At 44.0% G+C, this 116,314-nt stretch overlaps 6 protein-coding genes across 8 annotated transcripts; all 6 read right to left on the bottom strand.

Annotated features, from left to right (window-relative positions):
- Nucleotides 1-3,945: 3,945 nt before the first annotated feature.
- On the bottom strand, nucleotides 3,946-30,190 carry LOC110069823 (uncharacterized). 3 transcript variants are annotated; one of them, XM_078388551.1, is made up of 7 exons: nucleotides 27,885-30,111; nucleotides 25,983-26,194; nucleotides 24,476-24,579; nucleotides 23,023-23,149; nucleotides 19,910-21,543; nucleotides 15,686-15,700; nucleotides 3,946-6,488 (listed from the first exon to the last, which is right to left on the bottom strand). In XM_078388551.1, the coding sequence occupies exons 2-7, from the start codon at nucleotides 26,029-26,031 to the stop codon at nucleotides 5,115-5,117; spliced, it is 3,303 nt and encodes a 1,100-aa protein (XP_078244677.1). In that variant the 5' UTR covers nucleotides 26,032-26,194; nucleotides 27,885-30,111; the 3' UTR covers nucleotides 3,946-5,114. The 3 variants fall into 3 exon arrangements, with proteins under 3 accessions (XP_078244677.1, XP_078244675.1, XP_078244676.1); XM_078388549.1 differs by lacking the exons at nucleotides 3,946-6,488; nucleotides 15,686-15,700 and having other exon boundaries at nucleotides 18,821-21,543; nucleotides 25,983-26,108; nucleotides 27,885-30,185; XM_078388550.1 differs by lacking the exons at nucleotides 3,946-6,488; nucleotides 15,686-15,700; nucleotides 24,476-24,579 and having other exon boundaries at nucleotides 18,821-21,543; nucleotides 27,885-30,190.
- Nucleotides 30,191-31,143: 953 nt separating this feature from the next.
- On the bottom strand, nucleotides 31,144-54,036 carry LOC110069820 (uncharacterized). The gene is given in 9 exon segments (XM_078388630.1): nucleotides 31,144-31,662; nucleotides 31,664-32,758; nucleotides 32,837-32,907; nucleotides 45,654-45,857; nucleotides 45,939-47,570; nucleotides 49,773-49,899; nucleotides 50,321-50,400; nucleotides 50,691-50,822; nucleotides 51,911-54,036. Coding segments are annotated over 8 exon segments (3,444 nt in total). The 5' UTR covers nucleotides 50,740-50,822; nucleotides 51,911-54,036; the 3' UTR covers nucleotides 31,144-31,476.
- A 737-nt stretch (nucleotides 54,037-54,773) lies between these two features.
- Nucleotides 54,774-60,067, bottom strand: LOC140701286 (uncharacterized). Its single transcript, XM_072989028.2, has 5 exons — nucleotides 59,936-60,067; nucleotides 57,996-58,126; nucleotides 57,745-57,824; nucleotides 57,090-57,216; nucleotides 54,774-56,672 (listed from the first exon to the last, which is right to left on the bottom strand). The coding sequence occupies exons 3-5, from the start codon at nucleotides 57,784-57,786 to the stop codon at nucleotides 55,273-55,275; spliced, it is 1,569 nt and encodes a 522-aa protein (XP_072845129.2). The 5' UTR covers nucleotides 57,787-57,824; nucleotides 57,996-58,126; nucleotides 59,936-60,067; the 3' UTR covers nucleotides 54,774-55,272.
- Nucleotides 60,068-63,926: 3,859 nt separating this feature from the next.
- Nucleotides 63,927-78,628, bottom strand: LOC110069826 (uncharacterized). Its single transcript, XM_072989027.2, has 6 exons — nucleotides 76,606-78,628; nucleotides 75,319-75,455; nucleotides 72,733-72,840; nucleotides 71,303-71,382; nucleotides 70,631-70,757; nucleotides 63,927-69,821 (listed from the first exon to the last, which is right to left on the bottom strand). Exons 2-6 carry the CDS (start codon nucleotides 75,365-75,367, stop codon nucleotides 68,011-68,013), a joined length of 2,175 nt encoding a protein of 724 aa, XP_072845128.2. The 5' UTR covers nucleotides 75,368-75,455; nucleotides 76,606-78,628; the 3' UTR covers nucleotides 63,927-68,010.
- A 1,441-nt stretch (nucleotides 78,629-80,069) lies between these two features.
- Nucleotides 80,070-91,558, bottom strand: LOC144587519 (uncharacterized). The gene is made up of 8 exons (XM_078388416.1): nucleotides 91,416-91,558; nucleotides 89,892-90,018; nucleotides 88,812-88,919; nucleotides 88,068-88,147; nucleotides 86,874-87,000; nucleotides 85,647-86,685; nucleotides 81,970-82,043; nucleotides 80,070-81,875 (listed from the first exon to the last, which is right to left on the bottom strand). Exons 2-8 carry the CDS (start codon nucleotides 90,010-90,012, stop codon nucleotides 80,710-80,712), a joined length of 2,715 nt encoding a protein of 904 aa, XP_078244542.1. The 5' UTR covers nucleotides 90,013-90,018; nucleotides 91,416-91,558; the 3' UTR covers nucleotides 80,070-80,709.
- Nucleotides 91,559-95,060: 3,502 nt separating this feature from the next.
- LOC110069821 (uncharacterized) lies at nucleotides 95,061-115,809 on the bottom strand. Its single transcript, XM_078388415.1, has 5 exons — nucleotides 114,876-115,809; nucleotides 113,324-113,394; nucleotides 112,245-112,371; nucleotides 105,670-107,107; nucleotides 95,061-96,740 (listed from the first exon to the last, which is right to left on the bottom strand). Exons 1-5 carry the CDS (start codon nucleotides 114,955-114,957, stop codon nucleotides 95,444-95,446), a joined length of 3,015 nt encoding a protein of 1,004 aa, XP_078244541.1. The 5' UTR covers nucleotides 114,958-115,809; the 3' UTR covers nucleotides 95,061-95,443.
- Between the last annotated feature and the right edge of the window lie 505 nt (nucleotides 115,810-116,314).

Raw genomic sequence — 116,314 nt, 5'->3', positions numbered from 1 at the left:
TTTTGGAAGGACCCCCTTTTATGCTGCACCGATCCTCTCCTTGTGGGTGGCTGACGTGCTTTTAAAGCTGCGGAACTTGGGGGTTTCCACTTCCCATCATGTGAGTGAAGCTATGCAGGAGTCCTGGCAAGCGAATCATAAGCCGACCCCCTATCTATGTGTTTCCTCCCTGGGAGTGCCCCCGAACAGTAATTATTCTGGGCATCAGAGCAATTTCAATCAAATGGACAACGTTAACAGACTAAAAGACCCTTGTGCAAAATCATAAAATAATGAAGTTGCAAGGGGCCTATAAGGGCATCGAGTCCAACCCGCCCACCCCCGCTCAATGCAGGGATAGAAATCAAAAGATACCTGCAAGGTGGTTGTCAATGTTTCTCTTCAATGCCTCCAATGTTGGAGTACTCACCACCTCTCTTGAGGTAATACATTCCATTGTCCTACTGCTCTTACAGCTAGGAAGTTTTCCTGATATTCTACCAAAATCTGGCTTCTTGTGATGTGAGCCAATTGTTGTGCGTCCTGCACTCAGGGATGATTGAGAACAACAGATCCAGCCGAAATAAACGATAGCAGCACTGCTGATTTATAGTTCCCAGCCATCAGCATCCTTGACAAAGTCCCAAAGAATGTCACTGCCATCAGCAACAGTGTGACGGGAGGTGCACAGAGCATGACAATACAGCTTCTATGATCCGTGGCAGGTCCCAGATACCACATGAGCCCTTTCGGCCAGAAGGACAAGGAGCATTTTGCCCAGTGATGGAACAGCCAGCCTTTCTTGTGACCTCTGAGCATTCATTCATTTGGGCCAGTCCTACCATTAGTTCAACTGAGGCAGTGCTCTCATGGAGCACCTTTGGAGAAATGAATCTAGTATGGCTGATGCTCTCCGAGGCCTCAGTCTAAGTCTGGAGGAAAGAAAGAGAAAGTGAAGCAAGTTTGTGATTTTGAGCAAGCAAAATGGAGGAATGCCTTTCCATCCCATCTAAAACATCAGTTTTAAAAAGAGAGAGAGAGAGAGACACCACGTCCACTCTCAGAATGGCAGGAATGTCCTCACCCGAAAGAGAAGCAGCCAGCACAGAAGAGGGACCACATCTGTGAAAAAAGCGAGGCAGCGACTTCATCGCAACCCTCTTCTTCAAAAAACCATTCGAAAGGAAAATGAACTCAGAAGTGGTGCTAAGCAGCTGGGAGGTTGTACCTAAAGCACCAAGCCAACCAAGCTGTGCCAAATCCCCAATTTCTGGTCCTTTTAATAAGGATTTTGTGTGTGTGTGTGATATGCCATTAGACCAAATCAAGAGGAACATCACTGTTCTCGTTGTTGAACAAAGCACAACTGCAGTTCCAACAGGAGTGACACGCCTTTAAAGTCCCTGGCAGTTGCAAGATGTGGTTTAAACTCTCTTTGCTGGAGAAACAGGTTGTGGGTTTAATTCACGACAGGGGCAACAGCTGCTTCTCCGATGTCACCTGCCAAGTCCCAGAAACACTTATTAAGTCCCTGAAAATCTCCCTTTCCAAAGCATGACCCTCAAGGTGGCCTTTACATTTTCTGGGATGCTGGGGTGGCGGGTGATGGACAAGGTGGATTTCATGGAGGGAGGCCCATGAAATCCATCTTGTCATCTTTCCTTTCTCTTCCCCCTCCAGACTGAGAAATCCCCCCATTGGTTTCCCAGGAAAGGGAGAACAGCAGAAGCCCCAAATCCTCTCTACAGGATGCAGAAGCTTCAGCATCTGCAGTTCAAAAGATATTTAAGTGGAGGAACGTAAGAGCTGCCAGTCTGGAGTGTGTTGGTAGCATCAGATTTTCCCCTCTGGGGATGCAGAGTTAGGGGTCTTTCTGAATTTCCATGGTAGTTAAAGGGTCGCCAGTCACACCTCCCCGAAGCCTTCACTGCCTCTTTCCAAAGCCAGTGGCTTTTGGCTTCCTTTAGGAGAACACCAAAGCATAGCTTCTGCTGCTCCCCTCCCCAGCCTCCTCTGGCTGAATCAGCCATTCACCCTGCCCAGCATGGCAGCCTCCGGCACCTTCTCAACTCATTTTCCAGTCCCAGCAACAATTCAGGCTCCTCTGCCCCACTTTCCTGGCTGATCATACAGTGGTATATCACACTACATAATATCTGAGTCACTGTGAGCTGGGCAGAGAAGTCTGTGCTCTTGCTTGTGACTGGGAGATTAGCCAAGGAGGTGGAAAAAGCAAGCAAGCTGGGCTCGGCGAGCAGTTGATTGCCTGAGGAGGCGGAAGGGAGCAGCAGTACCTGTGCTGCCACCTTGACGAACTGGTTCGTGCCCATCTCTAGTGTGGAAGGTGAGGTCCACCCCTCCCAGGGCACTCTCCTAATAGCCCACAGTGCAATGACCCACCCAGAGGTTATATAGCATCACATACCACCATTCTGTGGTCCAATCCAGATTGCATGCTACTTTCTCTCTTTACCATTTAGAATGGATTTGGTTTGTGGGAAGGGATGTTCCTGTTTAAAAAAATTCCAAATGTTTGCAATAGCTTTTTACTGATTTCCTGGTTTCATTCTGAGATAATCCCTTTACTGTAATTGACAGGTCTGATAAGAACCTGATGGGAATTGTTAATACAGTTTTTGTAATACTAGTTGTAAAGAGCCTGAAATACTGTTAAGTAATTTTTAGGATCTATGTAAAGAAAGCCTGTAAAATAATGATTTATACAGCTGTGGAGATACAAGGTACAGTATGTGGTGAGACTTGTAACAGCTGTGAGAGAAACAAAGGATTGGCTGAAGCTGGAATAAAGCTAGCAATCTAGCCCCTGTGGAGGTGCTCATGGTGGTTTGCTGCTGGTGATGTGACGTGGATCAGAGGAGAAGGAGAGGTGCTGCTGGACGGATTTACAAGGACATTGACTACTGAACTGATTTATGGACTGAACTCTGTTGATATTACAGTGGTGCCTTGCTTGACGACATAAATTCGTTCCAGCGAAATCGCTGTAGAGCGAAAACGTTGTCAAACGAAATAAAAAACCCATTGAAGCACATTGAAAACCATTCAATGCGTTCCAATGAGCTGAATACCTGCTCGTCCAGCGAAGATCCTCCATACGGTGGCCATTTTTGGTGCCTGTAAAGCGAGGAATCCATCCTAGAAAACAGCGGGGGGCCATTTTCCTTAGCCGGCGGCCATTTTGAAACCCAACGATCAGCTGTTTCCTGATCGTCGTAAAGTGAAAATCGGTTCCCAAAGCAGGGAACCGATCATCACACAGCGAAAAAACCCCATTTAAAACATTGTTTTGCGATCGCAAAAGCGATTGCAAAAACATCAACGTAAAGCGGATTCGTCGTAGAGCAGGGTAATCATCCAGCGGGGCACGACTGTACTGTGTATGACCATTGGACAGAATAAGGACAAAGCTGTATGTATAAACTTGCTGAAAACTTGATACAATATAACTTTTCTTCTATCAATATTGTCTCTTTGCTTGGTGACTCATTGAGCAACTTTGTCTCTCTGAAAAAACTACTAGTTGGCACACCTGGCACGCTACCAACTCCGTCAGGAATAATATCAGCTATATTGTAGAATCTGTTCTCTTCGCCTGGGAGGTCTATAAATCTTTGTAGGACTCCTGGGGCAGTTACTTCTTCTTTTCAGTTTCTGACACATGATAATCCTTGACAATTAGGGTTCCTGTATTATAGGAACTAACATATACAAATAATTCAAAGCACAAGCCACAGCTTCCCACCACTACCACTCCTGTTTGCTTTCTCAACTCAGCCCCGCGTTTCAAACCCATTGAAACGTGTTGAAAACCATTCTGTGCGTTCCAATGGGCTGAATATTGATAGAAGAAAAGTTATATTGAAGCGCATCTGCCAGGTGATCGCAGTGTTAAGACTTTCTTTTCATGAGCAATTATTGCATTTGAAATGAAAGATACTTCCTATGTGAAATGGTCAAATCCTCTGTTGAACTTTATTAACAGTGTTGTAAAAGATCAACATTATCAAGCAATGTATACATCGACTGAAAAAAGGACCATATGGATTCTGAATGTAAATCTACATAGTACACAAAAGGAAGGAAGTGATTGGGATTATCTACAAAACAGGGGTTACTGCTGCCCCGAAGGTGCATGAGCAGAAGCAGGAGAACAAACCCGAAACATTTCTACCAAAAAAACATAATAATGATAGAAGCTCTTCTTACAGCCCCCATTACCTGCTTGGAGCACCTAATACGAACTTTGTTTTCCAGGACCTTATTTTATCTGGTGGCCTCTTTAAACTACTTGTTTGTTGTCCAGTTCAGAGACCAGGATACAGTGGTGCCCCGCATAGCGATGATAATACGTTCCGGAAAAATCGTCACTATACGGATTGGTCACTATGCAGGGCAAAAAAACCCATAGTAACGCATTAAAACACGTTTAATGCGTTCCTATGGGCAAAAAACTCACCGTTATGCGAAGATCCTCCATGCGGCCGCAATTTTCACTGCCCGATAAGCGAGGAAAGGGCGCGAAAACACAGCAGGCGGCCATTTTATTTACCCGGTGGCCATTTTGGAACCGCCGATCAGCTGTTAGAAAAAACATCGCAATGCGAAAATCGGTAAGTGGAACACTTACCGATCATTGCAAAGCAATGTTTTACCATTTAAAACATCGCTTTTACAATTGCAAAAAACACATCGCTATGCGGATTCGTCATTAAACGAATCGCTCGTTATGTGGGACACCACTGTATTTAAAATATCTGTAAGCACCATGTAGAAGGTAGGGGCAATTATCGGCTTTTGTTTGTCAGACCCAACCACATCCATAGACTGCCTGAGACTAGCATTAAGGAATAATGCAGACCTTAACAGTAATGTATAAAGCTTAATTCTTTCTAATGGTGCCAGAGTGTAATGACCGAGTCACTATTCTTATATAACTGTAAGAACCAGTATTCTAGAATAATTTTGGGAATGCTCATAAAGCTCTTGACCAATTTTTCTTTGTTACATCTTCACACTCTTATGTTTAAACTTGAGACATACCTATCTTCATTCTTAAAACTGAAAAGGAAACTGTTGAATCATTTCACAAACATCATGACATTTATATGGTTCCTCTAATGGTGGACTGTGTAATGTTTCAGCAGGAGCGTACTGAGAACAAAACGTTTTCCACATTCCTGGCACTCATATGGTCTCTCTCCCGTGTGGATACTTCGATGGTACATAAGGCCGGAAGACTCAGCAAACTGTTTCCCACAATCCCGGCATTTGTATGGTTTTTCTCCTGCGTGAATTCTGTGATGTTTCGTAAGTTGTGCCTTGCAAACAAAGCATTTCCCACATTCCTGACATTGGTATGGTTTCTCTCCTGTGTGGATTCTCTGATGCACGAAAAGCGGCGAACTCCGAGCAAAGCATTTCCCACACTCTTGGCATTTGTATGGTTTCTCTCCTGTGTGGACTCTCTGGTGGGTCACAAGGGAGGTTTTCTGAGCAAAGCATTTCCCACACTCCTGGCACTTGTACGGTTTCTCTCCTGTGTGGACTCTCTGGTGGTTCACAAGGGAGGATCTGGAAGTATAACATTTCCCACACTCCTGGCAGTGGAATGGTTTCTCTCCTGTGTGGACTCTCTGGTGTGTCACAAAGCAGGTTTTCTGAGCAAAACATTTCCCACATTCCTGGCATTTGAATCGCTTCTCTTCTGTGTGGATAATTTCATGTTTCAAAAGGGTGGATTTCAGAGGAAAACATTTTCCACACTGTTGGCATTTGTAGGGTTTCTCCCCCGTGTGCACGCTCTGGTGGCTCTCAAACTGTGAATCGAAAGCAAAACGTTTTCCGCACTTCTGGCATTCATATGGTTTCTCTCCTGTGTGAACTCTCTGGTGTCTTACAAAGGAGGGTTTCTGAGCAAAGCATTTCCCACATTCTTGACATTTGAATCGCTTCTCTTCAGTGTGGATGTCTTTATGTCTCACAAGGCTCGATTTCAAAGGAAAACATTTTCCACAGTCTTGACACGTATAGGGTTTCTCCCCTGTGTGCAAGCTTTGGTGGGTCAGAAATTGTGAACTGAAAGCAAAACATATCCCACACTCATCACATTTGTATGGTTTTTCTCCTGTGTGGATTCTCTGATGCACAAAAAGTGCCGAACTCTGAGCAAAGCACTTCCCACACTCCTCGCATTTGTATGGTTTTTCTCCTGTGTGGACTCTTTCATGTTTCAGAAGGGTGGATTTCAGAGGGAAACATTTCCAACACTCTTTGCATTTGTATGGTTTCTCTCCAGTGTGGACTTTTTGGTGTCCAACAAGGACAGATTTCCAAGCATAACTTTTCCCACATTCCTGGCATTTGAAGGGTTTCTCCCCTGTGTGGATCCTCTGGTGGCTCAAAAGCTGTGAACTGGAAGCAAAACGTTTTCCACATTTCAAACATTTGAATAGTTTCTCTCCTGTGTGGACTCTATGGTGGTTCACAAGGTGTGAATTCCAAGCAAAGGTTTTCCCACATTCCATACATTTATATGGTTTCTCTCTGATGCAGACACTTTGGTGGCTCACAAGATATGAATTACCAGCTAAACATTTTTGAGTTTCTTCATATCCAATCTCAACCATCTTGTGAAGCATTAGCTCCATGTTTTGGTCAAATTCTTTCCTCCATACATTGTATATTAAAGATGGTGTTTGTTGTCCATGTGTTTCCTGATGCCTGACAGTGTCCAATTTTTGGATATAAGACATCCCATGGTCAGGATATATGTATGTTTCCCTCCAGGTATCTGCTTCGACATAAGAACCATCACAGATGACGCTGAACCCTATGTATGAGAGAGGAGGAGAAGAAAAGAACTAAGCAGTTATAGTGAATACGAGATAAAATAAATCCCATAAAAGTAGAAAGAATGTGTCACTTTTTCTTTCTGCATGGCTGCCTGGCAGTTTAAGCTTAGAGTTAAAGAAATGGCTCAAGAAGTTTCTTTCTTTCTCAGTGTCTTAAGAAAATAAGACTTCTAGATTAACATTGGGGGCAGACTCTGAATTTGCAGTTCTCCTGAGATTAGAATTACAGGATTGCATTCATGTGGGTTGGGTTTATAAAACTATCCTGATATGCCCTTAGAGTACCATAAGTATTATAGGATTTGGCTTCTATGAGGAATAAAGAGTGGAGAATCCTTTATCATACATTTTTCAAATTTCCTCCCAGCCAGAGATGTTCTGGAACTTTTGAAGGTAAGCAAAGACATTTTTCACCATTTTTTGTTTACAAAAAGCATACACTCACTTGAAATTGGGGTAAAAATTAAAATATATGTAGGACTTATTTTGATAGCCAACCTGAACTCAATGTTCTTGATGAAACAATATAATTATTTATATTTATTTATTTTATTTATTTTATTTCTATCCCGCCTATCTGATCATATTAGACCACTCTAGGCGGCTTACAGTAAAAACAACAATGTAATTTTAAAACTTTACAGCAGAAACTTAAATAAAAAATAATAATAATAAAGAACAGAATAAGAAAAAAGATCGTCAAGGGTTTTCTGTTGGGAAGGCCCGCCTATACATCAATGTTTTTAGTTGTTTCTTAAAAATGCCCAGCGAGGGAGCCGCGCGAATCTCAGGGGGCAAGTTGTTCCAAAGGCGAGGAGCCACCGCTGAGAAGGCCCGGATTCTGGTCTTTTCCTTTCGGGCCTCTCTCGGCGTTAGGCTCCTCAGCCTTATCTCCTGGCTCGCGCGAGTGACACGGGTAGATCTAGATGGGAGAAGGCGTTCCGCCAAGTATCGAGGTCCTAAACCGTTTAGGGCTTTGTAAGTAAGCGTTAACACTTTGAAATCAATGCGGAATCGGATTGGCAGCCAATGCAATGCGGCCAGAGTGGGGGAGATATGTTGGTATCTTCTCAGCCCACTGAGTAGTCTGGCCGCCGCATTCTGCACCACCTGTAGTTTCCGCAGCAATCTCAAAGGTAGCCCCACGTAGAGCGCATTACAGTGGTCTAATCTCGAGACTACAAGCGCATGCACCAGAGTGGTGAGAGACCCCACATCAAGGTAGGGCCGCAGCTGGGCTATCCGCCTGAGATGGAAAAAAGCGGAACGGACCACGGACGCCACCTGGGTCTCCATGGTGAGCGCCGGGTCAAGATGGACACCCAAGCTACGGACCCCATCCCTGGCGGGCAGGGTCACCCCCCAAAAAATGAGGGAGTTTCCCATGTCCCCAGGTGTGGGGGCACCCACCCTCAGTACCTCTGTCTTGTCCGGGTTCAGCCTCAGCCCGTTCTCCTGCATCCATTCCTGTACAGCCTCCAGGCAACGCTGAAGGGACAGAACGGCATCTCCTGCAGTTGGAAAAAAGGAGATGTAGAGCTGTGTGTCATCCGCATATTGATGGCACTGCGCTCCACACCTCCTGATGACCCCTCCCAGCGGCCTCATGTAGATATTAAACAGCATTGGGGAGATGATCGACCCCTGTGGGACCCCACAATTAAGGCACCACGGGGCCGAAACATTCTCCCCAAGCTGTACTCTCTGGGGACGGTCCTCCAAGAAGGAACGGAGCCAAGCAAAGGCCCGGCCACCTATCCCCAACTCGGCGAGCCTCCCCAGGAGGATACCATGGTCAATGGTATCAAAGGCCGCTGAGATATCGAGGAGTACCAACAGAGACACTTTGCCCCTGTCGGCCTCCCTCAATAAGTCATCACACAGGGCGACCAATGCCGTTTCTGTCCCATGGCGCGGCCTGAAGCCCGACTGGAATGGATCCAGGGCATCTGTTTCATCCAGGAACGCCTGGAGCTGATCGGCCACCACCCTCTCGACTACCTTGCTTAAGAAAGAAACATTGGCGACGGGCCTATAGTTGCCAATTTCGTCCGCCGCCAAACTGGGTTTCTTTCTTATGGGCCTAATGAGTGTTTCCTTGAGGGCAGAGGGAAATCTACCCTCAAGGAAAGACCCATTAATTATTACAGTAGCCCATTCCGTTGTTGAGGGCCTGGCTGCCTTGATTAGCCAGGCCGGGCAGGGGTCCAAAGAGGAGGTGGTGGCACGACAGCGATCAAGCGTCCTGGCCACAGTGTCGGGCGATATAAAAGTCTTCATTCACAAGTAAGCATATCAAATTGAACTATCTGACATAATTATGGAATATAGCAATGGAAAAGCTTTAGTACTGTACTAGCAGAATTGTAGATATGCATTGTATTACAGAGAAGGAGGTAAACTCTTCCACCCTATTCCACCTAAGCATGAGCATCTTGGTTTCTGCCAATGAAGAAAAAACTGAAGAATTATCACAAATAATATTTATGATAAACAGAAAAGAAAGGGGGTCATGACCCTTCATTTGTTCCCCTCTTGAAGACGGCAGCGCCATTTGTTGGAGAAACATATCTTGGAATTGAGTGCTATTTTTGTATACATTAATGCAGCTAATAGTGATTAATCCATGAAGTATTTATTTATTTATTTATTTTATTTTATTTATACCCCGCCCATCTGGTCATTTCGACCACTCTGTACTGGGATGCAACTTGATTGTCCAACTGCCTGGGAGGCCAGATCATCAATTAGCAATGAACATTCACTGCATGTGGTGGAAACCTTATGTAAACACCAACAGAGTCTGATCCGTCTATATATTCTCATTCTGTAGATTGTCTTCGCTACACTCTATGCAGCTTCTAGTGTTCTGAGCGAGTAAAACTTTGGCACACGGAATTTCAGTTGTTCTAAAACAGAAAATCTTGGAAGTCTTTTTTCCCTCCATTCCCTATGGAAAATTTGCCTGGGGAAAAGCTGGTTTGTTTGGAGGTCTGTTATCCTAATGTTATGCCTTCCCGCCTCCATTCCCAGTTTATGCAAAACATTTTCCCACATTACTGAGCATATGCATTCTCTGCCTCCCAATTCACCTAGGCCCAAATCCTGTTGCAAAAAATTATGTGTAAGTTTTCTGCCTTTCTGGCAGCTTGTCCTTCACATGACTGGTCGTGTGACTTCCATGTAATTTGTCTGTATTACTGGTTGCGCAAAATAGTGCATTTTTCCGTCATTCTCCAATAGGATTCTGGCTTTAGAATCCAGATGGATCGCCTGGAAACTCTGGAGCGAGGCCTCAGGCAGCAAAATGGATTGAATTAGCACTAAAGGCATTGGTGGGAATTACCACAGGTGTTTAACAAAACAGTTGCAGGGGGGAAAGCTGCTTCCTTCCTAGGATAAAGAATAATAATTTATAGAACACTAATATGTAGTCAAATAAGAGAATAACATTGGATATCTGGGCCTTTAAAAAGTCATCTTTTGTCATCAGGCAGGCAAGCCAAGCAAGAAGAACCACAGATTCAGAGAGAAGCACGTTCCTTACCAAGAGAGGACACATTCTCATAATTTTCTGTCATAACCTCCCTGTACAGAGATCTTTGTTTTGGATCCAGTAGGTCCCACTCCTCTTTCGTGAAATATATGGCCACATCCTCAAAGCCCACAGAATCCTGCAATTTAAAAAAAAATTCAGAAAGACTAGTGCTATATGGAGGGAAAATATGTATGTACCTGTAGTGACTCAAAATACAGTACTAAAAATCTACTACAGATATATAACAATTACAAAATGTATGTTTGGAATGTGGAGTTGTGTTCCATCACACTGTTGTGGGTGACACTGCTGTGTAATATATAACAACACAGAACTTTGCCGTAGGTTTCAATATGACAACACATTTTGAGGGCACCAATAGCCGAATCACAAAGGGTCAAGAATATGAACCCTGCACTAAGGACTTCATATTTCATGGAGTTCCCTCCCCAACATCTTCTGCTGCAGGGAGTATTTTGAAGGACCATCTCTTCTTTCCCAGGGCTGAAACCCAAAGGTGCCTTTTTCTTTTTTTCCCTTTTTTGGAGCTACGAACACCTTCTGAGGAACTAGATGAAGGTGTTTTTGCATGCACGGAAATTCAGATGGACTTAAAGGCTCTTCAATGTGGTGGTTTCTTTTCCTACCACAAACCTATCAGTAGCTCCTGGAAATCTCCTGAGTCACTTCCATTGTAGAGCATTTCTGTTCCTTTCCCATCTTCCTTCTAGACAGAAACATAAACCACACTGTATCCTCTGGAAAGTATAGAAAAGAGCAAGGGAAAAAGGGGAGAAGTCAAGAAAGCACCTCTTCTCTACCACAGACGATCCCCAGCATAAAGTTGACAACATAGTGAGAAGGAAAAGAAATAATCTTTATATTGCAAAAATCTGGCAGGATTTGCAGTACATTCAGGAGATAGCAGCTTTGTTCAATTGGTACGTAGAACATATCATATGGAAAGGTAGAATAGTTTCAGATGAAGGAGTGAAAGCTGGCAGAAGAACAATCAACAATTTAAGATACGTGGGACATGCAGATCTTGCTGGCAGAAAGCAGCCATGATTTGAAACAACTGTTACAGGAAGTGAAAGAAGAAAAAGGCAAGGCAGGACTGCATGTGAACTTGCAACAGCAAAAGGACATGACTGCAGAAGAACTACACAACTGTAACATGGACAATGAAAAAACTGAAATAATTAAAGATTTTGTATACCTCCTCAATTCTAAGGGGAAATGCAGGCAAGAAATCAGAAGCAGACTACGACTAGGATGGGCAGCAGTGTAAGAAATAGAAAAGATCCTCAGGTGGAAGGATATGTCTTTGGAGACGGAGACCAAGCTCACTCACATTCTTGGTTGTATGGGTGTGAAATCTGGGCAGTTACGGGGAAAATCTGATTTATCTGAAATGTGGTGCTGGAGGAGAGCTTTGCAGATACTCTACTGTATCAGAAAGATGAACAATTGGGTCTGAGATGAAATCAAGCCTGAACTATCTCTGAAGGCAAAAATGTTGAAGCTCAGGCTGTCCTACTCTGGGCAAATCATGAGAAGGCAGGATGCTCTCAAAAAGGCAGTAATGGTGGGAAAGGAGGAAGAACAAATATGAGACAGGCGGACTCTCTAAAGGAAGCCACGGGTTTGAGTGTGCAGGTGCTGAGCAGGGCTATTCAGGACAGGCCATTTTGGAGATCACTGATCCATTGGGTCACCTTAAGTTGTAGTTAGTTTGAGGGCCCATAATGACAGCTGACAGCAGGTGAGAGAAGGAGGGGTTAAGCACCATGCCTTTTGTAGGGGGCATCACTGCCGGATGTTTTCCTCTGAAAAAGGGGAAAAGCAAGGGATCTCTATTATGGGGCGTTGGTCTATAGAGCTGCCCCACATGGAGATGTTTCTCTCTCTTTATAATTTATCAGTCAAACGAGAGACCAAGCCAGAGCTTCTTTTTTGGGGGCTTGGCTGCTGAAGAATTACTGAACAGTCTCAGTCCTGTGGCAGTACGAGAAACTATTAGAAGACCAAGTTTTCCAGTTGTCTCCGAAGAGGATATAAGAATATTTGGTGGTTTGAATGAGCAGGATAAAACTAATTTGGGTGAGATTTTTGTTTGGTCTTTGCCTACTGAGATCCTTAGGTGGGGGACAGTTACTCAGGCTCTTTCCTCAAGACAGATTCTGGGAACAAACAATGGGAGAGCTGTTGGCCTTTGTCTGAGGAGGGCGCAGCTGGTCAGCGGCCAAGATAATAAGGTGGAGTAGAGACATCCTCCGATTCAGTGCGAGGGAAATGTATTCCTTAACATTCTGGAAAATGGATCCTTTGTTACAAGGGCTTTCTTTCCCATGAGTGGTGGTGGAGGAGGGGCTTCCACAGAAAATTAATTAAGTAATTACAGTGGTTCCTCGCTTAGCGATTGCCTCATTTAGCGATGTATTCGCTTAGCGATGAGGTTTTTGGAGTGATTTTGTGCTCCGTTTAGCGATGTTCCCTATGGGGAAAATTCACATAGCGATGTTCAGGACCTTACCTCACTTAGCGATGACAGTCCCTGTTTCACTTAGCGATGTTCTGTTTTCGCTATTTTAAAAGTGTCTTAAAAGGTTCAAAATGGTTTTAAATGCTTGGGATCATTAGTGCACCTTCTAAAACCTTTGCAAACTTAATCTGGCTTTGTTCTGAGTCTTCGTTAATTTTTGGTGAATTTTTTTCTCCCCCATTGGAAAGCATTGAACTGCAGGTTTGACAGCTGTCAAACTGACAGTTCAGTGCTTTCCAATGGGGGCGGGGGGAATTCACCAAAAATTAACGAGGACTCAGAACAAAGCCAAATTAAGTTTGCAAAGGTTTTAGAAGGTGCACTAACGATCCCAAGCATTTAAAACCGTTTTTGAACCTTTTAAGACACACTTAAAATTGCAAAAACGGACATCGCAAAACCATTGGAATGCATTGAATAGGCTTCAATGCATTCCAATGGGGGATACATTGTTTCACTTAGCGATGTTTCCAATGGCTATTTTCGCTTAAGGACGGTAATCCGTTCCCATTGGAACAGATTAACCGGTTTTCAATGCATTCCTATGGGAAATGGTGTTTCGCTTAGCGATGTTTTCCCATAGCGATGTTTTTTTGGGAACCAATTAACATCGTTAAGCAAGGTCCCACTGTAATTGTCGTTTGTAGGATGCCTGTCCCAGTGAAGGGACACAAGGTGAGTCATGTGAGTACGTTAATTTACTGGTTGCATTTACTTGTTTTTATTTCTTTTTTTCCTATCCCAACTTTATCTAAATAAAGGGATTGAAATCGGCTAACCACTGTGACTTTTCTAAGGGAGATCACCCCTGTTGCACCTCATAGAAAAAAATCTTTGCCCAACCCTACCTCCATCTTCGTACCTGAGTCAATTCCGAGGCAGCCATGTCCATTTTCCAAGCCATGGGCCATCCAGGGAGGAGAGCGGTGGTTGCCGCTCTATAATCCTTTCTGAACTGGAGGAAAAAGAGAGGAAGGGGGAACCTGTCACTTAGAGAAAGCATGCCTTTCCACCCCGTGTCAAGCATCCCGTTAAAAACATATATGAACCCATCCATCCTCAGAATGGCAGAATGCCAGGGGCTTCCTCTCCCAAAAAGAGGCAGCCAGATCTGTCAGAAGAGCCACTCAGGAGGCTTCATCGCCACCTTCTTCTTCCGAAGCCATTCCTTCTAGCATGCGGGAAAGGAAGCCCAGATATGGAGGTATGCAGCTGTGAGGATGTATCTGAGGTGCCAGATCCACAAAGCTGTGTCACGTCCCTATTTCCTATCTAACACCCCACACTGGATATTTCTTAAATAAAGAGACATAACCCCAACACGTGGAAACGTCAAATGTTCTAGCTGGTGAACAAAGCCCGAGGGAAGCACATCTTAAAAATTTCTAAGGATCCACTTGCCTTGCAATTGCCAAGCTAGCGGTTTAAACTCTCTTTGCTGTGGGGTTTAATTCACAAAAGGGCTCTCTGGGGGGAACATCCACCACCCCAATGCCATCTCACGAGTCCAGGAAACCGTTATTCAGGCCTTGAAAGTCTGCTTTTCTAACACATGACCTTCAAGGCAGCCTTTAAATTTGCTGGGATACTGGGGTGGTAGGTGATGGTGAGCATCCAAGGGAAAGCATGAAATCAGTCCATGCCTTCTGAACTCAACTTTGTTTTGTCAGCTGTGCCAAGAGCATTTTTAGGGATGACCTTGTCTTCCCCCCACTAGTAGTTTTTTTAACAGAGAGGGGCAATTTGCTTATGAGATATACGCTTATCTCAGCCTTTCATCTCTGCTATCAACCTCTTGATAAGGAAATAAGAAAGCTGAGGCTGTTGCATGTCGGGCATATTAGGAAAGAGAAGATTCTCTAGGAAAAGGCGAGCGATAAGGCTGGGAAAACCTGACATGGCAGGAAAAGATGAAGATCAAATATGAGATAGATCCATTCCATAAACGAAGCCATCGCCTTGAGTTTGCAAAAGATGAGAAGGGCAGTTCATTATGACACAGATAACCTCAGGTCGCCATAAATAGGAGGCGATTTAGCAGCACACTGACAACAAGAAACCCTTTTGGTCTCGAGAGCCAGTGGTCAAAATTCTAAACTTTGCTACAGAGACAGTAATAGGCCAGCTTCACAAAAAGAACTGGCCATATTTGCCGTCAGTTTCTGGAGAGTATATAGAGATATTCTCCAGAAATTGACGTTCCGTTTCTGGCAAATATACACGATCTATGATGGGGTTGTGCCTGAAGCCTGGGTAAGAGTATTTCATCCACAAAAGCTTGCTATTTGCTTTATTTTTAGTGGCCCAGTAAGAGGGACTACCTACTCTTGCATCTGTACGATCTTCCAGACTACATCAGCCCTTTTCTCTTTTTTGCACTAGAAATGGCTCTTGAATTTGGAGGGGGGGGGGGAGAGAGACAGAGAATGAAAACAACCCGCAAAGTATACCGTTGCAAAAACCCAGGGCGAGAAACTGAAACCTGTCTGCAAGGGTCAAGCCATCTCCCCTCCCCTCCTGGACCCAGGAATCCATCTCAACCCCCCCCCCACCCATTTTTACCTCCGCCTCCAAATCCCGGAGATCAGCTTTGTTTCTCTTGGTATTTTGGAAGGATCCCCTTTTGTGCTGCACCGCTCCTCGTGGGTGGTTGACGTGCCTTTAAATCAGCGGAACTTGGGTTTTCCACTTCCTGTCATGTGACCGAAGCTATGCCAGACTCCTGGCAAGCACATCACAAGCCGACCTTATCTGCGTGTTTCCTCTCTTGGAGTGCCCCCCCAAAATGGTAATTATTCTGGGCGTCAGAGCTACTTCAATCAAATGGACAAGAACAGACTAAAAGAGCTTGTGCAAAAAGGCTTTTAATTGAAATAACATCAACTGTGGGTTCTGATAGCAATTTTAATTATACAGTATTTTAATCATTTTATCTTTTATTGTATTTTAATTGAATTTTAATTGTTGTAAGCCGCCCAGAGACCTTTGGGTAGAATGGGCGGCATAGAAGATAAATAAATAAATAAATAAATTGTTGGCAAGCCAATTTTTGACATTGCACTGTCTCTTTTCTGATCTTGGGACACAGCTTTAGCTTCACATTTGCCTTCCTTCCCCCTCCCCATATTCTACACATAAGGGAGACACAAAAATAAAAATAAAAACACACACGAGCTATTGTGATACAGTCGCAACTCAAAACCTTAAACCGAATGGCCTTTTTTTCATCATTGAACCTTCCTGCTTTCTCAAACGGAAGTTGGATCACCAAACATGATTCTGCCTTCTTACAACCCCTGCAGCACCATACTGTACTTAGCAGCAGGCCTCAAACTCTCAATAAATGTAGGTAGGTATGTTTAATAATTAGAATTAATCAAAATCATAAAAATGGGTTTCTGCATCTCGTTGAGAACTGATAAAAGTGATAAACTAGACACTGAGCTGTGTCACCCATACTTCTTTTTTGCTGAAATATAAGGAAGTTTAAAAAAAACATTGTTTATAATGCAAGATGTGAATTTCTAACTATGATCCTATAAGGGTAGTGTTATTCTCCAGGCCCTCTTGTTTTCCCAGTTTCTATCCTTTCTCAGAACTTCTATTTGCAACAAAACACCTTGTAGCAGTTGCTTAGATCCAAAGAGCATCGTCCTCCAGGCATCCTCAGACAGGGAATTAATCCTACAGAACTGTTCTATCCATAGTGTGTCTGAAGCACGGATACTTCTGAATCCTGAACCCCAGCTCCTGCTGTGAACAGGAGAAGGGGACATGGTTTTTAGAAGAGGTAATTGTGTTACAACCTCATCACTGCAGATGGTGACAGCAGCCACAAAAGACACCTGCTTCTTGGGAGCAAAGCAATGACAAATCTAGACAGCATCTTCAAAAGCAGAGACATCACCTTGCCGACAAAAGTCCGCATAGTCAAAGCGATGGTTTTTCCAGTCGTGATGTATGGAATTGAGAGCTGGACTATAAAGAAGGCTGACCGCCAAAGAATTGATGCTTCTGAATTGTGGTGCTGGGGGAGACTCTTGAGAGTCCCCTGGACTGTAAGGAGATCAAACGTATCCATTCTAAAGGAAATCAACCCTCAGTACTCACTGGAAGGACAGATCCTGAAGCTGAGGCTCCATTACTTTGGCCATCTCATGAGAAGAAAAAACTCCCTGGAAAAGTCCCTCATGTTGGGAAAGTGTTCAGGGAAGAGGAGAAGGGGACGACAGAGGACAAGATGGTTGGACAGTGTCACCGAAGCCACCAAAATGAATTTGACCCAACTCTGGGAGGCAGTGGAAGACAGAAGGGCTTGTCGTGCTCTGGTCCATGGGGTCACAAAGAGTCGGACATAACTTAACAACTAAACAACAAGTTGTGTCAGTCTGTGCAAGCCATCAGGTGAAATCCAAAGAAATGAAACAAAACAAAAAGAGAAAAAAAACTTTTGGCCCCTTAAATACTATATTTCAATGTAAAAATTTTTGTGGACAAGTCCACTTTGTCAGTGTAGATGAAATATCAATTTCTCATTCTAAATGTTCATTGGCTGCATGCAGTAATTAGGTCTGTTTGTTTTTGGGTCTTGTTGTAAAATTTACTCAAGAAGACAGAAAACAGATACCAAATCTGAGTAGAGATGAGGATGGGGAGAAAGGGAGAAGGAGGTGGAGGCTTTGAAGATACAGTCAGACCTCAAGAGGGGAAACAATGGGTGAAAGAAATTAGCAGAAGAATCATATTTGTTAACGTAGGGAAAATAGAGCATTTTTACATTAACACACACGATTCCTCTGCTAGCTTCTACATTTTATTCAGTTTCTTTCCATTTATGTCTGACAATGTGGATGTGTCCACAAAAGTTTACATTCAAATATGATAGTTAAGGCTTTAAGGCACCACATGTTTTCTTTGGATTTCGCCTGATGTGACTTTGTTAAACTATGAGGCCAATGTTGCCATAGCTACAGTCTAGGAAAAGGAAGCAGGTAGCACAAGAACAATGGAGATCCTACCTTATCGCATAATAATGATGATGATGATTGGGAATATTTTACAGTTAATATGGTCATAGCATAGTGCAACTACTTTGTAAGTATGGCTAGAGGTTTCTGCCCCCTTTGATCCATGAAAAAGTGATAGACCCGGTCCTCCCCCCCTTCCTACAGTTCCCATACTCACAAAAACACCCCAGAGAAATCTGGATTCCTGTAACTTGAGCCCATTATTACATGCCCTGCACTCTGGGAGGATCAAAAGCGGATTCTGCTCCTTCTTTGTACGACTATCTTTCAAGTATTTGAGAAGTTGTATCCTATTTCCCCTCACAAAAGTCCCCTGATCATATTTGTTGGCCTCCTCTGAACTTGTTTGTTTGCCGGCCTCCTTTTTAAAATGCAGAGTCTAGAAGTGGACACAATACACAAGATGAGGCCTAACCAGTGCCAAATAGAGGGGAATGTGCCCTTCACAGGGTTTGGAGGCGACTGCTAATGAAGGCTAAAATAGCATTTGCCTTTTTTTTCAGCCACATCACAGTGTTGGTTCATATTCAGCTTATGTTCCACAACAATCTTAAAATCCTTCTCACCCCACAGTATTACTCAGCCAAGTTTCCCCCAACTTGCAGCTGTGCGTGTAGAGTCCCCCCCCTTATATGTAAAACTTCACACTTATTCCTGTTAAATATGCATTCTCTGATTATGTTTCAGTAACCAACTCTATATCCAATCTATTTGTGTTACCCAACCCATACTTAGCTTGCTAATCAAAATTTCATGGGCACCTTGTCAAAAGCTTTACTGAAGTCAAGATATATTACAGCTACAGCATTCCCACTATCTACAAGGGAGGCTACCCGATTTAAAAAAAAATTAGATAAGATCAGTCTGGCAGGATTTATTCTTAACAAAACCAACTGCATTGTTTTCAAAGTGCTTACATAGTGATTGCTTTATAATCTGCTCCAGAATATTCCCTGGGATGGATGTCAGGCTGACTGGTCTGTAGTTCCCAAGTTCTTTCTTTTTGCCTTTTTCTGATGATAGGAACAATGTTACCCCTCCTCCAATCATCTGGCACTTCACCCACCCTCCATGATTTCAAGAAAATAATAGATTGCAGTTCTGAGATCTCTTCAGCCAGTCTCTTCAATATTTTTCGCTGCAGTTCATCTGGCTCTGGGGATCTGAACTCATTCAAAGTAATAAAGTATTCCTTCACCATTTGTGTTTCAAGCTGCAATTTGCTCTCCTCCCTTTGTATTTCACATTTGTCTGGAATGTGTTTTGGGAAAAGAATGAGCTGAAGTAGGAATTGAATCCTTCTGCCTTTTCTTTGTCATCTGTTATCACTTTCCCATCACAACTGAGTAGCTGAGACAATTGTTTTTTCTTTTTCTACACATGTACCTGAAGAATGTTTTGTTGTTGCTGCTGACTTTAGGTCATTCATTCATTCATTCATTCATTCATTCATTCATTCATTCATTCATTTATTTAATTTACCCTGCCTATCTAGTCATTTTGACCACTCTCAGCTTTTGCCTCCTTTTAATGTCATCCCTCCAATTCTTCACTACCTGTCTGTACTTTTTCTTGATGGCCTAGTCTTGTTTCCATTACTCTGATTTAGGGAGTTTAACATAAAAGAACAATGCTTCCAGTCTGCTTTCTAATGGTGAGAGACAAGAAGATATCTAGGCTAGAAAGTTCATTATTCCTATGTTACTGTAAGGAATAGCTTACTAGAATAATTTTGAGAATGCTCATAAAGTTCTTGGCAAGTTATTGTTTGTTACAGCCTATTCATGTTATCTTAAAACTTTAGATATTTACCTATCTACATTTTTAAAAAGCTTGTAATATCAATGAAAAGGAAACTTTTAAAAAACGCATTTCCTATGATCATGATATTTATATGGTTCCTCTAATGATGAACTGTGTAATGTTTTAACAGAAGTGTACTGAGAACAAAGCGTTTTCCACATTCCTGGCACTGGTATGGTTTCTCTCCTGTGTGGATTCTATGATGGTATAAAAGGCCTGAAGACTCAGCAAACCGTTTCCCACAATCCTGGCATTTATATGGTTTTTCTCCTGTGTGAATTCTTTGATGTTTCATAAGCTCAGCCTTGGAAACAAAGCATTTCCCACAATCCTGGCATTTGTACGGCTTCTCTCCTGTGTGGATTCTCTGATGCCCAAAAAGTTGTGAACTCTGAGCAAAGCATTTTCCACACTCTTGGCATTTGTATGGTTTCTCCCCTGTATGGACTCTCTGGTGCGCCGCGAGGGAGTATTTCTGAGAAAAACATTTCCCGCACTCTTGGCATTTGTATGGTTTTAATCCTGTGTGGACTCTCTGGTGGTTCACAAGGGAGGATGTGGAAGTATAGAATTTCCCACACTCCTGGCACTGGAATGGTTTCTCCCCTGTGTGGACTCTCTGGTGTGTCACAAAACTGGTTTTCTGAGCAAAACATTTCCCACATTCCTGGCATTTGAATCGCTTTTCTTCTGTGTGGATGATCTCATGTTTCACAAGGGTGGATTTCAAAGAAAAACATTTTCCACACTCTTGGCATTTGTAGGGTTTCTCCCCTGTGTGCACGCTCTGGTGGCTCTGAAACTGTGAACTGAAAGCGAAACATTTCCCACACTCCTTGCATTTGTATGGTTTTTCTCCAGTATGAACTCTCTGATGCACAAAAAGTGGTGAACTCTGAGCAAAACATTTACCACATTCTTTGCACTGAAATGGTTTCTCTCCTGTGTGAACTCTCTGGTGTGTCACAAGTAAGTATTTCTGAGCAAAACATTTCCCACACTCCTCACATTTGTGTGGTTTCTCCCCTGTGTGCAAGCTCTGGTGGCTCAGAAATTGTGAACTGAAAGTAAAGCATTTCCCACACTCCTCGCATTTGTATGGTTTCTCTCCTGTATGGACTCTCTGATGAATAAAAAGCAGTGAACTCCTGGCAAAGCTTTTCCCACACTCTTGACATTTGTATGGTTTCTCCCCAGTGTGGACTCTCTGGTGTGTCACAAGTAAGTATTTCTCAGCATAACATTTCCCACATTCTTGGCATTTGAAGGGTTTCTCTCCTGTATGGACTTTCTGGTGTGTCAAAAATGAGTACTTCTGAGCATAACATTTCCCACATTCCTGGCATTTGAAGGGTTTCTCCCCTGTGTGGATGCTCTGGTGGTTTGAAAGCTGTGTACTGGAAGCAAAACGTTTCCCACACTTCTGGCATTTGAATAATTTTTCTGCATGGACTTTGTAATGCTTCACAAGGTGTGAATTCCAAGCGAAGGATTTCCCACACTCCTTACATTTAAAGGGTTTCTCTCCTATATAGACACTTTCGTGGTTCAAAAGGTTTGTGTTACCAGCCAAACAATTTCCAAACTCTTCATATCTAATGTGAAGCATGAACTCCATCTTTTCTGCAAACTCTTTCCCACATACATTGCATTTGTGAGATGAATTCTCTTCTGCATGGGTTTCTTGGTGTCTGGCAAGATCCCATTTATTGATATACTGTCCACACTTGGCACATATACATGATGGGAAGGAAGAGCCGCCAGAGATGAAGCTGGTTCCTATGTACGAGAGAGAAGAAAGGGAACTATATACTATACAGATTTTGAAATAAAATAAACATCAGGTGAAAAGAAAAGATACAACTTTTCTGTCTTCATAGGTGCTTGGCCCCTCCCCAAGCTTCAATTAAAGCAAAAATACTTGAAGAGTGAATTAAGAAAACTGAACCTTCTATACAGTGGTGCCTCGCTTGACGATAATCCATTCCAGCAAAATCGCTGTAGAACAAAATCCTCATCAACCGAAAATAAAAAACCCATTGAAATGCATTGAAAACCGGTTCAATGCATTCCAATGGGCTAAATACCTAATTGTCCAGCGAAGATCCTCCATAGTACGGCCATTTTCCGGCGCCTGTAAAGCAAAAAATGCCTCCTAGAAACAGCGGGGAGCCATTTTGAAACCCGACAATCAGCTGTTTTCAGATCGTCATAATGCGAAGAATCGGTTCCCAAAGCAGGAAACCAATCGTTGTAAAGTGATTTTTGGCCACTGAAACATCGTTTTGCAATCGCAAAAACCTCACCGTCAAGCAGATTTGTCATTTAGCAAGGTAATCGTTAAGCGAGTCACCACTGTATTCACACTGGGGGCAGATTTAAAGTTGCAGTTGCATTGAGATTAGAATTATAGGTTTGCCATTTCTCATAAAACCCATGGATGAATATCTCTTTCTTCTCATTCACATTGAAACAGATGACGCAGCCAAAAGGAACTACAAATAAATTGTATCAGACTTTGAAGCTATAGGGAGGAAACTGAAGGACTTAGGGGCCCAGGTGGTCTTCTTGTCCATCCTACCAGTACTCAGAAGAGGAATAGAAAGGGAAAGGAAAATGCTCTGAGTGAATGACCAGCTTCCAAAGTGGTGCTGATGTGAGGGGAATGGATTCTAGGACCTTGGACTATGCTGCCTGGGAGAGGAACTGTTGGCAAGTGATGGGTTGCATCGCACTCTTATTATTTTGCAACCAGTGGAAATGCAAAAGAGAGCTGGATGGAGATAATAAATCACTGATGCAACAGCCCTTCTACTCTGTGTTTCCCCACCAGGATTCAGGCCTTAGAATCAAGATGATTCACTTGGAAAGACCACAGCAAGGCCTCAGGCAGCAAAATATATTGAGTCAGCCCTGATATCACTGGTAGGAATCCCGCAAGTATATTTTAAAAACAGTGGTGAAAAAAGAAAAGATGCTTCCTTCCTGGGATAAGAAGTACTTTATACACAGCTAACTTGCCAAACAGTTTATGGTGCTATTTCTGACAAGGACACTGAAACTGGTTGAGAAAGACTAAAAGGAAAAATTCTTTCCGTCCTGGGATAAAAAGGAGGGTAAATTATAGGAAGCTAACATGCAGGAGTATTGTGTTGTGTTTATTTTTGGGGGGGGGGCTTTAAACAGTCATCTTTTTAAAACCAGTCAGACGATCAAAGCAGGAAAGACAACATATCCAGACAGAATAAAATTCCTTACCAAGAGAGGACACATTCTCAGAATTTTCCATCATAACCTCGCTGTACAGAGATCTTTGGCTTGGATCCAGCAGGTCCCACTCCTCTGCTGTGAAATATATGGCCACATCCTCAAAGTCCACAGGTTCCTACAATGAAAAAAAAAACAAGCCCACATTTAGAAAAACTAATGCCACATGCAGGAAAAATACATATGCACCTGTGGTGATTCAAAATACAAAAAACCTACTGCAAAAACATTTTATAAACAATAATGTTATATTTTAACCAACAACCAGGGTTGGATAGGTGAGTTCCCCACTTGCAGGTGACGATAAGGAACTGAATATGCAATGTGAAGCGATATAAACCTATTACAAAATGACAGGTGTGAGTGTGGAGATGTGCTATACTAAATACTATATTTAGTATAGTATACAATAGTACATTGTATTGTACAATATATTGCTCTTCTCATTTGCCTAACCGGGGTTTTCACATTTATTTTGTGGTATCCCTTTGTTCATTAATATTTTAAGTAAAACACAAAACAAGTGGCTTTTTAAAATGCACTTCATTTTTTTCCTCACACATCATCTTTCTGTTGTTTACCCTTTTTCATGAAAACTGGTACTGTATAAAACTAAACGAGCTACTTCTGACTTGTTTTCTTATCAATGAGTGAGGCGTTTTTCTTTTGTAATACCAACTTTCTTCACAGGACACTTTTCCAACTGTACTTTCACTTTTCTCAGCAACCTCTCTGGCACATTTTGAAGGAACTTTTCATTTTTAGGGCAATACCTCTGCACCTCATAAATTCCATTTTTTAAAAATTATTCACAGGTAGTGTCAAAGGAGGGACGTGGTGGCGCTGTGGGTTAAACTGCAGAAGCCTCTGTGCTGCAAGGTCGAAAGACCAGCGGTTGTAAGGTCGAATCCATGCATCAGAGTGACCTCCCGTCGCTTATCCTAGCTCCTGCCAACCTAGCAGTTCGAAAACATGTAAATGCGAGTAGATAAATAGGTACCACCTCGGTGAGAAGGTAATGGCATTCCGTGTCTAGTAGCGCTGGCCATGTGAGTACAGAAACTATCTACAGACAAACACTGGCTCTACGGCTTGGAAACGGAGGTGAGCACCGCGCCCTAGAGTCAGACACGACTGGACTAAATGTCAAGGGGAACCTTTACCTTTACCTAGTATCAAAGGAGGCAGACCTTTGGCATACGTTTTGACCTGATGCCCCATTCTGAGGTCACCAATGGCTGATGCACAAAAGGCCATCAATATCATAAAGGACATTATTCCTGGAGTCCCCTCCCCAACTTCTTCTGGTGGCAGGGAGAATTTTGATGGACAGTCTCTTCTCTCCCAAGGCGGGATCCAGATGAAGGCATTTTGCAGGCACAAAAATTCAGATGGATATTAAGGCTCTTCAGTTTGAGGGATTGTTTTCCTATCACGAACCTACCGGTGTCTCCAGAGAGTCTCGTATCTGAGTGGCTTCCACCGCAGAGCATTTCTGTCCTTTCCCTGTCTTCCTTGAGGATGGAGGCAGAGACCACACGGTGTTCCCTGGAAAGGGGAGAAAAGCAAGGAAAAAGGGGGGGGGCGGTCAGGGTGGTACCTCTGCTCTACCACAGGCACTCTACAGCGTAGAGGGAAATACTTTATGAGGAAAATAAAAACAATCTTTGCATTGTTTAAGACAGAAAATACTCTATTGTTATTGTTTCGGGGGGGACTGAAAAACTGACTGGAGTTGCAGTACAAAACATTCAGTAGACAGCATATTAGAGGAGGGGGCTAGGCACTACGGCTTTTGTAGGGGGCATCACTACTAGATAGAGACAGAGACCACACTGTCCTCCTCAAAGGGGAAAAAGAGCATGGCATCCTTATTATGGGATGTTGGTCTGTAGAGACTGTTCCTCCTTGGCAGATCTCAGTATCTATTCTATCAATCAAGCAGGAGACTAACCTAGTATTTTTTTTTCTCTTGAGTTTGAATCCTAAAGTAAGGTAAAGGTAAACGTTCCCTTTGACATTTAGTCCAGTTGTGTCCGAATCTAGGGGGCAACGCTCATCCACGTTTCCAAGCCGTAGAGCCAGCGTTTGTCCGAAGACAGTTTCCGTTGTCACGTGGCCAGCGCGACCAGACATGGAACGTCGTTCTACCTTCCCACCGAGGTGGTTCCTATTTATCTACTCACATTTGCATGCTTTCAAACTGCTAGGCTGGCAAGGAGCTGGGACAAAGTGACGGGAGCTCACTCCGTCGCATGGATTCGATCTTACAACTGCTTGGTCTTCAGACCCTGCAGCACAGAGACTTGTGCAGTTTAACCTGCAGCAATACCAGAATCCTGAAGTATTACCGAACAATCTCAGTCCTGTTGCACTACGAGAAACTATTGGAAGACTATGTTTTCAAGTTGCTTAAAAACTAAATATAAATGTTGGCCATTTTCAATGAGAGGGACTAAATTAATTTGGTCTAATTTGCACAAGATGTGTTTCACCTTTGCCAAAGTAAATCTCAAGTGGGGACTGTTACTCTGGCTCCTATCCTTTTGGCAGCCAATGATAGGAAAGACATTGACCTCAGAGCCAAGACATCTTGGCCGGTCGCAACGTCTGATTCAGTGGGATGGAAACATGGTCTGTAACACTCTGGAAAACAAATTGGTACTTCATTAGTTACAGGGGATTTCTTTCCTAACAGTGGGGGATGCTGCTGTAAAATGGAATTTACTTATTTATTCAGTATAGCTTGTAGGTCTCCTCTACCCCAGTAAGGGGACCCAAGGTGGCTCATGTGAGCACGTTTATTCATTTTAGTTTATTTTATTTCTACATGGAAGTTTTTCTAAATGAAGGATGAAAGTAAGTGGCACCATGACTTTTGTATGGGTCCTCACTGGTGTTCCAGTTCACAGAAGAAACATGATTGTCCAGCCCTGCCTCCATTCTCCTACCTGAGGCAATTCCAAGGCGGCCATTTCCGTTTCCCAAGCCATCAGCCATCTGGTGCTGCTGCAGGATAACCGTTCCAGAATTGGAGGGCTAATGAGGCTGATGCTCTGCAAGGCCTCGCTCCAAAGCTGAAGGAAAGAGATAGTGAGACACGGCGAGTTCGCCACTTTGAGAAACCAAGCTTGAGGACTGCCTTTCCGCCCCGTGACTCTCACTGTGGTCAAAAAAACCCATTCAGTATGCAAAGCATGGCTTTAAAAAAAACATGAACAGATCCAGCCTCAGAAAAACAGGAAACTTTCCCCCCCTCCAACTCCAAAAAAAAAAGAAAAAGCAGCTGGCACAGAAGAGATACTAGATCTGTAAGAAGAATCACTCAGAAGGCTTCATCTCAACTTTCTTTGCAGGAAGCTATTTCTTCGAGGCACGCAAGAAACCAAGCCCAGATGTGGAGGGAGGCAGCTGGAAGGTTGTATTTGAGGCACCAGACAAGGAGTGTGTGTGTGTGTGTGTGTGTGTGCACAAGGGCAGGTCCACCACAAATGAGGCACACCTTCAAACTTCCTAAGGACTTGAGTCCTTGGCAGCTGCCTCACCAGCCTAAGAGACAATTGCTCAAGCCCTGAAAACCTGCCTTTCCAATGCATGACGCTCAAGGCGGCCTTTACATTTTGCTGCAATACTTGTGAGGGTGGAGAGGATTCAGAATGGAAAGCATGAGATCCGTCCATTCTTTCTGAACCCAACTTGATCAGTAGTGCCAAGTGCATTTTATTTATTTAAAATGTTTTCTAACTTCCTTTTCTTCTTAAAAAGGACCCAAGGTGGCTTACAACAATTAAAATACAGTATTTAAGTTGGTCACAATGAGTGCACAATAATAAAAGGAACGATGAATAAAAACCAAAAAAACACATAAGCAATACATTCAAAGTACTGTAGTAAGGTACAACAATCCATTTTAAAAAACCCCCACCCTGCAGCCGTTCACTCAGGGAAAGCTGGCATGAAGAGAAACTTTGGGAAAGGATAGCAAAGATGGAGCAGCCTAGCCTCTTGTGGCAGGGAGTTCCAAAGTCTGGGAGCAGCCACAGAGAAGGCCGTCTCTTGGGTCCCCATTAGACACACCTGTGAAAAGGCCTGTCCCAATCATCATAACATCCAGGCAGCCTCATAGAGGGAAATATGGTCCTTGGCATAGCTTAGATTGAAACCATTTAGGGCTTTATTGGTTAGAACCATCATTTTCAACTCTGCTGGGAATGGATCAGCAGCCGGTGGAGCTGTATGTTTTGAGAATGAATTTATCTCCCCCCCCCACATCTTTTCTGCAGGTGGCCAAGAAAACATAGCAGTTTTTGATGAATAAGAGTGTGTAGTTGTGTGTGCGTGCGATTTGCTTATAACACAGACAGATAACACAGGCAGGCATCTCAGCCGGCTTTGGCCTCTGCTGACAACATCTTCCCCAGGAAGTAAGAAAGCTGAAGGTGTTGCACGTGTGGGCATATCATGAAAAGACAAGATGCTCCGGAAAAGACCATAAGGCTGGGAAAACTTGACGCCAGCAGGAAAAGAGGAAGATCAAACATAAGAGCTGACGGCATAAAGGAAGCCACGGCTTTGGGTTTGAAAGAGATGAAAAGGGCTCTTCGCGATATTTTGGAAATCAATCCTTCCTAAGATCGCCATAAGTCGGTGGCGATTTAATGGCACATTAACAAGAAGAAGAGCTTGTAGGCTTTTCATATAAACAATCGCAGACCCTCTTTTCACTAGAAATTACCCATAAGGAAAAAAAAAAGCAAGATGCAAACTGTATATTTGCAAAAACCCAAGGTGACAAACTGAAATCTCCCTGTACGCTCAAGCCTTCCCTCCTGGACCGCAGAAAATCCGTTTACCTCCGTCTCCAATTCCCGGAGATCAGCTTCCTTCCTCTTGGTATTTCAGAAAGGTCCCCCTTTTGTGCTGCACCGCTCCTCTCCTCGTGGGCGGAGTACGTGCCTTTAAATGGGCGGAAATTGGGTTTTTCAACTTCCTATCATGTGATTGAAGCCATGCCAGACTCCTGGCAAGCAAAAGACAAGCTGAAGCAATCTCTTCCTTCGCTTTTTAAGTGGCCCCAAATGCTAATTATTCAGAGCTATTTGAAGCAAAAAGGCGACAACAACAAATTAAATGTAGACTTTGTGCAAAAAAAAGAAATGTTGATCAGACCACTAAATGATCCACAAGATGGTAAGCTTCTGGGTCCTGCAGAAGTCTTCGTCGGGCTGGGAATTGCAGGAAGGGTGAAAGCAAAAGCCCCAAATCCTCTCTATGGGATGCGGAAGCTTCAGCATCAGCAGTATTTAAGTGGAGGAAAGGGCAACTTAAGAGCTGCCAGTCTGGGGTGTATTGGTAGAATCAGGGGAGTGTAGAAATAGTGGTCTTTCTGAGTTTTCACAATAGACTTAAAAGTGTTACCAGTCATTCCGTGAAGCCTCCACTGACTTTTGTTTCCTTTTGGAGAACGCCTTGAAACATGTAAATCCACCGTATCAGGAAAGCTGAAGGTTAGATTTAGTAGGGAAAAAAATAAAGGTCAAATGAAGCCACATTTAGGGCATGATCTAATACAGTAGGAAGAGGAATGGGGGAAAATAAGAATGCTGATCGGAAAGAGATCTGATCACCAAAGATTCTGCAGCATTTCCCCGGAGTGAAGGGATGGGGTCCATTGTAGCCGGTGGGGCAGAGAGCGCAACCGTCAGTCTTGAGAGGGGCGGTACATGAGTGTGTGTGTGTGTGTACACACACACACACACACACACACACACACACACACACACACACACACACACACACACACACACACACACAGAGTGCCATGCATGGGTTCCATCACAGCGCCTCACTCCAATCCCGTTCATGCGCTGCACACTTCAGCAGAGGAGCAGAAAAACACACCTCGAGTCCACATAAGAAATGTCCCTCCCTCCTGTTGCTTTCCTTTGTGCCTGGGCTCCAAACATTTGCTCCCATGTATCCTCTCCTTCCGTTTCCCCCAGGAATGTGATGGAGTTGGTAACACGGTGGCAAGCTCAAGTTCCCCCCCCTTTAGGGTTGCAGGTGAGAAAGGATGTTTGAAGGGAGGGAGGCTGGACCCAGGCAACCCCCCCCCCCCATTTCCCATAGCTGTCAGCCTCCATGTATTTTCTTCTCTCATCTGTCGCTGCCTTTTCCTGCTTCCTGTAGCCAAGAATCCCCAACATTCATAATGGGCATGCTTGGGCTTTTATCCTGGCACACGGCGCCTCCCTCTTAGCTGCACAGCTCGTTTATGGTTCCCTACCCTCAGCATCCTTGGCAAAGTCCCAAATAATATCTCACAGCCAGTAGAAACCATGTGACAAGAGGGCCACACAGCCTAATAGTAGGCATCCTTCAGTACGGCAACGTACTCTGTATGGAGGACTTGGAACAGCGTCTAGTGTGGCTGAGGAGGCCGATTCGAGAGTGACCATCCCTTCCACACAGCCTAACCCACAGAAAAAGCACTTACAGTACCTGTAATGTCATCTCTTCACTCAGAGGGTCTCAGATGACACACAAGCGTCTGGAGCCATTTTTGCCCCATGATGCCAGTGTGGGCATTAGGAGGGGATGCCCAGTTTCCCTACAAGAACACCCTACAGATTTTGGGGGGGTCAAATTCTAACCACCTTGACTGTACTTTCTGATAAGCTCTTTTCACCTGGATCTGCTGGGAGTCAGGCAGTCCCAACTGGACGTGTAATGCTGGCTCACAAGATGGACGCTAAACGCAGGAGTGGATTCACGGGTTAAGCACCTTGCCCTGCACTGTGGGGCAGGCCTCCAGGGGTCTTCCTACAGAGCCCATGAACTTGCTTGGAGCACACAATACAAACAATGTTTTCAAGACCTTCTTCTCTTTGGTGGTCCCTTTAAACTACCTGGTTGTTTTCTTTGTTTGTTTTTTCCAATGGCAAGTCAAATTTTTGCCCAGTCCCAAGACCAGGAGAAGATTGGTTTCTATAGATTAAAAGAACGTTTTTGTAGGCATTCCCTGCAAATCAGGAGCAGTAATCACAGTTTTCATTTGTGAGACCCAAGCGCATTCATGGGCTGCCGTGCAATATCTGCAAACAGCTTTTTTTCTTATCTTGGACTTTTATATTGGGGGAAAAAGATGACAGAGATTAGTATTAAGGAATAAGGCAAAACTTAACAGCAATGTTTACAGCCTACTTCTAATGGTGACAGAAATGAGGATGGTAATCATCATCTTAAAACTGCAGACCCTATGGATCATTATGTGAACAAGGCATAGCGGGCAATTGAACTCCCAACCTCTGGCTCTCCAGCTAAGGCCTAAACCAGTGGTTCTTAACCTTGGGTTACTCAGGTGTTTTTGGACTGCAGCTCCCCAAAACCCCAGCAAGCACAGCTGGTGGTGAAGGCTTCTGGGAGTTGCAGTCCAAAAACACCTGAGTAACCCAAGGTTAAGAACCACTGGACTAAACCACTGAGATTCCCAACATTCTATTGTCTAGGCCAGGCTTGTCCAACCCGCGGCCCGAGGGCCGCATGCGGCCCAGTTCAGCTTGTAATGCGGCCCAGTGCAATTTTTTATTTTTAAAGAAATTCCAAAGTTTCAAGTTACACTGCCGGTGCTTGCGGGCAGAATGCGGCCAGGGCATGTCACAACAGTAGAGTGGGAGAGAGGGAAGGAAGGAAGGAGTGGGAGGGGAGGGGACACGGGGGCTGCGTGACTGCATTGTGCCGTCCCCATCAATAGGTGGACCCCCTCCCGGCCCCATAAAGCCGCCGGAGTCGAAGCTGGCAGCCTCTGCTGTCTGAGATCGCAGCTGCCGGTAAGCGCACTTGGAGCAGGGCTGCAGACAACAGCTAGGGCTGCCCCCCCCAAGCGGCCCAGACCAAATGTATGTGCGGCCCAAACCAAATTTTCATCTTCTAATGTGGCCCAGGAAAGGTGAAAGGTTGGACACCCCGGTCTAGGCAAATTGGGTCATTATTTTTGTGTAACTGTAAGGACTAGCTTCCTAGAATAATCTTGACAATAGTAGAACACTTGGCAATTTTTTGTTTCCTGTACCTTAATATTGTTATCTGAAAACTTAAAGAGAAGTGGCCATCTTCATTTTAAAAAGTTATTTATATCAATGAAGTATAAACCATAACAAAGGCATTTCTCATTTTCATGACTAGACATGGGAGCTCCGCAATCATATCCCAGGGCATATGGATATGACATTGTGCACCACATGTGTCATGGTGGTCCATTCCTGCCCCCCTGCACCAGCCCCATCCACTCACCAGCTTCTTCACAGTATGCGCGTCCAACGGTGGCAATATTGCACTAATAATGAATTATGTCTCCAGTGAGGTGGTGGGAAGATAGGTTTTCCCATTCAGCTGCTGAGCCGTTGGGGCAGCGCAAGCGGGATTATGTCCGCAATTGGTGCAATATCACCACTGTTGGAAACGCGCATTATGAGGAGCCAGGTGAGTGGCCTGGGCTAGTTTTGGGGGGCAGAAATAGACCACAGTGGCACCTATGGTGCTGGACTTCATATCTGCATTCCCCCAGGATATGAATATGAAGCTCCTATATCTACTTTTGACACTTGTATGGTTTTTTTTTCTAATGATGAAGTGTGTGATGTTTCAGCAGGAGTGTACTGAGAGCAAAGCATTTCCCACATTCCTGGCACTGGTACGGTTTCTCTCCTGTGTGGATACTTTGATGGTACAAAAGGGATGAAGACTGAGCAAACTGTTTCCCACATTCCTGGCATTTGTAAGGTTTCTCTCCCGTGTGGATTCTCTGATGCTGCATAAGGTCTGCCTTGCGGGCAAAATATTTCCCACAATCCTTGCATTTGAATGGTTTTTCTCCTGTGTGGGTTCTTTGATGTTTCATAAGTTGTGCCTTGCAAACAAAACATTTCCCACAATCCTGGCATTTGTAGGGTTTCTCTCCTGTGTGGATTCTCTGATGCATGACGAGGACTTCTTTGCGGGAGAAGCACTTCCTGCACTCCTGGCATTGGAAGGGCTTATCTCCTGTGTGGATTCTTTGATGTTTCATAAGGTCTACCTTGCTAGCAAAGCATCTTCCACATTCCTGACATTGGTACGGTTTGTCCCCTGTGTGAACCCTCTGATGTACAAACAGTTGTGAACTCCAAGCAAAGTATTTCCCACATTCCTGGCACTGAAATGGTTTCTCTCCTGTGTGGACTCTCTGGTGGGGTGCAAGGCAGGATTTCTGAGCAAAACATTTCCCACATTCCTGGCATTGGAATCGCTTCTCTTTTGTGTGGATATTCTCATGGCGCATGAGGGTAGATTTCAGAGGAAAACATTTCCCACATTCCTCACATTTAAATGGTTTCTCCCCTGTGTGGAAGCTCTGGTGGCTCTGAAACTGTGAACTAAAAGCAAAAGATTTCCCACACTCCTCGCATTTGTATGGTTTCTCTCCTGTATGGACTCTCTGATGCACAAAAAGTGGTGAACTCTGAGCAAAGCACTTCCCGCACTCCTGGCATTTGTAGGGTTTCTCTCCTGTGTGGACTCTCTGGTGTGTCGCCAGTAAGTATTTCTCAGCATAACATTTCCCGCACTCTTGGCATTTGTGTGGTTTCTCCCCTGTGTGGACTTTCTGGTGTGCCACAAGGACCGATTTCTGAGCATAACATTTCCCACATTCCTGGCATTTGAAGGGCTTCTCCCCTGTGTGCATCACCTCATGGCTCAAAAGTTGTGAACAGGAAGCAAAACGTTTTCCACACTTCAAGCATCTGTAAAGTTTCTCTGCATGGACTTTCTGATGTTTCACAAGGTGTGAATTCCAAGCAAATGTTTTCCCACACTCCATACATTTATACGGTTTCTCTCCAAGGTAGACACTTTGGTGGTTCACAAGGGATAAATTACCAGCCAGACATTTTTCAGATTCTTCACATCTAATGTCAACCATCTTGTGAAGTACAAGCTCCATCTTTTGATCAAACTCTTTTTTGCATACTCTGTGTATGAAAGACGCCTTTTCTTCTCTATGGGTGTCCTGGTGCCTGGAAGTGTCTAACTTTTGGATATAACATGTCTCACGGTTTGGATGTAAACATATTTCTCTCCAAATATCTGCTTGGAAGGAAGAACCATCACAGATGAAGCTGAATCCTATGTATGAGAAACAAGGAGGAGGAAAAAAAAAGAACACTTGTAATGAATGTGAGATAAAATAAATGAAAAGAAAGGATGCTTTTTTCTACATGGGTGCCTGGCATCCTAAACTTGAGAATTCAGCAGAAATGACTGAAGAGGTTTCTTTTTTGTTAGCGAGTTTAAAAAACTAAACCGGTTACATTGACATTGAGGCAGATGAAGCTGGATCCTATGTGTGTGAGAGAGGAGTAAGAGAACTAAATAGTTTTAAAGATTCTGAAATAAAATAAACCTCAGGGGAAAAGAAAACATATAATATTTCCTCATAGGAGCCTGGCACTCCAAGCTTGAAGTTCACCAGAAACAGGCTGGATATCAAGTTGAGCAAACTAAACCTTCTATAGTAACATTGAGGGCAGACTCTAAAGTTGCAGTTGTACTGAGTTTAGAATTACAGGATTGCATTAATGTGGGATGATACCTTGATGTACCCTCAGATTACCATCAAAACTATAGGATTCCATGAACCAAGAATGGAGAATCCTTAATCATACATTTTATGAAGCTCCTCCCAGCCAGAGATGTAAATTCTCTGGATATACGGAAAGCAAGCAAAGATATTTCCCCCTGTTATTTTCCTGAAAAAACACCCAAAAACCAGAATTTCAGGGGGGGAGGGATTAATACATACAGTACATATTATGATCCAACCTGAACTCATGCTCTTGATGAACCAACATAAAAGCCTTCATTCATAACTTAGTTAGCATATCAAACTGAACTACTGTATAATGAAATTTAGCAATGTAAAAAGCTTTAGTACTATACTAGCAGGATTGTAGATCTCCTGTGTATTGAGGAGAGAGACAAATTCTTCCACCCTTTTCTTCCTATCTTGGATTTGAGAATCATCTGTGTATACAGTGCTGCCTCGCTTAACGAGGATAATCCATTCCAGCGAAATCGCTGTAGAGCGAAAACCTCGTTAAGCGAAATAAAAAATCCCATTGAAACTCATTGAAAACCCGTTCAATGTGTTCCAATGGGCTGAAAAACTCACCGTCCAGCGAAGATCCTCCATAGGGGTGGCCATTTTCGGTGCCTGTAAAGTGAGGAATCCGTCCAAAAACACAGTGGGGAGCCATTTTACACAGCGGGCGGCCATTTTGAAGCAGCCGATCAGCTGTTTTAAAAACGTCATAATGCGAAGAATCGGTTCCCGAAGCAGGGAACCGATTGTCGCAAAGCGGATTTTGGCTATTAAAACATCATTTTGCGATCGCAAAACAGTCATCGTATAGCGGTTTCGTTGTTTGAGGCAATCGTTAAGCAAGGCACCACTGTACATTGTTCTGAGGTACTACCAGTCTCTAATTCTGTACAGTTTATTATATACATCCTGTATAGTCTATACCAGTGATGGCAAACCTATGGCATGCATGCCACAGCTGGCATACAGAGCCCTCTCTGTGGGCACACGAGCCATAAATTGCCATCGAGAAATACTTACCCGTCCTCCGATCCCGGATTTTGGCATTCCCCTCTGCTGGTGCAGTGGTCCAGCAGAGGGGTGCAATGGCAACCATTACCAGTCTAGCCCAATGGGGGATTGGAGGACCAGTAAGTATTTCTTTGTTAATACCTCCCATAGATAGGCAGGATATAAATTAATTAATTAATTAATTAATTAAATAAATAAATAAATAAATAAATAAATTGCCTTCATGCCTCTATTCCCAGTTTAGGGAATGTGTGCTTCCTAATTCTTCAAGGTCTAAACCAGGGGTGTCCAACCTTTCACCTTCCCTGGGCCACATTAGAAGACGAAAATTTGATTTGGGCCACACATAAATTTGGCTGGGGGGGGGCAGCCCTAGCCGTCCTCCGCAGGCCCGCTCCAAGCGCACTTACCGGCAGCTGCGATCTCAAACAGCAGAGGCTGCCAGCTTCAACTCCGGTGGGTTTATGGGGCCGGGAGGGGGTCCACCTATTGACGGGGATGGCGCAATGCAGTCACACAGCCCCCCTCTCCTCTCCCCTCCCCTCCCCCTCCTTCCTTCCTTCCCTCTCTCCCCCCCCCCCCCACCGTTGTGACGTGCCCCGGCCGCAAGCGCCAGCAGTGCAACTTGAAACTTTGGAATTTCTTTTAAAATAAAAAAATTGCACTGGGGTGCATTGTGAGCCGACCTGGGCCGCATGCGGCCCTCGGGCCGCAGGTTGGACAAGCCTGGTCTAAACCTTGTTACAGAAAACTATGTCTGCAGAACGTTAATGTCGCAGGTTGTCCTTCACATGGCTGGTTGTGTAACTACTATGTATCTGATTTTGTAACCAGTGGGTGTGCCGGAGAGAGCTAGACAGAGAGGGAAAATAACTCGCACACTTCCCTCCTACTCTGTGTTTCCAGAAGAGGATTCTAGCCTTAGAATCAAGGAGAATCACCTGAAAAGTCTGCAGCTAGGCCTCAGGCTGCAAAAGATATTGAGTCAGCACTGAAGTGGTGGGTGAGGATCTCACAGGTGTGTAAAAAACACTTTCAATGTCTAAGAAGGAGATAGTACTTCATAGGCAGCTAATTGAGCAGGATGCTCCAGGTGAGTGAGAAAGACAAAAAAAGGTAAATCTGCTTCCTTCCTGGGATAGGAAAGAAGGAGTAAATTACAGAATATGCAAGAGTATTATGGTGGTTATTTGGGCCTTTAAAAAGTCATCTTTTGTTATCATGCAGCCAATCTACTGTAAGTAAGGAGGACAAGAAGACAGAAGCACCTTCCTTACCAAGAGAGGACACATTCTCATAAGTTTCCGTCATAACCTCCCTGTACAGAGATCTCTGGTTTGGATCCAGAAGGTCCCACTCCTCTTCTGTGAAATATATGGCCACATCTTCAAAGTCCACAGAATCCTGCAATGAAAAAAAAAACAAGCCCTCTTCAAAAAGACTAATCCAATATGCAGAAATAATATGTATGTGCCTGTGGTGATTCAAAATATAGTACTAAAATCTATTGCAGAAATTTAAATAAAAACAAGAATGTTGTATTTTAACCAAGAACCAGGGTTGGATGGGTGAGTTCCCCACTTGCAGGTGGTGATGAGAAACTCTGGACATAAGTGATATAAATCTATTAAAAATGATGGTGGTTGTTGTGAGCATTACTCTGTTGTGTCCATTACTCTGTTGTGAGCAGCACTGGTGTTTAGTGCAAAACGACACAGAATGTCAGCAGAGGTTTTGAACTGATGCCACATTCTGAGGTCACCAACGGCTGAACTCTCTGAGGCACAAACAGTAGTGAACTCCGAGCAAAGCATTTCCCACATTCCTGGCATTGGAATGGCTTCTCTCCTGTGTGAACCACAAATATCAATTTGAACTAAAGACATGTTTTCTGGATTCTCTTCCCAACGTCTGCTGGCAAGGCATAATCCAGATCACAGTGTTTTGCACGTGTAGAAACTCAAATGGACATTAACGCTTTTCGGTTTGGTGGATCCAAACAGCTTTGGAAACCTACCAATAGCTTCCAAGAGTCTCCGACCCGAGTTGTTTCCATTGCAGACCATTTCTGTCCTTTTCCCACCTTCCTCGTGGAGGGAGAAGGAGACCACACAGTATCCCCTGGAAAGGAGAGAAAAGCAAGACAGAAGGGGAAGGAATCAGGATGGCAGCTCTTCTTTATTACAGATACTCTCTAGCATGGACCTAAAGACTTTATAATTATGAAAGAAAATTGTTCTTTGTTTTAAGGTAAAGGTAAAGGTTCCCCTTGACAATTTTTGTCCAGTCGTTTTCGACTCTAGGGGGCGGTGCTCATCCCCGTTTCCAAGCCATAGAGCCAGCGTTTTTGTCCGAAGACAATCTTCCGTGGTCACATGGCCAGCGCAACTTAGACACGGAACGCTATTACCTTCCCACCAAGGTGGTCCCTATTTATCTACTTGCATTTGCATGCTTTTGAACCGCTAGGTTGGCGGGAGCTGGGACAAGTGATGGGCGCTCACTCCGTTGCATGGATTCGATCTTACAACTGCTTGGTCTTCTGACCTTGCAGCACAGGCTTCTGCGGTTTAGCCCACAGCGCCACGACGTCCCTCTTTGTTTTAAGAGAACAAAATCTTATACTGGATTAATTTGAGAGAAAAACTGATGGGATTTGCAGTATAAAGCATTCAGTAGACAGCAGGTTAGAGCAGGGGGCTATGGCATTATTTCTGGACGGAGACAGAGCCCATAATATGTGTTCTGCAAAGGGGAAAAGCGCAGGGCATCTCTATTACGAGGGGTTGGTCTACGGAGCCTGCTCCCCACTGGCAGGTCTCTGCATCTAATTTATCCATCAGGCAGGAGACCAATCCAATCATCAAAATGGACACACTAATTGGGTGCTCGGTCGCTCTCTTTCAACACACTTTCCACAACGTGTCTAAGAGTCACGAAGAATTTCTGGCTCAGTTACAAAATCTTGCCCGATTCATGACATCCAGCACTTGTTTTATTTATTTTTTGGAAAATATCTATACTCTGTCTTTCTCCTGAAAGAACCCAAATACACTGTAGGCAAATCCACTCCATTCTTGTGTGGCCTAAGATTTCGTACTGTAGCGGTCACCCTTGTTATGCAATACGTTATGCATTTTTCATGAGTTATATGCAAATATGGTTAAGAGGTGGGGCCGAAAGGGATGTTAAAAGGCGGAGCCTGAGAGGAGAGTTCAGTTGGAGTCTGTGTTAGGAATCAGGGAGAGAAGGATAGTTTGGGGTCTGAGGAGTGATTAGTCTGAGTGTAAATTGTGATAATAACTATAGAAGGTTGATGAAACTTGAAGATTGTCCTTATGAATTGTTCCAGAAACCCACTGTAGTCAATAAACCTGTTCTATTAAAAAGTCAGTACTGAATGGACCTTCATCTTTTCTAAGTAAAGTATGTCGATAAGGAGATCAACTGGTGGCAGCATGTCAAGAGGTGTTTTGGTCTGCCTTTGGGGGAGACAAATGGGCTACGAGGGCAAACACCACACCCACCCTCACCAAATTCTCAGCCGCCCTTAATGATGACACGAGATTGCAAACTGAAGAGGTTCAGAGGATAGATCCGACCATAGTTCATGCGATTCAGATGTCATGCATTGCTTTTCATAGAGAACATGCTAGTTCATTTTCTGGCAGGTCTTCTACTTCAAAGAATCCGGGACTCAGGAGAGCTGCAGTCAGTTACAGTGGACAAGACAATAAGGTGGAACAGCACAAGCGTCTGATTCAGGGTGAGGTATACGTATCCCATGACATTCGCGGTCACTTCATTTGTTACAGTTTGTTTGTTTTTCCTTGGTGAGGTTGGGGGAGGCTACTGTGAGATTTTCTTCTTCACATGATCATTTGACTGGGCATATTAATTTTATTTATATTTTAATTTTTTTCCCTTAACATTCAGAACAACCAATCATTACATTGTATCCTACCAGCACTGGAGATGGAGGGGCTACTATAGAAAATATTCATTCATTCATTCATTCATTCATTCATTCATTCATTCATTCATTCATTCAGTGTAGTTTGTGGGTCACCTTTCATTCATTCATTCATTCATTCATTCATTCATTCATTCATTCATTCATTCATTCAGTGTAGTTTGTAGGTCACCTTTCATTCATTCATTCATTCATTCATTCATTCATTCATTCATTCATTCATTCATTCATTCATTCAGTGTAGTTTGTAGGTCACCTTTGTCCCAGACCCAGTGAAGGGATTTTGGCTCATGTTAGCAGGTTACTTCATTGGCTGTATTTCTTCATTTTAATTCATTTTATTTACACCTCAAACTTCTAAATAAAGGACTGAAAGGCACTAGGCACTATGACTTCTATAGGGGAAAGAACTTCTGTTCCACCTCATAGAAGTAACATCTTTGCTCAGCCCTGCCTCCGTCCTCCTACCTGAGGCAATTCCAAGGCAGCCATTTCTGTTTTCCAAGCATTCGGCCATCTGGTGACGAGAGCGGCTGCCGCTGGATTGTTGTAATTGTTCCACAACTGGAGGGCCAACGAGGCGGATGCTTTGTGGGGACTCAATCCAAGACTGAAGGGAAAGGAGAGAAAGCATGTGAGTTTAGGAAAGCAACTTTGAGGACTGCCTTTCCATCTCATGAGTCTCAAGGTGTCTAAAGATATGTGGAACCTTCATTTAAACATTTATAAACATATCCACCCTCAGAATAGCAGCCACCTCATCCCACCCTCCACAAAAAAATGAGGCAGGCAGCCCAGAAGAGACACCAGATCTGTGGAGAAGAGCCCGGCAGATCCTTCATCCCAACCCTGTTCTTCAGCAACCATTACTTTAATCGTAAAGGAAAGTGAGCCCAGATGTGGAGGTAAGCAACGGGGGTATATCTCCGAAGTACCAGACCAACAAAGCTGTGTCATGTCCCTATTTCTGATCCACTACATTACAACACACTGGATAGCTCTTAAATAAGGATATACAGCTTAAAAGGGCAGTTTTTGTCGAACAGAAATTTCAGGTGTTTCAGTTGGTGAACAAAGCACAAGGGCACACCTTTAATTTTACCAGGACTCAACTGCCTGGGAGTTGCAAGTGGTTTAAACTCTCTTTGCTGGCTAAACATTGTGAGATTTCATAATGGGTCTCTCTAGGGGTAACATCTGCCACCTCGACGTCAGGTCACAAGCATAGGAAATAATTATTCAGGCCCTGAAAATCTGTCTTTCCAACAAATGATATGACCCCGAGGTGGCCTTTAAATTTGCTGGGATACTGGGTGGAGAGAATTCAAAAGGGACAACATGAGACCCGTTCATTCCTTCTGAACCCAACTCAATTTTTCAGTTTTGGAGGCTGTGCCGAAAGCATCTTTTGAGAATGAATTTAACCTCTCCCACCCCCCACAGATGACCAAGAAAAGTTAGTAGGTCTTTGAAGCGAGGGGGTGTGTGATTTGCTTTTGACATGGAGCTGAGCCTTTCATCTCTGCCAACATCATCTTCGTGAGAAAATTAAAAAGTGGAGACTGTTGCATTTTAGGTACTTCCATTGTGTAAAAAGACAAGACTCCTTGGGAGAAGGACAGATTAAGGCTGGGAAAACGTCACGCTAGCAGGAAAAGAGGGCAACCAAGAATGAACTGACTTCATCAAGGAAACCTTGACTTTTCCAGCCATGAGTTGGGATGCTCAGGATGAGACATTTCTGAAACCAGTCGCCATAGGCCTGAGACAACTTAGTGGCACATTAAAAATATCATCATCAACAATCACTTGTAGGTTTTGAGAAAAGCACTGCGCAGAACGTCTTTTCACTAGTGAAATGGCCCGTGAGACAGAAAAAAAAGTAACGTGCAAACTGTATATTTGCAAAAATCCAAGGTGAGAAAAAAATAAATCTGCCTGCAGGCTCAAGTTTATTTATTTTAATTTTATTTATTTATTATTTGATTTATCCCCCGCCCCTCTAGGCAAAGTCTACTCGGGACGGCTTACAAAGATGAATAAAACATTGCAAAATACAATCAAATAAAAACCATCACTATATAGAAATCAATGATATAATTATATCAACAAATTAGAAGATCAAGATGGGAAAAAACTATAAAGAAAAAAAAGAATCAGGTGTTTCTTTTTGCCCTCCCCTCTCCTCTCCTCCTTCTCTTTTCTCCTTTCCTCCCCTGCCCTCCTGGACCCTAAAATTCCCCCTGTTCTCTCCTTTTTACCTCCGCCTCCAATTCCCGGAGATCAGCTTCCTCCCTTTGGGTATTTTGGAAGGGCCCCCCTTTTGTGCTGCACTGCTCCTCTCCTGGGGGGGGGGGGAACGGGGACTGACGTGCTTTTAAATCTGAGGAAATTGGGGTTTCCACTTCCCATCATGTGATTGAAGCCATGCCAGACTCCTGGCAAGAAACCCACCCCCACCCCACCACCACCACAAACTCATCCAATGTACGTTTTTCCTCGCTTTCAGTGCCCCCCCCCAATGGTTATTATTCCTGGAATATTCCGACGTGTTTGGAACAAAGATGCAATGTCAACAAACTACATATATAGGCTTTGTGCAAAAATGCAGAAACAAGTGTTGATCATTGCTGGATCGAATCACTCAATAATAATCGGCAAGCTTTGGGGTCCTGCAGCCGCCTTTATTTATTTATTTATTTATTTATTTATTTATTTATTTATTTATTTATTTATTTATTTATTTATTTATTTATTTGATTTTTACCCCGCCCCTCTAGACCATGTCTACTCCGGGCGGCTTACAAAATAAAACAGAACATAAAATTACAATTACAATTTCAATTTCAAACAATTAATTTAAAGAGAGGATTACCAAGATGGAATAGCAAAGAAAAGAAAAATAACTGATCATAGTTAATGAGATGCAAAAGGAAAGACACCCTTTGCATGTTGAAATGCCCATCCTCGATGCTGCTTTCTTTTGTGCCTGGGATTTAAAATGGACATTTGTTTTCCTCCGCCCCCCCCCTTTCCTCCCGCATGTGAGAAGGTTGGGAATGCAGCGAAATCCCAAGTTTCTCCATCCGTTAAGGTTGCAGGCGAGATGGGATGGTGGGAAGGAAGGGAGGAAGGAAGCAAGCCTGGGCTGAGGTAGCGCTCCATTCCCCATCGCTGACAACCTCTGCTCTCTTTTTTTTCTGTCTCTGCCTTTTCCGGTAGCCAACAGTCCCCAGGTCTCCTAAGGAGCAAATTTAGGTTTTTGTTCTGGCATAAGGCACCTCCCTCTTCATGGCACTGCTGATTTTGAACGGCCTGCCCGCAACAACCTTGACAGAGTCCCAAGTGGCATCTCTCTGCCACCGTCAGCAATCTGACAGGTCCCCCCCAGCCCAACTCATTGACAAAATACCTACTATTATCTGCACAGGGGGTCCCAGATGACCCACGAGCGCCTCCACCCAAAATGGCTAACAGACATTTTTGTCCCATGGTGACACAGTCACCCTTGTTTGGGACCTCTGAGCATTCCTTTGGGCCAATTGTACCACTAGTTAAAGCGAGGCTCTCATGGGGCACATTTGGACAAATGGATCTAGTGCGGTAAGGCTCGCATCCTTCATGTGGCTGGGTACAGGGCATCCCTAAGGTCCCAGGTACTGTGTCTTTGTCATTGCATGCTGCCAAATCGTTCCTTAACATGTTGTTGTTTAGTTGTGTCCAGCTCTTCGTGACCCTGTGGACCAGAACACGCCAAGCCCTCCTGTCTTCCACTGCCTCCCGGAGTTGGGTCAAGTTCCTTAGCATAGGGTGTCCCTATGAATTCATGTCCCCCAAAAGGGCATCTCATTAGCTATGATCAGTTATTTCAAGCAAAAGGCCATGCCTTTTCTTATGGTGTCACTCCATCTTCATCTTCTCCTGCTAACAAGCATTCCTGTTTTTTCTTGCAAGATTTCTCGCAAGAGGTCCAAAATAGAACAACCCCAGTTTCTTTTTTAGGGAATGTTCAGGCTGGAATTTAACCTTGAACCTATTTGTTTGCTTTCCAATGGTCCTCTTAGTCTAGATTTGGCAAACCAAGGCGAAGTGTAGCCCAGCAGTGTATGACATTGTACTGCCTCCTTTCTGATCCTGGAAGACAGCCTTAGCTTCACAATTCCTGACTTTGTAACACTTGAGCTAACATGAAACAGTCACAACCCAAATCTTAAACTGGAAAGAGTTTTCCCATCATTGAATCTTCCTGGTTTCTGAAGCTGAAGTTGCTCACCATATTGTTGGGAACCTTGGCAAGCGGTACTCCCTTTTGTCTTCTTACAACCTCTCCATCAGCATACTTAGCTGTAGGCCTCTAACTTCCAAGAGATGCAGGTAGATATGTTTAATAACTGGAAGAAGACAAAATTATAACAATAGGGTTCTACTCCAATTGGGTATTGGTCAAAGTTATAGACATCCAGCATTTGCATCACCCATACTTCTGATATAAGCAACATGCCACACTTCTGATATACAGTGGTGCCTCGCTAGACAATGATAATCCGTTCCACTGAAATTGCTGTTTAGCGAAATCATCATCTAGCGAAAAGTATTTCCCCATTGGAATGCATTGAAACCTGTTTAATGCATTCCAGTGGGGAAGAATCTTCGTCTAGCAAAGATCAGCCATAGGAAAGCCGCTTTGCGAACCACCGATCAGCTGTTTGAATTGCTGTCTTGCGAAGCTTAGGTCCCGAAAACACCCATTTTGCGAGCACAGAGGGAGCTGTCAAAATCGTCTAGTGAAAATTGGTTTGTGAAGCAGGGACCAAACATTGTCCAGCGAAATTCCCCCATAGGAATCACTGTTTTGCGAATCGCTATAGCGATCGCAAAAAGTCAATGTCTAGTGAAAAAACTGTCATGCAGGGTAACTGTCTAGCGAGGCACCATTGTACAGGAAAAAAGTTTATTAAAAGAAAACAATCCCACCCCACCTCCCAGTTGTTTACAAGGGATTTCTAACCATGATCTTGACAGGCTACTGTTGTTCTGTCTAGCACTTGTAGTTCTCCCTGTTTCCTTTCTCTCCCAAACCTTCCATTCGAAGCAGTAGCACCTATGCAGCATCTCTTGTGATAAAAACCATCGTCCTCCAGGCATCCTCAGACAGGGAATTAAACCTGCACAGCTATTGTATCCATACTATGTTCAAAGGATGAATGGATCAGAATCCTGAACCACAACTGTTGTTATGGAAAACTGTGCACACATTAAGAGGGTCAGGTGCTTGATACTCTTCTCTGCTAAGTCCATATTTCATCCTATGATGTATCTTTCACCATTTAGAATGCATTTGGTGTGTGAGAAGGGATGTTCCTGTTTAAAATGCTGAATGCATGATAATCATTGGCAAGTAAGATGCCTATATTGTTTGAACTGATACGTACAACCGGAATAATTCAAAGCACAAACCCCAGCTTCCCACTGCTGTGTGTTTGCTTTTTTCGCTGAGCCCTGGGTGTGTCTGATCTGTAGCGATGCCCAATTTAAAACAATACAAATATGAAAAACTGCAAACCTCAACAGAAGCACATCTGCCAGGCGATCAGCTATGGGTCACATCTTACCCTTTCGTGGCTCAGCCACGGAGGAGCAGTTTTAAGACTTCTTTTTCTTGAGCAAGTATTGCAGGGGACCTGAAAGATACCTCTCCAATAAAATGGCCCAAAGCTGTGCTGAACTTTATTAAAAGTGCTATTAAAGATCAAGAGTTCGAACCTCGGCAAAGTACATGGATTCCTAATGTAAAACTACATATACACCAAATGAAGAAAGTGATTAGTATTACTGACCAAATAGGGATCAGTGCACAAGTGCCCCGAAGGTGCAGGAGCATAAACAGGAGGAGATAAAAGCTGAATTGATTCTTTCAACAAAATCTGAAAATAATAGAAACCCTTCCTACAGACCATGGGACATATAATACAAATATTGTTTCCAAGACCTTCTCTCAGGCGGCTTCTCTAAACTACTACCCAGCGGTTTGTTTGTTTAATGGCAAGGCAAACTTTTGCCCAGTTCAAGGATCAGGACTGAGTTGAAAAAATTATTTTCCAAGCACCACCTGCAAATCAGGAGCAGTAATTGCAACTTTCATTTGTGAGACTCAAGTACATTCATGGGCTACATTGAAACTGCAACCAGCTCTTCTTCGTACATTGGACTCTAACATTTCCCCATGTTAGATTATGGAGATCGGCTTTAAGGACTGATGCAAACCTTAACAGCAGTGCTTACAGTCTAGGCTAAACTGGTCATTATTCCTATATACAGTGGTGCCTCGTTTAGTGATCGCTCCGTTGAGCGACGAAATCGCTTAGCGCCGGAGTTTTTGCGATCACAAAAGCGATCGCTTTGCGATGGTCCCTATGGGGAAATTTCGCTTTACGATGATCGCAGGGAAGCGATCATCGCAAAGCCCCCATTTTCGCACAGCTGATCGGCAGTTTCAAAATGGCCGCCAGGAAAACAAAATGGCCGCCCACTGTTTTTCCTCGCTTAAGAGGCAGCGAAAATAGCGGCGCTATGGAGGATTTTCGCTTTAAGGTGAGCTTTTAAGCCCATAGGAACACATTAATCACGTTTTAATGCATTTCTATGGGCTTTTTAATATCACTTAGCAATGAAATCACTTAGCAACGTTTTTTCCGGAATGGATTAACATTGCTAAGCGAGGCACCACTTAGAGGGTTCTAGGATGATTCTGAGAATGCAGGTAAAACTGTTGACAAGTTTTTGCTACATCTTATAGTTATTTTAAAAGTCAAGAGATGTACAGTACTCATTTTCATTTTTAAAAAGATCTTTATATCAATGAAGAAGAAATCAGAAACAAGGCATTGCCCACACTCATGGTATTTATATGGTTCCTCGAAGGGGGAATTGTGAGACGTTTCTGAATGAGTGTACTGTGAACAAAGTATTTTCCACATTCTTAGCACTTCTATGGTTTACTTCCTGTGTGGACTCTCTGGTGGTTCAGCAGGGAGGCTCTAGAAGTGTAACATTTTACACACTCTTGGCACTTGTATGGTTTCTCCCCTGTGTGGACTCTCTGGTGGTTCACAAGGTTTGATCTGGAAGTATAACATTTCCCACACTCCTGGCATTGGAATGGTTTCTCTCCCCTGTGGACTCTCTGGTGTGTCACAAAACTAGCTTTCTGAGCAAATAATTCCCCACAGTCCGGGCATTTAAATCGCTTTTCTTCTATGTGGATGTCTCTGTGTCTCACAAGACTTGATTTGAGAGGAAAACATTTTCCACATTCCTGGCATTTGTATGGTTTCTCTCCTGTGTGCAAGCTTTGGTGTCTCAGAAACTGTGAATTGAAATTAAAGCACTTCCCACACTGGACACATTTGTATGGTTTCTCTCCTGTGTGGACTCTTTGATGCAAAAAGAGTGCTGAACTCCGACCAAAGCATTTTCCACACTCCTGGCATCTGTATGGTTTCTCTCCTGTGTAGACTCTCTGGTGGTTCACAAGGGAGGACCTGGAAGTATAACATTTCCCACATTCCTGGCACTTGTATGGTTTCTCTCCTGTGTGGACTCTCTGATGTGTCAGAAGGGAGTATTTCTGAGCAAAAGATTTCCCACATTCCTGGCACTTGTATGGTTTCTCTCCTGTGTGGACTCTCTGGTGATTCAAGAGGGAGGATCTGGAAATATAAGATTTCCCACACTCCTGGCACTGAAACGGTTTCTCTCCTGTGTGGACTCTCTGGTGAGTAATGAAGTTGCTCTTCTGAGCAAAACATTCACCACATTCCTGGCATTTGAATCTCTTTTCTTCTGTGTGGATGTCTTTGTGTCTATCAAGACTGGATTTGAAAGGAAAACATTTCCCACATTCCTGGCATTTGTATGGTTTCTCCCCTGTGTGCAAGCTTTGGTGTCTCAGAAACTGTGAATTGAAAGTAAAGCACTTCCCACACTCCTTGCATTTGTATGGTTTCTCTCCTGTATGGACTCTCTGATGCACAAAAAGTACTGAACTCTGAGCAAAGCACTTCCCACACTCCTGGCAACAATATGGTTTCTCTCCTGTGTGAACTCTTTTGTGTTTCACAAGTGTGGATTTCAGAGGAAAACATTTCCCACATTCCTGGCATTTGTATGGTTTCTCCCCTGTGTGGAAACTTTGGTGGCTCAGGAACTGTGAATTGAAGGCAAAGCATTTCCCACAATCCTCACATTTGTATGGTTTCTCTCCTGTATGGACTCTTTGATGCAAAAAAAGTGCTGAACTCCGACCGAAGCAATTCCCACACTCCTGACATCTATAGGGTTTCTCTCCTGTGTGGCCTCTCTGGTGTATCACAAGTAAGTATTTTTGAGCAAAACATTTTTCACACTCCTGGCATTTGTACGGTTTCCCTCCAGTGTGGACTTTCTGATGTCCCACAAGGATGGATTTCCGAGCATAACATTTCCCACATTCCAGGCATTTGAAGGGTTTCTCTGCTGTGTGGACAATCTGATGGCTCAAAAGCTGTGAACTGGAAGCAAAACGTTTTCCACAATGCTGGCATCTGAATAGTCTCTCTCTGTGAACCCTCTGATGGATTACAAGGTGTGATTTCCAAGGAAAAGATTTCCCACATTCATTACATTTGTATGGTTTCTCTGCTGTGGAGACACTGTGGTGGTTCAAAAGGTATGAATTGCCAGCCAAACATTTCCCAGATTCTTCCTGTCTCCTGTGAAGCATAAGTTCCCTCTCCTCCGCCAGCTCTTTTCCACATACATTGTATTTATAAAATGTCTTCTTTTCTGCTTCGGTCTCCTGCTCTCTGGCAAGGTTCCATTTATGAATATAGTTCTGTCCACCCTTGGCACATGTGCTTGTTTTTCTCCATGTACATTCTGGAAAGGAAGAACAATCAGAGATGAAGCTGGATATTACACATGAGAGAGAAGGAGGAAGGGCACTACACTGGTGCCCCGCATAGCGATTTCGTCACTACGTGAGTTTAAAAAGCCCATAGGAATGCATTAAAACCCCCTCAATGTGTTCCTATGGGCTTAAAACTCACCTTAATGCGAAAATCTTCCATACGGCCGCCATTTTCGCTGCCCAGTAAGCGAGGAATCGGCGCGAAAACACAGAGGGCGGCCATTTTGTTTACCCGGTGGCCATTTTGGAACCACCGATCAGCTGTTAAAAATCCTCGCTTTGCGATGATCGGTAAGTGAAACAGGGTACCGATCATCGCAAAGCGATTTTCCCCCATAGGGAATATTGCAATGTAATCGCAAAAACGATCACAAAAAAATAGTTGGTTTGCGGTTTCGTCGTTAAACGGTGCGCCTGTTAAGCGAGGCACCAATGTATATTGTTATAAAGATTCTGAACTAAAATAAACCTCAGGTGAAAAGAAAAGATACAACTTTTCTTTCTTCATAGATACCTGTCCCCAAGCTTTGATTTAGGCACCAGCAGCCAAACGGGTTTCTTCCTTTCTTAGCGAGTTGAAAAAATGGATCTAGCCATGTAAAATTCTCACGTATTTTGGAAGGAAAGCAAAGAAATTCCCCGCCCCCCCTTTTTTCCAGAAGAAACAACAACTGGAATTTTGGAGGAAAATAAAAATACGTGGAATGATTATTTTGATACCTAACCTGAACTCAAGTTATTGAAGCAACATTAAAGCCTTAATTTATGACTTGGTTAGCATATAAAATTGAACTACTTGCATAATTTTGAAATTTAGCAATATAAAAGCTTTAGCACTGTATTAGCAGAACTGTAGACATGCAGTGCATTACAGAGAGAAAAATAAACTTCCCCACCCTATTCTACCTAACTACAAGCATCTTGGTTTCAGCGATCTAAGAAAAAGATAAAATTGAAGAATTTTCACAAATAATGTTTGTAATAAACAGAAAATAAAAAACAACAGGAATAGCCCAATTTTTGCAGTGACTGTGTCTACCAATCTAGAATATGGGTCACAAGACATCACCCATCATCAATGAGCATCCTTCCTTTGTTCCTCTTCTGAAGGTGGCAGCACCAATTGTTATGTAAATATATTTTAGAATTGAGTGCCATCTGTGTACACATTATGCAGAGTACTATGATTCTATAATTCAATATTGCAATACATCCAACATCTACTGGCTGGAATCCAGCTCGTGATAGTTAAAGACATGCACCTTCATATGACTATTTCCAGTTTTTGCAAAACATTTTCCTTCACTTTCTGAGTATGTGCACCCTAAACCAATTAGGTCTAAAGCCTGCTGCAGAAAGACTCTGTGCATCAGGGTGGTTAGTGTTTCTCCCCCTTTTGGCAGGTTGTCTTTCATGGTGGCGCTGCGGGCTAAACCACAGAAGCCTGTGCTGCAGGGTCAGAAGACCAGCAGTCGTAAGATCGAATCTACACGACGGAGTGAGTGCCTGTCGCTTGTCCCAGCTCCCGCCAACCTAGCGGTTTGAAAGCATGTAAATGCGAGTAGATAAATAGGGACCACCTCAGTGGCAAGGTAACAGCGTTCCGTGTCTAAGTCGCACTGGCCATGTGACCATGGAAGATTGTCTTCGGACAAAATGCTGGCTCTATGGCTTGAAACCAGGGATGAGCACCGCCCCCTGGAGTCGAACACGACTGGACAAAAATTGTCAAGGGGAACCTTTACCTTTACTTTCGTGACAGCCATGCACCTTATTTTACAACTAAAAAACAGCTGGACAGAGAGGGGAAATTGATGATGCAACTGCCCTTCTACTGTGTTTCCCCAACAGGATTCTGGCCTTAGAATCAAGGAGAAACACCTGGAAACACTGCTGCTAGGTCTTAGGCAACAAAATATATTGAGTCAGCACTGAAATCACTGGCCAGAATCCCACAGGGGTGTGAGAAAGAGTGAAAAGAAATGGTGCTTTCTTGTTAGTCTAAGAAGGAGACAGTACTTTGGACACAGCTAATTGGCCAAATAATATATGGTGTTGGTGCTGAGCTGGATCCTAGAATATGGTGTTGGTTATTTGGGCTGTTAAAAAGTCGACTGGCAGCAGATATGAGCAGAAAGGGCAACAAATTCACACAGAAGCATGTTCCTTACCAAGAGAGGAAACATTCTTATAATTTTCCGTCATAACCTCGCTGTACAGGGATCTTTGGCTTGGATCCAGCAGATCCCACTCCTCCTCCGTGAAATATATGGCCACATCCTCAAAGACCACAGACTCCTGCAATGAAAAAAAAAAGGCCCACACTCAGAAAGACTAATCCAATATACAAGAAAAATGCATATTCATCTGTAGTGATTGAAAATACCAAAAATCTACTGCAGAAATGTTTATAACAACAAGAATCCTGCATTTTAAGGACCAGGGTGGATGTGTGAGATTCACAGGTGTGGGTGGCAATACAAAAATGTGAACTTGCAGTGTGAAGCAATATACTGTAGCCCTATTACAAAATTATTGTTTAGGGTGGAGAAATATGTTCGACTAAGGGTGTCTATCACACTATTGTGGGTGGTACTGCTGTGTAGCGTAAAAGGACACAGAGTTCTGACACAGACATTCAGATCCATTTTGTGTCTCTTTGGTTTGATGGATCATTTTTCTATTAGAAACCAATCCATCGCTCATGATAATCTCCTACCTGAGTGGCTTCCACTGCAGACAATTTCTGTTCCTTTCTCGTCTTCCTTGTGCATGGAGGCAGAGACAACACAGTGTTCCCTAGAAAGGGGAAGGTATCTCTTCTCTGCTACAGATTCTCTCTCATGCTTTCACATTATGAGAAAGACGGGGGAAATGATCTTTGTTTTGCTCAAGAGGAAAAAAATCCCACATTGTATTCTTTCAGAGAGGAAAAAATGGGGAAAACTATGGGATTTGCAGTATGTAACATTGACTAGACAGGAGGTTAAAGTAGGGGGCTAGGGCATCATGACTTTTGTACAGGGCATCACTGCTGTTCCACTTTGCAGAGAAAACAGCTTTGTCCAACTCTGCCTCCATCATCCTACCTGAGGCAATTTCAAGAGAGCCATTTCCATTTTCCAAGCAATCATCCATCCGGTGACGAGCGTGGCTGCCGCTGAGTTATAATGAACTGGAGGACTAACGAGGCTGATGCTCTGTGGGGCCTCAATCTAAGGCTGAAGGAAAGTGAGAGAAAGCAAGTGAGTTTGTGATTTGGGGGAATGAAGATTGAAGACTGCCTTTTCCACTCCATGTTAAGTATCTATTTAAAAATATACAATAACGCATCCACCTTGAGAACGGCAGGAACCTCCAACCTCCAAAAAAAAATCAGCATAGAAAATAAGCTAGATCTGTAACAAGAGTCACTCAGGATGTGACCCTCTTAATCAGAAGCCATTCCTTCTGGCTCGTAGGGAAGTGAGCACAGAAGTGGGGGTTAATAGCTGGGGGGCCATCTCTGAGGCACCAGGCCAACAAAGCTGTGTCAAATCTCCATTTCCTAGCCTTTAAACAATGACGATGGGCAAGTTATGTGTCATTAAGCCAAATCAACAGGAATGTCAGAATGTCCCAGTTGGTGAACAAAGCACAAGGGCAGGTTCATCAGGAAAGAGGGACACCTTCAAACTTCCTGAGGACCCAATTGTCTGGCAATTGCAAGCGATTGGTTTAAAATGTCTTAGGAGACTGTGGGGTTTAATTCAAAACAGGTCTCTGTAGGGCAGTTGTTCCCAGCCATGGGTCCCCCCAAAGGTGTTTGACTACAAGTCCCAGAAACCTTGACAAGCACAGCTGGTGGTGAAGGCTTCTGGGAGTTGCAGTCCAAGAGCCGTCTGGGGACCCAAGGTTGGAAACCACTGCTGTAAAGGTAACATCCCACCCGGGCCCACCTCGCCAGCCCAGGAAACCATGATTCGGTCCCTGGAAATCTGCTTTTCCAATGCATGGCCCTTATGGTGGCTTTTACATTGGTTGGGATACTGAGCCGATGGGTGATGCAGTGGATCCAAAATGGAGAGGATGGAATCACTCGCTGCCTTTTGATCACGATTTCAGTTTCTTCTGCTCTTCCAAAACCAAGATTGGAGGAGGAATTTGATTTCCGTGCGGGGGGGAAAAAAGAAGCAAGGCGCAAAGTGTGCATTTGCAAGAACCCAGGGCGAGAAACTGCAATCTGCCGGCAGGATCCAGGATCCTGCCTCCTCCACCACCACCCCGGCCGTCCTGGCCCAGGATTTCCCCCATTGCACCCCTCTTTTACCTCCGTCTCCAGTTCCAGGAGCTCAGCTTACCCCTCTTCGTATTTTGGAAGAACCGCCTGTAATGCTGCACCCCCTCCCTCCCCCCTCCCTTTGTGCCTTTAAATCTGCGGAAGTTGGGTTTCCCGCTTCCCGTCACGTGACTGAAGCTGTGCCAGTTTCTTGGCAAGAGACGCCAAGAGGTTCCCGTTTACTGTATTGTTTCAATGGCCCCAAACGATAGTTATTCAAAGCTTCGGAACGACGGAGCCACAGCAATAAAACAAGCTAACTAGACTGTTGCTAAACTTTGATCAGACCACTAAATGAATCAACAGGAGATTTGGGTTTGTTAGGCTGAGTTTTGAAGATTCTCCCGTGTTAAGGATACCCAACCTAATTGAGGAAAAGAGATTGTGGCTTTTTGTCTTTCTTTAAAAATCAAAGGGACTCTTGAACTTTGCAAATTCTGCAAGCAGGTTCTGTCTTGGTGTTGTTTTCAAGGTCTTGGGCACAGGAATTGTAAAATTTTGTTGTTATCATTGCTCCTGTTGTCTGTTAATAGATGCAAATAAGAAGTGACTTATTTTCTAAAATGGTGTTTGCAGGCTTCGTTAGTAGTAAGCGAATAATTTATAAGTGTTACACTACCAGTCTTAAGTGTGTAGCAAACGTGTGCAAAAGGGAAAGTGTGTAGCTTATAGGCCACACCATGGTGCTTGAAGAACTCTCTGGGTGGTGTATAGTTAAATTATGCACACTACACATTGCCCCTGCCCCCAGCAAGCTAGGTTCTCTATTTACTGACCTTGGAAGGCTGAGTGAATCTCAAACTGGCTACCTGGGATTGAACTCGGGTTATGAGCAGAGATTTGGCTGCAGTACTACAGTTTAACCACTGCACCATGAGGCTCAGATTTCTCCTCTAGGGATGCAGTTACTGTATGGGTCTTTCTGCAAATCCATGGTAGGCAAAGAGATGCCAGTCCCTCGACGAGATGATCAGCACCACAGTCTATGCCTGTGGCTTTGTTTCGGTTTAGAGAAGAAACAGATTCTACTTTTATTGGATATTAATAAAAGTAACAAACAGGACATTCAGCTTTTGTGTCACTCATGCTTTTGTGCTGATAAGTAAGAAACAAAAAGTTTATTTTAAAACAACAACAATTCCCCCCCCCCTTGTTTACAAGACCCTGGCAGCCTAGAGTACTTCCGCCCGGCCCTTTTAGTTTTCTCAGTTTCTTTCTCCTCCCAAACCTTCAATTTGCAGCCAAAGACCTGCATAGCATATCTTGTGGTCATTCCTTAGGACCAAGGAATGACCACAAGATATCCAGGTATCCTACGACAGTGAAGTAATCCTACAGAGCTATTGTACCGATACTGTGTCCGAAGTATGGATACATCAGAATCCTGAACCACAACTCCTGCCCTGGGAAACTGTGCACACAGGAAGGAGGAAGATCCTGACTTTGTTAAGCCATGGGATCAATGTCGCCTTAGCAATACGTCTGGGAAAAGAAAGCAGGGAGACGGCACCATAAGAATAATTGTTCCTGGTGGCTTAACAGTGATGGACGTTATCTGGATTTTTTCACACACTGCAACTACTTCATTAAGTCTGGTTAGAAGTTTCTGTCCCATTGATCCATGAAGTGCTGATGTACCTGTGAGGCCACAGTCCCCACTCTGAGTTCCCATATAGTGGTGCTTTGCTAGACGATGATAATCCGTTCCACTGAAATCGCTGTTTAGTGAAATCATTGTCTAGTGAAAAGCATTTCCCCATTGGAATGCATTGAAACCTGGGGAAGAATTGTTGTTGTCTAGCGAAGATCAGCCATAGGAAAGCCGCTTTGCGAACCGCCAATCAGCTGTTTAAATAGCTGTCTTGAGAAGCATAGGTCCCGAAAACACCCGTTTTGAGAGTGCGGAGGGAGCTGTAGAAATCGTCGTCTAGCGAAAATCAGTTTGCGAAGCAGGGACCAAACATTGTCCAGTGAAATTCCCCCATAGGAATCACTGTTTTGCGAATCGCTATAGCGATCGCAAAAAGTCAATGTCTAGCGAAAAAACTGTCATGCGGGGTAACTGTCTAGCGAGGCACCACTGTACTCACAAAAACACCTTACAGATTCTTGGGGGTGGGTGGGGCAAAGTCAAACCCCCTTCACTACATGTTCTGGAAAGCTCCTGTCACTTGGCAGTGCTGGGAGGATGTGTAGTTGCTTCAGGCAACAACCCTGTACTGTGGGGCAGGACTAGAGGGGCCCACTGGGAGCTGGTCCTTCTCTGTAAGATGCACAAGGGCCCCATAAGGGGAGGTTCCTGCTCAAGCAGCCTCTGGGACCAAGTGAGGGTTGATAGAATCCTGGCTTACAGAGTGGTACACAGTTGCCAGCAGGAGGCAGCCCCTGGCACAAAAATGTTGATTCAGATTCCTGGATTGAGCCGGGGGGGGGGGGGTTGGATTCAATGGCCTTATAGGCCCCTTCCAAATTCATGATTCTACATTCAGTTGTCTTGGATATATCTCCCAGACTGGAGCCCAGCGGTGATACTGAGGGAACCTACTGTATCCGTAGACAAGCAGCCCACAAGTTGACTTCAGCCAAGTTCAGGGCAGCTGATAAATGAGTGGGGAGTTTGGCCCTCCCTTACCATTCATCCTGCCTCCCAGACTTTGGTTTCTCCACCTCTCTGACCTCAACACTTATCTCTCTCTAAGGGTGAGGCAGAGGAAGACGTATAGATGAAGCTGGTCATTATCTGTACCCAACAGTAGAGAATTACCTCTTAGGATAAGTTTGAGAATGCTCCTGAAACTGTTGGCAAATCTTTGTTTGCTAATATTGTTATCTTAAAAGTCTAGAGACATATTGATCATTTTTAGAAAGATCTTTATATCAATAAAGAAGAAACCATAAACAAGACATTTCCTGCACTCCTGGTACTTATATGGTTCCTCTAATAATGAATTATGTGATGTTCAGCAGGAGTGTACTGAGAAGAAACCGTTTTGGAGATTCTTGGCACTGCTAGGGTTTACCTCCTACGTGGACTGTGGTGGCTCACAAGAGAGGATCTAGAAGTGAAACATTTCACACATTCCTGCCACTGGAATGGTTTCTCTCCTGTGTGGACTATCTGGTGCGTCATAAAACTGCTTTTCTGCATAAATCAATCCCCATATTCAGGATATTTACATTTTTTTCCTTCTGTGTGGATGTCTTTGTGTCTCACAAGACTAAATCTGAGAGAAAAATATTTCCCACGCTCCTGGCATTTGTATGATTTATCCTCTGTGTGGAAAGTTTGGTAGCTCTGTAAATAAAACGAAAGTAAATCACTTCCCGAACTGCCCACATTTTTATGGTTTTTCTCATGAGTGGACTTCCTGATGCAAAAGAAATGCTGAACTCTGAGCAAAACACTTCCCACACTCCTGGCATTTAAATGGATTTTCTCCTGTGTGGACTCTACTGTGTTTCATAAGGGTGGATTTTAAAGGAAAACATTTCCCACATTCCTGGCATGTGTATGGTTTCTCTCCTGTATGGACTCTCTCATGTGCCCCAAAGTGGCTTTTCCGAGCAAAACATTTCCCACATTCTTGACATTTGTACGGTTTCTCTCCTGTGTGGACTCTCTGATGTGCCCCAAAATGGCTTTTTCGAGCAAAACATTTCCCACATTCCTGGCATTTGTATGGTTTCTCTCCTGTGTGGATTCTCTGATGTGCCACAAAGTGGTTTCTGCGAGCAAAACATTTCCCACATTCCTGGCATCTGTATGGTTTCTCCCCTGTGTGCACTCTCTGGTGATTCACAAGGGAGAATCTGGAAGTATAACATTTCCCACACTCCTGGCACTGGAATGGTTTCTCTCCTGTGTGGACTCTCTGGTGTGCCACAAAGTGGCTTTTCTCAGCAAAGCATTTCCCACACTCCTGGCAATTGTATGGTTTCTCTCCTGTGTGAACTCTTTTATGTTTTACAAGGGTGGATTTCAAAGGAAAACATTTCCCACAATCCTGGCATTCATATGGTTTCTCCCCTGTGTGGAATCTCTGGTGGCTCAGGAACTGTAAATTGAAAGCAAAACATTTCCCACAGTCCTCACATTTGTATGGCTTCTCTCCTGTATGGACTCTTTGATGCAAAAAAAGTGCTGAACTCCGAGCAAAGCATTTCCCACATTCCTGGCATGTATATGGTTTCTCTCCTGTGTGGACTCTCTCATGTGTCACAAGTAAGCTTTTTTGAGCAAAACATTTCCCACACTCCTGACATTTGTACGGTTTCCCTCCAGTGTGGACTTTCTGATGTCCCACAAGGATGGATTTCCGGGCATAACATTTCCCACATTCTAGGCATTTGAAGGCTTTCTCCCCTGTGTGGACAATCTGATGGCTCAAAAGCTGTGAACTGGAAGCAAAACGTTTTCCACAGTGCTGGCATCTGAATAGTCTCTCTGTGTGGACTCTCTGATGATTTACAAGGTGTGAGTTCCAAGGAAAAGATTTCCCACATTCATTACATTTGTATGGTTTCTCTGCTGTGGAGACACTGTGGTGGTTCAAAAGGTATGAATTGCCAGCCAAACATTTCCCAGATTCTTCCCATCTTATGTGAAGCACAAGCTCCTTTTTTCCTGAAAACTCTTTTCCACATACATTGCATGTGTAAGATGACTTTTCTTCTCCGTGCGTTTCCTGTTGTTTGCCAAAGTTCCATTTACGTCCACCCTTGGCATCTATGTGTGTTTTCTTCCACATACGTACTGGAAAGGAAGAAAAATCACAGATGAAGCTGGATATTATATATTAGAGAGACAGAAGGAAAAGGGCACTATAATGTTATAAAGATTCTTAAATAAAATAAACCTCTAACTTTTCTTTCTTTAAAGGTGCCTGGCTCCTCAAACTTCAATGGAGGCAGAAGCAACGAAACAGGCTTTCTTTCTTTCTTAGTGAGTTAGGAAAACTGAACTAGTCGTGTTAAGACGAAGGGCAGACTCAAAAGTTGCAGTTCTACTGATATCAGAATAACAGGATTGCATTAATGTGGAGTGTCAAAATGTTGTCCTAATCTCCTTATGATGTTGGTTATTTGGGCCTTTAAAAAGCCTTTTTTTGTTGTTCTTGGGCAATCAATTGAAGCAGGAAGGACAACACATTCAGACAATAAAGTTCCTTACCAAGAGAGGCCACATTCTCATAATTTTCCATCATAACCTCCCTGTACAGAGATCTTTGGCTTGGATCCAGCAGGTCCCACTCCTCCTCGGTGAAATATATGGCCACATCCTCAAAGTCCAAAGTTTCCTGCAATGAAAAAAAAAAAGCCGACACTCAGAAAGACTAATCCAATATGTAGAGGAAAAAAAATCTACTGCAGAAATTTATATAAGAACAAGAACGTTGTGTTTCAGCCAAGAACAAGTGTTTGATTGGTGAGTTCCACACTTGCGGATGGTGAGAAGGAAGTAATGACTGTTGTGATGTGGAGATATGTTCAACTAAGTGTGTCTATCATACTGTGGTGGGTGGCCCTGCCGTCTAGTGTGAAATCCTGCAGAACTTTGTCATACGTTTTGACCTGATGTCACATTTTGAGATCACCAATAGCCGAACCACAGAGGGCCATCAATATCATCCTGCCCAAAGAACATGCTTCCTGGAGTCCCCTCCCCCAACTTCTTCTGCTGGCAGGGAGGACTTTGAAGGACAGGATCCCAAATGGTGGATCTGATGAAGGTGTTCTGCACAATCAGATACCCTTTATGGCTCTTTGGTCTGAGGGATCTTTTTCCTATTTAAAAAACCAACCAATAGCTCCCAAGAATCTCCGACCTGAGTCGCTTCCGCTGCAGACCGCTTGTGACCTTTTCTCATTCTTCTTGCAGACGGAGACAGAGACGACACAGCGTCCCCTGGAAAGAGGAGAAAAGTAAGGGAAAGTCAGGCAAGGCAAAGCAAAGTGTGCTGCTTATATACCGCCCCATAGCACTTCAAGCACTCTCTGGGCAGTTTACAAGTTAATTATGCAGGCTACACATTGACACACATACAACCCCCATGAGCTAGGTACTCATTTTACTGACCTTGGAAGGATAGAAGGCTGAGTCAACTTTGAGCCGGCTACCTGGGATCGAACCCCAGATCGTGAGCACAGTTTTGGCTGCAGTACAGCGGTTTAACCACTGCACCACTTCTGCATTATCACAGAGGCTCCCTAGGGTAGAATAAAAGGCAAAGTGGGAGAAAAATATGGAGGGGAAAGGGAAGGTAAAAGATACTATGAGCGAGAGAAAAATGATCTTTGTAGTGTTTAAGAGGGGAAAAAATCCAATATTGGGATCTGAAATATAGAACATTCACTAGACAGCAGGTTAGAGCAGGGGGCTAGGGCATCATGACTTTTGTAGGGGACACCGCTGCTGTTCTACCTCACAGGGAAAACATCTTTGCTTGGCCCTGTGTCCACAATCCTACGTGAGGCAATTCCAAGGCAGCTAACTCCACTTTCCAAGCCTTTGGCCACCCCGTGATGAGAGCAGCTGCTGATGTGTTATAATCATTTCACAATTGGAGGACTAACGAGGCTGATGCTCTGTGGGCCTTGATCCAAGGTAGATGGAAACAGAGAAAAGGCAAATGAAATTGAGTTTGAGAAAGCAAGGACTGCCTTTCTATCCCATGTAAAACATATCATGTGTGTGCGTGTGCATTTATGTATGTATATGTATATATGTGTGTGTGTCTGTCTAGCTATATGGATGTGTGTGTAGGTGTGTGTATTTATGTATATTTATATACGTGTGTGTATCTATTTATCTATCTATCTGGATGTGTGTGTATGTGAGACACAAATTTATTCATTTATTTATTGAAAATATTTTACCCCTCCTTTCTCCTTAAAAAGGACCCAAGGCAGCTTACAACAATGAACAACATTTAAAGTTGAAAGCAATTTGTATAAAGGAAGCCACCCAGCCTCGAGTTTGCAAGAGAGGAGAAGGGCTGTTCACGATGAGACATTATATATGAACACATCCACCCTCAGAATGACAGGAACTTCCTCATCCAAAAAGAGACAGCCAGCATTCAAGAGGCACCAGATCGGCGAGAAGAGGAACTGAAGGTGCTTCATCTCAACCCTCTTCTTCAGAAGCCACTCCTTTAGACCTGCAGGAAAGTGCACCCAGATGTGGAAGATGGCAGCTGAGGGCCCCCCTCTGGGGCACCAAGCCAACAAAGCTGTGCCAAACCTCCATTTCCAAATGATGATGGTGTGTGCCTTATGTGCCATTAGTCCAAATTGACAGGCATGTCAAGTGTTCCAGTTGATGCACAAAGCACAATGGCAGATCCACCAGGAAATAGGCACACCTTTCGAAGGTTGTGCCAGACATATCTTTTGATGGTGATTTTTGTTTCTTTTTTTGTGCAGATGGCCAAGAAACATTAGAAGTTGTTTGAAAGGAAGGCGACGATGGGCTTATGACATGACATAGATCTCAGCCTTCCACCCCATCAACAAATAAATAAGCTCAGGCCCTGTGAGTTTAAGCAATATCGTGAAAAGAAAAGGCTCTTTGGAAAAGGAATTGTCGCTGGGAACACTTGACGCTAGGAAGAAAAGATGAATACAGTATCAGGCATGTGATGGAATCGCTCCCGTAAAGGAAGCCACCCAGCCTCGAGTTTGCAAGAGAGGAGAAGAGCTGTTCACGATGAGGCTTTTTTTAAAAAATCAAGTATTGTATCTTTAAGGTCGCCAGATGTCGGGTGCGATTTAACGGCACACCTCCAAGAAGAAGACTTGGTAGGCTTTGAGAGATGCATGAGCAGAACCTTGTTCCACTAAAAATGACCCATGAGGCTGGGAGGAAGACAAGCAAAGCACAAAGCCTGCATTTGCAAAAATCAGGGGCGAAAAAAACTGAAATCTGCCTGCCGGCTCCAGCCTTCTCTACCTCCCTCCTTCCCCTTCCCCTCCCCTCCTGCACCCAGTTCCCCTTTTACCACGCTCTCCTTTTACCTCTGCTTCCAAATCCTGGAGATCAGGTTTCTTGATATTTAGGAAAGGTTCCCTTTTGTCCGGCACCTCCTCCTTGATGGCCAGCTACCCGTTTTTCAATTCGTCGGAAGTTGGGGGTGTGCCATTTCTCGTCATGTGACCTCGTCATGTGACCGAAGCTCTGCCAGACTTCTGGCAGGGAGTCGGAGGAAGGAGGGCTGCTGTGGAATTTGTATGTATGTATGTATGTATGTATGTATGTATGTATGTATGTATGTATGTATGTATGTATGTTTGTATGTATCTATGTATCTATGTATCTATGTATCTATGTATCTATGTATGTTGCTTTTGTCCCAGTGAAAGGACTCAGGGTAGCTCATGTGAGGGAGTTTCTTCACTGAGTGTATGTATTCATTTTATTTTATTCATATTCAAACTTTGCTAAATAAATGGATTGAAATGGGATAAGCACCATGACCTTCGTAGGGCACATCACTGCTATCCCACCTCATAGAAAAAAAAATCTCTGCCCACCCCTGCCTCCATCCTCCTTTGGTGATCATCATCCTCTCAGAACTTCAGGGCTGGAAGGGACTCCGTGGATCATGGAGTTCCGCTCCTGTCATGAGGGCCCAGTGGGGAATCGAACTCACAATCTGACTCAAACAGCTACCCAGCAGTTCTACCTCAGGCAATTCCAAGGCAGCCATTTCTGTTTTCCAAGCAATCGGCCAACCGGTGATGAGAGCGGCTGCTGCTATGTTATAATAGTTTCTGAACTGGAGGAATAAGGAGGCTGATCATCTGCAGGATCTTGATCCACAGCTGAAGGAAAGAGAAAGTGAGTGAGTTTGTGATTTGGGGAAAACAAGGTTGAGGACTGCTTGTCCATCACATAACTCTCAAAGTGGGCCAAAACTTTCAAGATGGAAAGGAAAGCAGAAATTTATGTCCTTCACCCCCACCCCTCAGATGGCCAAGAAAATACTGTATAGCAGGTAATTTGCTTGTGACATGGACATAAAACTTAGCCTTTCATTTCTGCTAACATGTTCACGAGGAAGAAAGCGGAGGGCGTTGCATGTTGGGCATATCATGAAAAGACAAGATTCCCTGGAAAAGGCCATAAGGCTGGGAAAACTTCTCGCCAGCAGGAAAAGAGGAAGATCAAATATATGTAAGAAGAGCTGACGGCATAAAGGAAGCCACGGCTTTGGGTTTGAAAGAGATGAAAAGGGCTCTTCGCGATGAGATATTTTGGAAACCAATCCTTCCTAAGATCGCCATAAGTTGGTGGCAATTTAATGGCACATTAACAAGAAGAAGAGCTTGTAGGCTTTTCATATAAACACGCGCAAACTATTTTTCACGAGTAATTACCCATAAGGGAAAAAAAAGCAAGATGCAAACCGTATATTTGCAAAACCCCACAACGATAAACTGAAATCTGCCTGCAAGCTGAAGTTTCTCCTCCCCTCCCGGACCCAGGAATTCCCCTCTCCTTCTTTCTTTTTACCTCTTTCTCCAAGTCCGGATTTCAGCTTCCTTCCTCTTGGTACAGTGGACCCTCGACTTACAGACGGCTCGACTTACAGACTTTTCGCGTAACAGACTTCTCTGGCCACAAAATTTAGGTTCAACTTGCAGCCGGAGAATTGACCTACAGACCAGAAAAAAACCAAAATGGAACAAAAACGGCCGGTTACGGATTAATCAGTTTTCAATGCATTGTAGGTCAATGGAGACTCGACTTACAGACTTTTCGACCTGCAGCCACCGTTCCAATACGGATTCATTCCGTAAGTAGAGGGTCCACTGTATTTTGAAAGGGCCCCCTTTTATGCTGCACCGTTCTTCTCCTCATGGGGAGCGACTTGCCTTTAAATCTGGGGAGCTTGGGGATTTCCACTTCCCATCATGTGAATGAAGCCATACCAGACACCTGGCAAAAAAAAAAAATCCCTTTAAAAACTAATCCCATATGTGTATGTATTTCTGCGAGTTATGTGCTGTCAGGTTGGAACCGATTTATAGCGATCCTAATAAGTTTTTGTGTTTTTTTTTTAAAAGGTAAGTTTGATAATTAAAGGAGTGGTTTTACCAGTTCCACTCCCCCAGTGAGCTTCCATGGATGAGCCATATAGTGAGTGCCCCATACATACAGTGTTCCCAAACAGTAGCTATTCAGGGGCCTCAAAGATTTTTGAAACAAAAGGACAATAATGACCTACAGACCTTGGGCCGAATGAAAAAAAAAAAAAAGGAATCTCAACCAGCAAGAGTTGAGATTTTGGATCCTGCAGCTGTGTTCAAGCTGGAGATTAGATTCAGCCAGGAATAATAAAAGTCAACTGAAGCCAAATTAAGGGCATTAGATTCTAGTGGGTAGAGGAAGAACGAAGCACTCTCTTTGGAGGAAAAAGCATCAGCCAAGATTTCAGAGCGTTTTCCATGAGCGAACGGCTGGGGCCCAGCCATTGTGGATGGTGGGGGAACCAAGGACCACAGGCGGAAACAAAGGCAAAAGTGTGTGTGTGTGTGTGTGTGTGTGTGTGTGTGTGTGTGTGTGTGTGTGTGTGTGTGTGTGTGTGTGTGTGTGTGTGTGTGTGTGTGTGTGTGTGTGTGTGTGTGTGTGTGTGTGTGTGTGTGTGTGTGTGTGTGTGTGTGTACACTCACACAGAGGGAAAAAGGTGTTATCTCACACTGCCTTCCCCCAGTTCTATCCATTCACTACACAATCCACCAGAGTGGGAGAAGCAGAAAACTTGCGTGCAACCCCTCCCTGTTGTTGTGTTACTTTGTGCCTGGTATCCAAAGTGGACTTTTACGGCCACTTATCCTTCTTCCCTCTCCTCTCAGCATGTGAAAAGGTTGGAAATGCAGCAAAATCCCTAGTCTTTCCCCATGTTATGCAGTGGGGTTGTTGTAGAGAGCCTGGGCCCAGGCCACCCTCCCGTGGCATCTGCTCGTTTTCTTCTCTCTGTCGCTGCCTTTTCCTGCTTCTTGGACCCAAGAATCCTCAATTCTCACAATGGGCAAGCTTCGGTTTCTGTCCTAGCATACAACACTTCCCTCTTAGTGGTGTGGCTGATTTAGAGTTCCCTGCCCTCAGCATCCTTGACAAAGTCCCAAAGAACATCTCCCTGCTGCTGGAGACCATGTGACAGGAGGGCCACAGAGCATAACTAAGGACAAAGTGCCTTCTACTACTGAGCAGAAGGTCCCAGACGACACATGAGTCTCTGTGGCAAAAAAATGGACCGCAGGTGAGGCTGGTCACCTGGCAACATTCATTTGGGCCAATGCTACTATTAGTTAAAATGAGGCACTGCTTGCATGGGGCAGGTTTGGAGAAACAGATCTAATATGATTAAGGTCCACAATCTCCAAAGGATTGGGAACACAACGTATTCTATGGTCCTGAGCACTCTTTTGTTACATGCTGTCAAATCACTTCAATTTATGATGGCTCTATGAATCAATGTCCCCAGAAGTTCCTCTCATTAACCATTCTGATCATTCAAACCAAAAGTATTTTTTTTTATGAAGTCAATCCATTTAATGTTTTCCTGCTACCTTCCCTAGCATTCTTGTCTTTTCCAGTGAGTTTTGTCTCCTGTGAAAGGTCCAAAGTATAACAGCCTCCATTTTGGGCATTTTACCTTCAGACATACAGTACTTTCCTGCTAGTTTAGATCAAGTTCAGGGTTGATTTAATATGGAACACACATATTTATGTTTCCAGCAGCCCTCCCAATTGGGCCCAAAAGCAAAGTGCGGATAAACAGAAGGTCCGTTATTGGCAAACGCTGTTTATATGACACAGAATGGTGTCATTTCTGACTTATTTCCTGTTTTTGTGGAACTAGAACTAAGATGGCATAACCTCCCCTCTACTCTTAAATAGCAAGGTTTTTCTTACTATGGAACATTTCTGAAACTGAAGCCAACACACACTCTCTCTCTCACACACACACACACGCGGCAGAATACTTCAGAGTAGGCCTCAGACTTTTGATAAATTTAATATTGCAGTATTGTTTGCTCATCAGAGTAACTCAACATCATTAAAGTACAATTCTTTTATTGGATATTGGTCAAATAATAAACTAGACATTCAGCTTTCCAGTCACCCATGTTTTCAGTGTTGAAATATAAGAAGCAAGAGTGTATTGAAACAACCACCCCCAAATGTTTTCACTGCAAGAAGCAGTTGTAGTTCTTTCCAATATGATCTTTTCTCTGGTTCTCCTAGAACCTAGATGGTTTTCAAACCCTCTATCGCCCCACTCCCCCCAAATGCCTCCACAGCAGCTCTTGTGGTGATTCATCACAACCAGAGAGAATTGAACTCCAGGGAATTCTCTCTTCCGTAAACTGGAAATCTGACACGACTGTTGTATCCATACTGCCTCAGAATCCTGAACATCGACTGCTGCCATGGGAAACTCTTGCACCCATGATGGGAGGAGCGAGAGGGAGCAGGTTTGAATTATTTTTTCATCCTAGGACCAATGTCACCTTAGAATACTTCTGTGAGGAAAGAATGTGGGTAGACGGCACAGGAAAAGTAATTGGGATCCCAGCCCGAGGCATAATAACAACGGTCACAATCTGAAATGTCTTATAGTGAATGCGGTCATAATAACAAAGTGCACCTATCTGGTAGCTCTCCAGCCCCTTCATTCGTGAAGCAGCAATATACCTGTAACGCCCCAATCTGCCAATAAGGGAAAGAGGACATGGAGTGTTTGTGTTGCCAGGTTCAGAAAAACCCCAGATTCTTGCAAGACCAATGCAATCCTTCATTATTGCAAGTTATTGGAAGATCCTGCCCCCACAATCTGCTGAGAGCAAGTTAAAGGAGAGAAAACGCCGTCTCCACTGGGCTTGGAATAGTGTCTCTTGAAGATTCGGTGGATCCTTATTTGGTCCGTGGACACTAAACACAGGATTCATGGCTTGGCACATTGCTTCAGCTCCCATCCCTGTGCTGGGAGGACAGGCCTCTGATTGCCCACCCCATGGTCTGGGGAGTCCCATATGGAAACTGCAGAACTAGTAATTCTCTCCAAGATACAAAAGAGCCGGCTGGATAGCTCTCTGATGTAGGCACCTGGCTGAGAAACCAGAGGCTGGGAGTTTGATTCCCACACTGTGCCTCCTAGACAGGGGCTGGACTCAGTGACCACATAGGGTTCCAACTCTGCCGTTCTAAGGCAACAGCCAGATGGCGGGCAGCTCAGCTTGAAGCCGGCTCAGAGACCAAGTCAATGTTGGCAGGAGGCTGAAGGATCGGCACATAATTGCAGGAGCAAGACCTGTGGCGAAGCAAGTGGCTGCAGGATCGGGTGCCCTGGAAGTGCTTCTCAGACTTGACTCCACCAGTGATGGAGAGGTAACCTACTCTAGCTATGGACATGCAACCCATGAATTTCTCATTGGGCCAGTTCAGGACTGCTGATAAATGAGAGCGTGCCCCCCCGCCCCGCCAAGATCTTAGACCTCCTTTACCATTCATCCTGCCTCCTAGACTGGTTTCTCCATCTCTTTGACCTCGTATTTTTGCCTTCCTCTGAAGTTCCCACTTTGTCCCTTCCTTCCCCTCACCTTCCTGTTCCTCTCTCTCTTCCTGCCCTGCTTTAGCTTCTGTTGCTGCGTATCATTTTGCTAACCCTGTGACTACTTCTTTTCCCCCTTCTCCATCACGATGCTTATTTCTACTCTTAGCTTTCTTTCCCCCTCCCTGGATCTTCTTTTTTTTTTCACTGTTATTTTCTTATTCTGCCCCCCCCTTTGCAAAATTTTCTGACTGGGTAACTCCCTAACAGTAACTCCCTAACAGCTGGCTAACAGTGTGGGGGAGTGGAGGCACTCCAGATCTGCCCAGGTACTACTCACCACTGTGCAACGACCCACTCAGAGGTTAGATAGCACGATATACCACTTGTTTTGTGGTCCAATCCAGATTGCATGCTACTGTATTTCTTGGCATTTAGAATGTGTTTGGTAGGCTGGAATGGATGTTTCTGTTTTAAAACATCCAAATGAATGACGGTCATGAGCTGCCCAGATGCCTGCATTGTAAGAACCAACACGTACAATCTAAATCATCCAAAGCAAAGCCACAGCTTCCTGGTGCTGCCACTCCTGTTTGATCTCCCCACTGAGCCCTTGGTGTATCTAATCAGAAACGATGCCCAATTTAAATGAATATATAATATGAAAAACTGCAAACCTCTACATCTGCGTCTTCTACCAGCTGATCTGCTGCTGGTCACACATCTCACTCTTTCATGGCTGAGCCACACAGGAGCTGTGTTAAGACTTCATTTTCAAGTACTGCAGTTGAACTGAAAAATACCTCCTTGGTGAAAATGGCCAAAACTTCTGTTGATTTTTTTTTTAAAAAATGAAACTATGACAGATCAAGAGTTACAACCTTGGCAACGTATACATCGACTGAACCATGTAAAGCTACGATGCGCCAAATGAAGGAAGTGGTTAGACAGTCAACAATAACTGGTTGTTCTTAAGATGCAGGAGAATAAGGAGGAGGAGGAGGAAAAAGCTGGGTTACTTCTTCCAAAGAAACTTTTAAAAGGTTGAAGTCCTTCCTACAGAACAAACATTGTTTTGTTTCTCTGGTACTCTTTTTTTTTTTGCCCAGTTCAAAGACTAGGAGAGGCCTGGCTTCCCCAGCGTACAAGATCCTTTCATAAGCACCGCCACCACCAAACCAAGGGCACTGATCAGAGCTTTAACTTCTTAAGACTCAACCACTTTCAAATCCAACAGATGATCCACTTCATAATTTAGTTTGCAGTCAAGAGACAAGCGAAGGCTTTAACAAACCCTGAAGGGATAGTAGTTCACTGAGAAAAGAGATTGCAAGGATCAGCCAGTAAAATCCACATCTGACAGATATAGGGGGGAAAAGGCTGGGGAACATACTGTAAGTTGGTCTAACATTTTGGGAAACCATCTGGAAATGGCTCCTTTTCAGTCAGTCTCAATCCGGATCTGTTCTCAATCACCCCCGAGTGCAGGATTCGCAACAAGGGGCTCATGTTACAGGAAGCCAGATTTCGGTTGAATATCAGGAAAAACTTCCTGTTAAAGCAGTACAGCAATGGAATCAACTACCTCGAGAGGTGGTGAGCGCTCCAATGCTGGAGGCATTCAAGAGAAATGTATACATCCATCTGGCAGATAAACTTTGATTTGTATTTCTGCCTTGAGCAGGGGGTTGCACTCAATGGCCTTAAGGTCCCTTCCAACTTCATGATTCTGGGATCTCAGCTAAACGAAAGAAACGTCCGTCAAAGATGCTGAGTAACGGTACTCCTCTCCTCTGATGTTTGCTAGTACTTGGCTCCTCTGAAGCCTGAGCTACATCAACAAGGCCCTTAGTGCCAAAAGCTAGAAGGATATGGAGCAAATGCCAAATGCCAATCACATGTGGTCACAATGAAAAAGATAACCAATTTTGGAGGAAAGGTTAAAAGAAGCTGCCTGGATTACTAATTTTAAAAATGGATCAATCCCTAATTATAGAAGTGTGAAGCAATTTATAAACAAAATGACATTCTGCATCGTAAGGATTTTCATAGTTTTGGTTAGTGAACTGCATGGAAATTGCTGCCATTGGAAGAAAGATCACCAGCTCTCGCTCTCTCTCTTACATTGGGAAAAAAACAGATTACAGAGGTAAGCATTATTGAATCAGAAAAGCTTACATTCGCTGGGGGCCAACTGTACCTTGCATAATTATACTGTAAACTGCTCTAGCGCTATGGGGTGGTATATAAGTTGAAACAACAACTGTGCTTCTTTCTACTGGTGACAAAGAGGAAGATGTCTAGGCTAGCCCGGACATTATCCCTACACAAATGTAAAGACAAGCTTGATAACACTCCTAAAGCTGTTGGCAAAGTTTTGTTTCCTACATCTTCTCTTTCTGTTTTTTAATATTATTATCTTAAAACTGAAAGATGCATAGGATTCTTCATTCTCATAAATCTCTTAGCAGAAAACAAGGAAGGAACCATAAGCAATGCATCTCTCACACTCATGGCATTTGTAGGTCTCCTCTAATGGTGAATTGTGTGATGTTTCAGCAGGAGTGTACTGAAAGCAAAGCATTTCCCACATTCCTGGCACTGGTATGGTTTCTCTCCTGTGTGGATTCTCTCATGGTACAAAAGGGCTGAGGACCGAGCAAACTGTTTCCCACATTCCAGGCATTGGAAGGGTTTTTCTCCTGTGTGGATTCTTTGATGCTTCATTAGGTCTGCCTTGCAAGCAAAGCATCTCCCACATTCCTGACACTGGTATGGTTTGTCTCCTGTATGTACCCTATGATGCACAAAAAGGTGTGAACTCACAGCAAAACATTTCCCGCATTCCTGACACTGGAATGGTTTCTCTCCTGTGTGGACTCTCTGGTGCGTCACGAGAGAGGATTTTTGAGCAAAACATTTCCCACATTCCTGGCATCTGAATCGTTTCTCTTCAGTGTGGATATTCTCGTGCCTCACGAGGGTGGATTTTAGAGGAAAACATTTCCCACACTCCTGGCATTTATAGGGTTTCTCTCCTGTGTGCAAGCTCTGGTGGCTCAGGAACTGTGAACTAAAAGTAAAACATTTCCCACACTCCTTACATTTGTATGGTTTCTCTCTTGTGTGGACTCGTTGATGAACAAAAAGTGGTGAACTCTGAGCAAAGCATTTCCCACATTCCTGGCATCTGTATGGTTTCTCTCCTGTGTGGCACCTCTGGTGTCTCACAAGGAAGGGTTTTTGAGCAAAACCTTTGCCACATTCCTGACATTTGTGTGGTTTCTCTCCTGTGTGGACTCTCTGGTGGTTTACGAGGGAGGATTTTGAAGCATAACATTTCCCACACTCGAGGCACTGGAATGGCTTCTCTCCTGTGTGGACTCTCTGGTGTGTTACAAAGCAGGTTTTCTGAGCAAAACATTTCCCACATTCCTGGCATTTGAATCGCTTCTCTTCTGTGTGAATGCTCTCATGCCTCACAAGGGTGGATTTCAAAGCAAAACATTTCCCACACTCCTGGCATTTGTAGGGTCTCTCCCCTGTATGCAAGCTCTGGTGGCTCAGAAACTGTGAACTGAAAGTAAAACATTTCCCACACACCTCACATTTATATGGTTTCTCTCCTGTGTGGACTCTCTGATGCACAGAAAGTGGTGAACTCTGAGCAAAGCATTTCCCGCACTCCTGGCATCTATACGGTTTCTCTCCTGTGTGGACTCTCTGGTGTCTCCCAAGGAAAGATTTCTGAGCAAAACATTTCCCACACTCCTCACATTTGTGTGGTTTCTCTCCAGTGTGGACTTTCTGGTGTCCTACAAGGATGGATTTCCGAGCATAACATTTCCCACATTCCAGGCATTTGAAGGGTTTTTCCCCTGTGTGAATGCTCTCATGGCTCAAAAGTTGTGAACTGGAAGCAAAACGTTTTCCACACTGCTGGCATCTGAACAGTCTCTCTGTGTGGACTCTCTGATGATTCACAAGATGTGAGTTCCAAGCAAAAGTTTTAAAGCATTCATTGCATTTGTACGGCTTCTCTCCTGTGTAAACTCTTCGGTGATTCACAAGGTATGAATTATCAGCCAAACATGTTCCAAATTCTTCATATCCGAAATGTTTTTCTCCAGTATGGACCATCTTGTGATGCGTAAACTCCATCTTCTGGTCAAACTCTTTCCCACATACATTGCATTTGAAGAACGTTTTCTCTTCTGTGTGGGCTTGCTGGTATTTGGCAAGTTCTGATTTTTGGATATAACATGTTCCATGGCTGGGATATACATACGTTCCCCTCCAGGTTTCTGCTTGGAAGGAAGAATCATCACAAATGAAGCTGAATCCTACATATGAGAGAGAAGAAGGAGAAAAAAAACCTGAATAGTTAAATGAGTGTGAGAGGAAAGTAAACCTCAGGAGAAAAGAAAGATGTATCACTTTTTTTCTACATGGGTGACATGGCATCCCAAGCTTGGAAGCATAAATATTTTGAGTTAGTCCTTATGTTACTGATTAGAACCCGCAGGTGTGTAAGAAAGAATGATAAGAAAAGGTACAGTTGTGCCTCGCTTAATGACAATAATCCATTCCAGGAAAATCGCCATTAAGCGAAAACATTGTAAAGCGAAATTAAAAACCCCACTGAAACGCAATGAAACTTGTTCAATGCATTCCAATGTGGTAAACCCACTGTCCAGCGAAGATCGTCCATACGGCGGCCATTTTCGCTGCCTGTATAGCGAGGAATCTGTCCCTAAGCACAGTGGGGAGCCATTTTAAGCACCCAGCGGCTATTTTGAAAACCCGACGATTAGCTGTTTTTGACCGTCGTAAAGCGAAAATCGGTTTCCGAAGCAGGGAACCAATCGTTGCTAAGCGAAATTCCCCCATTTAGACCATAATTTTGCGATCGCAATTGCGATCGCAAAAAGATCGTCGTAAAGTGGATTCGTTGTAATGCGGGGCAATTGTTAAGTGAGGCACCACTGTACTTCCTCCCCGAGTTAAAAAGGAGACAGTCGTTTATACACAACTAACTTGTCAAACAGGATATGGTGCTGATTTTTTGGCCCGGTAAAAAATCAACTTTTGTCATCAGGCAGCAGATCTAAGCAGGAAGGACAACAAATGCAGACAGAAGCATGTTCCTTACCGAAAGAGGAGACATTCTCATAGTTTTCTATCATGACCTCTCTGTATAAAGATCTCTGGTCCAGATCCAATAGGTCCCACTCCTCCGCTGTGAAATGGACAGCCACCTCCTCAAAGGTCACTCGTTCCTGCAACCATAAAACAGTGGACGCCCAGAAAGTCTAATCAAATGCGAAGGAAATGTATAGATTTACCGCTGGTGATCCGAAACACTAAGAATCTATTTACTGTGGTATGCTGTGTTAACAAAGAATCAGGGCTGGATGGGTGAGCTCCACCTTTATGGGTGGTCACACAAAACTCCGAAGCAATATAAAACTATTACAAAATGACTGTTGTGCGTACGGAGATGTGTTCAACTAAATGCATCTGTGACACTGTTGTGGATGGCACTGCTGTGTAGTGTAAACTGCTGCAGAATTTCGGCATACGTTTTGACCAGGTGCCACATTTCGAGATCTCCAAGAGTTGAACCGCAAAGGACCAAACATATCACATGTTTCTTGGAACCCTCTCCCCACTGTCAGGGCAGGGAGGATTTTGATGGACAGACTCTTCTCTCCAAAGCCTTAATCTGAACGAAGGTGTTTTGCATGTATAGAAATTGAAAGGGATTTTAGGGCTCTTCATTTTCTGATTACAAGCCGACCAGTAGTTCCTGAGAATCTCCTACCTGAGTTGTTTCCGTTGCAGACCATTTCTGTCCCTTTCCCATCTCCCTTGCGGATGGAGACAAAGACCACATGGTGTCCCCTGGAAAGGGGAGAAAAGCGAGGGAAAAGTCAGGAAGGCACCTCTTCTTTACCACAGATGCTCTCTAGCGCAGAGTCAAAGGCATAGTGGGAGAGAGAAAAATATGGGTAATCAAAAGGATGTGCAATTGAAATCACTACTTATTTTCCCCCTATTTACCAGTACTTGTTAAGCAGAATGGCCCATTCACTTCAATGTCACTTGCTCCCAAGTAAATACAGTGGTGCCCCGCATAGCGACGTTAATCCGTTCCAGGATTAATGTCACTATCTGGATTCTTTGCTATGCGGGGGGGGGGACCCATAGGAACGCATTAAACTCCGTTTAATGCGTTCCTACGGGGGAAAAACCCGCCGGTAAGCGAAGAATCCCCCATCCGGCTGCCATTTTCGCCACCTCGGTAAGCGAGACGCGAAAACGCTGCGGGTGGCCATTTTCCCCCAGCTGGGCGGAGCTGGCTTCCGAGCGCCCGCGGTGGACGCTTCCCTGGAGGTTGCTTTGAAGCCTGCGCCGCCCAATGCGATCGCAAAATCCGCATCGCTATGCGGATTTGTCGTTAAACAGGGCCCTCGTTATACGAGGCACCACTGTACCTGCTGTGCCTCATGTGTTTCTTCTCAACACAAGAAAGGTATTTTCCCTCTTATTTTAAAATATGTTATTTTCTTTACATGGAAATGGTTTCAGTGCAATCAATTAAAATGGATAGATTGCTTTACCCACATAATCTGAAATGCCCTTTGGATGTTATGGATCACAGCTCCCATAATCTCCAACCACTGGTTTGAGCTGATGGGGTTACCAGTTTAAAAGGCTGACACAGAAACTAAGGCAACATATACACAAAACGCCTGCCTGTTTTGTCTCCTGCTTCCCTTTCCCTCCCCTTCCTCCACAATTCTCTGTTTTTACCCTGGAGGACTGTTAACATATTGAAGGAGTCATCCTGTTAACTTGTGGCAGCAAAAAGAACTAAGAGCCACCTTGTCAGTTACCTGAAGTGTTATCAACTAACCCTTCAGAAATATCCATCCATCTGATGAGGAGGGCCTCTAGTCCACAAAATCTCAGCCACAATAAATGTTTTTTCTTCTTCTTCATGTTACCACAAGAGTCTTTGTTTTTCCTGCAGGACCCTGGAAAGTGGGAGCTGTGGGCATGCACATCCATCTATAGTCACACACACAAGCACACAAATGTGCTGAGAGAAATTTAAAAAGCAGCAGTGAGGTCAGAGCCAAAGGCGGCTGCAGACTCACAACATTGGGACAGCTACGCTCTTCCCATTCCTGCTCAAGTGTTCATGAGAAATACACAATTTCTGAATACTTCAGACTTTTATTCCCTCACCTGTGTCATGCTCTGAAGTGCCTTCCATATCCTTCAAAACAAGGTAATCAGGACACAACGGCCCCTGTTCAGACTTGGGGATGAAATCCAGTGTGCTGAGGGAAAGTCCTGTTCAACAATACGAAAACAGGAGAAAGACAAGTAATTTAGAGCGTGCCCAGAACTAACCAGGAAGTATATAACCTTTTTTAAAAAGTTAAGAAATAAATTCTCGAGTTTGAAATATAGAGCTGTGTACTTATCAAACTGAAGACACCAATGTGGAGGCTTTCTCTCAATACAGAGACTCTCTGAAGCCTGTCTAACAGCTTCTGGTTCAGTTATAAAATCTAGCCCAATATATGATGGGATTCCATTCTTGTGTGGCCTGAAAGTCTATATTCGCCACACTCACTGAATTCCTAAGGAGGGACGTGGTGGCACTGTGGGCTAAACCGCAGAAGCCTGTGCTGCAGGGTCAGAAGACCAAGAAGTCGTAAGATCGAATCCACGCGACGGAATGAGCACCCGTCGCTTGTCCCAGTTCCCGCCAACCTAGCGGTTTGAAAGCATGCAAATGCAAGTAGATAAATAGGGACCACCTCGGTGGGAAGGTAACAGCGTTCCGTGTCTAAGTCGCACTGGCCATGTGACCACGGAAGATTGTCTTCAGAGAAAACGCTGGCTCTATGGCTTGAAGAGCGGGATGACCACCGCCCCCTAGAGTCGAACACGACTGGACAAAAATTGTCAAGGGGAACCTTTACCTTTACCACTGAATTCCTGAGTGGCTTTAATAACAAAACTTGGATTGCAAACCAAGGTGGCTCTGACATTAGATCCAACCATAGTTCATGTGATTCAGATGGCATGCGTTGTTTGCATGGAGAATACACTAGTTCACTTTCTGGCATGTTTTCTGTTGAAAGAATCCAGGAACAAACAATGGGAAAGGCATTGGCCTTAAACCCAAGAGAGCTACGGCCAGTTACAGTGGGTAAGATAACAAGGTGGAAGAGAACAAGTGTCTGATTTAGTGCGAGTTAAATGTTTCCACAACATTCTAGAAAACCAATCATTACTTCATTTGTTGCAGAGTGATTTATTTTTTTCCCTATGAGAAGTTGGGGGAAGCTACTGTGACATTTTCTGTGTCAGGTGATTATTTGAGTGGACATATTTATTCATTTTATTTCACTTATATTCTAATTTTTTTATAATAAAGGGGCTGAAAAGTGTTGAGGCAACATGGCTTCTACTTGAAAAGTAAAATGGGACTACAGTGGTGCCTCGCTTAACGAGTGCACCATATAGCGATGTTTCCGTATAGCGATCCCTTTTTCGGGATCGCTATATGGAAACATACCCGATCTTCGCAATGGGGAAAACCCGCATTGCGAAGATCGGGTATTGCGGCGGCCATTTTGGAGCCGCCGAACAGCTGATCGGCGGTTCCAAAATGGCCGCCGGAAGCCCGGAAATGGCTGCCGGCAGCCGTTTTCGCGCCCTGCCCTCGCTTAGCAAAGGCGCGAAAATGGCTGCCGGCACCTGGAATCCTCGCTGAACGGGTAAGTAACGAAGGTATTGGAACGCATTAAACGAAGTTTAATGCGTTCCAATACCTTTCCCCTACCCGTTTAGCGATGATTCCGTATAGCGAGGGTTAATCCGGAACGGATTAACCTCGCTATACGGGGCACCACTGTACTTGGATAGCGTAGGTGTCTGGCTGAAGAGCCAGCGCTTGGGAATTATGTTTCCTCACTGTGTATCCTTGACAGGGGCTGGACCCCGTGAATCAAATGGAGTCCCTTCCAGCTCTGCAGTTCTAAGATTATTATATTGTTATTAATTTTTTGTGAGTGTGGAAAAATTCAATCCATGCAGGACTTATGTGCATGCAATTTATGCCCTACAAAAGATTTAGCAAAGGGCTAAGGTACTACAATTGAAGTAGACGGCTTCTAGTTAAAAATACTTTAGTTAACTTAACATTTTTCATTAGTTCTAACTTTACCTATATTTTACAGTGGTGCCTCACTTGACGACGTTAATTCATTCCAGCGAAATCGCTGTAGAGCGAAAACGTCAAACGAAATAAAAAACCCCATTCAAACGCATTGAAAACCGTTCAATATGTACCAATGGGCTGAATACCTGCTCGTCCAGCAAAGATCCTCCATACGGTGGCCATTTCTGGTGCCTGTAAAGCGAGGAATCCGTCCTAGAAAACAGCGGGGGGGGGGGCATTTTCCTCAGCTGGCGGCCATTTTGAAACCCTACGATCAGCTGTTTGCTCATTGTCGTAAAGTGAAAATCGGTTCCTGAAGCAGGGAACTAATCATCGCACAGCAAAAAAACTCCATTTAAAACATCGTTTTGCGATCGCAAAAACATCAACGTAAAGAGCAGGGTAATCGTCTAGTGGGGTACGACTGTATATGGATCCATAATTTTAAATTGTGCAACACTCTGATGCAAGAGTGAAAGAGAAAACGAAAGAAAAAGAACAAACTAAGACTTTGTTAAGGAGCATCATCCCAGGGTCCATTTGGTGTTCTACCTCCAAGGATACATCATTGCCCAGCCCTGCCTCCATCCTCTTACCTGAGGCAATTCCAAGGCAGCCATTTCTGCTTTCCAAGGAATCGGCCATCTGGTAATGAGAGTGGCTTCAGTGTTGTATCCTTCCAGAATGTGAGAGGATTCCCAAGGCAGATGCTCTGCAGGGCCTCGATCCAAGGCTGCAAGAAAGAATGATTTTTATTTATTTATTATTGGATTTTTATCCAATTTTGTGAATCTGTGACTTTGGGAAAGCAAGGGTTGAGTGCCATTCCTTCACAAGACTCTCAAGGTGGAGAAATGACATTCAGTACTAAACCCTTCATTTTAAAATACAGTATTATAAACATATCCACCCTCAGAATAGCAGCAACCTCATCCCACCCTCCACAAAACACACCCTCCACAAAACACACACACACACACACACACACACACACACACACACACACACACACAAAGAGGCAGCCAGCCCAGAGGAGACAACAAATCTGTGGATCTCTGGATTGTGGGGTTCAATTCACAACAGGTCTCTTTGGGGGGGGGTCACATTTGCCACCCAAGTGCTGCCTTTCTAGCCCAGGAAACAATTATTCAGGTCCTTAAAAATCTGCTTTTCTAACACACAAGCCTCAAAGTGGCTTTTAAATTTGCTGGGATGGCGGGCAGGATCCCGAATGGACAGCATGAGAGCCATTCAATCCTCCTGAACTCAAGTCCATTTCCGTTTTGTCAGCTGTGCCAAAAGCATATTTCAAGGATAAATTTACCACCACCACCCGATGCAGATGGCCAAGAAAAGAGAGCCATTTTTTTTAATTTTGAGGGGAGGGGATCGGTTTGCTTATGGCATGGAAAGGGGGATCTCAGCCATTCATCTTCCTGATGAAATAAGAAAGATTTGGACACATCGCAAGAGAAACTAAGGCAAGCACGCTGGGAAAACTGTGATGCCAGCAGGAAAAGAGGACGATCCGCTGTGAGATGAACCGACTGCCTAAAGGAAGCGACGGCCTGGAGTTTGCCCGGAGGCGGTTTGCGATGGGGCATTTTGGGCGGTCATTCATTCATTCCTCGGACCCTCCAGAAATCGAAGGCGATTTAGCGGAGGCGCAACCACTTTTTCCCCTAGAAATGACCCACGGAGGCGGCGGGAGGGGGGGGAAAGAAGCAACATGCAAACTGCATATTTCCAAAAAAACCCTCGGTGAGAAATAGATATCTGCCCTGCAGGACTCAAGCCTCTTTCTTGTGCCTTCCCCTCCTTCCCATCATCAGCCCAGAGCATCTCCTTCCCCTCCCTCCCTCCACCCCATTATCTCCTTCTACCTCCTTCTCCAAATCCCGGAGCTCCGCTTCCTTCCTGTTCTTATTTTGGAAGGACCCCCTTTTGTGCTGCACCGCTCCTCTCCTCGTGAGTAGCTTACGTGCTTTTAAAGCTGCGGAAGTTGAGATGGTCCTCTTCCCATCATGTGACTGAAACCATACCAGGCTCCTGGCAAGAAAAAAAATCCCTTTAAAACTACAGTACTCCCATACGTATATGCGTGTGTGTGAGTTATGTGCTGTCAGGTTGGAACCGATTTATAGCGATCCTAATAAGTTTTTGTGTTTTTTTTTAAAGGTAAGTTTGATAATTAAAGGAGTGGTTTTACCAGTTCCACTCCCCCAGTGAGCTTCCATGGATGAGTGAGTGTCCCATACCTACAGTGTTCCCAAACAGTAGCTATCCAGGGGCCTCAATGTATTATCTTCGGCTAGAAGTGACACCCCCCCCTCCAACAATAACTATAGAGGGCATCAGTGTCATTTAAAGCAAAGTAAACATAGCCCTTGTGCATCATCCGCAAATGCTGATGGTGCCTCGATCAGATTGCTAAATATTAACAAGAGACGAGGTTCGGAGTCCTGGAGCACACATACATCATCATTCGCAGCGTGGTAGGAACGAGGGAAAGAAGAAGAAGCCAAAACCTTCACAGGCTGGATGTTGAAGCTTCAGCATCTGCAGTTAAAACTTAAGAAAAACTGCATTTCCACAGCAGGCAAAAAGGGCTCCAGTTGGTCAGTGAATCTTGCACGGCTTCTCCCCCCTCCTTGAAACATCTGGCTCTGGTTTATCTTCCTAGTGGATTTGGCTCAAAAGGCCAAGGCAGGGTTAAACAAAAGGTAAACCGTAGGCGAGCATTGTTTATTGCATTGCACAACATAATTTCTCACTGTGAGACACAACGTTAGCTTCCTATTTCTTGGCTTTGTGGCATTACTAAGGCCAGCATGACACTGCCGTAAACGGTCTTAAACTGTCAGGAATGTTCTCATCATTGAATTTTCCTGGTTTCTGAAAATGAAATTCATCCTTCCAGTGCTGGCAACCCCAGCAAGCAGCACATGGTTTTGTCTTCTTATGCCTTCTATACAGCACTTGGGTGTACGCCTCAAACTTTGAATAAATGCAGGTAGCTATGCTTAATCATTAAACAGGCAAATGTTCCCCTTGACATTTAGTCCAGTCGTGTCTGACTCTAGGGGGCGGTGCTCATCCCCGTTTCCAACCAATAGAGCCAGGGTTTGTCCGAAGACAGTTTCTGTGGTCACACAACTAAACACGGAATGCCCTTACCTTCCCACCGAGGTGGTACCTATTTATCTACTCACATTTTTTTTTCACATGCTTTCGAACTGCTAGGTTGGCAGGAGCTGAGACAAGCGACAGGAGCTCACTCTGTCATGCGGATTCAATCTTAAGATGCTGATCTTCTGACCTTGCAGCACAAAGATTTCTGCGGTTTAACCCGCAGCGCCATGACGTCCCTTCCTGATTAATCATTAGAAGAAAGCAAAATCATAACAGGAGGACTTTACTTCTAAGTTTATCCAACTTTTGAGTCACCCATACTTCTTTTATGCTGAAATAAACACTAGTCTATTTTAAAAAACCAAACTGTTCCAATTGATTACAATGCAATATGTGACTAGTTAATTCCGAACATGACCCTGTCAGGCCAGTGTTTTTCTGCCCTCTTTCTGTGGTCCTCTTAAGTCCCTTTCTTCCATCAAACTGTCGGCAGCAAAATGGCTCCATAGCAGCTCTTGTGGCAGATGCTCAGAACCAGAAAGAATTCTGCTCCAGACATCCCCAGACAGGGAAATGCACTTCCACATGTTGCAAATCCTGCTGTGGCCTGTTATATCCATACTCGTCAGAATCCTGAACCACAGCTGCTGCCATAGGAAACTGCACAACTGGTGAGAGGAAAGCTTGAGTTTCTTTTTAACCCTGGGAGGCCAATGTCTATACTTCTGAGAGGAAGGAACTGGATAGACAGCACTGGAAGAGTAAATAGGAGCCTACCATATGCATAGTAATGATGGTCAACATCTGGAATGTCTTATAGTTAATAAGATAACCATGATAATATGATTTATTTTATTTATTTCATTTATACCCCGCCTATCTAGTCAATTGTGACCACTCTAGGCGTCTTACAACATACACTTAAAAAATAAACATATAACATACCACTTCACCAAAAAAATTACATAAATTAAAAGATAGAATAATTTTTTTCCCAAAGATGGCGAGAAACAGGATATATTATAACAGAAAAAAGAATAATTAGGTATTAGGTGGAAAGGGGGAAAGCCTGCCTGAACATCCATGTTTTCAGTTGTTTCTTAAAAATACCCAGCGAGGGAGCTGCGCGAATGTCAGGAGGTAAGTTGTTCCAGAGGCGAGGAGCCACCGTCGAGAAGGCCTGGTTTCCTGTTTTTTCCTTCCGGGCCTCCCTTGGCATCAGGCTCCTCAGCCTCACCTCCTGACTCGCACGGATGACACGGGTAGAACTGGGTGGGAGTAAGCGTTCCGCCAAGTATCGAGGCCCTAAACCATGATAATGATGTCGAGCTGGATAAACACATTGGCAAAGCAGCTACCATGTTCTCTAGACTCACAAAGAGAGTATGGCTCAGTAAGAAGCTGACAGCATATACCAAGATCCAGGTCTATAGAGCCTATGTCCTGAGCACACTCCTGTACTGCAGTGAGTCCTGGACCCTTTGTGCACGGCAGGAGAGGAAGCTGAGCACGTTCCATATACGTTGTATCCAACGCATTCTTGGTATCACCTGGTAGGACAAAGTTCCAAATAGAGTAGTCCTAGAATGAGCTGGAATTTTTTGCATGTATATATTACTGAAACAGCGACATCTACGTTGGCTTGGGCATGTCATGAGAATGGCTGATGGTTGGATTCCAAAATATATCCTGGAGAATAAGTGCAGGGAAATCGACCCAGAGGGAGACCACAGCTGCGATACAAGGATATCTGCAAGTGGGATCTGAAGGCCTTAGGAATGGACCTCAACAGATGGGAAACCTTGATGTCTGAGCATTCAGCCTGGAGGCAGGTGGTGTAGCATGGCCTCTCCCAATTTAAAGAGACCCTTGTCCAGCAGGCCGAGGCAAAGAGGAGGTCACAAAAGCAGCAAAATCAGGGAGCTGGACAGGGGACAGACTTTATTTGTCTTCAGTGTGCAAGGGATTGTCATTCTCGAATAGGCCTTCTCAGCCACGCTAGACGCTGTTCCAAGTCCTCCATACAGAGCACGTTACCATAGCCTCTCGGGACTGAAGGATGCCTAATCTAATATGATAACAGAGTCCACTTCCTTGGTAAGTATGGTTAGACCTATCTAACCCCCTTTTATTCAGGAAGCAGATGCATTAGTTGATGCGTCAGTTCCCCCTCTGTCCCTGTACTCTCAAAAAATACCCTACAGATTCTTGGAAGGTCAGTTCAATCCACCTTTATTTCAAATTGAGCACCACAAGCATCTCGTCACCAGGACATGCTGACAGTGAGTTAAAGGAGAGGAAAGGCAGGCCCCAATGAGTAAAACACAGATGGTGGTGGTAGGTTTCGTATGAAACAGGCTGAGAGACTGAGTGAACATGGGCAGGATCCTGAAGGATTGGTATGTAGTTGCAGAAGCAGGGACTGCGCCCAAGCAGCTAACTTGCTACATTTTAAGGAATTTCATTATTTTGGTCATTGGGCTGCACAGAAACTGCCACCACTGGAAGAAAGATCTCCAGCTCTCTCCTTACAAAGGAAAGGAAGATTACAGAGAAAAACATTGATGAATAAGAAAGAGCTTGAAAGCAATGCCTACACTTTGCTTCTTTCTCACGGTGACACAGAGAAGATGTCTAGGCTAACCCGGACATTATTATTCTTACATAATTGTAAGGACAAGTTCCTAGTATAATTTTGAAAATGCTCCTAAAGCTGCTGGCTGAAGTTTGTTCTGTGTTCTGTTAGCACCTTTAATATTGCTGTTTTAAAAGGCATATCATTCTTATTTAAAAACAGAACTCTGTACTAATGAAAAAGAAACTGTGAATATGAAGCATTTCCCACACTCCTGCCACTAATATAGTTTCACTAATGGCGAACTGTGTGATGCTTCAGAAGGAGTGCACTGAGAGCAAAGCATTTTCCACATTCCTGGCATTGGTAGGGTTTCTGTTCCATGTGGATCTTCTGATGGTTCAAAAGGGCTGAACACTGAGCAAACTGTTTCCCACACTCCCGGCATTTGTAGGGTTTTTCTCCTGTGTGAATTATTTGATGCTTCATTAGGTCTGCCTTGTGGGCAAAAATCCTTGCCACAATCCTGGCATTTGTAGGGTTTCTCTCCTGTGTGGATTCTCTGGTGCATGACAAAGTATTCTTTACGCACTAAACATTTCCCACACTCCTGGCATTTGTAGGGTTTTTCTCTTGTGTGGACTCTCTGGTGCCTCACAAGGTGTGAATTCTCACAAAAGCATTTCCTACAATGCTGGCACGTATATGGTTTGTCTCCAGTGTGGATTCTCTGGTGCTTTGTAAAGTCAGGCTTCCGGATAAAACATTTCCCACACTCCTGGCATGTGTATGCAGTTTCACCTGTATGGATCCTCTGGTGCATGACAAGCTCTGAACTGTGAGCAAAACGTTTCCCACAGTCCCAGCATATGTGTCCTGCCTCCGGTCTGTCAGCCTTGCGACCAAAACATTTCCCACACTCTTGGCATTTGTAGGGTTTCTCTCCTGTGTGGACCACATGATGCAACGCAAGGTGTGAATTACGAGCAAAGCATTTCTCACATTTGTTACACTTGTACGGTTTCTCTTCGGTGTGGACTCTCTGGTGCCTCACGAGGGAGGATTTCTGAGCAAAACATTTCCCACACTCCTGGCACTGGTATGATTTCTCTCCTGTGTGGATGCTGAGGTGGGTCAGAAGCTGCGAACAGCAAACAAAACTTCTTTCACATTTGTGGCATTGGTAGGGTTTCTTTCCTATATGGAAACTCTGGTGGCTCAGAAACTGTGAACTGAAAGCAAAACATTTCCCACACTCATGGCACCGGCAGGGTTTCTCCCCTGTGTGTACCCTCTGATGCACAAGCAGGTATGAATTCTGAGCAAAGCATTTCCCACACTCCTGGCACCTGAATGGTTTTTCCCTTGTGTGGACTCTCTGGTAGTTCACAAGATGTGATTTCCAAGCATAAGATCTACAACACTCATTACATACGTATGGTTTCTCTCCAGTGTAGACTCTTCGGTGGTTCACCAGGTATGAATTACCAGCCAAACACATTCCAAATTCTTCATATCTTCTGAAAAAAAATTTTTCCACTATGGACCATCTTGTGAAGCATGAACTCCATCTCTTGCTCAAATTCTTTCCCGCATAGATTGCACTTGTAAGGTGTCTCTTCTACATGCATTTCAACAAGATCCGGTTTGTGGATGTAACTCCTTCCATGCTTGACACCTATGTTTGTTTTCCTCCAGTTACCTGCTGGGACGGAAGAATAATCACAGATAAAATGTGAATTGTTAAGCAGGAGAGGGAAAAATGAGACAAGGGGCTGAACAATTATAAAGTTTCTGAATGAAAACAAACACCAAGAGAAAAGATGAAATGTATTGTGCAAATTTTCTTCCTTCGTAGGTGCCCGGTGCCTTGGAGTTGAATAGAAATGATTGAACAAGTTTCTTTTTGGATAGTCTGGACACCCCAATACGTCAGGATAGTGGCTCCTGGGCATTTCTGCTAGCAACAGCCTTGGCAGCTTCTTGCCCAGCGCTTCTTCTCCTGGGGAATCAGGAACATCTCCCACCATCTTTTGTTGGGATCCCCACGGGGGGGGGGAGCTTTTCCCAATCTTCTGTGGATAGCATTTGAGGCAGCAGTTCCTCCTCCATGACCAGGGCGTCCTCATAAGTCTCACCTCCTTTACTCTCCTCCCGGTCCTCCTTAAATTCCTAAGCCTCCAGGCTTAGCCAGGACACCTCTAACACTTCACCCCAATCTACAGGTGTGCTGTATATGGGAAACTGAGCACCTGCTCTCGAGGAGGTAGGAAGCCCACTTGCCCCGGTGAGGGGCCAAGCTCACAATGTGTTTTGCAGCCAGGCTTCTGGCAGCAAAATATTTTGATTGGCAGATCCTGTGTTTTGCAGCTGGGCTTCAAGCAGCAAAATGTCTTGAGTCGGCCCTGATGTCACTGATTGGGATTCTATATGTGAGTGAGAAAAAGGAAAATATTGCACCGTCTCTTTGCAAAATCCAAAAGCAAGGGTTCATAGTACGTTGAGCAGATTACTAAATTATCCAAAATGGGCAAGCTTTTGAGTAATGCAGAACTCCATCAGTCTGGGCGTTGGAGAGGATGGGGAGAACAGAACAGGCTCCAGAAGGTCACTGCTGATGCTGATGCCTGTAGTGAAGTAATAAAAAACTGCAAGTTTAAATACAGTAATCAGTTGATAGGATGCGGAATCAATGGCCTTTTTTTGTTTCTGTAGAAAAAAAGGATGCCAGGTGCACATTGGGTTTTCTCAATCTTTTGTTGGAAGAATGTGACTCTGGGTTTGGTTGCAAGTAGAATGAGGCAGAAAATATTGAAACGGAGGCTTTGCTACTTTGGGCACACCCTGAGAACACAGGATTCTCTGGAAAAGACCACAGCCAGGAAAGATGGAAGGAAGGAGGCAGGAAAAGAGGAAGCCCAAATATGAGATGGACTAGCTCCCTAAAGGAACCACAGGTTTGAGGTTCCAATTGCTGAGAGGGCTGTTGAGAACAGGCCTCACGCACAGGCAACTTGACAGTATATAACAACAAGCAGCAGCAGCAGCCAGAACCATGGCTATCCCCTGTATTAGAAAAGCTGGAAATTAAATTTTATAGCACAGAAAGCAAAGGGCAGGGGAGATCGGGGAGATGAACCCAATGGAGAGAATTACCTACTTGTTAGAGGAAGGAGCAACCAAGATTTGCTGGGGAGAAAAACTGTCAAGAAAGCCACTGTACCATATCCTGAGGGGTGTGTATGGAGAGGTCATGCCCACTGTGGTTGGGGGGGACAGAAGGCACAGCAGTCAGAAACAAAGCCAAGGGCTAAATAGAGGTGCACAGAAATGGACAGGGGTGGAAAAACCCAGAAAAATTGGGGGATGGGAATAGTTCCTTTTTTTCCAAAGCCAATTTTCCCCCAGAAAATTTTTTTAAAAATGGAGTGTGGAATGTGTTCTTTTACAATGATAAATAATATGTCTACGACATCATATTCAAACTATATACAGTGGTGCCTCGCATTACATTAATTCGTTCCAGCGAAATCGCTGTAGAACGAAAACGTAATGCGAAAATAAAAAAGCCCATTGAAACGCATTGAAACCCCTTCAATGCGTTCCAATGGGCTGGAAACTCACCGTCCAGCGAAGATCCTCCATAGGGCAGCCATTTTCGGTGCCTGTGCAGCGAGCAACCCGTCCCAGAAAACAGCGGGGAGCCATTTTGTTTACCCGGTGGCCATTTTGAAACTGCCAATCAGCTGTTCTAAAATCGTTGTTTTGTGAAGAATCGGTTCCCGAAGCAGGGAACCGATCATCGCAAAGCGAAAAAAACCCATTCAGACAATCGTTTTGTGGTCGCAATTGCAATCGCAAAAAGATCATCATGTGGTTTCGTTGTAATGCGGGGCAATCGTAAAGCGAGGCACCACTGTACTGTAACATGAAGACCTTAATGAAAGACCTGAGACTTTATGTATTTATGTTACAATCCATCCTTACTTGTGACTCCTGAATTCGGACAAGCCCTGCCTCGAACCAGCATTGTTGAACTCCCAAGAAGATTCCTTAAGAAGCCATACAACAAAGCTTTGTGGTGAATTACAGGACTAGAATAGTGGCTAGGTCACACACTTGTGTTATCCTAGGCACTCTGTCATTATTTATTATTATTAACAACAACAACAATCATAATTGTGTGCCATCAACTTTTCAGGGTTTTCCAGGTACTGTACAGCAGTGGTCCCCAGCCTTTTTAATGCCAGGGATGGGTTTTGTTGAAGACCATTCTTCCAAGGACCTCTGTGTGTGTGCGTGTGCGTGTCTGCTGCCGCTGGCATCCGTGAATGGGGGGGGAAGCGTCCTTGCGTGGGGGTACTTGTTATGCAGTAGGTTGTTGGAGGAATTTCCAAGGGATTAGATATACCATGGAACACAATGAAGACAGTCATCATCAAATGGAGAAAATATCGCACAACAGTGACACTACCAAGAACTGGACGTCTCTGCAAAAGTGATGAAAATAGTAGAAGAAAATTGGTCAGGGAGGCTGCAAAGAGGCCTACAGCAACATTAAAGGAGCTGCAGGAATATCTGGCAAATACTGGCTGTGTGGTACAACAATCTCTCGTATTCTTCATAGGTCTGGGTTATGGAGTAGAGTGGCAAGACGGAAGCCTTTTCTTATGAAGAAAAACATCCACACACGGCTAAATTTTGCAATAACACACCTACACTGTAAGTAAGTCAGTTGCCACACTACTGAAATTTCAGTGGTTTACCTTCTCCATGAACTCTAAGCTAATACAGAAAGCTGAAACAGGAGCTAAATATTTTCCAAACTCTAGGCTAGGGGTGGGCAGTCATCAGAGATTTTGATGCCACCTCTCCCACAATCACCTTGCATCCAAACAAATCTTACCAATATTTTTTTTCTTAACTGAAAAACTCTCCTTGCAGCCTCTACTGGTCCAGAAACATATTCTGGGACATGGGGAGAGGGACTCTCTCAAAAAATGGTAGAAGTGGCTTCTACATCTTCTACAAGGCACAGGGGGGGCTTTCTGAGACAAAGATAATTATTTTTCCAACAAAATTTTTAAAATGTCCTTGGCAGTGCGGGGGTGCTGGATCCCTTCAGTTGTGCTGGGGGACAATGCTTGAGGCCCTAAGGGGCCACGCGTGGCCCAGGGACTACATGCCACCCACCCCTCTTCTAACCATTTGTATGATTTATCCACAGTGTGCATCCGCTGGTGTGTCACAAGCCCCGAATTGCGAGCAAAGCCTTTACCACACTCCGGACATTTGTATGGTTTTTCTCCTGTGTGGACTCTCTGGTGAATCACTAGTTGTGAGCTCTGAGCAAAAGATTTCCAGCACTCCTGGCATTGATATACTTTCTTACATCCATGGGCGCTCCGATGCTTAGCAAGGGAGGAATGATAGGGAAAACATTTTCCACACTCCTGGCATTTGTATGGTTTCTCTCCCGTGTGGCCTCTTTGATGCCTCACAAGGTGTGAAATCTGAGCAAAACATTTCCCACATTCCTGACACTGGTACGGTTTCTCTCCTGTGTGGACCCTCTGGTGCCCCACAAGCTGCACCTTTTGAGCAAAGCATTTCCCACACTCCTGGCATCTGTACGGTTTCTCCCCTGTGTGGACTCGCTGATGAGTTGCCAGCTCTGACTTATTAAAAAAACATTTCCCACAGTCCTGGCAACTATATGGTTTTTCTCCTGTGTGGATTCTCTGATGCACGATGAGGTGTCCCTTCTGACCAAAACATTTTCCGCACCCCTGGCATTTGTACGGTTTCACTCCTGTGTGGACTCTCTGATGCTTCACAACGTCTGACTTGTAAAAGAAACGTTTCTCACACTCCTGGCACTTATATGGTTTGTCTCCTGTGTGACCCCTTTGATGCTTCAGAAGGAATGACTTGTAAAGAAAGCATTTGCCACACTCCAGGCATTTATGTGGTTTCTCTCCTGTGTCTACTGTCTGGTTTTTCAGAAGTTGTGAATTCTGAGGGAAACGTTTTCTACGCTCTTCATCCTGGAAATCTGTCCTTCCCATGTGGTCCCTCTTGTGAAACACAAGTGCCATCTTTTGAGCAAACCATCTCCCACACATGGTACACTCATAGGGCTGCTCTCCGTTACACTTCTCCTCTTCTGAGTAGGTTCGCTGATGACTGGCCAGATTCAACTTACAAATAAAACACTTCCCACACTTGGTACATACATTCTTTTGGCAACAAAGATCTGTGGGAAGAAAGACAAAGGCAGATAAGGCTGAATCCCAAACCTGAGACAGAAGGAAACTTGGGAAACAGAAAGGGGACTGAAGTTCTTATAAGCAGACTCTGATGGCCCAGTTTTTCAGAGGAAAAATGGACCGAAAAGGTAATTCCTGCACGGATTGAGAGGGGAGAGTGAAGCAAGCTCCTTACCAAGAGAGGACACATTTTCATAGTTTTCCATCATAACCTCTTTGTACAAAACTCTTTGGTTTGTGTTTAGGAGATCCCACTCCTCCGTTGTGAAATCCACCACCAGATCCTCAAAGGCCACCAGTTCCTGCAACCATAAAACAGCCTCCACTCAGGACAACGCCCTGAGTTTGCCACTCAAAATGCAAAGACCTACTACAGAATGAAACAAGGTCAGAAAGGAGGAGACGGATTTCTCCCTAAGACACCACTCATTTCACAGTTGTGGGTGGCAGTGCAAAGCCCAGACTTTGAAGTGTATAAAACAATAGAAAGCCTTGCCACCAGTTCTGAGGGAAGACCACCTGTGGTGGCTCCCAATGGCAGCCACTGATACAGTTGTGACCCGCAACCTGCACAAAATGTTTGTTTTCTGGAATTGGGCGAATTCTCCCAGCGAGAAAGAGTTTGGTGGGGACTCTCTTCCCCCGCCACATCTGTGTTGGCTAGTTAGCAATCTTGATGTAAATTTCCTGATATGGGAGGAAGGGCCTCCATCACAGACTAACTTGTATGCTTTTCTGTTTGCATGCTAACTAATCAGAGGGGTTTGTTTTTGCCAGGCTAGATAAACTCCACCCTTATTTCTTCCCTTCTCCTCCTCACGCGTTTTGAGAGACTCCGTTTTGTCTCAGACCCTTTTTCACCCTGGAAGATGCTAGATTGCCAGGATGGCTCTCTGAACCCTAGAGGTCCTCCCAGCCACATGGACTGAGGAAACAAACCTTATTTTTACTATTTTCCTTTCTATCAACCTTAAGCCTAATGAGTGCCTGTTTTAGAAATGGACGTTTAAGTGGGTAAAATACACAAAACCTTTTATATTTAAAGATCGCCTCCTGAGTCTTATTTTCTAAAGTGCTAGGCTTTGGTGAGGTTGGATACCAAAAACAATTGGGTAAAGAAGGGGACTTCTACAGCTAATTCTACTCTTAAGGAGCTGGCCTTCCGCTGTGCATTTTACCAGAACGTAAGCTAGTTCCCAGAACTCTCATCAATCTGAAGGTCAAGCACACATATTCTGGACCCCTAAATGCCTACAGAAGGTCCAAGGGAAATGATTTCTACGCACACAGATATTCCAATGATTTTCATGGCTGTTTGATGCATACTTTCCCATGAAAAACCTGCCCGTGGTTGCACAGGATCTCTTACCATCCTTGCCTTTGCCCTAGCCCTTTCCTCTGACACTCTTCCCTTCCTTCTGGACTGAGGCAGAGAGTCCACTGGACCTGCTACAAAAACAAATAGGGGAATATTTTAGAGAGACGTCTTGGCTCCAGAAGAGATAATGAACTGGTTTAGAGTGAAAGGCTTAAGAGGATGGAGGGAGAATAACCTAGGGGAGGGGGGGATGAAGGCAACCCTCTCCAGCATGATGAATTCACAGGTATATTGCTCTGCCTAGCAAAATTAGCTCATCTCATTTAGCTAAGATGCAGCAATAAACTATGATTCTGTCAAGGCACTTTGGAAGAGTTATAAATGGTCTTTCCAAGTTTCCGCCACTGGCCTGTACAGTTCACATTAATGTTTCTTACAACTAAAACATGGCAGGGACAAAAAATAAATATCCCAGCACACCTACTGCATGTTGTCACTTCCCAACCAATATCAGCTACGGGGAAAATGAATGTCTAATGTTGTTTTTTGGCAAACGGTGACACCCAGAACAGACATGTGGTGCCAGTCTCTTTATGCAACACATGCATACAGGTGCAGAAGGAGAGAGAGAGAGAGAGGAGAGAAAGCAGTGAGGTTGAGGAAAAAGCAGCAGTGATCAAAAATAAGTGCAGCCAGTCAGAGGGAAAAGAAGGCTGCAGTCCAGCAAGATCTGGAGGGCCACATCTTGCTCTCATTTCAGTTAAAATGTGTAATTCTTACGACTTGTTCTCTAACCGATATTGGCCTGCAGTGCAACCCTCATCTTCTCCAAAACAAAGTGATCCGGAAACCCTTCGTCTCTCTCAAGCCAGGAGATCAAATCAGGCTTAACAAATGAAAATCCTGCACAAGCATTAAAGAGAGAGAGAGAGAGAGAGAGAGAGAGAGAGAGAGAGAGAACCTATTCAGGTGGATAAAGATCTGAAATATGAGGCTGTGGATCAACCAAACTCAACAAATGGATACAGATATTCTCCTAGCATCATGAGTACCTGTAGACCCAGTCACAAGAAACATCTGGTCCATTTTGTCTCCTAACTATGATTTTGAAATGAGCCACAGGATAAAGAATTATTTTGGGGGCAGCCCAGGTGGTACTTTCATCATAAATTTTGGGGTTCTCACCACAAAGCTGATTTTCAAACCATGGGTCATCAAAACTGCGTAGTATGGCAGGATTAACTCTTACATGAAGGAATTATTGCGGGGACATACAAGCCTATGTCAACATTCTAGCCTGTAAAATCACAAACTGCAAGATCACACAAGCTACTCTTTGGGCAAAAAAAAAAAATCAGTTACCAGCACCTGAGTAACGCTTTCATTTAGTTTTCCACCCTATTCGAAAGACTTAACAGGCCTTACAATCAAGGTGGAAAAAGCAGCAACAGAATTTAATTCAAAGACATAACAAATCGGCAATGAAAAAGCAACACACCCCACAGTAAACAGGAAGAGCATGAGATACTTTGAAAGAAGAGCAAAGAGAGGGTCGTTCTAAGTTCAGAAAGACATTATTGACTTGTCTGATTCACGTTGTTTTTGATTATATTTCTTTTATTATATAGGTTATTGTGTGGTTTTTTTGTTTGTTTTCTCATATTATTTGCATCAACTGGACTGTTAACTGCCCTAAGTAGTGATTGTACCACTAACCAAGTGGAATAAAAATGCAATAAATTAATAAATAAATGTAAAAGGAAGGAAGGATCTATTCTTAAATTGACAGGATATGGACTGAAAAAAATCAGAACATCTCCTGAAGCTTTTTGATGAAGCACGTTTGACTCGAATGGATTCAGTATCATCTCTTACCTAAGGAGGCCACATGGTCATAATTCTCTCGCATGACTTCCTGGTATAACCTTCTTTGAGTCTGATCCAACAGAGCCCATTGCCCATCTGAGAAGTACAAGGCCACATCTTCAAAAATCATGGGATCCTGGGGAAAAAAAGACCAAAACTTATACTGCATTGCACGTTTTATGTTTCTAAGCCTTACACTGATCCTTTAGAGTTAAGCAGGATTGATTAACCAAGAGATGGTCACTTGTTCTACTGTTAAGAAGAGTCAAGCAGCCATGGCAGGCAGCGGATATGAACAGACAGTGAATTTCTCATGATTTCATCTATTATTATTATTATTATTATTACAGCCAGATGTGTGGGAAGGAGCAGATTTTTGTAGAATTTTCTTCCTTGAGAACAAATCCACCTTGATTCTGACAGGAGGGTCACTTTCTGTCCCATCAAATATCATTGGCCCACCACCCACGCATGTACTTGAGGCAATTCTTTCACACCTAGTTCCATTTTCTAAGAAATTGACCTCCTAGTGACAATCTCGGTTGTCCTGCTGTATCCTTTGAGCGCTGCCAAGGATGATGTTAGGCTGAGCTTCAAGCAAAGGCTGAGAAAGAGAGAGACAGAGACAATTTGTGATCTTGAGAAAGGAAAGCTGTGGATAATGGGCAAAAAGATACCTCCTCCTTCTTCTATGGGACAAGAAAACCCTGGAAGGCGGCAATATTCAAGGAGACATGAACCAATTTAGAAGATTTCAACTGCTCAGTTCTATTCTCAAGGACCTGCCTTTCCAGAACAGCATGGCACTTGGAGATATGCAAGTGGTTTAAACTGAATTTCTGGATAGCTCAGTGGTTTAGGTATTTGGCTGCGTACGTAGCCAGAGGTTGGGGGTTCAATTCCCCACTTTGCCTCCTGGACCCAACGAATCACTTGTTCACAGGGCTTGTCACAAAAGCTCACATTAAAATATAACAGTCTTTAAAGTGCCTCATGTTTTGTTTTATTGGATTTTGCCTGAAATATGTGTTATGTCAACTAGTAATGCCATTTGGTCTTCTTGCCACGTAGGGTTTGATGGTTTATAATTATTTTATGGTTTTGTGTATTGTATCTCATTCAAACAATTTTTTTAAGGAGACAGGGATGGGCACAAAGTCACTAGGAAACCATCCAAGCCTTTCCCTGTGAGTTCAGCTTGGTCGTCTGTGCTAAAAAATCTTGTTTGTGGAACGGCGGAATTTCTCAATGCAATCGGATCAGCAAAAAAACAAAGCGCGGCTGTTTTCTCCCCCTCCCCTCAAAGAAAAAAAAAAGGGACCGACATCGTCAGGACGTGTCCCAACCTTTCCTCTGTCTAGTAACTAAAAACAGGCTGGCCTGGGCAGAGACATACCCTGAGCCCACTGGAGACGATTCAGGAAAGGCTAAAATAAAATAAAATAAAATGCAAAACCTACCAAGCCTCTCTCGGGGCCTCCTGCAGAAACACAAGTCACCAGCCTGCAAACACACACACACACCCATTTTTACCTCCTTCACGATGCCAAAGAGCCTTTATGGATTGCCTCGATCCTACTTGGCAAGAGTTGCTCCTGCACCGCCTCCCTCCCTTCCTCGTGTCCGTGCTTTTTAACAAGGCAGGGGGGTTGTCGCCGGCGCCCTATCACGTGACTGAAGCCAAGCCCGACTCCTGGCAAGAGAAAGGCCAGCTCCCTCGACCGCCTTCAAGGCGGGAGTCGGTGCGGTGCTTCCTTGGGGAAGGGAGCGGGGGAGCTATTTTGGACCCATCCCATAATTTCTTTCGGGATAAGTCACCTTTGGCTTAAAGCCTCATCCGCTTTTCCTTCTCTTTCTTTGATTTTTTTCCCCTCCGCTGGGTTCTAGCAATCCCATCACACGCAAGAGGTGGTGAAAAAGATGCAATGGGACTTAAGTAAGCAGGGTTAGCCGTGGGGTCCTCCAAACACAATAAACCTGATGAAGTGGTGTTTTAATCCACGAAAGCTGGTGAACGGTGTGATGTGTGTAGTCTATAAAGGTATCGCCTGTTTTGGTATATTTGAGATAAACAGGGAAGGTGGCAAGCATCTCTGTGGGACCTTCGTGGAGCAGAAGACACACTAGCCAAGGTGGCAGGCAGAACCTGGGGGAAAGTGGGTATTCACACACCACCACCACCACCATCATCATCATGTGCCATCAAGTCAATTCAGAATCATGGTGACCCTTTTTTTTTTAGGATTTTCCAGATACAGAGTACTCAGAGTACCCCCGCCTTCTGGGGCGCCCCCTGGGACCTTGCCCAAATTCACACAGGCTGCCTCTACTTTCAGGAGGCATGTGTACACACAAACATCAAAATGAGTATTCACAGAACACATGGGGGGGGGAAGGAGGGGGTCCAGCAGAACACCCAAGGTGCGACACTTATCCTTAGTGGAGAGAGTAGCCCCCCAACAAAAAAAGAGAGAAGCTCCTTGTGGGAACCCATTCTGACATGTTCCCGAGAGTGGACACTTCTACATTCAATCTTATGGGCCATTGCGCCAGTAGACCCATCCCTCAGATGACTCCCATACCTTCAGGCTCCGGGCTCAGTATGACTTGAGCTGAAATGGGCTAGTGCCATGAGACATCCCAAGATACTTGAGACACTCCTGGTTTCGTACATCCCTCTCTCTCTGCTATCTCTCCCTTTTTCTCTATTCCTTTCAGCAGTCTCTCTCCAATAAGGTGGTTTGCAAGGGGTTTGGCATCATCAATCATCAAAGCCGCCCAGAGACCTTTGGGTAGAGTGGGCGGCATATAAGTTAAATAAATAAAATAAATAATCTTGCTCCGCCACTTCTCTGCCAAACATGTAAATCACAACTCCCTGGTCCTAGGGTCTTATTTTACTATGCAAGCCCCATCCTCACAGGACACACAGGACATGAAGGACGCAAACATCGTCACATTGTATAAGAACAAAGGCGACAGGGGCGATTGCAATAACTACCGTGGTATCTCTCTTCTCAGCGTTGTAGGAAAGCTGCTGGCCCGTGTTGTGCTGAAGAGACTTCAGGTGCTTGCAGACAGAGTGTATCCAGAATCACAGTGTGGTTTTCAAGCTGATAGATCAACCACCGACATGATATTTTCCCTCAGACAGTTGCAGGAGAAATGCAGGGAACAACAACAGCCACTCTTTGTGGCCTTCATAGATCTCATAAAGGCCTTTGACTTGGTTAGCAGGGATGGACTTTTTAAAATACTTCCCAAGATTGGATGTCCACCTCAACTCCTTAATATCATCAGGTCCTTTCATGAGGAAATGAAGGGCACTGTAGTTTTTGATGGCTCAACATCAGATCCCTTTGACATCCGAAGCGGAGTAAAACAAGGCTGTGTCCTTGCGCCGACCCTGTTTGGGATCTTCTTTGCTGTCATGCTGAAGCAGGCCTTTGGAACTGCAACAGAAGGTGTCTATCTCCGGACTAGATCAGATGGAAAGCTCTTTAATCTCACTAGATTGAGAGCGAAGACCAAAGTCCAACTGAAATGCATGCGGGACTTCCTCTTTGCTGATGATGCAGCCATTGTTGCCCACTCTGCTGAAGACCTCCAACAACTCATAAATCATTTTAGCAAGGCCTGCCAAGACTTTGGACTAACTATCAGCCTGAAGAAAATCATGTGCCAGGGCGTGGACTCACCTCCCTCTATTACTATCTCCATGCAAGAACTGGAGGTTGTTCATGAATTTGTGTACCTTGGCTCAACAATCTCTGACACTCTCTCCCTAGATGTCGAACTGGATAAACACATTGGGAAAGCAGCTACCATGTTCTCTAGACTCACAAAGAGAGTATGACTCAATAAGAAGCTGACAACATATACCAAGATCCAGGGCTATAGAGCCTGTGTCCTGAGCACACTCCTATACTGCAGCGAGTCCTGGACCCTTTGTGCACGGCAGGAGAGGAAGCTGAACACCTTCCATATGCGTTGTCTCCGACGCATTTTTGGTATCACCTGGCAGGACAAAGTTCCAAATAGAGTAGTCCTAGAACGAGCTGGAATTTTCAGCATGTATACAATATTGAAACAGCGCCGTCTACGTTGGCTTGGGCACGTCGTGAGAATGGCTGATGGTCGGATTCCAAAAGATCTCCTGTATGGAGAATTAGTGAAGGGAAGCCGCCCCCGAGGGAGACCACAGCTGCGTTACAAGGACATCTGCAAGAGGGATCTGAAGGCCTTAGGAATGGACCTCAACAGATAGGAAACCTTGACATCTGAGCGTTCAGCCTGGAGGCAGGCGGTGCATCATGGCCTCTCCCAATTAGAAGAGACACTTGTACAGCAGACCGAGGCAAAGAGGCAGTCCCGAAACAAGCAAAACCAGGGAGCTGGACAGGGGACAGATTGGATTTGTCTCCAGTGTGGAAGGGATTGTCACTCTCGAATTGGCCTCTTCAGCCACACAAGACACTGTTCCAAGAACTCCATACAGAGCACGATACCATAGTCTTTCGAGACTGAAGGATGCCTACACACCCATCCTCAATTATTTTTCTACCACTGTTCTCCAGTATCATTTTACTCTGCTTCCTCCCCTCCTTTTTATCCACCTCTGCTCCCCCCAAAACTACCTCCTCTAGCAGTTGTTACTTTCCCAGCCTTTTTGTCTCTCCTCTTCATAATTTAACCCCTTCTTCCCCTTTTTCAACCTGTAACTCCGGGTGTAATATTTCAGTCTCTTTCACAGATGAAGAGGATGGCATTTTGACGAGGAGGGAAACCTCCTTCTCTTTTAGCTAACACTTACATCTTTTTACAATATGCACTGTTATTTTTGTCTCTTGCAGATGCTTCATTTTCTAATTACAATGTGAGAAATCACTGATTATTTATATATTCTAAGTTTTATTTACCTACTCTGCCACACAGCAGTGACTGTTGCTTGAAAGTGAGTTTATGGCCACTTAGCAGGTCTTTATTTTTACCACTTGCTCCTGCCTATAAGCAGAAGAATAACAATACTTGCATCACATCATTGCTTGAAAGTAAGTATTGTGTGTATTTATAACTATTATCCATCACATGTCGGTGTCTACTGTTTTCATATCTCTTGTGTATAAATAGCATAATGGAACAGGAGATTGCCAAGAATTGTTAGTCTCACTTGGTAGATCAAATTGTAGTAAAGAATATTTTAATGGTGCAAGTTTTAAAGTACTCTATTGTTAGAGCAGTTTTCAGGGGATTTTTGGTACCTCATCCAACTGTTTTAACCTTTACACAGACAAGGTAGCAAAACCTGACACATGCACATTGCTTGTACGTAAATGTTAATTCTTGAAAAAGTTCATCAGCTGGTTTCTAGCACTGAGGTTGTTTGGCCAGCTATCATCTCCAAGCGAGGCCTGACTCCTATCCAGTATAATTTCCAAAATATCATTTTTAAATATCTTCATTTGAAAATGAAAGAACCTGTGCATATACAGACTGAGTTTGTTTCACAGATTGCATTGTACAAAATATTCCTCAGGATTTGACACAGCTGGACAACACATTTACGTCGTGCATATCATTTCATATTCTTGATGATACATGAACTCTGTATGAACTCTTTGGTGCCTCAAAAGACTTGAACTATAAGAAAAACATTTCCCACATTGCTGGCATTGATATGGTTTTGCTCCTGTGTGGACTCTCTCATGCTTCACAAAGTCTGCCTTTCGAGCAAAACATTTCCCACATTGCAGGCATTTATACGGTTTCTCTCCTGTATGGACCCTATTATGTCTCACAAGCTGTGAACCCTCAACAAACCCTTTCCCACATTCCTGGCATCTGTATGGTTTCTCTCCTACGTGGAGACTCTGGTGGATCAGAACCTCTTGAACTGAAGCAAAATACGTGCCACATTCTTGGCATTTGTGCGGTTTCTCTCTTGTATGAACTCTCTGGTGCCACAGAAGGTGTGAACTAGATGTATAACATTTCTCACACTCCTGGCACTTATAAGGTTTTTCCCCTGTGTGGAGCCTCTGGTGGCTCACAAGATGTGGGCGGTGAGCAAAACATTTTCCACATTCATGACATTTAAATGGTTTCTCTCCTGTGTGGACCATCTGATGCTTCACAAGAGTTGAGTTGTGAGCAAAATGTTTCCCACACTGTAGGCATTTGTATGGTTTGTCTCCTGCATGGACCCTATTATGCATCACAAGATATGAACTGTGAACAAAACTCTCCCCACATTTCTTACATCTGTATGGTTTCTCCCCTGTGTGGACTCTCCGGTGGATCAGAACCTCTTGAATGGAAGCAAAATATTTGCTACATTCTTGGCATTTGTGTGGTTTCTCTCCTGTGTGGACTTTCTGGTGCTTTACAAAGCCTGACCTTTCAGCAAAGCATTTCCCACATTCCTGGCATTTGTATGGTTTTTCTCCTGTGTGGACTCTCCAGTGCCGCACAAGGTGTGAGCTACGAGTAAAACATTTCTCACACTCCTGGCATTTATATGGTTTTTCACCTGTGTGGAGTCTTTGATGTATCACAAATGTTGAGTAGTGAGCAAAAGATTTGCCACATTCTTGGCATTTGTATGGTTCCTCTCTTGTGTGGACTCTCTGGTGATTCAGAACCTGATGCATGGAAGCAAAATATTTCCCACATTCCTGGCATTTGTATGCTTTCTCTCCTGTGTGGACTCTCTGGTGCTTTACGAAGTCTGACTTTTGAGCAAAACGTTTCCCACAATCCTGGCATCTGTGTGGTTTCTCTCCTGTGTGGACTCTCTGGTGTCTCAAAACCTCCTGGCTGGAAGCAAAACATTTTCCACATTCTTGGCATTTATATGGTCTGTCCTCTGTGTAGAGAGAAATAGCAAATGATGAATTCCATGGAAAACACTGCTAACAATTTTTGCATTTCTAGGATTCATTCTTTATGTAGACTTCTATCAAGATACAAATGGAGAGCAAAGCATTTTTCATATCTAATAGATTTCTTTTCTGTCTAGAACAAGACTTCCTTCTTTGGGGAAAAACATTTCTCATCCTGAAGGTGTTTGTGTTCCGTGGCTGCCCACTCAAAGAAGGTGATGGGACAGGAAAGTCTGTGGCACCGATTATGAGGGGTGCCTGAGGGAGGAGGCAGGGCACAGTATCCAGGGCACCCGGGCAACACCTGTGGGACCAATCCGCCCAACTGTGGTAAGTGCCCATCTGCAATAGACACCTGACAGTTTTGCGTTGCGCATCATGCCATTCCCTCTTTTCCATAAGAAGAAAAAAAACCAAGCTCCTGCAGCTTTTAAACATCTTGTTGACATGGATGTGCAATTCTGCTTGTCAGTGAGATACAAATATCATTTTTTAAACGGGAAACTCAGTTTGCCTTCCTTGGCACCACTGGGACACATCTGGCAAGGTAGTGAGGCATGGGGGTGCTGTGGCTAGTCGTGCTGCTACTCTGACCACTCCCCCCCACCCCAAGCTGACTAACTCTACTCTAAAATGAAGTTCTGGACTTTAGCATGGCTGATTTAGAGACAAGCATTTTTCTACACAAGGGCCAATATGATTTTCTGATTGTATTCTGCCATGTTTGCCTGCCTAAGGACTCACCTGATCTTGTACCAGAAGCTTCCATTGCATCCAAAATGGAAGAATACGGCACCCACAGATCATCCCCCACCTCCATGTGAGAAAGTAGCTCAGGCATTGGGACTGCAAATAAGCACGGTCAAAGAAGAGAAAGGGGCAACGGTTAATCGACAGAGAAAAGCAGTGCTCTTGTCCATTTCTGAGGAATGTTAACAATCATTGCAATGGCGTACATTGAACCTGTCACCAGGCATGTGTTAGATTTGTAAGGTTTCTTCCACAGCACTAGAAAATGGTTGCAAATATAGCTATATAAGTTGTTGGAACACAAACCTTTTTCATTGGCACCCCATGTTTTGGCCAGTGGGACCTAAAAGGGCCGCCTTTTCTCATCCAGCAGCCAATCAAAAAAGTAAGGAGAAAGGGTTCAGGCTGAAACAAGTTCCTTACCAAGTGAGGTGACATTCTCATAGTTTTCCATCATCACCTCACTGTACAGTGACTTTTCATTCAAATCCAGCAGGTCCCACTCCTCCGCTGTGAAATATACAGCCACATCCTCAAAGGCCACAGGTTCCTGAAACAGAAAACAACCCACACTCTGAAAGGTTAAACAGATGTGGAAGAAAACTGCACCGTATGGCATAACAAGGCCTTCAGAATACAGATTGAGGAACACACATTCAATTGTTCCCCTCAACTAACTCTCACCAGATGGAAGACAAAGTCCATTTTCATGTGCAGGTAGATGATTCAATATAGGGAATATTCCTGGGCATCTTGTACTTGTGAATGGGTAGATGCCTCCAGCTGTATTCCCCAACCTGGTGCCTTTCATATGCCTTACAGACGTCATCTCCCGTCAGCCTCAATTGGCACTGCCCATTGTCAAGAGTCCTGGGAGCTCTTATATGCACCCATCTATTCTGAATAGAAATGTAGTTTTTATACCACTTAAAAGGAGAGCAGACCCAGGATGGTTAACTGTCATCATAATCACATGCCGTCAAATCAACTCTGACTTATGGTGACCCTTTTCAGGGTTTTTCACGTTCAAAGTACAGTAGTACCTCGGTTTACGAACGCCTCGGTTAATGTAATTTTTGGTTTACGAACGAAAATCCATTGAAAATAATGCCTCAGTTTATGATTTTTTTCCACAGTACAAAGGAAGTTTCCCTCAGGATGCATTGTGCCTGGATGTTTATAGTGCTGCCCCCGTTCCTATGGCAATCTGCATTTCAGTTTACGAATTTTTCGCATTACATAATGTCCCGTAGAATGCATTAAATTTGTAAACCGACATACTACTGTTCTCAGAAGTGGTTTACCATCTCCTTCTGGGGGCATTCTGGGACTGTGCAGCTTGCCCAAGGCCACATAGGCTGTTTCTACTGGAAGGAGGCCCAGTGGGGAATTTAACTCCCAACTCCGCAGACAGATACCTAAACCGCTGAGTGATTGAGCCAGTCAATCTAAAACAGAGGAGCAAATTGTGCCACTCTCTCATCCATGCCTTCTTCATTCGGTTCATTTTGTCTATAAGCAAAATATTAAGTTAATAAGAGGCTAGTGATTGTCTGGATTACTCTGAAGTGATTGCATGAATTGACAGAAAAACTGGCTATATTTACTATCATTACTGTGACATTTATTACACTTGTTTTTCTGGAAAATGATTCAGATTGTCTTTTAACAGATAACTCTTATGGAAGGTTGCAGAGAGATAGGCTGACCTTTTAACCCAGAGGAGACCTGGCTTTGTACAGATTTCTAGAGCAGGGCTGGTGAAAGTCAGGTCTAGAGATGGGCACCAACCACTGGTTCAGTGCAGTATGTTTCCCAACTAAACAGCTGGCCCATGGTTTGGCATCCCACCCCCTCCAACAGGTGCCCCATCCAGAGATATGACCATTCCCTTCATCTGAAGGAATGTGCTTAGACACATTAAACTTTATGAAAATTAAACACGTAGTCTTATAGGTTGTTGTTGCTATGGGCCATCAAGTCATCTCTGACTCATGGTGACACCAGGAATGAGTGATCGCCAACGTGTTCTGTCCTCAAGAGGGCTGCTCAGCTCTTCCAAACTCAAGCCTGTGGCTTCATTTAGGGAGGCGATCCATCTTGTATTTGGACTTTTTCTTCTTTTTTTACCCTTTCTCAGCATGATTGTCTTTTCTACAGAAACTTGCCTTGTCGTTATGTGCCCAAAGTACCTATAACAGCCTGTTTCATAATTTTTGCCTCCAAAGGTAGTTTAGGCTTGATTTGCTCTTGGACCCACTTGTTTGTATTTCTCCAAATATGCAAGCTAGAAAAGTGTTCACACTGTTTTTATTGTAACCCTTATTTGATTCTTGTGCATACTTGCCCTGGAATCTAAAGATATGAAGTACAAAATTGTTAGTTGACTGCTTCTTATAATACTTGTTCCCTTTTTCATACAGTCTCTTCTCTTCCCCTTCCTAGAGGCTATTCTGGAGGGTTTCACCAGTCACCTGTTTTCCACCACCATAATTAGCAATTAGTAATGTAAATTGGGGTCCTGTAAGGAATCGTGTTGTGGGTAAAAAAGGAATAAGTTGCGGAGGGATCCACAGCACTGTAATCCCAACTCGATCAGGTAAACTGCACACAATCTCAGAGTAGGACTGTATACCTATTGAAACACACATCACACCGCTGTCCTCCTCATAACCACAAATCTGATGCTCAACCTTTCCCAACAATTTTCTGGGAAATGAGCAGGGTGGAGAAAAACGAAACCCCATCCAGTTTGGTCATCGGTGCCAAAATCCTGTAATGTGGCATTAATGGCCTTTCGGTTGCAAATGAGACACGTGGTTAGAAGGCAGAAGCGGATTGAGAAAAGAAGGCAACATCATTCCTGGCAACGTGGGCCCTTCCCCACTGTTCATCTCCTCTGAAGAGATCTTGCAGGCTTTGGTGTAAGAACACCCGAAGCCTGTTTAACCAAGAACTGCCCCGTAAAATATTGTGCATAAATTACGTGCCGCAGGAATACAAGACAAGCAGCGATTGTCTCAAGTCTTTTTACAAGCCTCATTTTCTCCCTCCCATATTCCCATCAGCACAACATCCTGCTCAAAGTCTTCCCTGCCCAGAAATAGCTCTGCTGTTCCGTCCCCTTCTGCCCCCGCGTCTGTCTTCTCTTCCCCCCCCCCCAACGTTACCTCGTCCTCAACACCCGTCTTCATGGTCCCCCTTTTTGGACCGGAACCTTTCAACGACGCCTCTTGTTCCTCAGCGGCGGTGCTCTTTGGGGGAGGCACTTCTTGCCTCTACTTCGTGTCACGTGACCGAGGCCGAGTCTGGTTCTTATCGAGACAGACACACAGCCCTTCCAATCGATTGTTCGAGGGCATAGATGGATGGCCGGGTGGCATTTATTTTATTTTAACCCCGCCATTCTTCTTAAAAAGGACGCAAGACAGCTTACGTCCTAGAAAGGCAATATTTAAAGCTGAAAACAATGAGTGTACAACGGTGGTTTACATCATTATAGGGCAAAGTTTAAAGCTAAGAACAATTAATAAAAAGAGGCAGCTTTTCTTTTTTGACTGCGATTGCAGTGAGAAGGGAGCGTCTTTTTAAAACCAGCATCTAACAGCGAGAAAAATCCTCAACAAAGACTGGAAGTTTTCTTTTCTCTCTGTTCCTTCCCTCCGCGCTTCCCAGACCGCCACCATCTCATATCCTATAATTAGGTACCCTTGGATGCCTTTTTTGACAGCTGCCATTTTCCTCTGCCTCAACAAGTGAGAGAAATAAAAGACAAATATTGTAGCACTTTAACGAGTAACAAGTGGGTATTGACTGGGAAACTCACTCTGAAATCAAGCCATTTCGCTTTAAAATGCTGACACATTTTTCCTTTCTTCCTCTCTTTTCTTATTTCTGAGGAAGTTTACCCTACCTTTCGTTGGCATTGCTCATCTACTATTCTGTTCCATCCATGTACAGTACCTGACAAAGGAGAGAAGGAGATACTCTGCCCTGAAGTGCTTACACATAAAATTTAGTGGATTTGGCCACAGATCATCAATCAGTGACAAAACACCTATTCTGCACACAGCCACATGGGTTGGGAAGATAGAATGGGGGCTTCTCTGTTTTACACCCAAGAATAGTGTGGGCATAGTGCAGGTAATTTCCTATACAGTACCTTAAAAAAGGCTATCACTGGCTTAAAATAGGCTGGGTGGAGCAAAATTGTATTTACAGTAGATGGCAAATCATTCAAATTGGAAGAGGCCGTGATGCACCGCATGCCTCCAGGCTGACCCTCACCCAGCAGGCTGAGGCAAAGAGGCAATCACGAAAGCAGCAAAATCAGGGAGCTAGACGGGGTACAGATTGTATTTGTCCTGAGTGTGGAAGGGATTGTCACTCTCGAATTGGCCTTCTCAGCGACACTAGACGCTGTTCCAAGTCCTCCATGCAGAGCACGATACCATAGTCTCTCGAGACTGAAGGATGCCTATGATGGCAAATCATACACCCCAGAAGTTTTTTGGTGATGCAATTTGACATTTGAGGGGACTATCTCCTCCCCCCCAGGTTTAGAGGGTCAGAAAGGGGTATGGCCCACCAAGGTTGGGGAAAAGCAGAACTCCTCCCCCCCCCCCATGCAGTAGGGTTGGCCCATCAGAGACTGAAGGAACTTCATGTTACAGACAGCGATCCAGACACTGATCTAAGCAAGGAACAGGCATGATGAACTCACAGTATTCCTTATCAAAACATGGCTAAGATGGTTCATAAGGAATCAGGACCATGTCAAGGTGAAACATCTTGCATTAGAAAAGCACCTCACTAATAAATTGAGTTCTCATTGCTAATACCAATCTTCTATTGTTTCGTAACAATTGGATAGGGAGCTAAAAAAACATCTGAAAGTCAAAGGTTTCTCGAATTGACTCCATAAAACAAGAAGAAATGAAACTCACGAAAGCTTCGAAGCACAAGCAGACTCAGATGAGACCAGTAACAGTGGCACTTGGGGAATTCAGATCCAATCAGTTTATTGCTCATTAGCCAACTGGGATCTTTGCATATGCAACATAATTTCAAACATAAGATGCCTAACGATGTACACAACAAATCAACTAAGCCAGAATTAAATAATCACAGAATGTTCATTAAAATGGCACTATTAGCTCTCATAAAATACACAACCTCCTCTTCCTTACAAGTCTATATGGCAAGATTAGCAGACATGTATGTTGTAAAAGAATCTGTCCCAAACATAGTTAAAGTAACTTTAGTAGACTTTTCCTAGTGTAACATTTAGCTATAATCTGGAAAACTGCTATGACTCAGACATTTTACAATCTCTGCTCAGGCATCTAATGAAAAGACCCAGTTTGGAACCAAGTGAGTTTGTTTTGTTCAAATAACAGCAATACAAAATGTGAGGCCTGCTGGAAATATAGCTCAAGGCAGAAGGACACTTTTGCCTTTCCCCCCTAATATTATTATTATTGGGCTATCACCAGTCAAAGAACTCCCCTGGAGTAGATCTGGGAACACTCAGTGCTCTAGTCAAGAATAATTTCTTTATTGCCTTCAAAACGCTTGTTTCTGAAAGAGCCTCCTTCAGGGGTTGCATACAACATGTTTGGCAAAAACAAACAAACAATTATTTAAAAATGGATCACCTGACTTGTGGCTAGTCTGGGTAGCTCAGTGAGTTAGGAGTTTAATTCCCCACTATGCCTTCCAGAAGAGCCAGCCTGTCCCTGGGTATCCCTAAAAGAAGGGACTGATAAACCACTTATACCTAGAAAACCATGGAAAAGGTCATCATTATTCAGAATTGACGTGGTGTATTATTATTATTATTATTATTATTATTATTATTATTATTATTATTATTATTATTATTATTATTATTATTATTATTATTATTATTATTCAAAAACACCAGGCACAGTCAATCAAAATTATAAAAAAAATTGAATGGTATTATATAACAGATACAAGTTTCAACAAACGAATCCTAAGTATTGGTTTGTATACAGGTACATGGTTTTGAGGGACATGGTGGCGCTGCGGGTTAAACCGCAGAAGCCTCTGTGCTGCAGGGTCAGAAGACCAGCAGTCATAAGATTTAATCCACGCGACGGAGTGAGCTCCCGTCGCTTGTCCCAGCTCCTGCCAACCTAGCAGTTCGAAAGCATGTAAATGCGAGTAGATAAATAGGTACCACCTCGGTGGGAAGGTGATTCATCAGACCAAACTATCTTCTTCCATTGTTCCATGGTCCAGTTCCGATGCTCATTATAGGCGCTCTTGGCCGTGGACAGGGGTCATCATGGGCACTCTGACCGGTCTGTGGCTACGCAGCCCCACACACAGCAAACTGTGATGCACAATGTGTTCTGAAACCTTTCTGTCATGGCCAGCATTAGGTTTTTCAGCAACCTGAGCTACAATAGCTCTTCTGTGTGCTTGGACCAGACAGGCTAGCCTTCACTCCCCACATGCATCAATGAGCCTTGGACAGCCCCAACCCTGCCATCGGTTCACCAGTTGCCCCTCCTGGCACCATTTTTGGTAGGTACTAACCACTGAGTATCGGGAACACCCCACAAGACTTGTCGTTTTGGAGATGCTCTGACCCAGTCGTCTAGCCATCACTATTTGGCCCTTGTCAAAGTCAGTCAGATTTTTTCACTTGCCCATGTTTCCTGCCTCCGTGAAAGTCAAGAACGGACTGTTTACTTGCTGCCTAATATCCCCCATCCCTTGGCAGGTGCCATTGTAATGATATAATCAATGCTATTTACTCCACCTGTCAGTGGTTTGAATGTTGTGGCTGATCAGTGTAAGTTCCATTGATTCAAACAGGCCTATCTGAGCTGCGACTTACTATGCTAAACAATGGATTTCAGCCGGTGTAGTGTAGCAGGAAAAGCAACAGACTAGGACTTAGGAGAACTGGGTTTGAAAACCCCCCCCCCTTGGAAACTCACAGTGGGGATGGCACTGGTAAAACCACTGCTCAAATATCTCACCTACTTTGAAAAGAAAACCCTGTTAGGACCACTATTAATTGGAGGTGGACAGTACATAAGCCACACATATGTTAGTCCATCTGTGTACATTTGTCTATACTGTCACCACCATGGTATGTTTTATGACTATTGTGTGGACATTTTCTGGTTTTTGCACTTCTGCTCCTGCCACGCTCTCACTCACTCATTCATTTCCCAGCTTCTCCCAATAACTGGAGTTAAAGTTCAGGTTCATCCTGCATCTACTCTGTATGCCTCTTCCCTTTCCTCAGCTTGTGATTGTTCAAGAAGGTATTTCCCAAACTAAGGGCACATATGAGGTTTCCCACCCAAGTGGATCTGCTTGTAGATTGCTAAATTTTTGCAGTAAAGAAAACATTTTCCACAGTGGATGCCAATACAGTTACTCTCTTGCTAATTAAAATGCCAATTCTCACTAGCTGAGTTGTGAGGAAGATTTTTTTCCATGTTATGTTTATTTATGCCATCTCCCCCTTAAAGTTATTCTGTGGCTTCAGTATAGTTGTGGAGGCTTTGGTACGTGACCTTCGGCAATCAAGACGTAGATAATTGGACAATCATCTGTTAGATCTGCTTAGATATAGATTCCTGCATTGAGCAGGGGGTTGGATTTGATGGCCTTATAGGCCCCTTCCAACTTCACTTTTTTATCATGTTTCTTTTTGCTATGTGGGTTATCTGAGACTACTTGGTGATCTAAATAACATTTTCCATACTAATTTGAATGGTTTCCCCATGCGTGGACTTTCTGATACCTCATAAGAAGTGCATTGTCAGCAGTTCTTATTTCCCACATTCTTGACATTTATTTGATAATCTGTGTAGACATGGTGCTTTGCCTTGAGCATTCCTGGCATCTAGAAGTCCCTCTCCTGTGTAACCTATAGTATGTCATGCTTTACATTTCTTGTGGGGATGGCCTGATTACCCTACATGTTCTCCCCTGACAGGAAAACACATGTATGGACTCTCTGGTGTCTCAAAAATTGTGAACTGTGAGGAAAACATTATCCACATGCCTGGCATTAGTATGGTTCTTCTGCTATGTGACCTCTTTGGTGAGTAAACAGGTCTGAATTGCGTGCAAAACGTTTTCCACACTCTGGGCATTTGTATGGCCTCTCTCCTGTGTGGACTGTCTGATGTCTCACAAGGTGCACATTCTGAGCAAAACATTTCCCACATTCCAAGCATTTGTATGGTTTATCTGTAGCGTGGATTATCTGATGTTTCAAAAGAGCTGAACTGAAAGTAAAGCCTTTCCCACACAACTGGCATTTGTATGGTTTCTCCCCTGTGTGAATTCGCTGATGCTTCATAAGGCTTGCACTGGAAATGAAACATTTCTCGCAGTCCTGACATTTGTATGGTCTTTCTCCTGTGTGGCCTCTCTGATGAATCAATAGGTGTGAATTCTGAGCAAAAGATTTCCTGCATATTTGACATTGGTACGGTTTCTCTCCTGTGTGGATTCTCTCATGCTTCACAAGACTTGTACGGCAAATAAAACATTTCCCACACTCTAGGCATTTGTATGGTTTCTCTCCTATGTGGATCCGTTGATGCTTCACAAGGCTTGCACTGGAAACAAAACATTTCCCACACTCTAGACATCGGAATGGTTTTTCTCCGGTGTGGAGTGTGAGATGCCTCACAAGGTATGAATTCTGACCAAAACATTTCCCACACTCCTGACATTCATATGGTTTTTCTCCTATATGGACTCCCTGATGTTTCACAAGGTTTGTATTGCAAGCAAAGCATTTCCCACATTCCTGGCAACTGTATGGTTTTTCTCCTGTGTGGACTGCATGATGCCTCATAAGATGTGAATTCTGAGCAAAACACTTCCCACACTCCTGGCATTTGTATGGTTTCTCTCCTGTGTGGACTCCCTGATGCTTTACAAGGTTTGTATTACAAGCGAAACACTTCCCACACTCTTGGCATTTGTATGGTTTTTCTCCTGTGTGGACTGTGTGATGTCTCATAAGATGTGACTTTTGAGCAAAACATCTCCCACACGCCTGACATTTGTATGGTTTATCTCTTGTGTGGATTGCCTGGTGCTTCGAAAGGGCTGAACTAGAAGCAAAACATTTCCCACAGAGCTGGCATATGTGTGGTTTTTCTCCTGTGTGGACTCTTCGGTGCATCATGAGGTTTGAATTGCAAGAAAAGCATTTCCCACATTCCTGGCAACTGTATGGTTTTTCTCCTGTGTGGACTCTTTGGTGCCTTGGAAGGTCTGACCTGTGAGCAAAACATTTCCCACACTCCCGGCATTTGTAGGGTTTCTCCTCTATGGCCATTGTCTGTTGGCTCTTAAGATTCAAAATGTTGGCAAAGTATTTCCGAGATTCTTCACATTTATTTTTTGTGCTGACCCACTCATGAAGCACAACAGCTATATTTTGGGAGAAATAGTCAGGACAGTTGTAGGGCTCCACTCCGATATGTTTTTCTTCTGTTTGGGCTTGCTGTGGTCTAGAAAGATCCAGAATGGATGTAGAACATTTCCTACACTTTGTGGATGGAGATCTTTTCCTCCAGTTATCTGTTGGGAAGAAGGAAAAGCATAACTGAGCCAGTATTCCCAGTTCTGACTAAGGAGAAAACTGAGGGAGTAGAGAAAACAGTGTGGAAATCATGAAGGGAAAAATAAATGCCAAGAATCCAGTTGAATAATTACACTCAGTGGCTCAATAATACACTGAATAGAAGCCAACAGTGCAATATGGCTGTAAAAAAATAAATGCTATTTTAGGCTGTATTATTGATTGAGTGATTGATTGATTGATTGATTGATTGATTGATTGATTTGATTTGATTTATATCCCGCCCATCTGGTATATCATACCACTCTGGGCGACATTAAGAAAAGTACAGTCTCCAAACCATGTGGAGTATTAGGTTCCCTTTTTTTGGCACTGGTTAGGCCTCATGTACAGCACTTTAAGAAGGATGCTCATAAACTGGAGCAAGTTTAGAGGAGGGCAACAGGGATGGTCAGGGAACTGGAAACCAAGCCCTAACAGGAAAGGCTGAAAGAACTGGGCCTGTTTATCCTTGAGAAAAGAAGACTGAGGGAAGATATGATAACATTCTTCAAACACTTGAAATATTTTCACCCAGAGGAAGAACAGGATCTGTTCCTCATCATCCAGAGTGCAAGACATGTAATAATGGGCTCAAATTACAGGAAGCCAGATTTCATTTTATAAGGAAAAGCTTCCTAATTTTTGGAACAAATGACAATGGAACCAATGACCTCAGAAGGTGGCAAGAACTCCAGTGCTGTGTGCATTCAGGAGAAAATCAGACAACCATCTGTGAGACCTACTTTGATTTGGATTCCTGCCTTGAGCAGGGGATTGGGCTCAATGGCCTTATAGGCCCCTTCCAACTCTATTATTCTGTGGATTCTAAGTCCACTAGTACAGATTTCAGCACTCAATTACTGTCAGTTGTTGCTGTTATTTAGTCGTTAAGTTGTGTCCGGCTCTTCGTGACCCCATGGACCAAAGCACACCAGGCGCTCCTGTCTTGTTTCTATTTCTTGTTGTATGCCAAATCAAGCAACTGATGCCTGACAGGAAATAAAACCACTGACTTCTTAACTATTGGCAATTTCCACTGAGATTTATGCCTTTGAATTGAAGCCAGGGAGCATAATCAATGGGATTTTGCCAATTAAAATAAGAGGAGCTACCAACATGAATTTGACCCAACTCCGGGAGGCAGTGGAAGACAGGAGGGACTGGCATCCTCTGGCCCATGGGGTCACAAACAGTCGGACACGACTTAACGACTAAACAACAACAACTACTACATGTTTTCCCCCTTTGTTGTCTCTGAAGATCCAGGTGGTAAGAAATTTTAAGAACTGTTTTAGTCCTTTTAGATCTTAGCATACTTTCATCTCACTGCTGTTTTTATTTTGGCTTCACATGCTGAGTGTTTTCGTGTTTTGCTGCAGAATTTATTTTAGCTTGCTCTCATTACTGTTCCCTTGTCTGCATTTTATGATTTTACAAAACTGTGTAAAAACCATGGCCACATAAGTGTACTTATGTGCATACCGAGGAAAGCAAAAGTAGCCGAAATAAACAAAGAACTGTCAGTCATGATAACTACGTGGAACCTCTGCGTATCACTGAACTTTGTAGAAAAAGTTTTACTGGGAGACTCATTGTTTCAGACTCTGTTCTGAACTTCCAGAATGCATGTTTTGGATGGTGAGCAACACAAGGTGAAATAAGAAAGTCTCAGAGAAAGAGTTGCTCATAGATTTCATGGCTGATCTGGAATTTAGATCTAGCTAAGTGTGGGGATTACTGTTCAAGAGAGGTTAGTGAGACAGACGTGGTCAGCACATGCCCCACACACCACTAGCAAACTTCTCCTGACAGGGGAAATATCCAGTGTAGCTTTCTAACAAGCTACAACTCACGTGACATACTTACAAGTAGAATCACATTTCTGGAAACACCATTTTCCTTGTAAACAAGTGCTCCCCCTTGATTTTACACAGTCAATTTGGCAATATAATGTGGGGGTGGGCAGCAACTGGTGAGTTGAAAGGTGTCAGTATGGCCTCTACTCCTTGGTATTTGACCGGCATGACTCTGAGGTGAACTTCCATTATGATGGCTCTCAAAGACAAGAGGTTTTCTAAGCAACTTCAAGTAGGGTTTTTTACCCAAAAAGCTGCTTGATCGCGTATCCATTTTCCACTTGCTCCATGTCCAGAGAATTCTGTACCCATAGCTCTTCCTCCTGCTCCATATGGGAAATACATTCAGATTTTGGAACTGGGAGATAAGAAGGAAACGAGGGAGATCAGGATTAAGTTGTAAAATGTTTCTGTGCATTTTTAAAGAACATTTTAAAATATTCGCGAAGGCTTTCACAGCCGGGACCTAGTGATTGTTCTGGGTTTTTCGGGCTCTTTGGCCGTGTTCTGAAGGTTGTTCTTCCTGACGTTTCGCCAGTCTCTGTGGCCGGCATCTTCAGAGGACAGCAACCTGTACTCTCCAGGTTTCTGTCCTCTGAAGATGCCAGCCACAGAGACTGGCAAAACGTCAGGAAGAACAACCTTCAGAACACGGCCAAAGAGCCCGAAAAACCCAGAACAACAACATTTTAAAATGTTCACATTATATATATTACAGTATATGAAATCTCATCGCAAGCCACATGGTTCATTAATTGTATCTGGTTTTTTTAAATATATAGCAAGAGAAATATTACAAACATGTCAACAAAGGTTTTGGGAGCACAACATCCTTAAGTTCCTTCCTTGGTTAACTGTCCTGAGCTTGTTAATAGTAACAGATTACATGTCGGGGAGCAAGAGGCACAAAAAAGATGGTAGCATCCAGCCAACAGGGAAAAAATTATTCATTTGAAGTGTCCTGGAGGAGAGCTTTGCAGATACTGTACCCTATCAGAAAGATGAACAAGTGGGTCCTAGATGAAATCAAGCCTGAACTATCTCTGGAAGCAAAAATGTTGAAAACGAAGCTGTCCTATTTTTGGCACATCGTAAGAAGGCAGAATTCTGTGGAAAAGCCGTTAATGCCTGGGAAGGTGGAAGGCAGCAGGAAAAGAGGAAGACCAAATATGAGATGAACTAACTCCCTAAAGGAACCACGGGCTTGAGTTTGCTAGAGCTGAGCAAGACAGTTGAGGACAGGCATTTTGGAGGTTGCTCATTCACATTGGGTTGCCATAAGTCAAAGGCAACTTGATGGCACAGAATAACAACAGTTATGGAGCCATACGAGAACTAAAATGCTGCAAGGACCTTCCAGGATTGTCTCATGTTGTTGTGAAAAATCCACAGCTGTAGAATTCCTGAGGGATGACCATCCAGCCTCTGTTAAAAATGGGCCATTAAGGAAAATTCACACACCCTTCCAGTCCATCCCAGGGTCAAATAGCTCTTGCCACCAGGATATTCTTCCAAATGTTTCACTGATATCTTGTTTCATGTACAGTAGTTAGAATACACTAGTATGGCTGTTAGCTTCTGGCACAAGCAAAAGCACGTTTCCTCTATCTTCCATGTGATAGCTCTTAACCTATTTGAAGAGGAGAATCATATCACCTTTCAGTCATCCCTAACACAGGCTGAGCAGACCCACCTCCCTTAAACATTTCTCACAGGACTTGATTTCTAGACATTTTGTAAAAATCTAAGGTCATCAAAAAGCTTTGTATGCAGCTACTTCACTTTCTACAGATGTTTCCTACTCTTCCTGAAAACACTGGAATTCCTTTCAATTAGAATTTCCACATCTCACTTTAAGCAACAAATCAGCATTGTGAACTTCTTTTTCAGCATTTCTCACATACCTAGTGTAACATTCTAATCCCAGGGAGGCATCCCTTCTCACTACTTTCACTCTCTAGTGAGTTATACACTCCCCAGACACCACAAGGCACCTCACTGGTGCCTTTATCTTAGAATCCAATCACTTCTTCTTGATCCCACTAGGTTTGGCATTAACCAGCCCCCAAGCTGGCCCAAAGTGTCTGGGGCTGCCCCGTTCTCTGGGCTAACCCGACAGTGCCTTCTAGCTGCAGTTGGGATCAATATTATTCGGTTTTCAAGTGAAAAGGTTTGTTCCTGTACACTTTGTGTCTTCTTCAAGTCTTGATACTGCGTTGCCTAAATTGACGTAGGTGTTCCACTCCCTCTTCTCTCTAACTGCTAACATTTTAAAATGTTACTTATGAATCAATAAAGAAAATAGTTTTTTCTAGGACTCAAACACAAGGAGTTTATTAGGGAAATACAGGGATCAAGATAGAAGGGAAGAGTAATTTATCAGGTACACTAAACTGAAACGCGAAAGATTAATAAACTTCATCTTCCTCTTTTCCTGCACTCTTGAACCTTCTCCAACTTTATCGTAAGTGAACTGTAGCCAGGCTAAAATCCCTAATTATCATTACACTGTTGTTCACTATTTGATTTCAAAGACTACAGTATATCCATCCTGAAAAAAATGCTACATTTTGTTTATTCATTTGTTTTAAGATCTGCTAGACCTGCTGTTTCTCAGTTGTTCTCTCCTAATGTTTCATTTTTATTTGCTTAGCGTGCTTTGCTTTGAAGTGGTATGGAAGTTTAAAACAAATTTTAAAAATGTGAGGTAAAGAAAGGGAAGTGAGGTTTAGCTGGCATCAAACTCCCTTGCACCCGACCTTCTACCCATTTAATCCAGACAAGCCAGTTAGCACCATGATGATATCTGCATTTATACAGGAGGAGAACATAACTGTATATAGTTAAACCAGAGCCAGCCAAGGACATTTTGCTGCCTGAGGTACACGGCTTCCCCTCACTCATGCAAATCAAGGTGCAGAGTGCTCAAAGCCAGTCAAGTTATTTTGTTACCTGAGGCGAAAACCCTACAAACCATCATTTTAACAACAATGAGCACTAGCAGCCAATTTTCTGCCCAATCCCGAGGCCCCATGTTCCTGCCTACAGAAATGTATCAGGACAACTGGTACAGGATCAGGAGAACTCTCCCATTACTATTGTATCTCCCCTTTTGGAATGTCTGTAAATCTGATTTAGGCTGAGACCATCAAAGTTTTCTGTCTGGGTTGGAGAACAGACTTCAGAAGAAACGCTGCAATCCTAAGTAGGTAAACAAGGGATTCAGAACAATGCTTACCAAGAGAGAACACCGTCTCATAGTTTTCCATCATGACTTCCTTGTATAAAGATCTTTGGTCTGAAGCCAGCAATACCCACTCCTCCTTGGTGAAACACACGGCCACATCCTCAAAGGTCACCAGTTTCTGAAACACATCCCCCCCCAAAAAACCCACTCAGAGTTTGGTGTGGATAATAATATTACCTAATTGCCGCAAATGTCTGGCTAGGTTTTTGAGTGAAAAGACAATGTGACATGTTCGTGCATGGAAAAGAAAGCTCTGCAGGATCTGTCAGTTACATTCTTGTGGAGTTAGAGCAAAATTTAGAAACTGTGGTGCAAAACACTGCAAAGCTGCCCCATTTTTTTTTTAGTGGAAATGGCCAATTTGTTTTTAGGATGCTCATTAAGATTCCATGCTGGGTACATCAATTATACAGTTGTTAGGAGGCAGTGCAAAACTATGGGGTGTGCATTGCAGAAAATGGCGGTTCTCAACCTTGGGTAAAGCAGGAGTTCTTGGACTTCAACTCCCAGAAGCTTTCACCACCAACTGTGCTGGCCAGGGTTTCTGGGAGCTGCAGTCCGAGAACACCTGGGTAACCCAAGGTTGGGAGTGACTGGTAGAAAACTAATGTGAGGGAAGACTGGATGTCAGAGGTTCCCAATGGCTCAGAGGGCATGAACAATAACCTGCAAAAAGTATAATTTCCTTGGCGTTCCCTCCAGTTCTTGTCTTGGGAAGGAGGCATTTGAGGGACATTTTATTCTCTGAGTTTGGAGCCAAGACATCCCTCTCTCAGACCTCACAACAGCTGCAGAAGATGTGCATGAAGGTGTTTCACATTGGTTATTGTGGGTTTTTTGGGGTCTTTGGCCATGTTCTGAAGATTGTTTTTCTTAACGTTTCACCAGTCTCTGTGGCCGGCATCTTCAGAGGACAGCACTCTGTGCTCTGGTGCAGTTTGTTTGGGAGTTGAGTATTTATGACTGTGAGATCAGCTTTTGTCCTTTTCAGGAGATGAGTGATTATGGTAGATATGGTGTTTCACATTCCTCACCACACTCTCAGTGGCCCCCTCCTGAGAACCTCCTACCTGAGTTTCTTCCACCATCACCCTTTTCTCTTCCTTCCTTCTGGAGAAAGATGGACATCCCGCTGCACACTCTGCAAAGGGAAGAAGAGCAAGTCAGAGAGCAGACCTTTCAGAACTGCACCACTTGTCTACTAGAGAAGCCCTCTAGTCCGCAATCGAAGGCTAGGAGGGGAGGGGGGAAGAAAGGAAAAGAAAGTCTGAACTTGTCACAAATATTCCCTTGTATCGTTTTAGAGAGAAATATAACGACCCTCCAGATACTTATCCACACACACATGTAAAGAGAAAAAAAGCAACCAGGAGAGGGGTTGGAGGGGTGTGCAAATACACCCATCCCATGCTCATCAGGTTACCGCTAATACATATGCAAATCAATGCCAGTGCCCCATCACAAAGCGATGTCCATTGTCCCGGGACTGGAAAGGCATGAGTGACACTGTTCATAACCAAGTGCAGGCTGCAGAAAAATTTGCCTGAGCAAAATGATGCTGTAACTGGAGTACTGGGGACACACACAATGGCTACCCTTGCTCTATTCCCTTTTCCACCTCTGGTAGGTAATATTTTATCTATTGATCTATTGATTGATTGATTGATCGATCTAAGTTCAGCCCTGTCGTAGAGGCACAGTGAAGATCTGAATTCCCAACCTCTGGCTCTGCACCCAGAGAGCTAAACCACAGAGCTATTTGAGTTATATACCGCCTCCTAGTGGACACACTACTCTGTGAGGTTTACAGATTAAAAACCGCAGCATGAAAAGAGTACATGCTACTGTATGTTACAACAAATTTTGCTCTGTAAGGTGCCACTAACCCCAGAATTGTTTTTACTAAGTATGATACCCAATAATATAGATAAGTCAAAGGAACACATAGTTATATATACCGTATTATTACGGCAGCCAGAATTATGTATGCTAGAAATTGGAAAAGTCCGACGATACTGAAACAAGATCTTATTGAAAAGATACGGGAAATAGCCGAAATGGATATCTTATCAGAAGTCATGAAAGATCAACCCCTGCCAAAGGCAACAGAAAGATGAGACCTACTTAACAAATGGACTAAATCAACAGGCAGCAGCTGAATAATATATATTGAAATGAGTACTTTATCTACAAGGCAGAAAAGAGTACTGTAAATAGAATAACTTAAAATCTTGATATGGCAATAGGTATAGATTGGATATCAGTATGTCATTGTCTCCCCTCTCCCTCAAAAATTCCAATTCCCCTTTTCCTTTGTCATCCCTCATGTTAAAAAAATATAAAAAAATTGGAAAAAAACCCTGCAGCATGCCACACCTATCTTTGAACCGGTCCTGCCTTCCTCACCATACCTGACACACTCCGGTTGCAGACATGCCCATTTTCTACGGAACCGGCCATCTGGTGAGTATGCTTGATTGCTACACTTGCAGCCTCCAAGACTTCAAAGCGTGCCAGGTGTGGATGTCATGCAGTACTGCCCGGTTAGAGGCAGAGAAACAGAGAGAGAGACCTTTGTGAAACGGAGAAACGTGGGTCAAATGATGACATTACTTTTCTTACGCAAAAGACACATCTGGGGAGGTGGTGACGCATAGGAAAAAGCCAAACCATCTCCCCACATCTTCAGTTTTACCACTTTCATTCCAGTGCAGTTTCTGGTCTCAGGGCTGGCAGGCGGACGACTGGACGTGGGCAACGGGTTCTATCCTGCACATCGGAGGGAAATGTGGGCGGTCATTCGAGACTGGCCTCTCTGGAGCTTTGGTCCACCCCCAATCGTCCCTCCCAGCACCCAGCCTAGAGGATATCTATTAAAGCACTGATGAACCCCGTCTTTCCAGCAAATGGACCTCAGGACGGCTAAGAGCATCCCATAATAGAGACAACCATTAAACAGTGCCCAAGAGAAGAGCCATCACTTTCCCCCACCCACCCCACCTTGGCAGCTGTCCCCTCTCCTCCTTCTCCCCTTGCGGCTTCTCCCTCCTTCTCCTTCATCATCCTCATCCCACCCACCCGCCTGATTTTGCACCGCCAGCGATGCTCACCCCCCCCTTCTCTCCACGGCTCGCCTTCACAATTTGCAGGAAGCCTGCAGGAGAAACAAGCCTGGGAAGCGTCGCTTCCGACGTCACACACCGCTTCTCTTTCTATGGGCTCTCCTATTGGCTGGCCGGCCTGTTTCTCCACCATGTGACTGAAGCCATGCCAGTCTCCTGGAAAACACATCTCATCTGCTTCCCGAGCCCAAAGTGAAGTGAATGGCTACGTCGGGTGTTTATAGCCATTGAGTGAAGGGGTTGTTGTTACCTTTTGTCAAGTCGCCCTCATCTTGTGGCGACCCTGTGAATGAGCAACTGTCCTGTCCTCAACGGCCCTGCTCAGCTCTTGCAAACTCAATCCCGTGGCTTCCTTTAGAGAGTCGGTTCATCTCATACTCGGTCTTCCTCTTTTCCTGCTGCTGCCTTCCACCTTTCCCCAGGATGATTTTTTCTGGATAACTCTTTATCTTCTCAGGATGTGCCCAAAAGGAGGACAAACTTGAATTGAACAATTTTTGCCTCCAAAGAGAGTTTGGTCCTTTCCAGCTTCCCAGACCACAGTAACCCAGTAATCTCATATGGGGTGGATCTCTTTCAGCAGAGTTGCTGGTGCTTCTAATTTATAGCTGCTTTCCACCTATATGTGTGATCAAGGATAACAGAGCAAGCCTCTGCCCCCCCCCACCCAAGGAGTTTATGGCTAAAATTGGATGGGCTGGCCACCAACCAGATCTTGGTGAAGGAGCCCTTAACATAGACAGGGCTCGCCTGAAACATAAACATTTCCAGCAAAAGCATCAGAGAGCAGGTTAAAGCCACACTTTTCTTTGCCTGTGACTTTGAGCCATTGGAAGCCTGTTGTTACATACAGCATTGATGTTACCTGTCTGTCATGGGTTTGGAGGGAAAGTTCCATCCTATGGGGAGTGGAAGGCGGGACATCAGGAGGAGGGGCTG

The sequence above is a fragment of the Pogona vitticeps genome, chromosome 2 (genome assembly GCF_051106095.1).
Source record: "Pogona vitticeps strain Pit_001003342236 chromosome 2, PviZW2.1, whole genome shotgun sequence".
In the NCBI taxonomy this organism is placed as follows: Eukaryota; Metazoa; Chordata; class Lepidosauria; order Squamata; family Agamidae; genus Pogona; species Pogona vitticeps.
Note: the sequence above shows the minus strand (reverse complement) of the source record. Positions and strands in the feature narration are given on the sequence as shown.

Bases quoted from the DNA above. Each gene is read 5' to 3' on its own strand.
- LOC110069823 (XM_078388551.1), bottom strand. From the start codon at position 26,031: ATGGCTGATGGCTTGGGAAACGGAAATGGCCGCCTTGGAATTGCCTCA. The intron at 24,580-25,982 runs GTAGGAGAATGG...TCCCCTTTCCAG, and splicing joins CCGCCTTGGAATTGCCTCAG to GGAACACCGTGTGGTCTCTG. The intron at 21,544-23,022 runs GTAAGGAATTTT...TCTCGTACATAG, and splicing joins TGAGAATGTGTCCTCTCTTG to GAACCAGCTTCATCTCTGGC.
- LOC110069821 (XM_078388415.1), bottom strand. From the start codon at position 114,957: ATGAAAGTGGTAAAACTGAAGATGTGGGGAGATGGTTTGGCTTTTTCC. The intron at 113,395-114,875 runs GTAAGAAAAGTA...TTCCCTTTGCAG, and splicing joins TCCCCAGATGTGTCTTTTGC to AGTGTGCAGCGGGATGTCCA. The intron at 112,372-113,323 runs GTAGGAGGTTCT...GATGTGTTTCAG, and splicing joins TGATGGTGGAAGAAACTCAG to AAACTGGTGACCTTTGAGGA.
- LOC110069826 (XM_072989027.2), bottom strand. From the start codon at position 75,367: ATGGCCGATTCCTTGGAAAGCAGAAATGGCTGCCTTGGAATTGCCTCA. The intron at 71,383-72,732 runs GTGAGGGAATAA...TCCCCTTTCCAG, and splicing joins CACTTCAGAGCATGACACAG to GGGACACCATGTGGTCTTTG. The intron at 69,822-70,630 runs GTAAGGAACATG...TCTCATATGTAG, and splicing joins TGAGAATGTCTCCTCTTTCG to GATTCAGCTTCATTTGTGAT.
- LOC140701286 (XM_072989028.2), bottom strand. From the start codon at position 57,786: ATGAGAAAAGGTCACAAGCGGTCTGCAGCGGAAGCGACTCAG. The intron at 57,217-57,744 runs GTCGGAGATTCT...TTTTCATTGCAG, and splicing joins CTGCAGCGGAAGCGACTCAG to GAAACTTTGGACTTTGAGGA. The intron at 56,673-57,089 runs GTAAGGAACTTT...CTTCCTTTCCAG, and splicing joins TGAGAATGTGGCCTCTCTTG to TACGTATGTGGAAGAAAACA.
- LOC144587519 (XM_078388416.1), bottom strand. From the start codon at position 90,012: ATGATTTTTGAAGATGTGGCCTTGTACTTCTCAGATGGGCAATGGGCT. The intron at 87,001-88,067 runs GTAAGAGATCCT...TTATGGTTGCAG, and splicing joins CTAGGGCAAAGGCAAGGATG to GAACTGGTGGCCTTTGAGGA. The intron at 81,876-81,969 runs GTGGAAAAATTT...TCTACACTGGAG, and splicing joins GCTTCACAAGATGGTCCATA to AGAAACCATACGTATGTAAT.